The sequence below is a fragment of the Accipiter gentilis genome, chromosome 5 (genome assembly GCF_929443795.1).
Source record: "Accipiter gentilis chromosome 5, bAccGen1.1, whole genome shotgun sequence".
NCBI classification, from domain to species: domain Eukaryota; kingdom Metazoa; phylum Chordata; class Aves; order Accipitriformes; family Accipitridae; genus Astur; species Astur gentilis.
Window position 1 is genome coordinate 46,326,257 of NC_064884.1, and position 121,896 is coordinate 46,448,152.

Consider the following 121,896-nt stretch of genomic DNA (forward strand, 5'->3'; position numbering starts at 1 on the left):
GGCTCTGCCTTGTGTGCACCATTTCTGCTGCTGTTACCCCAAAAATCTCCTGTCCTTTTAGCCCCGGGTCAGCAAGAGGTGGATTCAGCGCAGTGTCCTCTCCCTGTCACACCAGGGCAGGGTAAGATGCCTGAGCTGTTTGCAAACCGGGCTGGTCGCACGGCAGGGCTGATTCCTCCCTCAGCAGGAGCGGGAGGGTAACCCCCATCCTGGGCTGAGATGGACGGAGCAGTGCAAAGCAGGCAGCAACGCTACGGGGGGGAGAAGGGGCTGCTCCTCTCGTGGGCCTTGGAGCCCCCCGGACATGTGGGGAGAGCTGGACAGCGAGGGTCTTCCCCCCTGCCCTTGCCGTGCTGTAACAGGGGATTCTGCTTTGATCCCTGTTGTGCAAGGCAGCATGTGGCCACGTGTGGGGCACCTGGGAGGACGATCTCAGCGCTCTTCCCAGTGCATTCAGGGTATCCCCATAGCCGAGCACCCAGCATGGCAGGAAAGGGCCCAGATTGGGATGTCCACAGACATCACCAGCACTGGTGCTAGTGCTAGTGGTGAGCTCCCACACACCAGGAGCCCAGCTCAGCAAGGCCCTGCCTGGCCCACAAGACTTCTGGCCCGTCCCAGGGTCTCTCCATGGCCCAAATTCTCTCCCTGGCATGGAGCAGGGAGCTTCCTCTGGGCTCGGGTGAAGCTGCCTGGCTCAGCCAGAGTGAAGGGGGAAGATGCGAGCAGGGGGGCTGAAAGGCAGGACTGCCACATTGCCCCTACCCAGCTGAATGGAGGGAGGCAGGGCCAGAGCCATGTAGGGCAGAAGCAGTGGGAGACAAGTTATGTCCCTGGCTGGACCCCCGTGTCCCAGGCTGTTCCTCTGCCACACCGGCCAGCCCCGCAAAAGTGCAGCAAGGGAACCGGCGGGAGCTGAGCCCGGCACCTTTGCCCCTTCCCACAGCACCCAGAGCAGCATTCTGTCCCAACAGCATAGCCCAGGTGCAATAAACTGCAGAAAAGCAGGACGTGCCTGGCAAGAGCACGTTTGCTGGCGTGTGCAAACAGGACGTGCCGGGGCCGACATGCAGAGCTGCCGTGCAGGGGCAATCCCTCCCTCTGCCCCGGCACAACCGCATGCCGAGGCTCTGAGTCAGGCCAGCGCTGGCTGCGCCTGGTGCCGGCAGCGCCGCGCTCCTGTCCTCCATCAGGAGAGACTGAATGGAAAAACCTGTCATGGTTCTCCCTGTCCCGGCTCCTTGAGCTGCGCGAGCTGCCTGGTCTGGGTCCTTCCACCGCGGAAAACCCTTTGGACTTGCTTCCCATCACTAAGCAGGGGGAGAGCAGCCATGGACAGCCCCAGAGATGTCTCTGATGACAGTGTGACCCACGCACAGGGGGTCACTGTGGCTCAGAGCAGCGGCTCTGCTCTCCACCAGACACCCGCAGAGCCACTGGGGACCCCGGGAAGCCCTGGCAGGGTCTGCACTGCCCATGAACAGCCCAGCTCCGAGCCCGCATCTGCTTCAGTGCAAACCTCCTGCAACCCCGTGGGCAGAGCAAGACCAAGCAGAGCTTGGTCTGGGCACGAGAGCAGACAGGGTGCTGGCCGGGGGAGCTGCTCCCACCCTTCCCAGTCCCTGCAATCGCTGCTCCCATATCAGGTTTGCTCCAGGTTGATGCCAAGTCCCCAGGTGAGGGCTGGGGCTGTCCAGGCCCTGGGGACCCTGACTAGGTGGACTTTTATTTGATATTTTCCCCGCGATGTGGGCACCGGGCGCTGCGTGCACAGGGACCTCAATCTCAGCCGGGGGGAATCCCCGTGGGTGCAGGACAGGCCTCATCCTGGCCCCATGGGAATGACACGGGAACTGGACGGGGCTGCACCAGAGGGTACAGCACCCCTTCTCTGCAGGAAACCCATGGGATCCCCTAGCCCCCCGGACAACCCTCCCTGGGACAACCCCACCACGCAGGAGCTGGGCCCAAGCCCAGAGGGACAGAGCAGCTCAGGCTGCAGCCCCCCACCCCACTGGGACTCCCCAGCGCCCAGCTGGTGGGCACGGCGTGGGGCTGGCCATGGGGACGTTCCCAGCCGGGGAGGGGGGGAAGCTGCGTTGCTCCCCATTGCTTGTGCACAAGTGCAGGCAAGGAGAGAGGCTGAGCCGGGCTGTGAGCCAGGATTGTGCCTGCTCGCCAGCCCCAGCAGCTTGGCTGGGCTGGGCTGAGCCCCGGTGCTTAGAGCTCTCCTGGCACCTCGCGGAGAGGAGAGGTTTCACAGCCGGTGCTGGGAAAGGCAAAGGCTGAGCAGTGGGGAGGAAGGCCCCTGTCAGGGGAAGAGGGAGCTGAGCAGTCGGAGGGAAGGTGAAAAAACACCATTAGAAAGCAGTAATTGCAATACACCCGGAGCCAAATTGGTGGCCGGGGGCCACCGGGTTAGACAGGAATCGGGGCATGCCCACAGACGGCCCTTGCTGTGCCGTCGCAGGGGAGAGGCCTGTGCCGAGACGGTGTGGCGTTGAGAGGGATGCATCTGAAACCCTCCTTTGAATGTCTGTGTTACAGCACAGCCAGTGCCTCCATCCTAGAAGCATCCTACAGATGGGTATCCCGGAGACCATCCTGCAGGCCACGGCCCCGACCTCAGGTGGGCAGGGATCGGTTGACTTGCTCAGTAAGTGAACACTTCCAGGGTTTGCAAATTTTGTGACATGAATTGCCAGGAATAGCTGTGTAAGGAAAGGGAACGTGGTACTTGAGCAAATAGTCTGGGATTCCCTGCGCTGCCTCTGGCCCCGTGACAGCTGGGCTCACCCTGGCCCTGCCTCAGCTCTTTCTAGGAGCAGGTTAATCCCCAGGGCTGACGTCTGTCAGCGCTGCCTTTGCTGATTAATGGGATCAAATACTGTACATCAAAAATCCAGCTCATCCTGAATCCAAGTCTGTGCAGTCACACAGAGGCTGTAGGAAGGATGTTAGAGGAGAAAAGCTGGTTTCTAGGAATGTCCTAGCCCGGAGGACATTTCTGAGCTGCGGGAGAAGCAGTAAAGCAAAATGCCAGGACGATTCCTATCTTTCCGCTAGGCTTCCCAGGTGTATTGGAGGGGCACCAAGACCCCCCCACCTCAGAGCACAGGGCAAAATGGCCTTGCAGGACTCAAAATTGAGAAACCTGCCATAACCCAGGCCTGGTTGCCCACCCAGGAGTACCCGTGAGCACCTGCAACCACTGTTGCCAGACCCCCCCTCCCCGCACACAGGGTTGAACTGCATCACCCCAGGGTCGCCGACACCTCATGTCACACAGACGCAGGTGCATGCGGGAGCGTTTTCACCTAAAATCCTCGGGTCTAGCAGGAGTGCCGATGCTGGGCAGCCCCTGCCCTCACCATCAGCATGTTTCCTCGTTGCAGGGGCCCTCTACGCTCTGTGTGTACCACTCGCTGCTAAGGGACAAGGTGGTTTCCAGAAGCCACCCCCAGCCCGAAGCATGACTGCAGAGCCGTGCCTTTGATTGAGGAATGGTAACGCAGGTGTCACAGGACACAGACTGCTCTGGGCCCTCTCCGCTCCTCCTGCTGACCCTAAAACAAACCTGGCAGCTGGCCAGGCATTGCCATGGCCCCACGCACTGGGATTTTCCTGTGCACAGAGCTAGCGTTCAGCCTAGACAGGACGGAGGGAGATGGTTATTTGCCAGGCACTGGGCATAAAAGAAACGGCAGCAACTCGGTGCTGCCTGCTGAGATGCTTTTGCAAAAGAGACCAGCATTGCCACCTGGTGGGGAGCCCGGGACAAACGTCTCCCTGGGAGGAGGCAGCTCCTCGGGCAGCGGGGGAGGCAGGAGCAGGTCGGGACAGAGCACCCAAAGATGGACAGAGGTGAGAAGGATGCAGGAGGCTCAGACCCCGTGCCCAGCTGAAGCCACCCCGAGTCTGCAGGGGCCTGCTCTGAATCCTGCTCTGAAGGGCGAAAAATGGATGTTAATATTTCCCTTATAGCGTTCAGCCCATCACCAGCGATGGGCTTAGCTCTGGTGTCTAACACACATTCGCCTCTTTTGGTATTTTACCAAAGACTCTGGGGGTCCAGTGGCGAGGATACAAACCGGGATGTATCGTATGGACACTGTGAATCGGCAGTGACACTGATAAATTGACTCTCTGGGGCGTCCTGGGCATCCTGGCTCAGCCGAGAGACCAGTCTGCCCACCAGCAGACGTAAGACAGGAGGTACCAATGACTCTGTTCAAGTGTTTGGCATTGAATACGATAAACAGTCCCTTTGCTGTAGTAAGGACTTTGAAATGCCTCCAGCAGAAAGATGCAGAGTAAATATCTAATTGCTTCTCTGCTGTCTGGTTACACCACCATGTGGCTGCTAGAGACTGTTCCTTTTCTGGGAGAGAAGGAAAGTCTGATCAGAAAAAGAGGAGAGAGAAGAGACATCTGCTTGTTCACGATGGTTGTGGAGCAAATTCACATTTTAATGAAAATTCAAGCCAGTTCACCAGCTGATCTGTCACATACGGACATACAAAAGTGACAGATGCTTTAGAAACACCAGAGAGACAATGAAATACAGCAACGCAAATTATTCCTTCTACCTAGTGCAAGATAAACAATTTGCCTTTTTCTTAAATAAAACCCCCAAGAATGATGCAACATCTGAACCATGTAATGGCTGCCAGGACCCACAGATGGCAGCACACCCAGATGCCAATAATCTGTCAAAAATACATAGTATTTCAGAGATGGCTCCCAAAGCAGGGCAGGAACACCTACACAGTGAGAGCTGAGGCCGCAGGAGATCTACAAGGAGCTGATAAGCTCCGGGATAAATGATCCACAGCCCAACAGATGCAACGCAATAGACCTGTGTCTCCCTGGGGGCAATATTCCCACTCCATCTGCAACTCTAACTAGCTCCCAGAGGAGAGTTTACGCTCCATCTGGTTCTATATGGCTTTTGACCCCATTAATTGTGTAGGAGATTTACTGTTCCTCATATCTGGTGTTTCAGTGTATTTTTAGAACATGTAATACATCTTTGAGCTGGATGTGATGTTCAGCTGCCAGCAGCCCCCGCTCTGCATTGTGCTGAGCCAGTGCTGGGAGACACTCGTCAGTGTGCGAGGGGTTTTTAGCCACGCAGCAGGCACCAAGAAAGTGATAAATTATCTTTCTTTAGCAGCTCATACTGAACACTGAGATCCAGGCTCCTGGCCCCCAAATTAGGACTCAGAAGCAGGATTAAACGCATCTATTCTTCAAGTACGTTTGGTCACATCTCCAGCCACGGGGCTTCAAGGCAGGGACCAGACCTGAGATCACCAGTTCCCACTGACCAGTGACCGGAGCTCTGAGGCAGCGACCAGCAGCTTCGCCCAGCAGCACAGGCCGTAAGCCAGCCGCTGACGTGGTCCTCCAGGGACCCCCCACTCCAGGTCACATTTGGGCTCATTGCTCTGCTGAGCCGACCCCTGAAAACACCTTTGTCTCAGCAAAAGGCCAGAGAGTGCCCGTGTCCAAGTGCCGTGACCAGGGTTACTGGGATGTCCCAACCATGCCAGGCCATCATGATCCCCCAGCCATGCAGCACAGCCGGGAACCGGGGAGGCGATAAGCCGATGCCAGCCACGCTGCACCAGCCATTCAGGATAGACAGCGAAGAGGGACTGAGCTTACCCTGCAAGGAAGACTCAAGTTTGTCAAGGTCTGAGTGAGTTGAAATGCAGTACGGGCAAGGGGGCTTGTTTCACACATTTAAAGAGAAAAAAGCTTCCTTTTCTGGCAGATTTGGGTGACACCTTTAGCATTTCCCTTTGGCATCAAAGAGCCCCCAGGCCCTCTCTTAAGAACATCGTGTTCTCCAGCACCATGGTATCCTCAGAGCATCTCCCTGCCAAGCAGCCTTGGAAAACGAGTACAGAATCCCGATTTCTGTCTGCATATGGCTCTCTACTTGCTTCAAGTGTGGCTGTCATTGTGGTGACAGCTGAGTGACAAACATCCATCCACGGGCAAGCTCTCCAGGCTGAGTCTGAGTCTTCTCAGGCCTGAGCTTGTAGAGAAGCCATCCACGAAGCACCCATAGCAGTGCAGCTGTGGAGCACAGGGCAGATAAATCGGCCCGTGAGGCCAAACCCAGACTGCGAGGGCCCACACAAGGTAACTGTGAACGGGACGCGGCAGTGACAGCCGCGGGCCCGCAGCTCGGGGGATTCCTGTGTGTTTTGATCATCGGGAGATAAACCGACTGCCCAGTAGAACCCCAGGCCCTCTCCACATGACACAGGCTGGCGAGCGAACGCCTCGTGTGCCCACAGGAGCCCCGTGGGCCTGGTTGACGCCTCCGTCCGGCCTTCCGACGGCTTTCAGCCCTCGTGCTGGGCGGACACGAGGGCCACGGGGATGCGGCCGACTGAACTGCATCTCACTGCCGCCGGCTCCTGCTCCCAGCCCCGTCCGCAGGGTACTGCAGCTGGTCACCACAGCCCGACGACTGCAGCTCTGCCGAGGGGGACGGAGTGGGCCCAGCCGGGAGGCAGCCCGACCACCGCGCTGCACAGGGGGTCCCACCCCACCTCGGGGATCCTGCCCCCAAACACCGTTGCCTCACCCCCGAGGCCTTGTCCCACCCCGGGGATCCCACCCGGCACCCGGCCTTGTGTCACGCACCACGGGGACCGGGCCTCACGCCAGGGCACCGCTCCCCAGGCCCCGCAACCCGCCGCAGAGCTGGGCCCAGCGGGTCGCCAAGGCGGTGGGGTGGGGGGGAGGGAGGCAGAGGCCGCGGGCGAGGGCGGTAGGGGGGGAGGCAGATGCCGCGGGCGAGGCCGGCGGGGGGGATCGGGGGTCCGGGGCCGGCGAGGAACCCCCGAGGCCCGGGCACGGCGCGTACGCAGGCCCCGCCGGGCGCCCGGCGCTCTGCGCATGCGCCGCTCCTTACGACACCCCCACCCACCCACCCGGGCCTCCGCCGCGCATGCGCCCGGCGCTTCTCACGCCAGCCGGGGCGCGGCCGCGCTCGGCCGTGCGGCGTGACGCCCCCCCTCTTCCCCCCCCCTCCCCGCGCGCGTCGGCCAATCGGCGCCCTCGCTTCCCGTGCGTGCTGGCGTCACACGGAGGCGGTATATAAGCGGGCGGCGCCAGTCCCGCCCCCCTGACAGCGTCTGGAGCCGCCGCCGCGAGAGCATCCCCTCCGCCGAGAGCCTCTCGCGCCGCCGCCCGCCCCCGCCGCCTCCGCCGCCGACTCTGCCGCTGCCGACCGCCTCCGCCGAGGGAAGGGAAGCGTATCGTATGTCCGCTATCCAGAACCTCCAACCCTTCGGTGAGGCCCTTTGTGCGGCGGCGGCGGGGGCCGGGGCCGGGCCAGGGCCAGGGGCCGGGGGAGGGGGGGGGCGGGGAGCGGCCTGACGGGCCCCGCCCTGAGTCGGCCCCGCCCCCGTGGCGCAGTTGCTATTCCCGGGGCCGGTTGCGTCAGCCGCGGCGCGCGGGGGTGGGGCGGGGCGTGTGGGCGGGCGGGCTTTGTTTGTGACGGACGGGCGGGCTGGCCAATGGGGGACGCGGAGGGGCGGGGGCGGCGGCGGGCCGGGGTCTGACGGGCGCTCTCCGCAGACCCCTTTGCTGATGCAAGTAAGGGTGATGACCTGCTCCCTGCCGGCACTGAGGACTACATCCATATAAGGATCCAGCAGCGGAACGGCAGGAAGACCCTCACCACAGTCCAGGGCATCGCGGATGATTACGATAAAAAGAAACTGGTGAAGGCCTTCAAAAAGGTGGGTGCTGCGATGGGGGGGGGGGTCCGGGGCTGGGGGAGGGGGGGAGCCCACCCAGCTGGGAGGGGAGGGGGGCAGCTCCTCGTCTGCGGGGGTGGAGGGGCTGGCGGGGGGCCGCCGCGGTGTCTGGGAGCGGTGTCGGCGGTTTGTGTCGTACTGAGGAGGGTTTTCTCTGCGTTGTAGAAATTTGCCTGCAATGGTACTGTAATTGAACACCCCGAATATGGAGAAGTGATCCAGTTGCAAGGCGACCAGCGCAAGAACATATGCCAGTTCCTCGTAGAGGTAGGATGCCTTCGGTCGGCCGCGCCTGCTAGCTAAATGTTAAACTAAACATGAGTCTCTGCGTTAATAAACTACACGGGCTCCAGTTTTCTTAGAAGGGCAGGCTGATGGAGGAAGCTCTTTCTGTTCTTGAAATTCTTGCTTGAGGCAAATAACCGTCCAGCAAGGCTTTGCAGTCGCGGCCTAATCTTCATTCCATACTTCAGGGGGGAGCAGAAATCTGACAGTTCTACAGCAGTGTAGTCAGCATACAGATGTGCGCAGAGACCTCTCTGCTTCGGTGGGCTGTAAAGTGCGTTTTCTTTCTTGCAGATTGGACTGGCTAAAGACGACCAGCTGAAAGTCCATGGGTTTTAAGTGCCTGTGGGTCAGTGAAGCTTTATGCAAGAAGATTTCCTTACCATGAAATTCCCATCTGTCCCTTGTCATAAGTTTAAAACCAGCCGGTTTGTGTAATGTAACTCGCTTGGGTCCACTATTCAGTCTGGACTAGTGTAATTCAGTGATGTAATAAACTCACAAGAGCCCATGCTATCTCGTCTTGCTGTCCCTCATTTAACAGAGGTAAATCGGGCATTTGGCATGGTCCAGCCTGCAGCTAAAAGTAACCAGATGTTCCAAGTTAAGCCAAGGGACTCGGCCCGTCAGTCCAGAGACTGTCCGGATCGCTCCTCAGTCCAGCTGCTCTTCCATTCTGATGGACGGTAACTCTGGCGGTGCCTCCTGCGGTCCTACACAGAGCGAGGCACCGAGCGCGAGCTGTGACATGGCACGGGGAGATAGCACCTTCCCTCTAGGCAGTGTTGGCTCCTGGTGGCGGAGGGATTTGGGGAAGCTTGATGATGAACAAGAGGAGTAACTGAAGAGTGACTTCAAGGCTGGATGTCTGCGGTTCAGGCCTGGCAGGTGCCGGTACCCTACAAGCCCCAAGGTACTGGGGGTACTCAAAGAAACCGTTACCTTGGGTTAAACTTTTGACAAGGGATCAATTTTGGACTAATGTAACAAGTATTATTGTAGATAGAGCCGCAGAGCTTATGTGTTCCTAGCAACTGCTGCCTAATGCCCTGTGAAGTAACAGATTTTTGGTTTCATTTTTAATGTTTTATGTAATGTATTTAAAGTCTTATTTAAATAAAAATGGTTTTCAAAAGCAGTTGCTTGGTGGATTTGGTTGCTTTCTCAAGCCAATGTGCCTTGCTCTCCATAAGCAGTGACGCTGGTCAGAGTGGGACCCTGGTGGGCTTCCCTCCATCTGGTGGGAGCAGTGCTGGGGGGGGGGGGGGGGGGGGGGGATGTGCAGCCCTGGGGAGCTCTGTGGGGTGCTGGGGAGCGTTTCCCCCTGTGACCTGCTGTGGGAATGGAGAGACGAGCACCCTTGGTGCTGTCTGGGCCTTCCAGTCCCTGACTGGAGTTGAGGTAAACAGCCTGTGAGTGGGTGGGTGTTGAGTCATTCCCTTCCTGGCCTGGAGTTCCTTAACCCTCGCACCCGGTCTTGTGCTGTTTTTTGTTCCTGTAAGCCTGCCCAGGCTGCTCAGCACTTCTGCTTCCAGCAGAGCCGGACTGCTGGGGTGAGGAGGGCGGGCTTCTGTCACCCAGTGCCAGGCTCTGGTAGGGGCTGAGGGGCCTTTTTCCTCTCGGACCTTAGGAGCTCCCCAACAAGCAAGAACAAGTCGCCTCAGGTAAATCATTGCGTTTTAGAGCAGCTCTGGTTACCGGGGCTGGCAATGCCTTCTGTGGAAAAGCAATGTGAAACGTACTCCGGTCTGTCAGAAGGGGCGCAGAACCTCTGTGGTTTCCTTCTGTGGGGACCCCCAGCCTTGACCATCCCATGGCAGGCGATGCTGCGGCTGCAGCTGTCGGCCTGCCTGCTGCAAGGGCGGCGGTGTTTTGGTGAGGCTCGCTTGCTGCCAGCGTGGTGGCAGAAATGCCAGGAGCTGCCTGGGCGGCCACGTGCACTTTTGGCAGCTTTCTAAGAAGAGAGTCTTGTTTGTTCGCTCGCTGCCTGCAACGACCCTGGGTTTCCACCCCTTTTCCACCTGCTGCAGTGCAGCGCTGGGTTCAATTTGCTGCCATTTACTTTCCTGGGAGACTTTGCTCTTGGAAACCAAATTGCCACAATTATGCAAAGCACCTACGAGTGCAGGTGACCTCGAGCCCTGCCTGCACCTCGGAGAGCGAGCACAGGCAGCGTTGAGGCCAACAGTCACGCTGGGGCATGTGTACGTGACTGCAGCCTGATGCAGCACAATCTCCGGTCTGCTTCTGCCTCCAAAATTCAACTTCTTCTGCCTGCGCTGGAGCCTTGCTCAGTGTGTGGAGCTGGGCTTTCTCCCCGCTGGGCTTTGCCGGGCTGCTCACAGCCATTCAGTCGCAAGAAGGAGGCACCTCTTTGGCCCAGCGTTCCTCGGCCAGCACGGACAAGGCTGGGCCAGGAGAGCCAGGCGCAGCCAGGCAAAGGCAGACACTGTAAGTCCTGGCTTTTCTAGGTCCAGCCTGTCGTGGTGCAGTCAGGGCTGGGAGAAGGGACTGGTCCGAGCGCCTGCAGGTCGGGCTGCAGACCTGCGTCAAGGGTCTGCCTGGCCCACGGTGCTGGAGGAAGTGGCCGCTGCATCCCCATCACCCTGACGGCTCATTTGGCCCAGATCGAGCCATTAAGAGCCAGAAATTGCAAAACAATTTGTTTGTTCCTTGTGAAAAACACTCCGCAGAGCGAGCAATCAATTGCTGTGGAGCGTGGGATGTGCCAGGGCGCTGCTGCCTTCCTGCCCATTCAAAGCCCATTTGTTTTGGCGTTGTTTGAGGAGCACCGATAGCGGTCTTTTGCAAACCCACCGAGTGCCAGGGGTGCGGGCCGACAGCGAAGTGCACCCGATCCCTGGCATGTCACGCAGATGGGGTTTATTGAAGAAGGGAGACAAATGTTCTCTACAAATACAACGAGATGAGGGTAAATATGGGCGAGAGGAGCTATCGATATTGCAAGAAGAGACTGGTGACGGCAGAGGGGGATTTACTGGGGGGTGCTGGGGCAGGCTGTGCTCGGCAGCAGGGCGTTACTCAGCCTTGGGGTGGGCATCGTGTGCCGCAGCCAGAGCTCCGGGGTCTGTCACCGCACACAGAGGCAGTGAGCAGTGCCCACCCTTTCCACGACACCCCGAAGGTTTTCAGGGTGGGGGGGAAGCTAACGGAGCTGCAGAAATGGGCTGCTCGAGGACATTTAGGACAAGAGGGAATGGCCTCAAGTTGTGGCAGGGGAGGTTTAGGTTGGATATTAGGAAAAATTTCTTTACTGAAAGGGTTGTCAGGTATCGGAACAGGCTGCCCAGGAGTCACCATCCCTGGAGGTATTCAAAAAGTGCGTAGACAAGGCACTTCAGAACATGGTTTAGTGGGCATGGGTGATGGTTGGACTCGATCTTGAAGATCTTTTCCAACCTAAATGATTCTATGATTCTGTGTGTCCTGGCAAAGGGCACGGCTCCCAGCAGCACGTCTGTCCCGGCTGCCTGCTCCACCAAGTCCAAGCGGCCGGAGGCACAGTCCCCTGGGAACCCCCGTGACGCTGGCGGGGGGGTTGGGGGTGGGGGGGGTGGTCCCCAGCACCAGCGTTTTTGTAACTGGGGGTGAAGATGTCTCTGCTGGTGCCGGCCTGCGGCGGGGTGAGTGCGGCAGCATCAGCCGGAGCCACCCGGCAGGGCTGGGCCCCCCCAGACACCCCGTGAGCCCCCCCAGCAGCTGGAGCTGCCCCTCAGCCCCCACACAGAGGCTCACCTCAGCCATGGCATGGTGGCACACACATATACATACGTACATGCCTTCTGACGGGGCCAATGGCCCCATAGATTGTCAACATACGTGCCTATACACACACATACATGTATGGCTTTATACCTATATCTACAAGTACGTATATACACACACACATAGGTGTGTAGATAGATATGTGTGTATATACGTATACACATATATATGTATAATAGATATAGTAAAGTAACTCAGTACTCTATACATATATATATATATGTACACAAATAGCTATAGACACACATGTGCATGCATGTATGTTTATATGGATGGAGACTATATGGGGCAGTTGGCCCCAGTGTGTGTGTGTGGGGGGGTCTGTCTACATATATATACATATACACTCGCGTATGTACATCAATATGTACACATATACACACACACACAGTGACACATATATATGTCTGTACACACACTTACATGGGGTGAATTGCACCACATAGTCTCCACACATATACGTATACACACAGCCAGCCACACGTGTGTGTGTGTGTGTGTGTGTGTGTATACACACACAGGGACAAATTACTCCATATAGTCTCCATACATATAAACATAGATGCATGCACATGTTTGTCTATATCTATGGCCATTTATCTGTAGCCATATGTATACATATGAATATATGTATATATTTAGATAGATGCATAAGATATACACTATGTTATCTCACAATTATATACATTATGTATATTATCTGTATTTTATATTGTATAGAATGTTATATATTATACTGTATAGTCGCTGTTTATTATATATACATTCATATAATTTATCTGCATACATAGTCCATTATAAACTATAATAATAAACACATAATATAAAATTTCATTCTGTGTCTCCATGTGTGTACTATAGTATATTACACTGACAGGGCCAAGTTCTCCTTAGACGTAAGTATACCTGTCTATGGCAGTATGTATGTAGATAGCTATGTGCTTGGAGCTACGCATATATACTGCTGGGACCAATTGCCCCACATTCTCCTCCACCCTTATAGACATAGAGGCACATCTGCACATGCACATGCATGTACATCCCCGCCCCCCCCCCCGCCCCGAGCTCTCTGGCAACATCTATAGGTGTCTTTTTATATACTTGTATATACAGATGCATGTATTTATAGCTATTAAGACCTGTGTGGTTTTTAGGTAGCAAGATACACATGCCCCATCATAGTTACCATCCACACAAACATATATGCGAGCACATGGTTGTGCATGTGCATATATATACACACACTCTCTCTCTCTCTGTCTATAGCTACATCTACAGCTAAATCTGTAGTCTATATAACCATAGATATATCAGCCTGTGTGCATTTGTGTGTTCAGAGAGACAGAGAGTGTGCAAGCACTCATCAGGATGAGCATACAAGTATACATACATATGTGCAATTATGTATCTATATATTTATCTCAATATATGGATTTCTCGGGGGGGGGGGGCACACAGCATGTGTGTACATAGCCATAAAAATACACTTATATATGCATGCACATAACCATGGCCAATTGCCCCATATAGGCTCCTTACACACACACCCCTATATGTCTAGCTATCAGTTATATCTATAGCTATACCTCCATTTATATCTAGATGTAGCTATGCATCTATTATGTGTCTGTATAAGCTGTGTATGCATTTAGTTACGTATGTAGTTAGACAGATAGATACAAATCACACACACACACACATATATATATATATATATACAGGTATATATGCATACACAGTGCTGTGGCCAATTGCTCCATACAGTTACCTTGCAAATAAACCTACCTACACACACATATACATCTGATGTGTGCTCTCTCTGTATGTGTACATATAGGTATGTATAGTTATCTATCTATGCATGAATGTCCCTGTGACAGACAGACAAATTGACCACAGGGGGCCAATTGCCACATGCACAGACACCCCCCCATCCCCCAGTTTTATAGCTCTGTCTAGATCTACACCTATGTATACATCTATATATACATCTGCAACTATGACTATATCTTTTATCTAGTTATACACTCATCTGTATATGTACCTACCTGCATAGGTATCTGTATGTATATGTACGTGTGTGTGTGTGTGTATATATATATATATATAAAACTCTATATGTATTTCTAAGTGTGTGTGTGTGTGTGTGTGTATATACTCACACAGGTATGTGGGTGTATAGATATGTATGTATAGGTGCACATGTTCAGCTAGATAAATAGCTATGCTTTTCTACATATATAAATGCAACCAAGGCCAAGTAACCTCTAGGTAGCTCTATCTAGACTTATATTTACCTATGTCCATATGTAGCTATAGATGAACATGCATATATATGTATACAACTACCTATACCTGTATATGTGCATGTATATCTTTGTATGTATATGGACATGTGAGTGTGTCTATACATGAGTATATATGGATCTACCTCTGTCAAGCTCTGCATGTATATGTGTGTATATTTATATGTGCATGCACTCTATGCATATATATATACACACACATGCACACGTCTATATCTACAGCTATACCTATATATGTTTATACATATCTATACACATACATACCTGTATATGCGTATACATTGATCTATATGTGTGTATGTGTAAAATAATACACAGCTGTAGATAAGTACAGCCAGATAAAACGGTTACGCGTTTATAGACGCACGCGTACAATCATGGCCAATTGCCTCACGCAGTCTCCAGCCGTACGCAGGGCTCCCCACAGGCGCACGGTCCTGCAGCCCCGGAGGTGTGTGTCTGTGAGTGGGCGTGGGGCACACGCGTGCGCCCGTGGGGCTGCCCCGGGTCTCTGCGGGTGAGTGTGGAGCCGCCCCGGGGTGGGGCAGTCGTGGCAGCGCCTTTAAAAGCGGGGTGAGCAGGGGCTGCCCTGGACCTTGCCGAGCCACCCCGCCGAGCCACCCCACCGAGCGCCGGGGCCAGCAGGTGAGTCCCGGCCAGGCTGCAGGGACCGGCCGGAGGGGACCTGGGGACCTGCTGGGAGAGAGGGATGGAGGGGACTCGGGGACCAGATGAGAAGGATGGAGGGGACTTGGGGACCCGCTGGGAGAGAGGGATGGAGGGGACTCGGGGACCAGATGAGAAGGATGGAGGGGACTTGGGGACCTGCTGGGAGAGAGGGATGGAGGGGACTTGGGGGTTGGAGGGGACTTGGGGACCACACAAGAAGGATGGAGGGGACTTGGGGACCCGCTGGGAGAGAGGGATGGAGGGGACTCGGGGACCAGATGAGAAGGATGGAGGGGACCTGGGGACCTGCTGGGAGAGAGGGATGGAGGGGACTTGGGGGTTGGAAAGGACTTGGGGAGCACACAAGAAGGATGGAGGGGACTTGGGGACCCGCTGGGAGAGAGGGATGGAGGGGACTCGGGGACCAGATGAGAAGGATGGAGGGGACTTGGGGACCCGCTGGGAGAGAGGGATCGAGGGGACTTGGGGGTTGGAGGGGACTTGGGGACCACACAAGAAGGATGGAGGGGACTTGGGGACCCGCTGGGAGAGAGGGATGGAGGGGACTCGGGGACCAGATGAGAAGGATGGAGGGGACCTGGGGACCTGCTGGGAGAGAGGGATGGAGGGGACTTGGGGGTTGGAAAGGACTTGGGGACCACACAAGAAGGATGGAGGGGACTTGGGGACCCGCTGGGAGAGAGGGATGGAGGGGACTTGGGGGTTGGAGGGGAGTTGGGAACCACACAAGAAGGATGGAGGGGACTTGGGGACCCGCTAGGAGGGACAGTGGGGACCTGCGAACTGGCCATGCCCTAGGGACGCGTATCCTGCTCCCCGCACGGGCCGCCCCTCACCGCAGGCTGAGCCTGTGTCCCCAGTTCGGTGGCTGCAGCCCCTCTGCTCCCTTTCCCCGCTCAGTCTCTCCGCAGCCATGAAGGTGAAGGTGTGCATCGGCCTCGTCCTCGCCATCATGGCGACCGCCTGCCTGTGCCGGCCCGCGGCAGAGGCACCAGGCGCTGCCGGGGACCCCCGCCAGCTCCCCACCAGCCTGGTCCGGCGGGACTGGCCCGACTCCCTGTCCCAGGAGCAGAAGCACTTCATCTCCCAGTTCCTGCCCGTCTTCACAGGTACCAGGAGGTGCAGGGTGGGCAGCCACGGGGGGGGGTGGTCGTCCATAAGGCACAGCCCAGCCCCCCCATCCCATGCCAGCCCCCAGCCCGGGGCAGCTCTAACCTGCTGCCCTTGCCGTGGCAGAGCTGAGAGACCGCAAGGGCTACGTGCACGGGGACGAGGGGATGGCGGCCCTGCACGACCACTACTACCCCGACTGGATGGACTTCGGCCGTCGCAGCGCCGAGGAGCCGGTCGATGCCGTGTAGCTGCTGGGCTGGCTGTGCTGTGCAGAGCACCAGCACGCTCGGTTCATGTTTCTTCCTGCAATAAAACTTTGGCACTACAGCCGCTGCTGTTCACGTCTTTGCTGGGAAGAGCTGGGGCGGGGGGGGTGGGCGGCCGGGCAGGTGGGCTTTGCCCCCAGCCCCACCAGGAATGGCAGGGCAGACACCCAACAGCACAGTGGCAGACACAGCCCATGGCAGCAGACACGGCACACGTGAGCTGCTTCGTGACTTCACATTTATTTGACAAGGAACAGGGCACAGCCTGAGGCGAGGGACACAGTCGGCGGGAGCAACAACTACACCCCGAGAAACACCCGCGCCAGGAGTCCCCGCGCTGGGGAGCGCTGCTGCTACTGCTATTCGATGGGCAGGAAAGAGTTTAAAACCACCATTCCCTTTCAAAGTCAGCCCAGATGCTGGCCAGGAGCCCAGCCCAGCGTGGGAGGTCTCACCCTGGCACAGACGGGTGTCATCCCCCCAGGACCACCTGAGCCCAGACTGAGCATCACCCTTCGCTGCAGCAGCCCAGACAGCCCCAAAGGGCCGAGCTGCTCCTCGGACAGGCTCAGCAGAAGCAAGAACAGGTTTTTATTGCCAACAACCAGCTCCTGCCAAGGCTCCGTAACCCCACAGCGTGGGACAGGGTCAGCCAGCACCCCCTGCCCGGAGCTGGCTCTCCCCAGCTGCATCTCCCCATGCAGCTCCCTGCACACAGGACCCTGCCGCAGCATAGCACGGGGCCCGGGGAGCATCGTGCTGGGGCCACACGGCACCGCAGGGTTGTGTCCTTGCAGCCAGGGCAAAACTCCTCTGAGCCGGTGCTGGACCTGCTGCCAGGTCCCGGAGCAGAGGCTGAAAGCCTGTCCCATCTCCATTTCCCCATGGATGGGCGACGAAGAGGACACGTCTCGTCCTGGGCTTGTGGGCTCCGCAGCACCGTCACGTCAGCGCATCCCGGGCTCCCCTGCACTCTCCTCGGGCATAAGACATCTCCCCTCTGGCCACCACCTTGTCCAGCCCCAGGCGCCGCAGCTTCTCCACCAGGTTCAAGCTGAAGATGCTGCTCTTGAGTGGGGGTCCGTCCTGCCCCCCGGACGCAGGGAAGGGCCGAGTGTCAGCATGCTGGGGGTCCTGGGAGGGGAGCGGGGGGACCCACCGCGACCCAGTCCCTGGCACCGAGGCAGAGATGCCCCGCGCCAGCAAGAGCCTGACGAGTCCCACAGGCGTGCTCAGGGGGCCGGGGCCGGGTGCCAGCATGGGGGAAGACGGCTCCGGCGAGGGGCTGCCAAGGCTCAGCCCCTCAAAGGGCCCACAAGAAGGCACGACGGCGTTATACAGACTGGAGGGGAAGAGAGAGCAGAAGGGGGGGAGGTCAGTGGGGGGCCCTGTCCTGGGGGATGCTGCAGCAGGGGCCAGGGGGTCCTCAGGCAAAGCAGGGCCCCCCCTTCCTTCTTCCTACACTTAATTCACCTAACATGCCTCAGGCTGTGGGAGACCCCCCATGCTTGCAGCATTGCCCAAGGGACCCAAAGCTTGTGGCACAGCCCTGGGGGGGGGGGGGGGGGGGGCTGTGTCCATGCCCCCCCCAGCTTCCAGGCAGCCAGGAGGGGATGGGACATGGTTGCTGTTCCACAAGCGTTTTCCAAACATGCAGGGTTTTGTCTAACTGTGCAGTGAACTCCAGCTCACATCAACCCCCCAACAAGCCTTGGGGGGGGGCGCGGGGGGCACTTATTAGGGCTAAGCAACAGCGCTCATTAATTAAGAGGCAGCCCAGCGCCTGGCTCCTCCAGTGCAGCCTGGGGAAAGGTCCTGGCTGGTGCACAAGTGCAGGGAGGAGGAAAGCCACGTCCATTCCCAGGGAAGGTGACTCCCTGCCAGTGCCAGGAGCAAATGCTGCTCTGTCCCCAGGGAACTGCTCCCCGGGGTGAGCCCAGCCTCCTCCACCCTGAGGAAGGCTCTTCTTCCCATCAAGGTGCTGCAGGGCAGAGGCTGGGGGGGCTGGTCCCAGCCCCCCAGAGGGGGTGCACAGCCACTCAAGCAGCCAGATTCAGGGACGTTTCAAGTGCCAGGCATCTCTCAGAGCATCAGGGGCTGCAGGTGGTCCCCAGCCCGCTGCTTCCTCAAGCTGCACAGAACCAGCCACAGGGTGAGGAGAGGGTTAGGAGGGAGCGGGGAGGCTGGTGGGGTAGCGGTGCAGGCGGTGCAGGCGGTGGGGGGGCCACGCGCCTTACCTGGGTGTCACCGTAGTGATCTCAGTGGTGGGGTGGAGGATGTGGCAGGTGGTGATGGTGAAGGTAGACGGGGTCTGGGGGAGGTTGTTAACAGAAAGGAACACTGGAAGGGACAGGAGACGCTGGGTTAATGGGGAGGGAGGGCACAACACAGGCAGAGAGCAGGGCTCTGGGCAGAGAGGAGAGCCAAAGCTAGGCTGTGAGCTGCCACGGCCAGCAGAAAGCTGCATGCATGGGCCACGTCTCCAGCAGCATTTGGGTCTGGTGCTTGCTCAGAAGAGAGGGGCTGCGAGCACAAGTGTGAACAGGAGCTGACATTTCTCCCAGACCTGTCGCTTCCACATGCCCAGGCCGCAGCAGGCACATGCCGGCGTGACGGCGAGGGCTCACCGCGCCAGGGCGGTTGCAGAACGGCCCTCGTGCAGCTGCAGACGGAGCATCCCGACGGGGACGGACGGGTGACAAGGACAGGCTGCTGCAAGAGGGGAGAGCGTGGGGGGATGCGAGGGGCAGCCTGGGCAGGGCAGGGGCGTTCCGGGGGCCGCATCCCCTCCGCCCCCTCACTCCGCGCTCACCCCCGGGGCGCTCCTTGGCTTTGGCGGGCGTAGAGGTAGGGAGCAGCTGGAAGGAGCTGGTGTCCATGTCATCCTCCTCCAGGTCGTTGAGGCTGTAGACCTCCTCCAGGTCAATGTCCAGCTGCCTGAAGTCTTTGGTAAGCACCCCGGGACGGGGCACCAGGATCCCACCCAGGTTGGGCCGTGCCAGCTGCTGCCAGTGGTGGAGCGTCACAGAGCCTGGGGAGGGACACACACAGCCGGGGAGAATGAGCTGGTGTCACGGGATCCTCCCAGCACCTCCATCTCTGCGCACCAGGAAGCCCCCTCCACCCCTCACCTTCCAGGGGCTTCACGATCTGCAGCTTGTCAGGCAGGTAGGTGAGGGAGCAGAGGGAGAAGCCGGAGCCAGCGGTGAGCTCCGAGCTCCCCGAGTAGGTGGTCCCAGTAGAGACGATGCTCTCGTTGGGGGTGAGGAAGCCGCTGGAGCTCTCCCCATCCCTCAGCCGCCCAAGCTTGCGCTCCCGCTCCGCCTCAAAGAAGGAGCGCTCCTCCGAGGCATGGCTCTGCTGCCGCACCGACAGCCGCTGCACCGCCGCCTCCAGGTCCTGCCGGCCCGGGGCTGCCCGGGGCTCCTCTCCGGCCCTTTCGCCCCTGCCGGCAGGCACAGCATTAGGGTGCTCGGGCCGCGGTCCCACACCACACACCCCCCAACGCTGCACTGGACCCCAGCTGGCGGCGAGCTCCGGCTGCGCCTGCCCTCCCCTTGCCCCAGGCTGGCGGCGTTGATTAATGCTCCGATGTGGTCAACATCTTGCTGACCGCCCATCTCCTAGGCGGGGGTAGCTGCTCTGTCCCACCCAGCCCCAGTCCCCACTGCAGCACTCACTGGGCACCCTTGGAGCCGGAGCAGCTGGTGCGGGGGGTGCTGGCCCCGCCAGAAGGGGCGGCCGACAACTGCTTGGAGCTCGGCGTGTTGTGGGGAGACTCGGAGCAAGACCTGGCTTTGGCCGCCTGGTTCACCGCTTTCACCGTCTCAAAGACACGCAGGTAGCTCCTACGGGCAGGAAGCAGGCAGGGATGGACCCTTGAGCCAGCCCCCCAGGGACCCCCCCGTCTCGTGGCCCAGCACAAACCACCGATGCCAGCACTCACTTGTAGTCCGAGGAGGAGCTGTCTGTGCCCTTCCTCATCATCCCCTTGATCTCAGCCGCCAGCGAGTCCTGGAGACACAGGGGGGGACCCAGTGTCAGCAGAGGGGAGAGCAGAGCCCCCCCCAGCCCTCCCACTGCTCAGCCCTGCCCGCACCCCCCGCTCACCACGGGCAGGAGGCTCGGCGTGCCGTAGCGGCTGACGGTGCTGTTGGGCAGGCTGCGGCTGCGCAGGCTCTTGACCTCCTCCTGGGCTTCCTGCAGCATCCCACCGCACTCGGCGTACTTCTCCTGCAGGTCCCGCAGCTGCGGGCACAGGCGCAGCTCAGGCACGGCCCCATTGGCGATGGGGCAGGACTCCCCCCCGCCCCCACCAGCAGCCGGGGGACCCATGGCCAGGCCCTCCCCGGGCTCACCTCCATCCGGAGCTGCTGCTGCACCTCTTTTGCCACAGCCAGGTGCTGCTGGAGCTCCTCCACCTCCGAGCCGTACTGTAGGCAGGAGCGGGCAGGTCAGGGAGCTATGCCGCGTGTGTGTCCCCCCCAGCACCCCCCTGGCACGGGCAGGGGACGCTCACCGTGCGGCACTTCTGCTGCAGGTCCACAACTTGCGCCAGGAGCTGGCTGATCTCCTCCTGCTGCCGCACGGTGTCCTCTGTCTTGCGGGCCAGCTCGTCGGAGAGGTAAATGACCTGCTGGTTTGCTTCAGCTGGGGAAGGCCCAAGGTCCATCACCGCCAGGGCATGGCCCCCCAGCCCCAGCCCATGCAGCGATGCTGGGCAGTGCCTGCAGACCCCCCCAACCCAAGCCCAGAGAGAAGCTGCCCCCCACGAGCCCAGCCCCACGTACAGAACTGCTCCACACAGTCGATCATCAGCTGCTGCTCCTGGTCCTCATACTGACAGGTCTTGGCTGCGATGTTGGTGGCCTGGGAGAGAGTGTCGGAGGGACTGAGTGCGGTGGGCAGGACCTCCAGCCTCCGCAGGGGCCAGGAGGGGAAGAGGTGGGTGCAGAGAGGGGTGTCCCACCAGCCGGCTCTGCTCACCTCCATGCGAAGCTTCTGGTTTTCCTCCTCCAGGCACTTGAGTTTCTGCTGCAAAGTGTCGTACTGGAAGTACTGCTGCAGGGACAGCGAGGACTCTTGCCGGCGCAGCCTGGGGACAGCAGGGAGGGCACTGAGCACCCGCAGTGCAGGCAGGATGGGGCTGCCCACCCAGCCCCCTGCCCACTCCCCCCAGCTCCCGGGCAGGCATCCGCAGTGACCCAGCTCTGGGGGTCTGCACCCACGGCCACCATGGGAGGGAAGGGAGTGCCAACCCCGGTGCTACCCCAGGGACTCTTGCCCAACGCCTCTGCCCGGCCCCCCAGGAGCAGCTGTGCCGCAGGTGAAGTGGTGGGACAGGGACCCCCCCCACTCACGGTGTGGAGGTGGCGGTGGTGGGCTCGCTCTCCTCTGTCGTGGTGGTGTAGAAGTGGAGCAGGTCGTCCCGCATGGAGACCTCGTGGCGCAGCTGCGCGATCTGGGAGGGGAAGGGGCATCAGGGCACAGCCAAGGAGACCACAGCCGCCCATGGCCCCCAGGCTGGGCACGCAGGGGGCCGAGGCCAGGACCCTGTACGCGGGGGCCATTACCTCCTCTTTGGCCAACTCCAGCTGCTCCTCCAGGAGCTCGTTGCGCTCGGTCAGGCTCCGGTTCTGCTTCAGCAGGGACTGCCCGATGCGTGCCGCCAGCTCCAGGTCCCGCTCCTTCTGCAAGGGGCAGGTCTGCGTCAGCCGGGGCCTGTCCCCTGCTCTGCCCCCCCCTTCCCCAGCCTTCACCCACCCCTGCATCCCCAGGGTCCCACCGGTCCCCAGCCCTCACACCAGCCCAAGCCCACTCACTGACATACCTCATCCAGCAGGTTGGTGACGGCATCGATGTCATGGTAGGTCTTCGTGATCCTGACCACCCGCTCAGCACACAGGACTGGGGGAGAAGGGCGAAGGGTGAACCCCCGCACTACTGGAGCGCTGGCCCAGGGGCTCAGCCTCCCCGCTGCCTCCTGCCCTGTGTCACCGCTTCCCTTCGGCAACCCCCGGGGCTGCACGGTGGAAGGAATGGGAGGTGACTGCTGCAGGTGGCACAAAGCTGCTCCACGGTGCTCACCAAAAAGGACCTTTTATCTGCTTGGCAGCGCCAGCCAGGGTGCAGGGCAGAGGCAGGCAGGGATGCTCACAGCTGTAACAGCATCACCACGGGAAACGGGGTGCTCCCACCTCACCTCCCAACCCTGCACGCATCCAGGGGCGGCAGGAAAGATGCCAAGCCCCCCTTGCTGCACCACCACCCCAACCCGGACATAGTGCCAGCCCCGCCACAGGACACACAGACGGGAAGGAGGGATGGAGAAAGGCAGGCGGCAGAGACAGGATCGGAGGTGACATCTCCAGCAGAAAGCAGGCTGCAGCTCCAGTATAAATAGCGGTGGGTGGCACCACGCCGAGCCAGGCTCGCAGGCAGCGTCCCCTCCAATCTGTCCCCAGCCCCCTCCCCCAGATCTCCCCCCGAGAAGCCAGCCCTGCCCTAGTTTCTCCCTGGAGATGCTGGCCAAGGCAGAGCCAAACGCGACCTCTCAGGATGCCGCACCCCGCACCCACGCCGATGCCCCTCCAGCTGCAGCAACGCAGCGACCCGCGCAACGGGGGCAAAGGCAGCTGCAGGCAGGTTGCCTCAGTAACAGGCAGCTGCCTGCCACGCCAACGCCGCGCAGCACTGCGTCGGGCCAGGCCCCAGCTAAAGCCCGGCGTCCTCCCCTGCCGCTATCTGGGTCTCTGGCAGGGAGAGGTGGTGAGAGGACAGGGACGTCTGTCCCCCGGCACCAATCCTGCCAACTGTGCCTGCAGAAGCTGCCAGACGGCACCGGGCACGCGCCCAGATGGCAGCGCTGGAGCCGCACGGTGGGAGGGAGCCGGCAGCGAGCACGAAGCCCCAAGTCCTGCCTGCACCCCGGGCCCTGCCTGCACCCCACAGCTGCTCCTGACGCTCCCTTCTGATGTTCAACTGCCCCAAGGGCGCGTGCCTCAGTTTCCCCTGGCAGAGCGGTGCCGGCTGCTGCACTCGGGGCCTTGACCCGCGTCCCCAGCTGGGCAGACAAAGTGGGTTAACTGGAGAGGCTCAGCCACACAAATCCCATTACGCCGCCCCAGCTGGGGTTGTGTAATGGTGTGCATGTTGTCATGGCAATGCCCCCCCCCCCCCCCGCCACCCCCTCCCACCCCCAAACCCAGTCTGGTCCCCACCGCCCTGGGTGCTGGCCCCGCACCCCAACAGGCAGGTCCCCCAGTGGGCACGTCCCCAGGGAGAGGGGCCAACCCCAGCCCCGGCCTCACCCCCCTCCCCATGCCCCAACAGGGCCTGCTCCCCGCAGGGGTCCCCAACTGCACCTCATCAGGCCCCTGAGCTGTTAATTGGAAATAATTAGAGCATGAGCATCGCTACAGTTTGAGCGATGGCAGGCCCTGGGAGACACTGGGGGCTGCAGCGCTGGCAAACGCGTAAACAGCCGCCCCCCCCCCACCGGCCTGACCCAGCGCGATGTGGGGACCCGCACCCCACGGGAGGGCAGACCCCCGTCCCCGCGGGCAGACCGGGGGGGGGGGGGAGCCCCATCCCTCTGCCTGCTGCCCACCACCACGGGAGCGGGGAGACCCCTCCCTGGGGTCAGGGTGAGCCGGGGGGGCCCCCAAGGGACCAGGGACGGAGCTCTGCGAGCCGGGGCTGGGGCTGCGCGCCCCGCGGCGGGGAGGGGGACCCGCACGGACGGGGAGGGGGACGGCACCCGCCCGGGGGAGAGACCCCGGCCCCCCCCGCCCCCCCGCCCGCGGAGAGAGCCCGGACCCGCCGCAGCCGCGCTCCCCGGGCACAACCGGGCCGGGTCCCGTCCCCGTCCCCGTCCCCCCCCACCACCTTCCTCCAGCTCCCGGGTGATGGGGTCTCCGCCGCCGCCGCCCCGCTCCGCGTTGCCGTTCAGCTCGTCGTAGGCGGCGGGGCTGCTCCAGATCTCCATCGCGCCGAGCCCACCGCAACCAGTCCAGCCCAGTCCGGCCCGGCCGTTCCCGCCCCTATTTATAGGGTCGCCCCGTCTGCGCGCACCTGCCCGGGCGCGTCCCACCGCCACCGGGACCGGGGCCGGGGGCGGTGCCGGGGCCGGGCGGGAGCGGGGCGGGGGCGGCGGGGCCGGGAGCTGCCCGCTCCCCCCCGCTCCGCCGCTGGTGTGGATATCGGCTCGCTGCGGCTGGCAGCTCGCCCGGGGAGTTTTGGGGACGCGGTCCCCCATCAGGGCGTCCTGGAGGGATGCTCCCCACCAGGCACCCCGGGACCAGGGTCCCCGTTGGGGGACGCCTGGGGACCCACCGGGACAATCCTGCTCAGCCCTGGGGACCCATCGGGACAATCCTGCTCGGCCCTGGGGTGCCGGTGCAGCTGGGCTCCGGGTCCCACCCCCCGGCCCCCAGCCTGTGGACGCAGAGCGGGCACAGGGGTCCCCACGGATGGTGGTGAGCGCTGGCTGTGAGAGGGGACGCTGAGGGGTCACTGGGCCCTGAGCAGCAGCTTTGCGGGGCTGGCCCCACGGGCCATGCACAGGCAGCGGCTTTTGCCCCTTAGGAGGGACAAGGAGAGGTTTCAAGTCCTTCGTCCCAAACCCAGGCTGCGTGCAGGGCTGGGGTTCCCCTGACGGTCAGGTTACGCCACAGTACGGCCTTTGCCAAAGCTCCCTGCCCTTTGCCTGGCCAGCCTTGCTCTTCTACCCCAGGCCTGGGTCCCCCCATCATCACTGACACAGATCACCACAAATCCTGCACGCGCGGGTGCCCGGTGAGGTCCTGAGACCTGCCAGGTCCCTGACTCGGGAAAGCGCTTTTCCATCCCGCTCCGACCTGCTCCGCTCAGCAGCCCCCCTACTCTGAGCAGGGGCTGGCACGAGCCTGCTCCCCCCCGTGCCCTGTCCAGGCTGCCCCGTGCTCCCTGGCTGGCACCCCCAGCTCCCCCACAACCACGCTTGTGCAGAGGCAGCACCAAAGCAGGAGAGCTGAATAAATCATGCTGTGCTGAATTATGGAGGAGCTGGCTGGCACGTAGCACAAGCCTTGTGGGCGGAAGGGCAGCGGGGCTGCGCCGAGGACCCCATGCCACGGCACCACGGCGCACTGAGCGTCATACTGGTAATGCCAACGTACACACTGCCTGCCCCCATCACCTGCCTCAATGCCACTCCTCATTAGTACCGAACTAATGGATGAATTGATGAGGCTGGGGCTGGAGCTGCCCCTCATCAACACACGATGCCCTTATTCGCCTGCTGGACTCCCTCCCGATGGGACCCTGACCCCAAACCACGTCCTGCCATAACCACCGGACCCCTCCTGGAGCTGGGGCCAGAGCCAGGCACCCTCAGTCCCAGCTTCTCCCTCCTCCTTGCACCGGTGTTTCTCCTCCCGGTGATGGCAGAGGGTGAGGGCAGGGACCCAACCAGCTCACCTGGGCACCCACCCGCCAGGGACCCCAAGGACACAAGTGTGCGTCTTGGCATGGACAGGCAGGAGCCGCTTCTTCCTAATCCCCTGCCTGGGGATTTGCTCCTCTGGGCAGGTCCCCTGCGTTTCTGCGCAAGCAGATTACAGGGGGCTATTTCTGACGGCAGCTTAAAGGTTTGGGTAAAGGGATGAGGCAGCGCGGGCCCCCTCCACACCGGCACATGCAAGTGGCGCTGGAGTCATGGAGAAACGTGACCCGTGGGGGTCCCGGGGCCAAGCACGGCTGTCCCCATGGGAGAGGGGATGGGGGTGTCCGGGGTCCTGCTGAGCAGGGTGCTCCCTGCCCTGTGGCACGCAAACAGGGTTTGAGGTTCAATCTCTTGCACTGTTGCTGCAGGGTAGGGGGTTACCGATGGCTGGGGGGGTCTGCACCCCGCTGCCTGCTGAACAGGGAGGGGAGCAGCCCGATGGGGAAGGCTGCAAGCACAGGCAGGGCACGAGTCGCCAGCCCAGCCTGTCGCAGGCGGTGGGGGGGAGCTGGGGCGGCAGTGGGGCCGGGGCCTCAGCCCCATCTGTCTCCTGCTGCCCCACGTCCATCCCCCATCCCCTCGCTCTAATCCTGTCCCCGCCACACGTGGGCCAGAGGCAGAAGCAAAGCAGAGATAATCTGTCTGTGCCCCCCGCTGAACCCCGACCCTGCCCCAGGAACGGGCCCCGCCGCAGCGCCGTGGGGCATCGTCCCTGCCCGACCACGGTGGCTGTGGGTGTCTCCCCCCGGCCACCCGCACCCCACGGCTCCGGGGGCTTTGCCGGCAGCAGCGGCCCCGTGCCCCCCTCGGCCGCTCCAGGCTGTCATGTTTGGTGGGCCAGCAGCACTGGGGGCCACCGGTGCACTCCCCACCCCAGAGAGCCACGGCACAGTGCAGGGGGAGTGGGGACGTGCAGGGGGTCCCGGGAGATGACAGGAGCTCTCTCCGAGAGTCCGGCTCAGCTCAGCAGAAGCTGCTCCCAGAATTAGCCCGGGATGTTCCAGGCGAGGAAATCCAGCCCGTCAATCCCATTAGGGGCGATTAGCTCCTGTGTTGCCCTCGCGGCCCCGACCCAGCCCGGCCAGTGCTGCCTGCACCCCGCTGCCCTCGCCGGCCCCACGGTGCGGGATGGGGCACTCACGAAAGTACTGCAGGGTCTCCTCGATCTGCTGGGGGGTGAGGGGGGCCACGGGCTCCGGGGGGCCAGGGGGGGCACGCAGCCAGTCGTCATGGTCGTAGTGAAAGACGGTGTCAGCCCGCAGCGTGTAGCGGGGCAGCTGCTGGCCCAGCAGGCTGATGATCTCCACCTCGGGGACATCGCCGCTGCACAGGTCTGGGGACAGAGGGGCACAGTGTCAGCCACGGGTGGGGGTCCCTCAGGAGGAGGGTGGCGACAGGGGGGGGACACGTGGCGGGGGAGCGATTCCTGCACCCCTCAGCCCAATCTGTCCCCTCAGGGTTTGAGGCTGGTGCCACTAGCCAGCTCGGTCCCCAAAGCCACTCGTTGTGGGGACTGGGGGGTCCCCCCCTTAGGGTGGCACACAAGGACCCCCATCCCTGCTCCCCCCTCACCCCCCTGCTTTCTGCGGGCAGGGTCCTGCTGCCATCTCCTGGCCACGCTCTGCCCGGCCGAGCGGCGCTGGGGACAGCAGGCGAGGGATGCCAGCGTGGGGCGAGGGATGCCAGCGTGGGGCGAGGGATGCCAGCGTGGGACGAGGGATGCCAGCGTGGGGCGAGGGATGCCAGCGTGGGGCGAGGGATGTCAGCGTGGGACGAGGGATGCCAGCGTGGGACGAGGAATGCCGGGATGGTGGCTCAGCTCCGGCCACGCCATGGGGACATGACGAAGGACCAGCCCGGAGCTGCCCCAGCTCCTCGCCCCCCTCATCCCGGTCCCCAGGGCCACCCACCGGCAACCGCCCGCCTCTACCCACCGGTGATGGTCGCAGCATCGCGGTGTCTGCCCGTGGCCGACCCGTGGGACGCGGGGCCGGTGTGGAGCAGGGCAGCGACGGGCGAGTCCGGGCTGGGCCAGAGGTGGCAGGTGGGTGGGCGCTGGCTGGGGGGGGTCTCTTGTGGGACTGCGGTGTCCAGTTTGGCTGGTGTTGGGGGGGGGGCCGGCTGCCATGGGGAGAAGCACCTTCCCCCGTGGCTCCCTGGATCGGCGCTGGCAGGCAGCAGTCCCTTCTCTGGCCCCTGCCTGGGGAGAAGGAGCTGTTAGGGTGATGCTCTAAGGACCAGGGACAAATCCTGAACCCCATGTTCAGGCATCCACATGTCCCCTAGCATCCTGCCAGCTGGCCAAACACCCTCCCCAGGGACAACATCTGCCAGGCCTGGGGCTTGTGGAGGCCTGGGCAGCATGGCCAGGGCTCGGGTGTCCCCGCTCCCCCGCCAGCCTGTGGCCTGCTTTGGGGACAGGGAGACCGTGGGAACAGCCAGCACTGGGGCGGGCCTCAGCTCAGCCCCCACCTGCTGCTGAATGCGGGGTAGTTTCAGGGATGGCGCAGGGTCAGCATACCTGCTCAGCACCACCTCTGCGGTGGCCGATACGTGACACAGGGGGCTCAGCACCAAAGCAAACACTTGGTGATGTCCGGATCGGCGTCAGTGCCAGACAGGGGGGAGGATGCTCCGAAGGGATGGGGCAGGACCCTGCTCCCCCTGGGCTCGCTGCTGGGTCCTGCCTGCAGGAGCAGGCAGGGGAAGGAGCTGTAGAGCTGCTGGGCAGTGGGTGGACACGGCTGTGGTGCTGTCAGGAGCCCTCGGGAGCCCCACCTCAGAGAGCAAAGTTCAGCTGTGATCCTCCACCCCATCAGCACCAGGATGCAGAGCAGGCACCTGCCATGTCGCCCAGGGCAGGGCTGGGCAGCATCCACGGCAGTCCCATCCCAGCCATAAACACATCACGAGACAGGCCATAAAACCAGCACCTTCCTTGCTCTCCTGCCACCTCCAGTGGGCCTGGCTTGGGCTGCAGCCACTGCTGGCACTGCTGCCTCTCTGCCCTGGGCGGGGGGGGGGCGGGGGGGGGGCAGAAGCCTCCTGCGCAAGCCCCATAACGCATCTCCACCCCTGCTCCCACCTCCGCCGCGGTGGGTGCTGCGGCACCAGCAGCCCCTCATCCCTGGCAGCAGGTTCTTGCCAGGGCACCGCTGCCCTCCCTCTTGGCACGTGCTCATGGCTGCTGTCACATCCACGGCACCCAGGCCACCCTGCACCTCCCTCCAGCGAGGCCGGATCCTGCCTGGCACACAGGAGGGGCACGAGGCAACACAGACACCCCGAAACACACCCGCAGGCTCACAGTCCTCTGCCCCACAGCACCAGGACCGCCAGACACAGGCAGCCCAATCCTGTACCATGCTGCCCAGAGAACAGCTCCCCAGCCCCAAACCTGCAGACCCTCTTCCCCCCAACTTCTCCCCAGAGAAGGAAGGGGACCCACCGTGCCGAGGTGCCGGGCTGCCGCTGCCCCCACTCCCTGTGCTGCTGCTGGCTCTGGGGAGGGAGCCTGGCCGGTGAGTCAGCGCTCAGCGGGGGCTGCCAGAGCCCTGCGTCTCCTTTTGGCTCAGCTCCTGCGTGTACATTAACTCTCCCCAGGGGGGACCTCGTTCAGACATGTGCGAGCAGCTCCCATCGCCCCCGTATCCCGCTGTCTCCCGTCCCCGGCCACCGGCGCTGCCTGACGACCTGGGGATCTGCCCCACGGGGGCTGGCGGGGAGCTGGGCGAGAGCGGGAGGATGGCGGACCCACGGCACTGGCCGGCGATGGTGGGCCAGGAGAAGCGGGACCCTGGCTCGGCCCGTGCCTGGGTGCACGTGCAGACCTGTGCTCGCTGCTCTCTGCCCTGCCCTGATGCCGTCATGCAGCTCCTGCCCGGGCACCTCCCTGCCTGCGCAGCCTCACGGCAGGGCCAGGCTGCCCTGGGTAAAGGGTAGGGGCTAGACCCGAAGCCCCTTCCCCACCCTGCACCCGGGTGCCGACGCTCGGCAGCAGCTGAGCCGCACTGGGGTGGCTGAGCTCGCTCCGAGCTATTTTTGCCCTTCAGCTGCTGCGGCAGGAGCCTGGGGCTGGGGAGGGGAGGCTGCTCGCGGCCAGGAGCCTCCGCAAGTGCCTGGGTCGGGGGGGCTGCAGAGCAGCAAGGCCAGCATGCGGGTTGAGGGTGAGGACAAGGTGGTGGCTGTCCTGCCACTGGGATGGGGGTAACTGCAGTCCTGCCCTGCCCCGGCCGAGGGGATGTCCCCAGAGGGGTCCCTGCAGAGCCCCCCAGGCTGGGACGGGGAACATCCCTGCTGTTGTGCAGAGGAGGGTACGGACACGGCCGGGCTCCGGCTCCTGCATCCCATTAGATCCTGTCTGGATGCTCAGGCGACCCCAGGAGGCAGCAGCTGCCTGAAGCATAGTCCAGAAATGGGTCTCTCCCTTCACCCGAGGCCGTTGGGGAACGGACTCCTGCCCCAGCAGTTCATCCTGCGGTGCTGCCTGGCTTTCCAGCTGGAACAGCCTCCCCAGCCCGCAGCTCAGCTGGGGCTCCATCACCTTTGCTCTGTCGTGACCCCGCAGCACCCAACGCTCTGCCCCTGCCGCAGACCTCACCGTGACTGACCACCCCATGGGTTCCCTGCGCCCAAGGGGCCGAGCCCTCCGCTCCGCTCCCCCTGCAGAAATACTCTCAGCAGCGTCAGCCTCTTCCCAAAGAGCAGGAAAACCCTCCCTGCTCCCGCACAGACTTCCTGGTTCAGGAACCGGGCACGGAGAAGCGCAGCCAGACCCCGGCCGCCACCGCCGAGCCCCCTCCCCAGCCAGCCGCTGCTGCAGCCAAACCATCCCCCGGGACCCCAACCCTGCCACAGGCCCCTGGCCGCTAATGCGGAGGGAGCGAGAAATCCCACCCAGGCGAGGAGCGAAGGCTTCGGCAGCAAAGCGTGGAAATGTGTTATGAGTGTCGGAGCCCACGAGCGGGGCCGTGGGGAGAGCTGAGCGCTGGGAGAAGGGGTGAGATGAGGCAAATTCTCTGGGGGACTCAGGCAGCTGCTGCCTGTGACACCCCCGGGGGACCAGTGGGGACCGGCTGGGCACGGTCTGGGGCTCACCCGCCGGGGCTGCCCGGGGACTCGGGGTGACCGGAGTTGCCGGGGGGAAGTGGGACATCGCGGGGAGCTGGAGGCACAGCGCACCCCATGACAGTGGGAACGCGGTGTGCCCCAGAGGGGGGAGCGGGATACCGGGAGAGCCGGAGTCTCGGTGCAGCGGGGGATGCCGGGAGGTGCCGGAGCTCAGTGCATGGGGGGGGGGGGGGTCCGGGTCAGTGGCTCTCGGTGAACTGGGGGGTCCCGGGGCACGGGGCACACTCACCGCTGGGCGCTGCTCCCGGTGCGGCAGCAGAGCAGGACCCTCGTACCTCGCTCCCGCGGCTCTGCCGGTAACAAAAGCCGCTCCCCGGGCAGGTGCGGATCGTGGCCGAGCATGCCGGGACCTGTAGTCCGGCCTGCCGCCTGCCGGGGCACCCCTTCGGCCCTCCCCAGGGGGTACAGCTCCCTGGGAGACCCCGCAAGCAGCTCTGGCTGTCCTGGTACAGGTGTACTCTGGCTCCACTCCCCCCCCCCCCCCCCCCAAAATCCAGGCAGTGCCCCCTGGCAACCCTGTCATGGTGGGACTGGGGGTCTCAGGATGTGTAGCCCTGCCCTGGTGAGGGGACCCCAGAGTGGGCAAGGGGCACATCCTGCTCATGGCCCCGGGAGGGGCCGGGTCCCATGGCCGTGCCCAGGGGATACCTGCAGGGGCCGGCCCCTCGTGGGGCAGATGCTCTGGGACATCTCCAGGACTGCTGGCACCTCAGGGACAGCTGGATCTGACACCGGGAGCATCCCGAATACCCACAGTGGGGGTGGCTGGGAGCCCAGAGTGGGGCTCCAGGCTCGGCATGGCCAAAGCCCCATCCTGGGACACACAGGGCTGGAGCCCCCCATCCCACGTCAACCCAGGCGTGGCTGCTTGGGGTGCAGCGAAGCGCTGGCAGCTCTGCTGGGGTCCCTGGGGACAGGGGTGAGACTGGGCAGGGGTTGGGAGCAGGAGGACTGCGTCTGCTCCCCCAGGTCACCCTGGGGACCCACCCAGCAGAGCCTGCACCCACGGAGATGCACGTCTGGGTGCATGAATGCCCTCCCAACACCGCACAGCCCAGGCAGCAAGGGCTGGTCTGGCTAGATCGCCTGGCTCCCCCCCTGCACAGGGGGCTTATTCCCATTGCCTGTCACCGATCCGTCTCTTGTTCTGGCAGCGGCTGCAGCCGGCAGTGGGCTGCCTGGCCCCCCAGCCTCATCCGGAAGCGTGCTCGGCTCTGCCGGGGCTGCCCGGAAAGCAGCTGTTGTTTTGCTCGTCCCCGGTCCTGGCAGAGGCCGCCGCAGGAAGCGTGGCCGCATCCCTGCCGCACCGGGGCTTGGCTGCGGCCACGGGGCCGAGCTCGGTGCAGGATGTTCCCCCGAGTCGGCAGGACAGTGCTGGAGCCAGCCCTGCTTCCCAAACCAGCTCCTGCTGCTTTTGTCCCCGGCTTGCTCCTGCCCCAGCCCAGGCGTCCCAGTACCGGGACCGACCACGGCACGCCACAATGGACGTGTAAACTTTCGCCTCCTGCCGTGCTTGGCAGCAGCCCCGTGCGCGGTGGGCACCCACCTCCCCGTCTCCCTGCCTCCCTCCGTGGCACGGCTGGGCGCAGCAGCAGTGCCGAGCAAATGCGCAAGGACGGAGGGGTTGATGCTGACAGCAAGCGGGAACGGCTGCGACTTTGTTCTCAGCTTCTCGGGTCCCTTTGATCACGTCCCCCCCATCTCCCCGTGCTGGCGTCAGCCGTGTCGGGCTGATTAGTGTCTTCCCAGTGGCTGCACAGAACGAGCTGTGCTACAGCAGGTAGAGCTTGGAGCCGGGGGGTCAGGGACGATGTCCTGGCTCTCCAGCTGCCTCCCCTGTGTCACGGTGCTGGGTATCTCACCGAACCGATGCAGCAATCGCAGCACTGGCACAGTGCAAACGTCGCTGCGTGACCCGACTCCCCTCTCCAGGTCCCCCACCTCTGCCCAAGGAGCCCCCGCGGCCCCAGCCACCCCCCCACAGGATGGATGCACGGGGCAGAGGTACAAACCCACGAGGGATGAGATGTGGGCATCCCGGGGCCACCCGTGTTTCACCTTTCCATCCCCTGGCATGTACACCCCAGCAGGCAGAACCAGCAGCCCTGCCCACGCCCGCAGCCTCACATGGAGCTGCTGCAGGCACTCTCCTGCCTGCGGGCTCAGCCTGCGCTGTCTTGCCCAAAAAAGTGCCGTGGGAAAGCCTGGGCTGGCTGGCAGCGTCTGTCTCTGGCCCTGTCCCCATGCCGAGGAGGCCACCGAGCAGATGGGCAGCCCTGAAGTTGGTGGGTAACTTTTTGAACAGAGTTTCCACCTCCCAGCACGATCCCCGCCTGGCACCCAGCGCCACTTTCCCATCGCTCTCCCTCGGTGCAGCTGCCAGAGTTAGCATTTCAGCTGAGAATATATCCTCCTGCCATCTGTTCCTGCTACGAAGCCCGGTTGCAGGAGGCAACCAGGTTTGACTGAGTAAATCACTTTTTTAACCTAGCCTCTCACGACTCCATCCAGGCTTCGCTCCATCAATCAGCGGGGCTTGCTCCCAACCGGCGCGTTTATCCCCTAGAGCTCATTAAAGTGAGCTCTGCTCGGCAGCAGAGAGATGTGGGTGATGCCGCCTAACAAACAAACATCTTAATTACTGGGAGTTTTTACCTCCTGACAGAGCAGACAGCCACCTCGACAGAGCCGGCATGCTAACGACCCCGCGAGCCAAGGGCTGGCAGCGAGTCCGGGTGCCGGGCTGACAGCGGGAGCTGCTGCCGGTGCCGCCGGGCTGCGAACGGGTGGCCTGGGCCTTGCCGAGCATCGTCCCCGAAGCACAGGGAGGGGGCCACCAACCTGCTTGTCCCCCCCGGCCACCACCTGAGCCCTCGGCCAGGCAAAGCGGGTGCAGAGCAGGGGACCGAGCTCATCCGAGGCCGCCCGGCCCCAGGGGAGGGAACCGCCAACGCCTGGCCCGAGGAGGGTGATGGCCACCTTCACCCCGGTTGCCCCAAGGGGACTCGCTGACCTTCCCCAGCTGGTGGAAGAACAGGCTCAGGGCAACACGGGGCTGGGGGGGTTATTTTATTCTTTGCTTTGGTCTATACAAAAACAACTTACAGAAATAATAAAATCTTCCATTCCTGAACCACACTCCAGTAACTGTCCATCCCTTTCCGGTGGAAGCGTTAAACCACCGTCAGATCTAGAACCTCTTTAAAAAATGTGTTAGATAAGGGAGGAGGGGACAGAAACACACCACTCACCAAAAAGAAGGGAAACGGGTTAAAATGTGCAACAGAGATCGGTACAAGGACACAGTTCCTAATGCTGGAGTCACTCCTCTATGGGTACTGGTAGGATAGGCAGGTACACAAAGTCAGCTCCCCAACGGCTGATCGGAAAGAATTAAACCGCAGACATCCCGATGGCTAAAACGAAGGTCCTGGGACACGGCACCCTTTGTTTTCTGCAAACTCTGGATTGGCCTGATTAAGTTAGAGTTTGCAGAAAGCAAAGGGTTTTCCCGTATTAGATTCCTTTCCTAGAACACTAACACGCAGAACAAATAGTGGGGAAGTTAGAAAGCACAAACTTAAAGACGGCAAAAGCCGTTGGCACCATATTAAAAATAAAAAAGAAATATATATTCATAGAAAAGACTATTTTGCCAATGAAAGGTTGCTAACGGTGCAGGGTTTGTGTGTTTTAAAGCTTCAGAAACAGTATCTTGGATGCTGGATGCGGCAGTAGGTGCTCGAAGCAGTCCCAGGAGGAAGGACCTTCTCCACAGACCCACAGCGAAGAAAAAAAAATAATCGAAAAATAAAACCTCTCGTGGGAATGGAAAAGTTTGTCTTCTCAGGCACTTCTGTCTCCCAAGTCCTTCTTGCGAATGCTCAGCTCTGGGGCCACCCTCTTCTGTATGGAGAAAACACCTGCGCGCAGCGGGAGAGAGAACCTGTTACTCAACCGAGGGGGCATTTTGGAGGAGACCAGAGCCCAGGGCCCCGGGCCCCCTGAGGCAATGGGGATGCTGACCCGCGGCAGCGCCGGGGACCCCACAGCAGCACCAGGGACTCCGCGGCACACCAGGCTCCAGCAGCCAGCCCTGCCTCAGCCGGCCACCCGGCCTGCTCCGGGGATGAGCGTGCCCTCGACAAGCGCCCGCGCCCCAAGGATATGCCAGCACCTACCTGGTGCGGGGGCTGCGGGGCAGGTTAGGCGAGCATGTGGTCAGCAAAGGGCGCTCGGACGCCGTCGCTGTAAGCGTCCATGGGGTAGTCCCCGTCCATGTCCATGTGCATGTCGATGGGGTCCAGGGGGATGTCACCCGAGTACATGGGGCGGTAGCCGGGGTCCAGCTCTGCAAGGGAAGGGACACGGCAACCTCAGCTCCCACTGGCGAGAGAGACTTCTCCAGACCTCAGCCACCCTCCTCCTCGTCCCCCCCACCCAGGGCAGCGTGTGGCACGTGGTGCTGCAAAGGACACAAGGGCCACCAGCCGCCCACCTGCCCCAAGCCTCTGGGCCAGCCCAGGCACACAGGGGAACGGCCCCCGCACGTTCTCCCGGGGGAGCTGAGCAATCCCGCTGAGCATCCCCAGGCAGGCCGGGCTGGCGCTTTGCTGGCAGCCGTCCGAGAAAGGCTTTAAAACCAGCCTGGTTTGGTGAGACGAGGCAACTGCCCCGCCAGAGCACAGCCCACGGGGGGACCCCGCAGGAGGAGCTGGTGCCGTACTCACCATCTGAGTAGGGCTCGTTGATGGGGATCATGCTCTGAGCCTACAAAAGAAGGTGACGCAACTGAAGAGGGCATTCGTGCTCACGTGTGCACGATGCTCAGCAGCTACCTGGTGCCCAGCCCCAGCCCAGGTAGCGGGTACCATGACCCAGGGCTGCTGGAGAGCAGAGGCCAGAGCCCATCCACCCCCTGCCTCCCCACATTTGCCGGTCGCTCCCGTCCAAGCTCTGGTCGGAGGCGGTGGCGGCAGGTTTTGGAGGCAGGACAGGGCCATCTTAAGAGGCTCCGGTTTCCCCAGGGAAAAGGGCTTGTCTCCGTGCCCAGTGGGATGCTCACCGCCTCCCAGGCTGCCGGGTCGTGCTTGAAGAGGGAGTTGGTGAGCTCCACGGAGACACGCTTTCTGTAGTCGGGGTTCTTGTCCTCCGAGATTCGGAAGAGCACGGCGGCTGCGTAGGTGGCTGCAGGGGAAGGGCAGCAGCCTCAGCCCCCGGTGCCGTGTGGCGCCGAGGCACCAGAAGCCCCAGACCAGCCGCAGCTGGGGCGATGCCACGCGGCTGACAGCCCCCGGCACGGCAGCGCTCACCTGTCCCCTCGTTCCTGGAGTGCAGCAGCTCCATCAGCGGAGCCGAGGCCCCCTCCGCGTCAATGGCATCTGCCGCCTCCTTGTCCTGGGCCAGCTCACACAGCACACCAGCCGCGACACGCTGGATGTTCTCCACCGGCGAGTAGAGGAGCTGTCAGGAGAGATTAGCGCCAACGTGAAGCAGCCAGCGAGGAGCTGTCGGGCTCCTTGATGTGGTCTGACACACGGATGCCGCCAGCCGAGCGCCGTGGCCCCCTGGCCCCGGCACCGCGGGGCTGTGCCAGCCATGCGGGAGGTGGCAAAGTGCAGCCCCCATGTCCCCCCAGCCCCTGACCTGCACGAAGAGAGGGATGGTGTTGAGGCGGAAGATCTCCATGCGGTTCATGGGGTCCCGGGCCAGGATGTGCAGTGCCCCCGTGCACCCCTCCACGATCTCTTCCATCTTCACTCCGTCCTGCCAGGGGACAAACGCTCAGCTGGCGCCCTGAAGCAGCCGGTGTGCCCCACGCCAGGGCACGAGACCACCCTGAGCGTGGTCGCAAGCTACCCCCCAAGGACAGCTCGGCTTTTGGGGTGCCGGGCTGTGCCAGGAGCACGGAGGCAAAGGGCCACCCCCGGCCGATCCTGCCGTGGGGACTCACCGTGTAGGGCTGCTGCGTGCCGGCTGCTACGTGCCGCTGGGCATCCTGGTGAGCCTTGACCAGCAGCTGGACCAGGCGAGGGATGACGGCAGCCTCCTGGAGCGGGGCATGGTTGGCCGGGCACAGGGCCAGGTTGCGGATCAGGCCTATGGTAGCCTGGAGGAGAGAAGTGGGGAAGGAGAGATTCGTCTCGACCGTGGATTGGAGCAGCGGGACCCACCAGCCAGGCTGCCCTCCCCCTGCCTCTCCCACCCCATCCCCCTCCACAGCGCAGGCTGACTTCCATCTTCCTCCCACACCGGATCCGGCCCCCTCACGGCGGGGGAGGCCGGGGCAGGTATTGATTGCAGCCGAGCAGCCAGCAGAAGCCATTTCCTCCATTAGCTGCCGTCAAGGATGCAGCCCAGCGGGGACCAGAGCCGCAGCGGCAGCAGCCCACCATCGCTCCGTGCACAGCACCGGCCGCAGACTCCCCTCGGCAGCATGTCCCACCACGGGCCAGCAGCCGAGGGCTCGCTCAAGCCCAGCCACCGGCTTCCTCCAGCTCCCAACATCCCCCCAGACCCTTTACCTTGACCAGTGGCCACTGGTTGGGCTGGTTGAGGAGCTTGACGATAGCGGGGATGCCGTAGTTGAGCCGCACCGAGTTCTGCGCCATCTCGGCCTCGGGATGCCGGCTGGTGAGGTGCCGGAGAGCGCAGACGGCCGGCTCGGTGATGTCCTCCTTGTCGCCTGCCCGCAGGATGGTGTGGATTAAGGCCTCCACCCCGTTCGACTGCGTCACCAGGGTCTTGTTCTTGCTGTTGTTGCAGGTCAGGTTGGAGAGGGTGCCGGTGGCACAGGTCAGCACGTTCACGTCATCAGAGCTCAGCTGGTTCACCAGGATCTTGAGGACACCGTCCAGGCCCTCCTGCGGGAAGGGGGACGGGAGGTCGGACCAGGCACCTCCGCAGCCAGATCTGGGCTCAGCCAGCAGCTGGGCTGCAGCCCCGTGCCTGTCCTCTGTGTCTGTCACCTGGGCGAGGGGAGCCAGAGCTGCTCCCCCCGGACAGGCCGGACACCCAGCCTGGGAGAGGAGGACCCCCCTCCTGCAAGGATGGCTCCTGCCATTGCAGAGAGGATCCAGCCCCGGGCCGTGCTCTTCCTCCCAGACCTGGCACCCTCTCCCCTCGAGACCCAAGCTCGTGTGGCTGCTCTCGCTGGGGCTCGCACACCCCTTGTTGCAGACCCTGGCACGCCACATCCTTGCCCCACGCGCTTCCCAGCTCCGCATGGGTCAGAGCAGGCAGCAATGGCACAGAGGCAGCATTTGTCCTCCCACGCCGCGCCTTTCCCTGTCCCCCTGCAGCCAGAGCTGCTTCTCCACGATGCCGGCACGGCGTGAGCAACAGGCGGTCACAACATGTGCGGCTTTACTTGGAGTTTAACGTCTCTGGCAGCTTGTCTCCGCTGGGAAGTGCAAACAATGCACCCGCCAGTGCTCCTCACGTGGTCCCGGGGTGACCCGGGTGCCAGCCATGCCGGCAGGCAGCCAGCAGCGGGGCAGGAAGGAGTTAAAGGCGCCATGGCCACGTCCCCCCCCTCAATCCACAGAGCCAGGTGATGGTTACGAGCCAACCCAAATAGTTTCCACGCTGCATCAGGCGCTAATCTGCACAGAGAGGCGGCCCCAGCAGATGGGGAACGCATCAGGAGGCGGCACAGGGCTGGGGAGAGCAACGCCAGAGCAGAACTCGGGGTCACCCTCGCACTGACTGCCTCCCAGCCCCACGGGCACAAGCCCTGGACTCCCTGAGTCAGAGCAAGCAGCAGCCCTGGCGATGCCCTGCTGAGCGCATCAGCAACTGCCGGTGGCTGCGGCACACGGCCGGGGACATGGCACGAGTGCTGGCAGCCGGCTGGCACGGGAAGGGCCGTGGGCAGTAAGCAGCTTCCCGCAACGCCAGGCAAACCCCTGCTGCAGCGGGGCTCAGGCACAGCTGGGCATCCCCTCGCTCCGCCAGGCACACGTGCTGCCACCGCCCCACAGCTCACTGGGACTGGAAGCGGCACAAGGATATTGCTTTGGATTCAGTCTGGCACAAGCAGAGGGCGAGGGGCAGCCCAGCAGCTGGTTCGGAGAAGCCTCCGAAATGCTGTGTTGAAGCATGACTCAGGGTCCCGCAGACTCACCTGTTTGGTAGCCACGTCAGAGAGGTTTCGCAGGGTCCAGAGACAGTTCTGGACCAGCCTGGGGCTGGAGCTGGTCAGGTGCTTGCCCAATGCCTGCATGCCGCCTGCCAGGAAAGGAGACACCAGCCCATCTGTAAATACCCAAAGCTGCCCCAGCAGAGAGAAGGGAGAGACAGTGGGTCTGCGTGGTGAGTACGGGCTGGGCACCACCTGACCGATGCCTCCAACGCACCACACAGCCTCGTGTCTTAGCAGATGCTCAATGCGGTGCGGGAAGACAGCTCCCGGCCAGCCAGGCCAGATCTTGCCCACGCACGGTGCCAGGAAAGCACCTCAGCAGCCTTTCAGAGCAAGAAACCAGGACACACGCAGGTGGTTTCACCTGGCTGTGCAAGGCATCTACCTGTCTCGCACATCAGCTGCGAGACGGCACCCTCAGCTGCATCACCCCGACGCCACCATCCTCCTCCTGTTTGACACCGGCTCTGCCGCAGCCCCCCAGCCCCTCTTACCAGCCTCAACGATAGCAGGCTTGTTGCTGGGGCACACCGACAGCACCTTGAGCACCCGGCTCGTGGTCCAGAGCAGCTTCTCGTAGTTGTAGCTGCGCATGATCTGCACCAGGGCCTGGGGTCCTCCGTTGGCCAAAATAATCAGCTGCAAGACAGAAGGGCCAGGGTTGGGGCGTGCGGCAGCTCCAGGCTGCCGGGACCACCACTCTGGTTTCCCCAGCTCGTGCCAGGACACAAGTCAGGCAGGAGATCCAACCCCTTGGCATGCAGGAGTGCTCTGGGTCACCCCTGCCGGGGCCGTGCACTGCCACCGCCCGCACCGGCCACCCCAGCCCTGCGCACCGGGGTCCCTCGCCCCACGCCGCAGGTGGGACAGGCAGCGGCCCCCCACCCAGCCAGTATCGGAGCAGGTCCAGGGACCGAACCTCCACACGAGGCTGGGACGACTCGTGCGTAGGAGGAGAGAGAAGCAGCCAAAGAACAAGGATAGAGGCATTGCCCGGAGGAGCAGGGGGAGAAACCCAGCCAAGCCGATCTACCAGCCCGACTGGGACAGTCTGCGCTTTCAGGGACGCTCCACCTGCAAGAGGTCGGATGCAGCAGCATTGCAGACAGCACTACTGCTCCGCTGCCGGCTGTGGCCGGGGGGCAGACGGGCTGAGACGGTGGGAGCTCCCACCCCTGCCTCCTGGGCTTCTGCCTGCAAGGAGCAAGGTTGGGCAACTACCCCCCTCCTGCCCTCCCTCCAGCAGGACCCCGCGCCGCCGGGCAGGCCAGGCTCTCCGAGCCCACCTTGCTCTCCTGGTTCCCGTAGGCGAGGAGCTGAAGGCAGTCAGTGGTGATAGCCAGGAACTTGGGGTTGTTCTTGTTCAGCAGGGGAACCATCTTCTGCAGGCCGTCGGCCAGGCGCACAGCCATCTTGGCCCCTTCCTGGTAGAGCAGCAGGTTGTGCAGGGTGGTGATGGCGTAGAAGAGGACCGACTCGACTGGCGAGCTGCAGGCAGGCAGCACGGAGCCACGTCAGCGCGGGCAGCTGCCTCCAGGCTCACCAGCCTGCCAGCGGAGCCCACAGAGCTGCCCCGAGCCCCGACTCCCACCCAGCGCCCTTCAGCAGGACCCGGTGCGAGGCCGCCGTGCCGTGTGGCCCCGGGGTGGCCCTCAGAGAAGGGACACCCACTCCTCGGGGCAGAGCAAGAGACTGAGCCCCATCTCCACAGACGAGGCAGCGTGCGGGACTGCTCCCCTCCTCCTGCCCCTGCAGAGCCCCTGGGGCTTTCGCAGGCTAAAAGGCTCAAGGTCTCCCACTCCCGTGTTTCGGTGTGAGCAGGAGAACCCACGTCTAAGGGCAGCAGGAGCCCTCCCCTCCTCTGCCCCCAGCCCAGGCACTCGCCTGGCTGACAGCCCAGGAGGGACCGCTCGGCTCTGCCGTCCTCTCAGGACCCCCCGCCAGCACCCTCATACCTCAGCATCCTGACAAGGGCCGGGATGCCGCCAGACTTGAAGATGGAGAGCAGGCCCTCGCGGTGGTGCGAGAGGTTGTGCAGGATGCTGGTGGTGCAGCGGGCCGTGTCCAGGTCGCTGGTGCTCTGCATGGTGCGGACCACGGCTGCCACGATCTGGGGTGACTGCATCAGGGCACGGCGCGACGCCTCCTTCTTGGAGAGCTGGTTGACGATCATGGCTGCTTTGCTGACAACCACCTGGGGTGGGGAGAGAAGCCGGCAGGTGGGAAGGGGTCACACTGCTGCCCATCACCGGAGGGATCCCAGTCTGCCGGGCGAGAGCCGGCCCAGGGCTGCCACGCATCGCGCCGCGCAGGGCGGCTCCGGAGCAGCAGAGCTGGCACAGCAGCGCAGGCAAGGATTGTTATTTTTAACAATCATCATTCATGATGCTCCAGGAGCTACACTGCAGTTTGCAGCAGCGGGCAGCACACAGCCGGGTCCACAGAGCACAAGCGTGCTGCAGGGACGGGCAGGGGGAGGGCAGGGGGGGCTGGAGCACCGAGAGCCAGCAAGAAGCACTCAGCATCTGTGCAAGGCCAGGGCAGGAGAAGCAGCGTGTCTGAGCAGCGAGGACAGGCTGTGAGGAGACGCGGGTGGGCAGAGGTGGGCTAGGTCCTGTTGCGGGGCAGAAGCAACCGCAGAGCTCTGTCAAGAGGACGGAGCCAGACGGCAGCCACGCAGCCCCGCGAGGACGGGAGCCCGGCTGTGCCGCCATGGCTGGGGAAGCGCGCCCAGCAAGTCTGGCAGCTGAAAGCCCAGAGGCAAACCACGCTTCCTTACCGGGTCCTCATCATTGAGCAGCTTGGTGAGCTCCGGGATAGCGCGGGTGGCCAGCTCGGCGTCGTCCTGGTAGTTGATGAGGTGCACGATGGCCGATTTCAGCATCTGGGAGGGCTCTGCCAGGCGCTGCACGTTGGTCTGCTGCCCCTCCAGCTGGGTGGTGATGAGCAGGGAGCGGTCCTCCACCGTCTCGGGGTACATGGCGGCCCGGACGCGCTGGGCCCGGGTCATGGCCAGCTGAGCCTCCATGTCCGCTGCAGGGGGAGATGGGGAGGCAGCGTTAGAGTCCGGCTCTCTCCAAGGAATGCTCCCAGCCCTGCTTTCCAATTTCAATTAGCTGAGCAAGAGCTTCACGCAACGACACCGGCAACAACGTCAGCAGTCCCAGCACGCTCTGCAAGGAGCTGGTGCTTCAAAGTGTAAACAGATACGGCAGCGCAGAGATAAGACAACGCTCAATTAGGCAGCATGATTAGGCAGTTGTCACACAAGGCCCATTAATTAAAAAAAATAAGGATATTTGCAACTTGGGACCAGCTGGCACTAGGGATTAGGAGAAGGACACGGAGGCTTTCCCCATCAAGGATGCCAGGACGAGCGCGACCCCCGGGACAGAGATGCTGCAGCCGGCCACCTGCAGTGCCCACCTCTATGGCACAGGGACTGTGCGGGGATCGGGAGGGCTCATCCCTCTCCATGGGGCTCTGCCTCTGTGGGGGAGCTGGCAATTAAACCTTCCAGGGCCCACCGCTGACGGGGGGAACGACACAGGCGAGTGGAGCAAACCAGTCCTCTTTTAAGGGATAAAGCTGGAGGAAGCATCTCCTTTGGCTTTGGGGGCTGCGTCTCTGTCTCCTTCGCCCTCGCAGCAGCCGGAGAAGACAGGCCGGCTGGCGGGGCTTTACGGCACACGCTGGCAGCTCTGCCAGCCGCGCCGAGACAGGTTTCCAGAGCAGGCAGACAGGCAGCAGAGCAGACGGCCGATCCGTGGGCTGGGATCAGCTGTTCCCATCTCGAGCCAACCCACCGGCATGCTCGGATGTGCGTGCACAGCTCAGCACTAGTGCGGGCTGGCTGCACGCCGCCCCTACGCAAGAGCCTCTCGGCGCAGGGAAGGACAGGAGGGAGCATATTTTAGGTAGCAACAGCTCCCGGCGTGTGGAAGGCGGCGTAGAGGAGTGCCCAGAAGGAGCACGGCTCATGGGGGAGGCGGAGGAAGGCAGTGAGCGAGCAGCCAAGCTCGCGGATGAGCCCGGCCCTGCAGCCCCTACCTTGCGCTTGGCTCTGGCCCTGGCTCCCTCCCTGGCAGTAGCTCGTGGTGGTCGTCTTCTTGATGGTGTACTGCTTCCCGTAGACCTCATCGTCGTCCCCGAGGCACTTGCTGCTGACGGAGGGCACCTGGGTGTTGACGCCGGAGTGGATGCCCGAGTCGTAGGTGTAGGTTTGCTGCCACTCTGTCACCTTGATCGGCTGCTCCATCATGTTCATCACCTCCATGGCTGCTCTGCGGGGCACGAAGGGGAAAAGTTACACCTCTGGCAGAGCCCAGCTCCCCCCAGCACCCTCCCGCTCCTCTCCCGCACCGAAGCGCGCAGCAGACCCCGGCGCGGCAGCCGGCCCCTGCGCAGCCCACGAGCAGATCGAGCAGATTGCTATCTGCCCTCCTCCCCCACACGAGATGAAAGGCGGCACCAGGATGACGAACCCACAGCTCAGCACTTTGCTGCTCGTGTTCAGACATGAACCGTGGCTGCAACCGGCGCAGACCGCGCACGGCTGGCTGAGCCATCAGCCAGCGCCTGCCACCCAACGCCGTGTCTCACCGCCTCGGTGGCAAAGGCGTGAGCAGGCTCTGCCTGGCACCGAGGGGCCCCGCAGCCAGCCCCCCGCCCCACTCCAGGCTCCCCCGGCTGCCCACAGTCTTTTTGAAGACCAGAGACAGAGCCTGGCAGAGAGCTGGGGAGAGCCACAGGGCTGCAGCTCCCAGAATAAAACAAACCTTTTTACAAGTCTGCTGGGACACTCCTAAAGCACCCAAAAACAACCAGGCGAAGCCACCGGCTTGGCTCTCCTGTGGTTTTCAGCACCACAAGCACCCATGGCACGGTCTGGCGCCGGGCGCTCACCGTGCTGTGCCGAGCACCACGCTGTGGCTGTACGGTGCCAGGACAGGGCAACCCAGCACATCCCAAAACTCAGGATGAACCAGCCAAGGTTGCTTGCGAGCAGGGCTGGGTTTCCCTTGTCTTTAATTTGGGGATGCAGAGGGAGGGAGGATGGCTCATGGATTAACCCGAGCTCATCGGGGCAGGAGGACGCTGCCGGGCTGTGAGTCACCAGCCCCGCATCCAGCCCCCCGGCACGGCCAGGAGAGCAGGGATGGAGGGAGGCAGAGAGGGATGGAGACAACACCCAGCCAGCCCTACAACTGCTGACCCACCACCCAGGCACCCGCCGGACTTCTGCCCCTTCCTCCGGCCGCACAGGGCTGGGGATGAGTCAGAGTTTCAGAGGTGATAAGAGGCGAAGGAAGCAGCTGCCGCCCGGCATAGCTGGGCGCAGCAGCAACCGCACTTCCAAAGAGAGGTGTAATTACCACCTCCACCGGCACTGATTCATGCAGCAAGCTGGACCAGGGCGGCCGCGCACCCCTGGCTCTGCTCCAGCCGCTGGCACAGCTCAGGGACCAGGCGGGCTGGTGCGGCAGCCTCGGACCACAGCATCCTCCTCAGGGGAGCAAGGGGAAGGGGGGACGAGCCCCTCACCAGCCCCGGTCTCCCACCACACCGGTGGCTGACTCAGGGCGTCGGGTGGTGGCCGAGGACGCGGCTTGCGTGGGGCGGCCCGGCAGGGCATGGCGCGCACGGGCTTGGCGCGGCTCGCCCCAGCGCTGCCGGCTATTCCCAAGGAGCGGCCGAGCCGTCACGAGCGGCACAGGCCGGCGCTCACAGGGAAAAATCCCAGCCCAGGCTCAAACGCTTATTCCCAGGGAGCAGCGGCTGGTGGGAGGCAGGAGCCCCACCACGCTCCCGTCCCCCCAGCTGGATGCATCCTGCACCCCACCATGTCCGTCCCCCACCCAGCTACCTTCCCAGAGCCAGGGCAGGGCGCTGCTCCTGTCAATTCGATATTTTTTGAGCTGTCAAGCAGCAATCCGCAGACTAAGTACAGCTCCGGCTTTAATGGGTTGTGCATAATGCATGTTTATAAGGCAGCAAGAGAGGGACCCACTAATGGAGGGCAGCGGGGGCAGATCATTCCCACGGCGGGGCACGGGCAGGAGCTGGGGTTTCTGTTTGGTGCAGCGGGTGGTGCGTGATACACAGCGCCAGGGCGAGCCCGGCTCTGCTCCCCACCCCGTGCCAGAGCAGGGTTCGGCCAGGAGAGCCCTCGTGCCGAGCCGGGAGCGCCAACAGTGCCGCACACCCCGTGTGTATTCATGAGCTGTCGCGTTGGCATTTGGAAGAGCAAGTCCTCCCAGCCAGGTCACCCTGGCCATAGCGGCAGAGCCTCCAAATTGTGTCGGGAAGCCCAAGAAAAGCAATGCCAAATCATGCCCGGGGAAGCATGGCGGGCAGGAGGGCACTCTGCCGGCACCGGCAGGGCAAGTTGCCACGGTGCAGGAATCGGCGCGAGCCATCGCACATCCCTGCCAGGAGCTGGCACGCAGAGCCCCGGCAGCAGGGCTGCGGCCAGAGGGACCCCGGCACCCCCAGGCTGACACTGGAAAGCTGCCCTGGACAGGGCAGGCAAGGGGAGCACGGAGCAGGAAAGCTCCCTGCACAACAGAGGGGGGTGTAAGGACCCCGAGCACCCACCCCAGCCAGGACGGGGACACCCAGGCAGCAGCAAGCTGGAGCTGGCAGGAGGGGCTGGTGCCGCCTGCGCCATCGGTCAACCGGTAACGGCTGCTCTACAATTTACAGGCGTTTGACAGGCACTTAATTTTTCAAACCTCTGTGAGTTCAGCTCAGACACTGGCTTCTTACAGAGCGCTGCATTATGCATGAGCCACCCCCCCCCCCCCGCCACCCCCTCTGTCTGCACCGCCGGCACCCCAGGGACATCAAAAGCCAGCAAAGCTCCTCAGAGCCCAGACACAAGCTCAGGTGATCGGCCCCAGACAAGCTCCAAGCAGGAGAGTGGGTCCAAGCTAATGAGCACCGTGTTAGACCCGTCTGAGCACGGTGCCCTGCAGGAATGGGGGAGAGGGGCCACCGGGGATGGGTGTTACACAGCTCAGGGGACTCTCCCTCCCCAGGAGCCCCCCAGAAAAGGACCACAGGCACCTTGTTAAACGTAGCACCCGTCCTTCCCCTGGAGCATCGCCCTGCCAGCAGCCCCTGGGGTGTTTGCTCACCGCCGTGGGCGGCCAGCGAGGCCAGTGGCACCCGAGGTGACGGGGCCAGTGGAGCAAATGTCAGACTCTCTAGCGGCGAGCAGTGACATTTTCTGAACCCTGTGTCAAACGTCCTCTGCTCGTCACTCAACGAGGGCCAGACGCCTGACACGAGCTTCTCCCCCGTCCTCCGCGGCTGGGCTCTGTCCTCAGATGTCCTCCCTCCTCCTCAGCGGGATCGGAGCGAGACAGGCAGTCCCCCAGGCAGGGGATGCTGGTTACGCCCGTGTTCACCTTCAGCAGGAGCCATGCACCGGCAGCACTTTTGGTGGTGAACGGCTGCAGTGGGGCAGGACCCCTGCCAGCGGCAAAGGGGAGGGCAGCAGCTCATGCAGGACGGAGAAGCAGGGGGTATTTGGGGCACATGTGAAAATACCCCATGAGCACAGGGGATGCTCGGGTGGGCTCTAGCCCCCTCCGCAGCCAGGCTGCTGAGCCTGGCCCTTACCTCCCTCCCACTGGGCTGCTGTTAACCAGAGTGGGAAGCAGAGCACAGCAAGGGCCGAGCAGTACCACCCAGCCCTGGCTGAGCCCCTCTGCCTGCACAGAGCCAGGACCCTGGGGAAACGGGACTCGCACTCAGGAACAGCGAGGAAACCCCATGGGAAACAGTGAGGCAGATGTGGGGGACCCCAGAGAGGGGACAGCACCTCCAGCGTGCCCCCAGCACCACGATGGGGAACGGGCTGAGCCGCACAGGGGGCTTCAGCCACCCCCATGCAGGGGAGAGCCAGGAGAAGGTTAATCCCTCTCCCACCACTTCCCGCAGCCAGGAATGCCGGGGAAGGCGGAGGAAGCTCCAGCAGCTGTAAGGCACCAGCCAGCAGCTCATCCGCCCCCAGAGCCATTTGATCAGTGTCCAGGCAGCATCGCCCCCCCGGGACACCGTCTGCGGAGGAAGTCTCCAGCAAACACACAGCCCCCAGGCCTGACCAGCCCTTCCCTCCGGCTGCTGGGAGAAGCCTTCGGCCTCGCACAGGCAGGACACAGCCAGCAGACGTATGGCCGAGCTGCCCAAAACAACAGCAGGGAAGCCATAAATGCTGCTTCATGCAAAAATAGCTATTTGCCCAGGGACTTCTTGAGGAGCAGCAGTCCCTGCGGTGAGCGGCTGTCACCCCCAATGGGGGGGACCACCCCTAAGTGAGCAGGCGGGGGGCACAGCACCCCCACATCCCAAGTCCCAGGCAGGGGCTGCACAGGAGCAGGCACCTGATGGGGGGGGGAGTTGTGCGAGAGGCAGCCCAAACACATCACGCACAGCTCCAGCCGGCCCTTGCCCCCGCACAGAGCACACCGTGCTGGCCAGCCCGGAGCAGCGTGGGATGCCAGCTGGGGGGCTGCTGTAGCTCTCTTGCGGAGCCCTGTCCTTGCACGCATCCCTCCTGGCCCTGCCAGGAACAGAGCAGCAGCGCTGGAGGTGCCCCCTCACCATGCGAGGGGGTGAGCTCAGCTGTGGGAAGCATGTGAGCAACTGCAATTACAGTCACTTAGGCTTTTAAGAAAAGGGAAGTTAAGAAAAGGAAAAGAGGCAGTTAAGGCAATTCAACAAATGCAATGCAAGAGAAGACTATTTTAGAAGCACTTAGGCTACACGCAAGCGATCTCCGGTCCTCGCCACCCTCCTGGAGCAGCCAGGGGATTAGCGACTGTTTGCACAGACAGCGAGGCTCAGGGACAGCAGTCTCGACAGCCACAGCACCACTGCCCTCAGCACCATGGCCCTCCTCAGGGCAAGGGCAGCCAGGGCTTGGTACACCCGGGAGAGTTGCACCCTGAGGACCCCCTCCACCTGCAACCCCCTGCCCAGAGGCACCCAGGAGCGACACCATTGCACCGAGAGCTAACAAAGCAGGGGCTGCAGCTAACGAAGCTCCCGCAGACACCGCAACAGACCCAGCGCTGTACAGAAGCTTCAATGGTTTTGAAGAGGATCCCTCGCAGGAACACGCAGCAGGAGGAGGCAGAGAAAGGAGCTTTTCAAGACCTCACCAGCATCAATGGGAAGCATTAGTCTCAGATCCCGGCTACCACGAGCCCTTTCAATGGGGCTCTACAGTGAAGATAAGTGGAAGAATTCAAAGGGGAACGAGAGCAGCTTGAAGTTTAATGAGGAGGAGACTGGCGACGGGGGATCAGTCTCTTGTTAGAAAGCAAGCTGTAACGGTGCGAGGCCGCCCTGGCCCCGGCCCCGCACACAAAGGAGCCGATGGCCTTTGTTCGCCATCGCTCGCACATCCGGAGCGGCTCCCGGCCGACCCACCAGCTCCGACAACTTCAGGTCACTCGGGGAAGGGAGCGAGGGGTGCAAGGGCTACTCTTCGAGCTGGGCTTCCTCACTGGAGGAGCCTCTAAAACCCTATTTATTTTTCAGCTGCTCCCGACAAGGTTAAGTTTGAGCTGCCGAGAGCCCCATACAAAGCCCCCACTGCTCCTGCTATTCAGCGGGTACTGCATCCCCCCGCTCCGAGCACGGCGAGACCAGTCTCCCAGCAGCAGAGCCAGCCCCAGCAGCACGGCATTTCAGCTGAGCAGAGCGGATCGTGGCGGATGCTCTCCATCAAAGCAGAGCACGTTCCCCAAGCCTCTGCAAGTGCCTCGCCTGCACCCGAATTAACAGCTACTGACAGCTCCAGCACACGCCAAGTCCAGGCTGTAATATTTTGGCACTTCACATCACAAAATGACAAGGTATTATCCGTCAAGCGCTCTCCCGTTGCGAGAACACACACAACACTGGGCATGACACCCACCCTCCTGCAGCACGCTATGGGGCAGCCGAGCCCTTGCACGGGGCACCACGGCCCCGAGAACTGCCCGACACCTGGGACTCGTGCAAGAGCTGCGCCAAAGCACCATCTGCCGCACCACGGCTTGGGCTTCTCCATGGAGCACCGCTGCCCGTGCCGTGCCCTGCCACAGCCCCAGCTTGCCCACCGTTACCTCCCTGCCCCATATGCACAGCACTGCTGGGCACCGGCACGGATCCAGCAGCCTTGATTTGGGATCAGGTCCCCCTCTCGCAGCTCTTGTGCCATGCCTGGCCGGCTCTGCCCACGTGGGGCAAGACCCACAGCAGGACCCCAGCCCAAGGAGTGTCTTCCCAGGGACATTCACGTGCTGAAGACCCATCGCAGGGTCTCTGGCAGCACATCTCCCCTCCTCGCATCCTCAGTTGCCAGCACTGCCATCTGCAGAAGCACCAGGATCAGGAGGACCCACATGGGCACATTCCCTTCTCAATTAAAGTTTGCTGATCTCATTAGAAACACTGCTGGGAAAGATGGGAACTTGCCACTTGTCCACGGAAAGGAGAACTGGCATGGTGCAATTAATCACAATAACTCCATCTGGATAAAAGAAAAAAATCATTATTTTGTTTTAAAGAGCACAAAGAACAAGTTGTTCTTTAACAACATGATAGTTGCAGGCTTTAAATTTAGGCTTTGAGGCTTGCAGGCTGTCCCCAGCTCCAGTCGTGGTGTCCCAAAACACGGGATTTTGCCACCTGGCCCTGATGCTGCCAGAGGAGCCAAGGCAGCGGGGAGGGACACAGGGCTGCTGAGTCCCGGCTTAATTTCTCCATCCAGTTGCATTACATCTCTAAAGTTCAGACGCTTCACAAGAAATTATCACCAACACCCGTCAGCACCCGGCCTGTCGGAGCAAGTTAATGATTTGTCACCAGGGCTCTGCCCGCGCGTCACAGCGATTACGGCAGGGCTCCTTACAGCAGCCAAAGGTCTCTCCTGCACCAGCAAAGCCCACACACTTTATCCAGCCCATCCACCCTCACAAGCCATGGGGGACCATGGCACATCCCACACCACAGGGTCCATGCCTCCCTCCAGCACCGGAGCAGGCCCCCCCCCGCCAGGCGGGCACCGCTGCTCACTTGCCTTCACCACCTCCTGCGGGTTGGATCACCCAGGCATGGGCTATTCGGAAAACACTGAGCATTCCACCTCACCCAGCTGCCAGCTCCGGTTCCTGCTTGGGGTCTCAGAAGGAGCCCAAGGACTCGCTCGGTTCAAATGAGCCCCAGCATCCACAGGAGCAGCACAAGGCTCCTGCCCTGTTTGCAAAGCGATTTTGGAGCCAAGCGACCAAGGCGTGTTGAAATGCCTCCGGGCCTGTCAGCAGCTGCAGCAAAACCCATCAGGACTGGCATATTTAGAAGGGTATTTCAAACCTCTGCCTAATTAGAAACATCTTCATCTCCCCCCACAGCCATCAACAAGCCATGCAGCATTCCCACACCAGAGGTGGGAAGCAGAGAGGGGGAGCTCTGCCCATGGAGGCACCCGTGTGGCTCCAAAGCCAACACAGTTTAAGCACAGACATGGTGTTTAGCCTCTTAGGTCAAGTTTTGAGATTTCTTCGGAGACAGAGTAGCTGCGCATTCACACCCCCACTATCCTCCGCCGCTTTGCCAAATAGTGTCCATGGGGAAGGGGACAGCCCTCCTGAAGCAGAGAGCACTGCAGCAATTCAAGACACTGATGCAGCCCCAGTGTCCTCCCAAGCTGCCATCCCAGCTGCTTCCATCTGCACAGACCAACCTGGGACACCCCACAGTCTCACAGGACCAAGAGCCACCACCCAAACCCCAGCTCTGGGTGATACTGGGTGCCCCACACACCCTGTCTAGGTGGGAAAGCACCAGCTGAAATCAAGGTAAGAGCTGTAGTCCAAGGTAGGCTTGTACAGTTTTAATAGAAATTAAATTTCTTTTTAACTTCTGTTAATTAGAAGCCAGTCTAATTTAAACCTTCAAGACTAGCACAAGCCTCAGTACAGATGCTGCAATTAAAGTCTTGAAAGTTCTCTGCAAAGAGCCTCCACTTCCCCTGCTTGCAAAGGGGGGGCCAAGGGCAGCTCCGCTCCCGAAGGCTCTGCCATCTGCAAGCGGCAGTGCACCCAGCAGAAGCGCCGCCGTCTTAAACCCCGGAGATCTGGAAGTGTGATAAAAAGCCAAATCCCATCAAGTGCTCCCACACCAAACCACAGCCTTGAAGGGAAACCATCCTCACAGGATGAGCCTCAGCTGAAAAAGCCATGCAGCTGCACCACAGTTGCCTGCCCCAGCTGCTAGAGCTGATTAAGGATTTCAGGTGGGGAAAACAAAGGAGAGAGTTAATGGGATTAGGACAGCACCGAATATTACACTGAGACACAGCACTGGGACCAGAGGAGAAATTCTCCAGGGTCCCCAGCTGCAGCAAAGCCACGAGCCACCCACACTGCTGAGGTGGTCGATGCTCTGGGGCCAGCGCACAAATCACTCGCACGCCCAGCCCCAGCAGACCCCCCCAGCAGCCCAGCTCAGTCCCACCGGGATGCATGCGCTTCCTGGAGCCGGTGAGGACACGCCACATTGCCCAGACAATAGACCGTAAACGCCATTGTCTGGAAGCGAGGGCCCTGCCGCAGCCGCCCCACCTTTCCCCAGCGCCCCGCCAGCCCCCCGAGCACTGGGGACCCACGTCTCCCCCAGCACCCACGCAGCAGCCAGCCCTGGAGGTGAAAACACCCCTCAGCCACTGATGCCAGGAGCTCTGTGCGTTCCCATCCTGACGGCCAACTTGTTTAAGCCAAATTAGCAGTCAAATGGGTTTTTCATGACACTTTATGGAAATCCTCCAAAGCAATGAACGATTACAGGCTTCAGATGCACAAAGACTGTTTCATCGGGTACCCCGTGCCCTTCCAGCCGACTCCGATAAAACACTGGCAGGGCCACAGAAAGGGATCTTAAAATCTCCCAGCCCCATTTACCAGCTGGGCCAGACACCCGCTTCGCCCCGAGAGCGGGGCCAGGAGCAGACCCCACGGGCACCGCACCCGCCCTGGATGCAGACGACAGCCCTGAGCAAACGCCCCGGCAGCGCTCCAGCCCCGTCCCCGCGGCAGCTGGCAGGGAGACGCTTCGCCCCCGGCTCCCCACCAGCCTGACGGCAGATGGGCCCGAGACCGCCGGGTGTCGGGGCTGGCAAGCGGCACCGGTGCCAAAACCAGCGCAATGTGGGCTGGAGCAGGAGGTGCGGCGACCACGGGGGCTGGACCCAGCAGGGTCACGGGGTGTCCCTGGCCCCCACCACCCTGCCAGCACCGGGAAGGTGACGGGGGACATCATCCCGGACATGGGGCTCACCCAGGCACCCCGACAGCATCACGGGAAAGCCAGGGGGGTGCGTGGACCCTACCGCCCATCAAGAGCGGGTGCAGGCTACTGCCTTCACACCCATGCGGGCATGACAGCGGCGTGGGTGACCCAGGACTGTCCGCAGCCGGTAGCCGTGCCCTCTCGGCAAGCGTCACGCTCCTCGCGCAGCACAAACGTCTCTCCAAGTTGCTGGTACGGCAGCCTACGTTTTCTCTCTCCGGGCAACTCCCAGCATTATCCTTTCATCTCTGCTGTAAACCTGATTAATTAAGCTAATCACTCAGCTAAGGCAATTAGAGTGCTCTCTCCTCTCCAAACCCCAGACGAGAAGACAGCCGAGTTTCGCTCCCCCCGCGTTAGCCTGTGCGGGTATCCACCGGCAGCGGGGGGCTCAGCCGGGACACCCCCCCCAGCGCCGCACAAAGCGGGGTCCCAGCGCTAAACCCCCCCCGCCCCCCAGCAGCCGGGGAGAGGACTCCCCAAACGCGGCCGAAGGCGCGGGGCAGCCCACCGGCACCCGGCGGCCTCCGGTGCGGCCTGGCCGGCATGACTCACGGCACGGCGGCCGCGGCACCGAGCAGCCACGCTTTGCGCAAGAGCCCCGGGGCCACCTGGGCGAGCGGCGTGCCAGGGCCTCGCCCGCTGAGCCGCGGCCCCGGGCGGGGCCGGGGCCGGGGCCGAGTCCGAAGCCGTCGCCGCCTCGTACAGGGGCGCGGGGTCGCGGGTCGCAACTTGCGAACTCGCTCCTGCGGCGCCGGGCGGGGAACCGGGACAACCGGACAACCGACCCCGGGGACCCGCCCGACCGGATCCGCGCAGGCCGGGGCTCGGCCGGCGACAACCGCCCCGCTCGCCCCGGCCCCACGCGGGACGAGCCGGGCTCACGGGCAGCGTCCGGCTCCGCCGCCTGCGGGGAGCCCTGCCCCGGACGACGGGCGGCGGCGGCACCACCGACCCGGGACGCCCGGCCCGGACACCTGGTTCCTCCCAGCCCCGAACGCGGCGGCTCCCCAGCTCCGCACGGCGGAGCCCGCCCGGCCCCGGCGCTCCCCAGCCCGGGACGCCCGGCGTGCCCCGGCCCCGGCCCGGTCGCCCCGGCCCTCCCGAGCTCCCCGGGGGCCGCAGACCCGCGGCCCGGCCCCGCTCACCTGCGCGGTGGCTCCCCCTGCGCGGACACTGCCGGCCGCCCCGCTCCTGCCCGAACAAAAGGCGAGCAGCGCCCCGCGCACCGCCCCGCCCTGCCCCGCCCCGGTACACGCCCCGCCCTCCCCGCACCGCCGGATCGCTATTGGGCCGCCGGCACGCCCGTCGACTCCGAGGCGCGCCGGGCACCGCCCCCGCTGGACGTGTTTATCCGCTCTCCATTGGCGGGGGCGCGGCCGCCCCGCCCTTCGCCGGCAGGCGATTGGGCGGCGGGGCGGGGCGCGGCGGCGGGCGGGGAAGGGCGCGACGGCCGGCGGGGGGAGGGGGGAGACACCACCTGGGTGACGTCACTGGGCGGGGCAAGGCGGGGCTCGGGGCGGGGCCAGGGACCCTCCCCCGGGCAGGGGGCGTGGCCGGGGCGTACTGGGGCAGGGCGGGGACCCCCGGCCGCGTACGTGGGGTGCCGGGACCCCCGCGAGGGAGCTCGGGGTTCCCCCCGCCCCGGCCCCTGTCCTGCGTGTCCCCCTCCCCACGCTCCCCGCCTCGCCCGGGGGCTGCAGGCAGCCCGGGCCCTGCGGCAGCAGCACCCGGCCGGGAGGGGCCGAAGGGGAGCGGAGCGCGGGTGGGATGCGGGCCGTGGGCTGCCCCCCCCCCGGCCTCCCGGCTGTCCTCCCTGCGCCCAAGGGCCCACGTCGCGCAGCCGCGTGGGGCTACCCTGGCTCCTGCGGCCTTTACGGTGTCGCCATCGGTGGGTGCCCGGGTGCGGAGCCGGTAGCGCGGTGGCGGGGCAGGGTCCGGCCCTGGAGAACCCCCCGACCCCGGGAAGGGGGCTCCACGCCGCCCCGGTGGGGGAACGGAGGCAGGAGCCCGGCAGCGGCAGCAAGTGGCACTGGGTGATGGCGGCCCGCGTCACCCCAGTCTCTGGCCAGACTGGTCCAGCTGGGTGCTGCCGCCACGTCCCGGCTCACCCGCTCCCTGCCAGCCCTGGGTGAAGCCTCCGGCACCCGAGTCGCCGATGAGCACCCAGCGACAGGGCACGTCCCGGCCCACAGTGGGGATCCCTGGGCCTCCTGCTGCCCGGATTTGGGGATGGGGTGAGGGGACACATCCTGCACACACACACCCTCCCCATCAGCCCCTGCGCAGTCCTCTGCCACACCTGGCTGCAGGCACCAACTCTGTCGGGAAATCACAGCTCTGGAGGGAGGTGGGAGACGGAGCTCCAACCGCCCCTGCAAGAAAACGGGATTTCATCACTGTGCACAGAGCCGGGGATCCAAAGCACAGCGAGAGCCCTCCCAGCACAAGGAGGAAAGGGGCCCATGGCACGGCACGGCACGGCATGGCACAGCTGAGATGACAGCCGAAAAACTCATTTATGTTCCTTCACAGTCAAGGTCAGGGGAGTCAGGGAAGCGCAGCGCTGCCTTCATGGTGTTAACCCACAGAGTCCTGCAGGCTTACCCCCCCTGCACCCCACCTCGGCACTCCTGGCACCTCCCCGCAGCCCGGCTCTGCCAGCCCTGCACACCTCGGGGGACGGTGGCCATGCTCGCAGCCCCGGCCAGTGCCGGGGTCACACCGCCAGTCGCAGAGCTGCTATTCCTGCCCGGCGCTACCAGGAGTGCCGGACCCTGCCGGCACCTCTGCACCCAACGGCTGCAGGTGGGAGCAGGGACGGGACCCCGGGCCTGCAAGGGGCTTCGCCCGGTGCCAGCAGAGGAGCGGGAGCGAGGCAACCGTGTGCCCCAACGTGAGTTTGGGGCTGGTGAGGGGACGCCGTGCCCAGGCGCGCGTCAGAGCAGGGCGGAGGCCCCGTGGGCCCTGTGCCACCCTCGCCCGGCTTGTTGGGAAGATAAACAAGCCTTTGCTTCCCGGGCCGCGACGCCAGTGCACCGGGCTGAGCGCTTCCCGCTGATCCAGGTGCGAGTGCCGCCGGCCGCACCCCGCCGGGCTGGTGCTCCCCTCCCGAGGGTGGCCATGACCCATCGGTGACAAACCCCATTCCTTCTTGGGGGACAGGACAGCCCTGCCCCAGAGAGAGATGCAAAGGGCTGCTCCCACCGCCAGCACTGCCTCCCCTTAGCTCTGCCCCGAGCCCCGAGCCCTGCCCACGGGTCTGGGGGCTCAGCCCCATCCCCTGTCCCGGTGCCCGGCTCCACGCAGAGAGGGCAGAGCTGGGAAAGCCCTGGTAAATGGGAGCTCCAAGGCAGGGCAGGGTGGGGTGCTGGCAGCCTCCCCGCCGCCCCCTTCCTTCCCTTCCCTTCCCTTCCCTCCCCCGGGGCGAACGCCGTGATTCAGCCTCTCTCGGTTTCAGTCCTCGCAGCCAACTTCCATGGGGAGCAGGAACGCACCCGGCACGGCAGGGAGGAGCGAGGCAGCCGCACGCTGCCCGACGCCCCGTGCTCAGAGCAGGCGCAGGCCTGTCTGCAGCGACGGCAGCCTCCGAAACGGGCTCCAAAATGCCCCGATGCTGGCGGGAGGGGGTCATCCCACCTTGCCGCCCTGGAGCCGCATCGGGGAACGCAGGCTGCACCCTCCGGACAAGCAGCAGGACGATGCACCCCCCAAGGACCAGAGTCTGGGTGATGCACCCCCCTCAAAACAACCAGCAGGTGATGCACATCACACCCCAAACACCCGTATTGGGGTGAGGCATGCTGCCCCCCAAGCCCCCCCATACCACCTGGCAGCTTTTCCTGCACAACAGGGGGTCCCACATCCCCGTAAGGATCCCAGCGTGGTTGTGGCCCCCTCAGGGACCCCCCCAGCCCCACAAGAGCCTGGCTGCTCTCATGGCCCTCAAGGTTCCCCAGCCCCACAACCCCACCCCCACCCCCCTGTGGGGTCTCCCCCCCCTTTATGGGGCATCCAGCCCCCCAAGCTGTCCCTCCCCCTCCCACAGCAGGGCCTCTCCCAGCCCGAGCACCCGGCTCCCGCAGCGGCAGCACACCTTAGCCCCAGGGAGCCCGGAGGCAGAGGCAGCCATGAAAAGACCGGTCCAGATTTTATTAAAAGTTCAGCACCAGTAAATATAAAAAAAAAAAGCGACTGTGCAAGTCGGGAAGTATTAAATTAACGGAGCTTAAGGCTACAGAGGGCTGGTGTGGCAGAAATTCAAGGCACACGCAGGGCACGGGCAACGCAGCCCTGCCAGGCTGCAGCCACGCGGCAGCATGGGGACGCCGGCACACCGGGAGCCCCGTTGTAGCACCAGGCCGTGGGCTCTGAAGGGGGCTGGCTGGTGGGCTGGGAGGCTGGAGGCACCAGGGTAGGAGACCTGGGGAGCCCTGAGGAGGGGCAGGATCAGCACGCACGCCCGGCTCCAGCAGCACCGTGTGTTGCTCCCAGAGCAGGGGCAGCCCTTCAAACCCCTCGAGACAAGACGGGGGTCGGTCCTGGCACACCATCCGCAGGTCCTGGGGAGGAGCTGAGGGACGCAGTACCCCCCAGTGCTGCGGGGCACCGCCACTGGCCAGGGCTCCTGGGGACATCGGGGACAGGGGTGGCCCCGGGGGAGCTCCCGGGCAGGCAGAGAGGTTTGGCAGTGCTGATGCTCCACCGATGGGAATTGGGCTGCACTCAGAGCAGCAGATGTCCAGACGGCAAATGCAGCCCTGCCGCAGGGCACCGGGCAGGATCAGCCCTTCCCCGCGAGCCCAAGTTTCTGCGCGACGGCTGGCAGGAGCCCAAAGCCCGGCGTCCCCGGGATGGCGTCGCAGGGCCACCGCCGTCCAGCTCTGTCGGGGCCGGGCGCCCCTTCGCCTGGCTCATCGCAGGGTCTCTGCAAACAAGGAGGGCTCGGTGGAACCGGGGTGTGGGCAGCAGCCACCCCCCACCCCGCGGCACGGCCCCTGGCATCAGGAACCTTGGTCGGCTTTGTCCCCCTTGGTCTTGGGTTCCTGCCACCACTCCGCGAAGAAGCCCTCCTCGTAGTCGCCTTCGCCCTCAAATTCACCGTCAGAGGGCAGGTTCCGTGCCTCTGTCTCCTCGCTGCCGTCCACCTCCATCTGCAGCACGGGACGGGCAGGAGGAGGCAGCGGGGCTCAGCGGCCCCGTCCGCAGCCTCTTCTCCAGGGCTGGTTTGGGGGTCAGACTCCCCGCCCAAGGAAGGGCCCTGCCCTGGGGTACCCACAGCACTCATCCGCACCACCCAGCACCCCCAGAAGCACCCGGCTGCATCCGCGCCAGGGATGTCATTTACCTCGTCGTCAGCCTGCAGGTACTGCCTGGCGAAGTCCAGCATCTTCTTCTGGGCAGCCGTCCGGTTGTGGTAGCGCACGGCTTCCTGGGCACGGGGAGGGAGCGGGGGCTGCGTCAGCCCCTCTGCTGCCGGCAGAGCCAGGGGACGGGGGCCTGGGGGGTCCTCACCGGCCGGGGCTCGAAGTCCTCCTCCTGCAGGCGCCAGCGCTCACGGTGGAAGCGGTAGTAGACCAGGTTCTGCTGCATCACGGCATCGTCCGGATCGAAGAGCATGTAGCTGGAGACGCTGCGCACCGCGTCCCGCACGTCGTTCACTGTGGGGAGCAACGCCGGGTGATGCTGGGGGGGGGGTGACTCCCTGCCCAGGGGCCCACAGCACCCTGGGGTGCCCCAGGGCCACAGTCCCCTGCTCCGGCCGGCACTCACGCTTGTAGTAGGCGAACTGCAGGTAGTGGTACATGGTGGCCACAAACTTCTCCACGAAGTAGCCGCCCACATTGGGGGTGAGCTCAGTCTCGCAGTCCACCTTGCACTGCAGCACGCTCACAAAGTGGTCTGGGGAGAGGCGTCAGGTGCTGTGCCCCTGGCCCCCCCCCCCCAAGCCTGCTGGTCCCCAGTCCCCTGCCCATTCACCTGCGATGGCGGGGTAGAAGTCCTTGAATTCCTGCAGCTCGTAGGCGCCCTCGCAGCCAGCCAGGCAGTCCTCGTACGCCTTGTAGTACTCAGTCAGCGCCTGCTCCATGTCGGCCGCGCTGCTCCGGAAATCCCCGTTGTTGTACAGCTTCACCGACCGCACGAATATCGGCTGCCAGGGACCAAGCAGGCACCGCTCACCTCCTCACCAGGCACCACAGCCCGGCTCTGCCCTCCGGCAGCACTGACCTCCCCCACTCTCTCCTCAGCACAGGCCCCCCAGAGATGCTCTTTTGGGAGCAGGAGGTGAGCGACCAGGGCTCAGCGAGGGAGAGCCGCTTCCCTCGGGGTTCGGCAGGACCAGGCTTTGGCAGCCAGGTGCGCACCGAGCCCCGGGGAGCCCCTCTCCTGCCTCAACCCCATCCCCTCCTCACCTCGTAGGGCTGAGCCTCCAGGTCAACCAGGTATTCATCCACGTCCAGCATCGTCCTGTAATAGTTCAGGTACTTCAAGGTCATCTCGTGCTTGGGGTTCTTCTGCAGGAAGGTGTGGGCAGCAGACACCGCTTTCTCAATCTTATTTGACTGGGGAGGGAGGAAGAGTTGGTGCCGCAGCGTGCCGTGGGGGCAGCCAGGGATGACACTGCGGCTGCGGGGGGCTCAGCACCCAGCCAGACCCCAGGGCTGCAGGGCAGAAGGCTGGTCCTCGAGAGGTAACAGCCCAGCACCCACAGTGCCAGCCCCGAGCCCAGTCATCTGCCGGCAGCGATGGACAGACACGATCCGGGACCTTGGACAATGCAGATAAATCCAGCCACACCGACCTCCCCCTCTGTGCCCGTCGTGGGCGTGGGGACAGCTCGGCCCCTCCTGGACCCCCACATCCAGCCAGGAGTGATCCACGTGGTGTGGGTTTGAGCCACGCATCCGCTCATCTTGGGCACTGCCACCAGCCCGGGTGAGCCGCCCCCGCTCCCCCGCTGCTTTATGAGCTCTCAGGTTGCAACTTCAGGGGAGCGAGATTGGGGGGGTTGAACGAACTGTCCATGAAATGGGTTTTGGCCAGAGCGAGCAAGAGGAAAAGGCATTAAGGATCTAGGCCAGGCTGTCCCTCACCACTGCCAGGTGAGCGGGGCAGAAGCGCTAAGCACTAAAGCAGCATCCGCACCGGCAGCTGGCCAGCAGCACAGCTTGGGACCCCAACCAGCACCGATGCCTGGGGAGGGGAGTGTCCCCTGCCAGAGCAGCTTTAGCCAAGTGAGGGTCACCCCAGGGCGATCCCTTATGAAATCTCCTCCACGTCTGCACCGTGAGCCTGAGAAAGCGCTTCTCCCTGATTGAGCATCCAGGCACGTGTCCCGCTGCAATCACGGTGGTACCGGACCCGCCAACTCCAGCCTCTCGGCTGGGCCAGCCCCTGCATCCCCCTCCACAGGCAACTCTCTGACTGGCCTGGGGGAGCTTGGGTGACCAGGGCAAGACAAGGTGGGGTGCGGGGACACAAGCACAGCGGCCCCCAGTCCCGGGTGCACCCCTCACGTCCTGCCTGATGCATCCCAGATGATGCTGACGTGCCACAGTGCAGGGGCAGGATGGAGGAGCCAGGGGCGGGGGGAATGCTAGATGGGGAGTGCGGGAAGGGGGGCTGCAGGCTGGGAAAGCACATGACAGCAGGGTGCAGGGGAGAGGGGAGCAGGGTTCAGGGGGTGCGGATGAGGGGGGGCAGGCTGGTGGCGTGGGATGGGGATGTGGGATGGGGGTGCCGCAGAGGAGGAGTAGGATGAGGGGCACAGGGCAGGGGTGCAGGATGAGACGGGGATGGGGGTGTGCCGGGGGGGGGGGTGGGGTGCGCAGGGCGGAGGGGCTCAGGATGGCGGGTGAAAGAGGAGGCGCAGCCCGGAGCGGTGCAGGACGGAGGCACGGGACGCCCCCCGCTCCCCCCACCATCCCCCCCCGCCACGAGCCACGTTGCGCGGCATTTGCGCGCCCGCGGGGCCGCCTCACCTTGAAGAGCGCGTAGTGCAGGTACTGGTAGGGCAGGCGGCGCTGGAAGTCGCGCAGCGTCTGCGCGGGGGGGTAGCGCAGCTGGAAGACGGGCAGGTCGCGCTTGCAGGCGCGCAAGCAGCCGGCCCGGCGCAGCAGCCTCCCGAAGAGCTGCATCTCCCTCTCCCACTCCCACTCCGCGGGCTCCCCCTCCGCGGGGTCCCCCCTCGCGGGGTCCCCCTCCGCGGGCGCGGCGCAGCGGCGGTGGCAGTGGGCTTCGCTGTCGCGCAGCAGGCGGTGGAGGCGCAGGCTGGCCTCCAACGCCCGGGCGCTCTCCGCCCACTGCGCCCCCGCGTACTGCGCCAGCGCCCGCGCGTAGGCGCGCTGCAGCGGCTCCAGCGCGGCCGCGGGGAACCCGCGCACGCTGTACTCCTCGTACTGCGCCCCGCACAGCCCCGCCGCCGCCACCACCACCACCACCACCACCAGCAGCAGCGGCGGCGGCCGCGCCGGCGCCGCGCCGCCGCCCATCCCCGCCGCCGCCTCCTCCTCCTCCTCCGCCGCCGCCGCCGCCGCGCACTGCCCGCGCAGCCCCGCGCACCGCTCCGCGCAGGGGGGCGGGCGGCGGGGAAGGGGCGGTGCGCGGCGGGCGCGCAGGGTCTTAGTGCGGCTCTGCGCGGCTGGCGCAGCGCCCGCGGGGTGCGCTCGGGGAGGGGATTGGGGGGGGGGGGGGGGGGGGTTGCGATGCGCGGCGCTGCGCGCTCCTGCGCGCTCCGCGGTGCGCTCCCGTGTGGGTGGGTGGGTGCGCAGGGCTGCACCCTCCCCGCCGCAGGCTCGGTGCCCCAACTCGCGGGGAGTCACCCCGCGCTGCTCGGGGCGCGCCCCACGCTGCGGGCTCTGGAGGATGCGCTCGGGGGCTGCACGGCCCCGGGGATGTGCTCGGCGCTGCAGGCTGCGGAGCGGGGAGTGTGGGGATGGGGGGGGGGGGGTGCACCCTGTGTTGCAGGCCCGGGGAGCGCACCCTGTGTCACACTGCGCTGCCCTGGGGCCGCTGGCCGGACCCCCCATCCCGGCTGTGCCCGGAGCCGCTCTTGCTGCCGGCTGGTGCCAAGCTGGAGGCCGCACACCCTGCGCCGTGCCAGATCCCAGGCCTCAGGGCTGCACCGCGCCAGGCCTCGGCACGGCCACGTTGGCCCCAGCCCAAGCCCAGCGCTTTGTTGCTGGCTGGACAGTGGTGCTGAGGGATGTCACAGCGCAGGGCAGGAGCCAGGGCACTGCTGAGGTTTCTTCTTGCAGAGCGGAGGCCATTAGCAGTGCCCGGCACCTCCCTGCAGATGAGCAGCTCTATAGCTCGCAGGCTGGGATGCCGTCACCCCAAAGTAAGTGCTCACTTGCCCCAGAGTCAGGCCCTGACCCCACAGTGCCATGGGAGAGCCCTGAGTCCCCCTGAGCTACTCCGAGAGGTGCTGAGGTTGCTCGGCCCTGGCACGGTGTGTTGGGGAGCTGCAGAGCACCCCGGGTCCGAGCAGATAGCGCTTTGCTTGGGCTTTTGCTCTCGCCAGTAGCACTGTGCCTCGGAGAAGCCAGGTTTCGGTTTGGGGTTATGGCCTGTCGTATCTCCCACCTGGGACTTGCCAAGGGCTCTCACCGCGCTGCCTGTTTCTTGCCGACGGGTTTGGGGGAGCAGGGGTGCGTGGGCAACACGTATGTGTACGTTTAGTGCCGTTCCCATTTGTGTAAGACCGTCAGAGGGGTAGTTTCACATTTTTCATCATTGCCTTGGGACTGGGTAGCAGCATCCTGGGCCGCGGGAGCGATAACTGGGCCGCGGCAGGAGCGCAGCCAGCGCTAGGACCCGGGGCGAGCGGGGCCGGGATGGGACCTCCAGCTGCACAAACTTGCTTCCAAATAGCTCCCTTCGGCTTTTTCCTTCGCAGAAGGAACTGCCTAGAAAAAAAAAAAAAAAAAAAAAAAGAGAGATTGGGGGAAAAAAAAAAAAAAAAAAAAAGCAACCCTCCCGACGTGGAGCTTTGATGCCGCGGCTTCTCCCGCCGGGCCCCGCTGCCGCCGCCGGGAGGCAGCTTGCCCCGGCGATGCCGCGGGGCGACCGGCGGTGGGAGCGGGGCGGGCGCGCCAGGCCCGGGGTCCACGTGTACAGAAATTCCAGCTCGGCCGGGGCTGGGCCCGCATCCCACGGGAAGGGGCGGCCGGGCCGGCCCCGCCGCTCCGCCTTCCCCCCGCCGAGCCTTTCCGCCGGCCGCAGGCTCCCAGCGCCATGTCCCCGGGCTGCCTCGTCCTCCTCCTGAGCATCCTGGGGGCCCTGGGGCTGGGCGACCCCGGCCCCCTGGAAGACGTGGTGATAGACAGATACTATATCCCCAAAATCTGCCTGCGGGAAGTCCAGATGGGGGATTTCATTCGCTACCACTACAATGGGACCTTTAAAGATGGCAAAAAGTTTGACTCCAGGTATAGCCCTCGGCTCTTTACCGAATGCATGCGGCCCCGGCCAGCCGTGTGCTGCGGGGGGGTCCCTGCATGCCTTCCTCCCCAGCCCCCGGGCGTGTCCCCCCGTCGCACCCCCAAGGGCCGGGGGGCAGCGAGGCGAGGAGCCGGCCCCGGGCCCCGCGGCTCGGACCCCCAGGAGGGCTTTCGGCGGGCGCCGGGGGCGAGGACGGGGGGGCCCCGGGAGCCCCGTCCACGTGTCAGCCCCGGGGGCCGCGGCGTGGCCCCCAGCGAGCCGCCGAGCGCAGCCCCCCCCGCCCGGGGCTGCAGCCCCTGCCCGGGCAGCCGCGCTGCCGCCCTGGGGGGTTGCGGCAGCCCCCCGCCCCGGGGAGCCTGCAGAGCCCTCCGCTCCGGGGCACGGGGAAGCCCGTCTCGGGCACGGACAGGATTTGGCCCGAAGTGAGACGTTTTGCACTCAAGAACATGTATGTGCATGTGCTGCACAGGCAGGGAAAACACTTCAAGCACTTTGAAACGTGGCAGCGGCGAAACCCGTCCATTACCTAGGAGGCTTCGCGCTGGCCGGGCATAGTTTTGCTCGGCCCCTGCATCCATCCTGCTCCGCTCACACTGGCTATAAATGAGTGTTTCTGTTGGTGCAGTCCCTGATTTGCACCGCCGTGAGCAGGGGGAGAATCGGGGACACAGCGAAGGGACAGAAACAAACCGGGCTGTGCTGGGGCTCAGCCCCACGTAGGAACAAAAACTTTCCAGACGGGCGTTTTTCAGAGCCCTGGAAAGCAAGGGGATTCTGCTCCACTTAAATGGGTCTGATCTTTCTTGCGAGCATGAATGGGGGAGAAAATAACTGAGCCGTCTGCTGCCCCTGCTGCTGCACACCCCAAATGCAGTGGGAGCCTGGGGACGTTCGCTGCTAAAATAATTCCTTGTCCTGAGGACTGCAGTGTGCTGCCAGGAGAAAGCATCAGCTGCACGTTAGAGGGGACAAAGGATTTCAATTTATCTGAAATGGCCCCACTTGCCTCTTGGAGTATTTTAAGATTTAAAAATAAAAACAAATTTGCAGTTTAAAAATGAGGCCTGGGACGTCTTCTTTCCTCCTCACTGCATAAAGCTCCAAATGTGCCATATGCAAAATGATTTGGAAGCAGCAGAAAGCCCGGGAGCTGCCGGCCTCCAGCCCAGCTCGCTCCGTGAAATCTGGGGCTGGTGTTGATGGGTTTGGTCCCAACTGAAAGCTTCACCTGCCCCCTTTGCACCCAGAGGGCCCGATCCACATTCCCCTGCCTCCAGGGCGCTGGGCATGCAGGGTCAGGCCAGAGCCCTGACTGGTGCTGTGGGAGGCAGCTCCACCCCAGGCAGTGCAGGATTGATCCTGTCAGGATCGATGTTTTTGAGCTGTGGGCTCTGCCTGCAGCACAGAGACCCGCTGGCTGTGGTGGGTTACCTGCACCCCCAGGGAAGGGGCAGCCCCATCCCTCGGCTCTGCCACCGTGGCAGGCAGGCACCCGGGAGCCCCGCACCGTCCCTTGGAGTTCGCAGGGTTCATGGTTTGTCTCTGGATCCTCTCTGAGCCCTCGGCGCTGGCATTGAGCACCCCCAGCACCAGCAGCTTTGGGGGCTTCGCCCTTTGCCGCACAGCTGATGGGTCTGTCCCTTCACCCCAGCTATGACCGAGGGGCCACGGTGGCCGGCGTGGTGGGCGTCGGGCGACTGATCACCGGCATGGACCGGGGGCTGCAGGGCATGTGCGTGAATGAGCGGCGTCACCTCATCGTGCCCCCCCACCTGGGCTACGGCAGCATTGGCGTGGGTAAGGGGCCGTGGCACGGTGGGCGGACGGAGGGAGCAAACCCCCCGGGGCTGGCATTAGCGGGGACAGGGGTCCAGTGCCCGACAAGCAGGTGCTGGCGAAGGGTGGCTCCGTTGCCAGGGCAAGTGGTGCCTAAGCAGGGCTTCCCCAGGAGCGAGGGGTCCTGCCACCCCTGGAGGCTCTGCTGCTTTCCCAGGGGCTGGCGCGTGTGGCCAGCAGCCCTAAGCAGCCGCGGGTGGGGGGCAGGATTTAGGGGACAGAGCCCTTGGCTTGCCTGGTCCCCGTGCCCGTCCCAGCTAAGGCACCCTGTCCTCGCTGCCGCCCCTTTAGCGGGGCTGATCCCCCCAGACGCCACCTTGTACTTCGACGTCGTGATGCTGGATATCTGGAACAAGAACGACAAGCTGCAGATCACCACCCTGTCCAAACCGGAGCGCTGCAACCGCACGGTGGAGAACTCAGACTTCGTGCGGTACCACTACAATGGCACGCTGCTGGACGGCACTCCCTTCGACTCCAGGTACGGGCACCAGCACTGGGATGCACCCTCACCTTGGGGCTGGGGGCACTGGAGCTTGGATGCACCCTCACCTTGGGGCTGGGGGCACCGGGGCCGGCAGGGACCAGGGGACACTGGCCTGGGGCAGGACGTGGGGGCCCATGCTGCACCCCAGTCAGAGCAGCCTCCCCTGTGCTCTCCCTCCCCACGCCCCGGCAGGGCCGGTGCAGCTCCGTGACCCCAAACCAGCCTCCCACACGGCACCTCTCAGGCCGGGGGAGCTGGCATGGGCCCCCTGGAGCCATCCCCTGCTCATTCCTCCCCACCAGCTACAGCAAGGACAGTACCTATGACACCTACGTGGGCACCGGCTGGCTGATCAAGGGCATGGACCAGGGGTTGCTGGGCATGTGCGCCGGTGAGAAGAGGAGCATCATCATCCCCCCGTTCCTTGCATACGGGGAGAAGGGCTATGGTGAGTCAGGCATCACCCCATCATGCCCAGCCCCTTCCTTCCCGGCTTTACACATTGCTCCCCACGGTGCATCAGCCCTTGTCCAGGCTGACCCGTGTCCCCTCCCCAGGGACTGTGATCCCACCGCAGGCGTCGCTGGTATTCAGCGTGCTGCTGGTAGACTTCCACAACCCTAAGGACGGCATCTTCCTGGAACACCTGGAGGTGCCAGAGTCCTGCAAGCGCAGGGCTGTGATCGGGGACTTTGTCCGCTACCACTACAACGGCACACTCATGGACGGGACACTCTTCGACTCCAGGTGCGGGGGGGGGGAAGCGGCCAAGTGGGGAGAATCCCCAGTGTCCTCTCCTGCCCCATGCTCAGCAGCCGGGAGGGGAGGTGGAGGGGAGGGCGATAATGGACATGAAATAGGCTAAAAAGCACAATACCTGTTTGCTGCATCCCTAGGAGCAAGGTTTGGCTCCAGGGGCAGCACAGCAGAGGCTGGGAGAAGGGGTGCGGGTTGGGGTGCAGGGGTGGTGGGGGGGAATCGATGGGCCAGGCTCTCCTGCACGACTATGCCGGGGGCTTCTCTTGCTGCAGCTACTCCCGCAATCACACCTACAACACCTACATTGGGAAGGGCTACATCATCCCCGGCATGGACCAGGGCCTGCAAGGGGTCTGCATGGGAGAGAGGCGCCGGGTCATCATCCCCCCACACCTGGCCTACGGGGAGAATGGAACAGGTAAAGGGCAGCCCCACGGGGGTCCGGCACGCCCGCACAGTGCAGCCCTGGGCTGCGGCATCCCCTCCTCCAGCCCTGTGCACCGGCACGCTGCAGGTCTGACATAGGGAAAGCGCTGGCCGAGTGGGGCCAGCTCCTCACCCTGGGGGCCACCACCATCCCCAGGGCTCTGGGTGTTGCGGGGGGGCACTGTGGGCAGGGGAACGGCTGACGCCAACACATGCAGAGGCAGGGCTCCGAGGGACGGACATATCGTGGGGCATGGGAAGAAGCAGGGAAAGGCTTTACCGGCCCCACAGCGCTCCAGCAGCTCTCCTCATCCTCCTCTTCCAGGGAACAAAATTCCTGGCTCAGCCGTGCTCATCTTTGACGTCCACATCATCGACTTCCACAACCCCGCAGACCCAGTGGAGATCGAGACCGTGTACCGTCCTGAGGGCTGCAACGTCACCACCCGTGACAGAGACTTCATCCGCTACCACTACAACTGCTCCTTGCTGGATGGCACCAAGCTCTTCTCCTCGTGCGTGCTTTCTCGCTTGCGGGCTGCCCTGAGCACACCTTTCCTTCACAGGGCCAAATCCCGGCAGGCGCCGAGCTGGGGAGCAGACGGGCACCGCAGCGAGTGCTGGGACCGTCAGCTCTTTGCAGCGGGCAGCACCAGAGCATCGGCCGCGTGGCGGCAGGGGTTGTGCAGCAGGGTGGAGGGTGCAGGATCTGGGGGCACGGCGGGATGGACCGTGCAGGGCTTTGGGGTGGGGTGGCGCGGAGGGTGTGGAACTTCAGGGTACGGCAGGACGGAGGGTGTGGGGTTTTGGGGCACGGCGGGATGGAAGGCACGGGATTTCAGGGCATGGTGGGGCTGCCTGCTGGGTCCGAGGGGCTTTCTCAGCCATCAGTGTGGTCATCTCTGTGCCTCCCGCAGCCACGACTACGAGAAGCCCCAGGAGGTGACTCTGGGGGCCAACAAGGTGATCGAGGGCCTGAACACCGGTCTCCTCAACATGTGCGCGGGGGAGAAGCGGGTGCTCATCATCCCCCCTCACCTGGGCCACGGCGAGAGCGGAGGTAGGGGAGCGACGCGCGGCTGCCCGTGCAATGCAGACGGGGGGGTGCTGCCTTGCTGAACCGCTGCTGGGCTCCTTCACCCTCCCCCTGCCTGGGGGCTGGGAGGCTTTTGCCCATCAGAGCCCAGTGCTGCGCTGGGCTCCCCAGCCGTGCAACAGCCTTCGCTTGTTTTTCCAGCCCGGGGGGTGCCAGGCAGCGCCGTGCTGCGCTTCGAGGTGGAGCTGATCTCCATGGAGGAGGGGGTTCCCGAGGGATACCTCTTCATCTGGCACGGGGACCCGCCGGCGAACCTCTACGAGCAAATGGACCTGAACAAGGACGGGGAGATCCCCGCTGACGAGGTGAGCGAGGGCCCCGAGCACCGCCAGGCTGCGGGTTTATGGGGTGCAGGATGAAACGGGGGTGCAGGGAACCCCACCCCGGGGAGCAGCACCCGAAGGGCACTGCTGTCCCCCTGGGCGTTCGGGAGCCTGAAGAGCTGTGCAGGAAAACCACCCCAGCCCAGAGCATCGCTGCTGGGTGCGGGCAGGGCTGTGACCGGTCAGGGACACCGAGGGCAGCCCGTGCCCGTGTCCCTGCCCCATCCTTGCTGCCTGGCTGCTGCCCTCAGCCTGGGCTGTGGTGCTCCCAGCCGTGCCCCGTGCTGGCTGCGTGGAGCAAAGCGGCATCTCTCTCTCTCCCCTCTCCCCGCTGCAGTTCTCTACCTTCATCAAGACCCAGGTGGCAGAAGGGAAAGGCCGCCTCATGCCCAGCTCCGACCCGGAGAAAGTCATCGCTGACATGTTCAGGAACCAGGACCGCAACCAGGACGGGAAGATCACCTCCGAGGAGCTGAAACTGAAGTCGGATGAGGACCAGGAGAAGATCCACGAGGAGCTCTGAGGAGCGGACCCCGCTCTCCTCTGGAGACAGGACTCGTCCTGGCCATGCCATGGCCGGTCTCCCCCACCGGCTGCCCCGGGAATCTGCCCCTGCCCCTCCCCAGCCCTGCAGGGGGGCATATTTTGATTTTTTCTCCCCCTATTAGTTAACTGAGGGTTTTTTGACGTGTTCCTCCTGGGCAGGAAAACTTGCCAGCCCCCAGCTAATAAACCCAGGCAAGAAGGTGGGAAACACCCACGTTCTTGGGAGTCTCGATAGCCCACGGGGACGGCAGTGCCCGTGTTGCCACGTGCTGCCCGTCCACCCCCGGCTCTGCAGACAAAACCTCTGCCGTGGAGCGGGACCAAGGATGCCAGGACCAGACCCCGGAGCCCTGCCCTGCCCTGCTGCCAAGCCCTGCTTCGACCCCCTGCTCTCAGCTCCCCACGGAAGGGCCGGGGCAGCAGCGTCCCCTCCCTGAGCCCCTACGTCCTCAGCCAGCGACTGCACGTCCCGCTCCAGCCTCTTCGCCTGCCCGTGCTGCCTCCTGGGGCAGGCAGGAGGGGGGGCTTCCCCCCCACTTCCACCGCAGCATTTTGTAGTTTAGGGTTGGGGGTTGGTTTTTTTTTTTATATATACACATACAAAATTCTTTAGAGAGGAGAAATAAAGAGAAAGCTTTCACACCAGTCCCTGCTGCTCGCCCAGCCTCTTGCTCCCAGCTGCCATCTTCCCCAGGAGGAGAGGCTGGAGGGGACTGAGGTCCCCAAGGAGAAACCCCAATACCCCACAGGCATCCACCGTTCCAGAAAACCTCCCCCCCCCCCCCGCCCGAGCCAGCAGAGATGGGACCTGGCAAATCCCTGTCAGCTGAAAGAAGGAAAATGGAAAACATCTCCCACTCAAGCCCTCAGGGAGCAGCATCCTCCCCATCTGCATCCTCCCTGCCCCGCAGCCCTCAGCGATTGAGAAAAATCAGCCCAATTTCATTTTGATGCCTAAAGGCAGCTAATTAACTTGGCACTCTCAGGTTTGCCAGTTGTGACCAGCACGGCTCCATCACCTCCCACCAGCTCTAAAAGCTTTCACACAGTGTGTCTTGCAGACAGAGATAAAAGAAATGCGAGAACAGAACAGTGCAAAGGGTCAGAGCAAACCCCTCAAACGATGACTTCTGCCTTGCACCAAATAAATAATTTCTACTGGTTTCCAAGGAGTTTGCCTCTGCGTCAGCTTACTTTGCCGTGAAACAAACAAACCTGCGTGTCCGGGCAGCGGTGCACGGCCTCACCTTACCCGTCCCTGGGAGTGCGGTGCCCCAGGGGGATTTCAGGCACCAGCATCTGCTGGGTTGAACAGGAGAGAGAGAAACCAAAACTCAGCTCCTGGGATCCTCCAGCAAAGAGGCGTTGTGCTTCAGCTCCAGCTCAGCGTGCCTGGTGATGGCCAGAGGGCTCCAGCAGGGATGGGATGACCTGGAGCTGGGCTGCGGACATGCAGCTGCCAGCACCAGCCTTGGGGAGGAGAGCGGCTCCAGCCACAGCTCCTCGGCGCTGGGTACAAACCACCCGTAGCCCGGCTTTAGCCAACATTTTTATTTCAACAGGAACAGAGCCTGAACTTTCAGCAGTCACATTTACTTGTCCCGCAACATGGAGGGCATCAAGGGCTGAACCCGGAGCGGCCCAGAGCTCACGAGCCAGAGCCGCCCCATCCAAAGGCGGCGGGGCAGGGGCTGCCAACCTGTACTGGGCCACACCGCAACAAAAACAGCCCCAGAGAGCTGTATCAGAGCTCACCCTGCACCAGCACAGGCTCCTGCCGCCATCAGAGTGGGCAGCAGGACGCGACGTGAAAGCAGTTTCCCACGTAAGGGTCTGAATTTGCCCCTCGCTGAATCAGAACTGTCATAGCTTTACTTTTTATGTTACCAGACATTACACAGAAATAAAAGGGTTTTTTTCTATTGCTGATCTGAGAGCCCAAGATCAGCCTAGAAGTTTAGGACAGAAACATGGTTAACTAAAATATTCCTTAAAAAGCAAAATACTGCTGTTGGCCTCCCCTTCCCCATCCACACCCACGAGCTGCAGACACGCCATTCCAAGCACCCAGCCTTCTGCTGCCACTGCCACCCAAACCCTCCCAGCCCAACCCGTGGCAGACAAACATACGTCTTGCTTTGTGCAGCAGCATCAGATGAGCTCCATGGGCCTGCAGAGATGACTGGAAAAGCCTTTTTTTTTTTTTTTTTTTTAACAGCAGGAGCTGTAACGGAGCAAGATGGGCAGCAGGGCTGGGGCAGGGGGGCCAGGGAGCTGCGGGGTTTCCATGGGGGATGCGGAGCTGGGCAATGCTAACGCCTGGCAGGGCCATGTCAGCCCACCAGCGGGCGGCACCAGCAGAGCTCAGCCCGGGCACTTTGAAGCCCACAGAAAACAGGACAAGAGAGAGACTTGTTTTCTTAGACAGGAACACAATAAAACTAACCAGCTTCCATCTAAAATGGGTCTGTCCTCAAGCCATAGCAAACAATCTCCATTTCCGCACTCGGCTGCTGAAGCAAGTGCAGAACATCTCTGCCTGAAACATTAAATGGTTTGTTGTGGCCTCAGATGGTGGCGGGGACGAATTCTGAGTGGGAAGCAGCAGAGCTGGGCACAGGTGGGGTAAAGGGAGTGGAGAAGCTTCCTCTATCTCACCCGTCCTGCTCCAGGGCTGACTGAAGTGGGTTACTGAGGTCGGGATGTGTACAACACACAAGAACCAGGGCAGGGACCCTGCCCAGCGTCAGAACGGAGTCCAGCAGGTACCAGATCTACTCCAGCTTTGTCACACTCACTGCCCAGGTGTGTGCTGCGGAGCCAGAGCTGGGACACTGCCTTCCCAGCTCATGTCTCAGTAAAGATGTACCGGAGAATCCCGTTGACCACATCCAGCGTCTCATCGCTCTCCAGCACAATGTCGTAGGCATCCAGGTACTTCCCCCTCCGCTCTTCCACCTGCAGCATGGCCACCGGGACAGGTTGGGGAGGAAAGGGCCGCAGAGAGAAGAGAGGACTGTAAACACCAGCAGCTGAGAATGAAAATGCTGCACCCACAGCCCTTGCATTTCTTGACGCTACTGAAAAGAGGGGTCAATAACCACCCTGACAATGCCCCAGGTGCACCAGGAGTTCAGCAGACACCCCCCAGCTCCCTCTGCACACCCCACGGGAACTTGTATGAATCTCTTGCAGCCCCCGAATCACTCAGGCCTGCCCCTCTCTGCTGCCCCTCAGGCTTTGCACCTGGGGAAGGCTGGCAGGGAAGCAAGACGACTGCCCCTCACACCCACCTTGTCATTGAGAAAGCCAATCTTGAGGATGTTCTCCACACTGGGAACGCCGTCTGCCATCGTCAGATCACCCATGGAGTCCCCCAGCAAGATGATGCTCGTCCTAGTGCTCAGCTGCTGGAAATACTCTGTACCCTGCAGGACGCTGTTGTTCTTGTTGTAGGTGTGGATGAGAGGTCCCTTGAAACGCTTGAGGATTCCCTGTGCAAACAGGACGGACAAACTGATCCCACAGCAATCCCTCCACTGTGCCGCAGCCTCAGTACACTCTTCTGGAATGGGCAAATGGGGTGGGGGATGCTCACAGGGCACCAGCTCTCGTATCAGAGAGACCCCCAAGGAGTCTGGGAACCCAGCAGCCACGACGCACCCAGAGACAGTCCCCAGGAGTCCCCTTTTGCAGGGCAAGCCCTTCCCAGATGGTGAGAACAAACCCGAAGGATGGAGATCCTGGAGACCTTGGTCAGGGCTCTGTGCTGCCCTGGAGCTGGTCAGGGGCCACAGAAAGCTGCAGTCAGGGGAGCCCCAGGGCAGAGCAGAGCCCGTGCAGAAGGCAGGACTGTCACAGTGTCCCATGTTTCCCCCTGAGGACTGCCTGTCCCAACGCACCACCCGTGGGAACAGAGGGCTTCATTGTAAGAGACGTGCAAGTTTCTAATGTGCGCTGGGACTTTCCAGGCTTTAGTACATCAACAAAAGCCTTCCAAGCTGCTTTAAAGGACATCTGGCCTTCAGATCAGGAGAGACCTCTGTGGTCAGTTAACTCCATCCTCACCCTGCACCAGAACAGAGCACACAGCACTGGACGGTGCCCTTTCTGCCACCAAAAAGCAAGTTTGAAAGGCGAGGAGTCCCTGAGACCACGAGCAGATGCTCAGCTGTTCCTGCACTCTGTCTGCCCACCTCATCCGTCCTCTGCTCTCGCTGCTGACCCAGCTCCCGGTGAGGGCAGGGGAACCTCTAACACCCCCCAGTGCTGATGTGCCGAGGGCTGCTACGGTGGCAGCAGGTCACAATCCCTGAAGGCAGAGCAAATGGGGCAGGAGGCCACGGCCAGCCTCTGGAGCCTTCCCATGACCCAGCAAAGGGTCAGCTCCATCTACAGGGATCAAATACTTAGAAATGTTAATAAGCAGCTTTTAACCTAGAGGTGTCTCTGTTAAATGTACTGCAGCCCTCAGTTCCAGTTGAGCAACTCTCCTCTCTGCAAGCTCACCGCACGTGCGTGATGTGGAAACTCACATTATCGTCAAAGTCCATGTAGTTGGACACCACGTTGACGTTTGAGTAGAAGACGTTGGCCTGACGGATAATCTCTTCAAGGATGTCACCGACGCCAGCAGAGAAGATGAACAGGGGGACGTTGTACTTATGCAGCTGATCAAATAATTCATTGAATCCATCCCTAGAGCAGAAGTGTCCATTACACAGTATTGTATTACCACCTCCCAGCTCGCAGCGAGTGCCCGGTGTACTGCGGGCTGGGAGCGCTCTCAGCCCAGCTGCGAGGCTCGTATTTCTGCCCAGGACTTCCCAAACAGAAATGCACACGTGAGCTCTGCAAAAAGCGTGAGCTTTTTGTGACAGCAGCGTTCCTGCGGCACTCACTGTGCGTGCAAAGGGTGTGAAGCAGGACCCCAGACCCCTCCTGGGAGCAGTGACCTAGCAGGAGCTGCACAGGAACATGCAGCACATGAGCGATTTGCTCAGCATCTCCTGAACGTATCCAGCTTCTCACCAGGGGCACAGGGCACAGCGTGCCTGGACACACGCCCATGAGAGCGGGTGCTGCCAGCCCCCTCAGAAACTGTCCGTTAGAGATATGCAACAGGTCGGACTTGTTGTGAGGACGATCAGACAAACACGTAACAGTCTCAGTCTGGCAGGGCACGATTTTTGTGCAGAAGGGGAACTTGGGCTCGTGAAAACCCAGACATACGATACCATTTCCTCTCTGAGGCTGGCAGTTCATTCAAACCAAGGCTTCCTGAGCCAGTTTTAGGACCATCGCTGCCAAAGCCAGCTTTAACAGCAAGTTTTAGCACAACATTTTTGTGCTGTGGGTAAAATTTGACGCTGGGTCAAGGGCCTGGATAAGGCCCAGAAGCTACAGTGTGCAGAGAGAAAATCTCTCCTAAAAGAGGGGAGCTGCGTGCTGCCCTCCTGCCCTGCCCTGCAAACGGAGAGCTCTGCCCATCACCCGTCCCCTCGGCTGCTCCTTGCCAAGACTCAAGGGAGGTGGAAGCGGTTTCTGAGCAGGAGGCAGTCAGCCATGGACAGAGCAGCCTGCAGCCTGGGAGCGAGCTCAGGCTGCGGCTTGTGGCGCTGACTTTCGGCTTTCTCATTTTAGAGCTCGGCCCCAGGAAGGAAGGGAGATTTCCATCTGCCACGCTGTGGAGACTGCGTGCAGAGCAGGGTGAAAGGAAGGAGATCTGCTTGCACAGTGGCAGGAGAGAAAGGGCCACAGGCAGCTGAACCCCGAGCCCGTACCTCAGCATCACGTCCGATTCTCTGACGATCTGGGCTATGTCACCCTTCTGGATCTTCTGCTGCGACAGCAGCTCATGGGCCCTGGTCCACCTAGGGAAAGGCAGCAGAGTGAGCTTCCTGAGCAGCAACCTTAAAGCAGTCAGAAGAATAACAACTAAAATTTCCCAGTATTGCCGCCAAGCCTAGAGACAGTTCAAGCCTCGTGTCTTGTAGTCCTCAGGGGCAAGAAGTTGCTGGGACAAGGTCAAGCTCATCATGTACAAGCACTCACCACTCCACCATGAGGGGACGTTTCTCTTCCAGGGTCCGGTTGGGATCGATTTCAATGGGATAGTAATAGTGCAGCAGATCTTTCAGCTGGAGCGTTGCAGAGATGGAAAAAGAACAGAGTGAACATCACGTTTAAAGAGACTGTAAACAAAAAAAAAGTATTTCTAAATTCCTCCAAATCATCACACTTCCTAATGAAAAACAAAACCATTTCACTAAGCAACTTCACTGTGAGCAAATCTGGAAATCTCAGGAGGAAGCGTTAACCCTCCGGCAGCCTGGCTGACTCTCACCTTGCTTCAAATACTGCAGGTACAGATGCACACAGATACACCCTTCCTCCTCTTATCAGACTGAAAATGCCCACCACTGAGCACGCGGGTTAAATTTCCCTTTTTAGCTTCTCCTTCCACCACCATTGGCTGAAATGCAGCCTGGACACTTGACCCACTCTCCGTCCTGGCAGCAGGACGCAGCCTGGAGAGCTCTCACACATGAGCCAGTACAACCTCCGGATGATGGGTGACAGGGACGAAAACCACAGACCCAAGAAGCAGTGCCTAACAAACCAGCACCTACCTTCTTCTTGCTGTCCTCGCTGATAACACGACTGTTATCAAGGATATCTGTAAAGACAATAAAATGCCAAAGTTGTAGCCCAGAAACATAAAAAGGCTTGCTAAAAGGGAGCTATCCTGCATCTCCAGTGCCAGCTCTTCCCAAAAATGAGCCACACGTGGCACATCAACCCAAGCACAGGCTCACCACAAAGTCTCAACGCAGCGGGTGCCACTGCAAACCCACAGCATGCACTGATCATAGGGTATTGCTCAGCTGGGAGAGAGCAGCGTCAGTGTTAGCAAGCTGCAGGCTGCAAGTATTCGAAGGAGGAGCAGCAAAGACAAGGAGACAGCTTCTGCAGCGGGCTGTGGGCTGCCCGGGGGCCAGCAGCTGCTGCTGCAAGCAGCCAAGGCCTGGAGCCGCACCAAGAAAGAACAAGACGGAGCGGTCAGGCTTGTCAAAGGAGGGAGGCAGAGGACGACAGGAGCCACAGAGACCGAGAACACAAACATGGAAAACAAACAGAACTAGCAACAGTAAAACCAAGAGCTTCAACTCACTGTGCGAAGTGGGGCAGCGTCTGCCGTTGCACCCAAACCTGCTCAGCGTCATGTCGAAGTCAGAAATGACCTGGAAGGGAGAGAAGACCAAATCTGTGCGTGACCCAGCACACTCTGCCTTTGCCGTAGCTCGCCAAGGGTGCTGCTGCCTGCAAGATGCAAATCCAGCGCTGGCACGTCTCACGTGAGGGTGCAGACTCGCAGCGGGGCACAGCAGCAACGACCGCTGATGCTCCTGCCAGCCGTGAAGCAGATGTCCTCATCTGGGACAGCCAGCACCCCTCCCACTCCAGCACTCTTATCAGCACCAAATGGCTTAATCCTGCTGACTTATTGCCGTGGGTGGAGGAGGGGTGTTTGGGGCTTGGCTCGTATTTATAGTTTGCATATCAGGGAAGGAAAAGACCCATCCAGGGAGAGCCACCAGCATGGGCTTCGACAGGAAAAGCAGCCCAGTCCCCCGCTCTTGTCTGGGGCTTCTCTCGCTCCATCTGCAGAACGCGTGGCAGGTCCTTGCACATGGGCTGGGAGCAGCCGGGCCAGTGCCGGGGGGGGGGGCTGAGGAAGGGGCGGGGGGGCAGCTGAAGACCAGGACGGAACGCGAGGGCGATGCATCCATCGCCCGCTCCCAGCCGGGCCAGCCCCACCACCGCCGAAGCCAAACAGGGCCAGTACCTGCAGCTTGTTCATCCCCTGCTCCTTGATGGCCCGGATTATCGCCATTACGCGCTCCGGCCGCTGTATGCGGACCGTGGCTTTCTCCAGCTCGGGCACCTGCGGGCAGAGCCCCCCACGCCGTTCAGTGACGCCCCCGGGATCCCACGCAGCTCCCCGGGGACCGATGCCCTCCAGCCCCCGCCGTGCCCTCCATCCTGGCCGCGTTCCCCGTCGTCCCCCCCGCGCCGCCTCCAGGGCCACGCTCCCCAGCCCTGTTCCCCAAACCCTGCTCCCTGGGGACCCGTCTCACCCCAGCCCGCTGCTCCCCGACCCGGGCTCCCGCGACCCCGCTCCCCAGCCCGGCCCACGCTCCTTGGAACCCCCGGCCCCGGCTCCCGGCCCCCCCTCCACGCCGGCCCCGGCTCCGCGGCTCCCGCGCTCACCATCGCGTCCCGTTCCGCGCCGGGCAGGGCCGAGCCGGGCCGGGGCCGCGCAGCCGCGGGGAGGAGCCGGCGCGGGGGCGGTGACGGAGCCGGGCGGCCGGGGGGTGCCCGGGGGGTGCTCGGGGCGGGAGCCGGGCGGCCGGAGGGTGTCCGGGGGGTGTCCGGGACCGGAGCCGGGCGGCCGGGGGGGTGTCCGGGGGGTGTCCGGGACCGGAGCCGGGCGGCCGGGGGGTGTCCGGGGGGTGTCCGGGACCGGAGCCGGGCGGCCGGGGGGTGTCCGGGGGGTGCTCGGGGCCGGAGCCGAGCGGCCGGAGGGTGTCCGGGGGCTGCCCGGGGGTGCCGGGGGGCTGCCCGGGGCCGCCCGCTGCGCTCCGGCTGGGGCTGCGCCTCCGCCCCGCACCCGAAGCGAATCCGGCGGGGCCGGCCGGTACCGGCGCTTGCGGTTGCGTTTCCTCTGCAACACTCTCCGAGCCAGGAAGGCGAAAGAGAAAGGAGAGAGAAAGATGAAAAAAAAAAACCCAAAAAGTACATGGCAGGGGCTGTCTGTCTTTTTGCTGTCACGCCCCCCACCCCAGTGTTACCACAAGACTCATTTAACTTAAAAAAACTCCCCACCGACAGTAACATGAAAAAGTCCAAACTGTTTTCCAGTAGTGAGACCCTCGCAGAGGTGCTCCTTGGCACCCATGTTACCTACAGACACGAGAAAGCACAGAGGAAAAGCAGTTGGGCATGAGTTAAGCCACTGAGGAGTCAGGACGGGCCTCTCTGTCCCCCCCGCTCTCCTCTCCTTGGCCCCAGACGGCACCTTCCAACCCTCCAAATCAGCAGCAGATACAGCAGTGACAGAGCATTTGTGGCTTCGCCGCTGACATGAGCTAGCCTGGGTCTCAGCTTCCTCCCGGTGTGAGCTGGGTACAAGGGTACTTCAGAAGCAGTCGCTGCCTACATTTGGGGAGCTGTATATCCAGGCTAAACAATATTAAAAAGCTGCAGAGGAATCACAAGGCTGTTTTTGCTCAGAGCAGCCATCAACAAGGTGTAGGCACAGGGTCCAGCGTAACCTGGCCCAGGGTCCAGCGTAACCTGGCCTGTGGTTAAGTGCAGGCTGGGGGCAGCCATGGAGTGAGGGGGCCGGGAGGAGCAGGACGCCGCTGCCTGTGGAGGGGTTCGCAGCCCCGCCAGCCCAGGCGCTGCTCCCACAGCTGGTGCCAGGTCCCCCCCACGTCTGTGATCTCATTATGGGGCATATTCCAGAACCGCCAGACAGACAAGGTTTCAGAGACTATGTTGGAGGGCAAGGACAAAGCCCTGTAGCACCTCAGGGAGAGGCACCTTCCACTGCCTCGGGCTTCAACCTAGGCGATAGCTTGGTGCCCACCAGATACACATCCTCACCCATGGAGAGGAAGATGAGTGCTATGGCTTGCACTGTCTTCAATGAGCTTCGCCTGGAAGGGAAACTCTGTGATGTGATCATCAGCGTGGAGGGTATTGAATTCAATGCTCACAAGAACATCCTCTGTAGCTGCAGTCACTATTTCAGGTCAGTGCTTGAAACAAGAGGGGATGGGGACAAACAGTATTTCCTAGTCTGGGTCACTCTGCCTTAGTGCATCTCCAGTGCTTTTATTAGCACTAAAACTCTTATCCAGCAGTTCCCCATAGTCCTGGCACCTCCCTGGACACCAGAATTAATCCACAACCTAGTATCTATTCCAGCAGCTCTGGAAGTGGTGTCTGACAAACCCCCAGATGCGGTGCAGGGCTGGGAGCGTGGCCAGCCTGGCTTATCTGCCATCAGGCGGGAGGTTTTCCTTTCCCACACACCATTATTCTCTGGTATTCTTGTTGAAGCAAGGTGACCACTTGTCTTGCTGCTCTCTGTCCACAGCCGGAGGCTGTGACTCCTTTTTAAAACAACCAGCTAGTAAAACATTAATTAATAAACTACATGGCCTCCAAGCATGGCTACTGCTAGTGCCCAAATTGGTGCCTGGGGAAGGTGGCACAGGGGATAACGGGGTCAGGGTTTAATGCAGCAAAGCTGGTTTTTTTTTCCCCCAGCACTGCTTTGTTTTTTCAGGGCTTTGTTTACCAGCAGCTGGAACAACGCAGAGAAGATAGTATATAAAATTCCTGGCACTTCACCCGAAATGATGAGGCTCATTATTGAGTATGCTTACACCAGGACAGTACCAGTCACAGCTGACAACGTTGAAAGTTTGCTAATCGCAGCAGACCAGTTCAACATCCTGGGCATCATCAGGCTGTGCTGCGAGTTCTTAAAATCCCAGCTATGCCTGGAAAATTGCATTGGCATCTGCAGACTCACAGATCATTACCACTGTCCCGACCTGCGAGAAGCAGCCTATGTGTTCATCCTCCACCACTTTGAGGAGATGACCAAGGTGTCTACAGAGTTTCTAGACCTCTCCGTCAATGAGCTAAAGCACATCATTGGGAAGGATGAGCTCAATGTGAAACAAGAAGATGCTGTGTTTGAGGCTATTCTGAAATGGATTACTCATGACCCGCAGAACAGGAGGCAGCACATTGCAGTCTTGCTGGGCCAGGTCGGTGCCGTCACAGCATGGGCCCGGGCAGCTCTGCAGAGCTGGGCACGGGGCAGCTGAGCCACAGCCACTTTGATTTTCTTGTAAGACCGCAGGAAATTGCAGCCTTCCAACACCGCTCACCAAGAAGTGTGCTTTCAGACCGTTAGGCTATTGCTACACCGGGGCACGGGTTGAAGATCCTGTGCCGGAGTTGGGGCAGACCTTTTAAGTGCACATTTCCTCACGCTTAGAGCTTAAGTTTAACTGCTCCTCACATCCAGGAAGGGCCAAAGTTCACATGGGACGATGTTATCTCTATATACACAAAGTTTATGAGCATTTGCCTAGACTAGTTACGCTATGCAAATAGCAGCAGGTGTTAGGGCAGTTTCAGTCTGCATGCAGGAAAGCAAGCACTGTGCCAAAGCAGTGGCAGACTCCCTGCCATGAACTCGAATGATTTACCCTCGCAGACCCCTTTCTGGACTTGCTCAAAACTACACGTTTAATTCTCTGGTTCTCTAATAAGCTTTCGACAACACTGTAGCCTGAAAGCAAAGCCGTACAGCATTGGAGCTATCCACAGAGGATACCAAGGTGTAAACCATCTGCATTAATATTCTAACCTCCTTTTTGCATTTTTCAGGTTCGACTGGCACTGATGCAAGCAGAATACTTCATGAACAACGTCAAAATGCATGATTACGTGAGGGACAATGAGGAGTGCAAAGTTCTCATCATAAACACATTGACAGAAATGTACAACCTCAATATGCATGGCCCATCTTATTCCGATTTCACCAACCCGCTCAGTCGGCCTCGCTTGCCCTATGCCATCTTGTTTGCTGTCGGAGGCTGGAGCGGGGGGAGCCCAACCAACGCCATTGAGACGTACGATGCCCGTGCAGACAAGTGGGTGAACGTCACATGTGAGCAAGAAAGCCCCCTTGCCTATCATGGCACTGCTTATTTAAAAGGCTTTGTCTACGTTATCGGAGGATTTGACAGCGTGGATTATTTCAACAGCGTCAAGCGGTTTGACCCACTTAAGAAAACATGGCAGCAGGTTGCGCCCATGCACGCACGGCGCTGCTACGTCAGCGTCGCCGTTCTCAACAACTTCATCTATGCCATGGGAGGGTTTGATGGATACATGCGCCTCAACACAGCAGAACGGTACGAGCCAGAGACGAACCAGTGGACGCTGATCGCCCCCATGCACGAGCAGAGAAGCGATGCTAGCGCGACCACGCTGCATGAAAAGGTAGATGGACCATAACATTATTGAAAGCAGTTAAGGTTGAAGTACAGTGACCAGGACAAGGAACCAAACAAACTTCAGTGCGCAGCATTACACCGCAAGCAAGTGCCTGTCCTTTCATACAGAATGCATCAAAGTAGGGAATTTCATGGAGCTCAGCCTCTTACTGGGCTATGTACCTGATAAACACAGCTGCCACTCTGAGTTCATCACCTAGATAGAAAAGAAGAGCTGTGGGAGCAGGAAAGGTCACAAATTTCACATAAATCTTATTCATTAAATCTGGGAGCTACAGATCGAAAGCTCTCCACGAGGCAGCAACTGACTGGCATGGCGGAGATGCAGACAGGAGTGCTAACTCTTCCAGAGCTGCTTACCACCAATAGCCCACTTGCTGCCGGACATTACTTTTCCTGGCCACAAGTGACGTACCGTGTCTATCTGCTCCATGCAGTTCAGGAAACAAAGGGTCTAAATCCTGCTGTCCTGAATAATTCACTGCACTTTTACTACTTCAAACCCAGGATGACAGGACCATTCCCATTAAAAACAAACCAAAATGAACTGAAACAAAACCAAACCCTCAAACAATCCAGCCACAGCATTCATTTTCTCTTCAACGTGTTCTTCCACCATGAGTGTAACAGCCCTGCTCACGCTTTTTTTTTTTTCGTCCTGTAAACAGGTGTATATATGTGGTGGCTTCAACGGAAATGAATGCTTGATCACAGCTGAAGTGTATGATGCCACAACAAATCAATGGACCTTTATAGCCCCAATGAGAAGCAGAAGAAGTGGAGTAGGTGTGATTGCATATGGGAACGAAGTGTATGCGGTAAGGGAGAAGTGGTATCTCTACCATTCCATCACCCAGCACTTGTACTACTTCTGCTAATCTGCATTTCCTAGATTTTCAGGCTGGCCATTTGCTTAAGTGGGATTTAGGGAAGAAAGTCAGAGCTAGAATGGTTGATACACCTGCTGAGAATATTATCACCAGCACACCTTTTGTTAGGAAAATACAGCTGCAGTGTGGCAGGTTGACCCTGGCTGAATGCCAGGTGCCCACCTCCTCAGCTGGACAGGGGAGAGAAAATATAATAAAGGGCTCGTGGGTCAAAATAAGGGCAGAGGAGATCACTCACCAATTACCATCACAGGCAAAACAGACTCAACTTGGGGAAAATTAACTCAATTTATTACGAATCAACCAGAGTAGGGTAATGAGAAATAAACACAAATCTCAGAACACCTTCCCTCCAACTTTCCCTTCTTCCTGGGCACAACTTCACTCCTACCCCCCCAGCAGCACAGGGGGACAGGGAATGGGGTTTATGGTCAGTTTATCACACGTTATTTCTGCCACTTCATCCTCCTCAGGAGCAGGACTCATCACACTCTTCCCCTGCTCCAGCATGAGGTCCCTCCCACGGGAGACAGTCCTCCATGAACTTCTCCAACGTGGGTTCTTCCCACGGGCTGCAGTTCTTCATGAACTGGTCCAGCATGGGTCCCTTTCACAGTGTGCAGTCCTTCAGGCACACACTGCTCCAGCATGGGTCCCCCACGAGGTCACAAGTCCTGCCAGAAAACCTGCTCTGTGGGCTCCTCTCTCCACAGATCAGCAAGTCCTGCCAGGAACCTGCTCCAGCACAGGCTTCCCATGGGGTCACGGCCTCCTTTGGGCACCCACCTGCTCCAGCATGGGGTCCTCCCTGGGCTGCAGGTGGATATCTGCTCCACCATGGACCTCCATGGGCTGCAGGGGGACAGCCTGCCTCACCATGGTCTTCCCCACAGGCTGCAGGGGAATCTCTGCTCCGGCACCTGGAGCACCTCCTCCCCCTCCTTCTTCACTGACCTTGGTGTCTGCAGGGTTGTTTCTCTTACACATTCTCACTCCTCTTTCTGGCTGCTGTTTCTGTCTGTCCCAGCAACTGTTTTTTCCCTCCTTAAGTATGTTATCACAGAGGTGCTACCACTCTTGCTGATTGGTTTGGCCTTGGCCAGCAGCGGGTCCGTCTTAGAGCCAGCTGGTATTCGCTCTGTCAGACACAGGGGAAGCTTCCAGCAGCTTCTCACAGAAGCCACCCTTGTAACCCCCCCCCCGCTACCAAAACCTTGCCGCACAAAGCCAATACATGCAGCAAATAAATTATTTTCTGCTGCTGCCAACGGCATTAGCAGCACAGAACATTGCTTGGTCCTGTTTATCCTACCCATGTACTGCATTTAAACTCTTGTAGAGGGGTCAAATCTGACAGTTGCACAAAATACTTTTGGGAGCTCCAGAAAGAAAAACGCAGCAGTCTGTGGCAAGCAGTCTGTGGCAAGCAAGCACTGTGCTTCAAGATCACACGCTCTCAGCAACGCTCAAACTGAAGTCAGTGAGGCAGGACCAGTTACCATCTTACTTGTGTATGATATGATTCAGCTGACTTAGCAGGTGAGGAAAGGCCTATTTCAACTCTGTACCTTTGGCATTCACAGGTAGGAGGATTTGATGGAGTCAACCGCCTTCGGAGTGTGGAAGCTTACAACCCTGTAGCCAACACGTGGCACACAGTCCCCACCATGTTCAATCCTCGCAGCAACTTTGGCATCGAAGTGGTGGATGATCTTTTGTTTGTGGTTGGTGGCTTTAACGGTTTTACTACTACTTTCAATGTTGAGTGTTACGATGAAAACACTAATGAGTGGTATGATGTTCAAGACATGGGCATATACCGTAGTGCTCTGAGCTGCTGTGTGGTGCCAGGTCTGTCTAACGTTGCGGAGTACGTTGCTAGACGAGACTGCTATGTGGACAACTCTTCAAAGGAGGTCAGGTTCACTTCTTCAACAAGTAGCCTGCCTGTATAAACAGCTCCACTTAGCTAATAAAGTCTTCTGAGCAGCAAGTGAATGTATTCACTTATTCTGAAATAAAATCTATTGATACTGGCCAAAAAAATAATTAGTATAAGACTCATTCTACAGCACCACAAAATATGTGTATTAGCCACAGCCCACAAAGCAACTTAAAAAATAAAAGGTACAACAGAATGCTAGAGAAATAAAAGGTTTATTTTCATTAATTCACTTATTACAATAAACTTTAGTACAGTGTATTTAAGGTAAAGAACATTACAGTAGGAATTCTTCCAAACAGCCTATACACACATACTACTTTACCTTACTGGAAGTAAGTACAGGAGTGCTGCTTCCCCAAGCAATCTGTTGAAGTCTACATTAATATCGACAGGCGAGTACAGCTGCCGTGATCCACAGTGACATGGACCTATGAGGAGTATCTGACTATTAATGGTCTTCAAACATCTCATTAGTTCCACACTTTACATTCATATTAGTAATAGGATTAGATCCTCAGGAGCACCTGTTTTATCAGACTTCCACTCAGGACTGCCAAATTAGAGATATGATTTACACCCTAATATAACGTGGGCATACCTGAAAACAAATCTAAGCCACAAACCACTTATTTTAAGCTTGCTTTTTAAAGCCCATTAAATGACACAACATACTATTATAAGGTTGTGTTAAAAATAACCTAAAAAGTTGCAAATCTTTGTGACTCAGTTTGTCAGTAGCAATCAGTCTATTCTGTGACACAGAAGTTGAGCCAATAGTTCTGATTTTAACATTTACTGTAATGGAGAAAAATTATATTGAAATAGTATAGCAAGATGCTTGGCATAGTTATTCATAATGCATGCTAAAAAAATTGGCATGTTTTCTTCATTTCTGGAGTGGTATCCTACTATGTGCAAGAGAGTCTTATTAAAAATACATACAAACCCAGCATACTAAGAGAGTATTCGGGTAGTTATAAAATATTATGTACACATATGGCACCTAGAAATTACTACAATGACTGCCGAGTGCTAGGCAGGATGTGTCCTACTCCACTAATACTTTGAGCAGAAAGACAGGACATGAAACATGCATTTTGTGGCATGTATTCAGTACAGGTATAGAGGTATGATTGTCATAATGAGGAGGAAAAACTCCACCTGATGTTCTTTCACATTAGGAAGGCCAGAAGTCAGCCTTCTAATACTTACTGAATACACACTAGGATCTTACTGACATTTAACTAGCCACTATAAACACACTGAAAGAATTCCTAGGCTTTTGTTTATAGGATCATTTAATAAACACCCAGCAAGCTACGGCAGTCAAGGGCCACAAGGAATTTGTTATGCGATTCACAGGTTAGTGGGCTAAATTACAGCCAAAGTCAATAATGCAATTCTTCCAAACACCTACATGTAATACAATGGATAGTTAGACTGGTCAGTTAAAAACCATGTGCAATGCAATTGGTCCACTTAAAGTCAAGGCTAATAAAAACCTCAACTACTTAAAAATTCCATAGGATTGGCATAGCAACAGTTAGAGCAAACCGGTGCTGTTCACAGTGCCCATCACTCACCATGCAAATGGAGTATATGGAGATACACTGCATCACATACACAATCATGGCTGGCATTCACAAGTTAAGCTGTCCAGACACTAAGCTGTTTTGACATTGTCTTTGACTGGAATGTTTTTAGTAAACTATACAGCTTGTATGTCAGCCAAAAGTTCTCACGGTAAGTGCAATATCAATTTTGCTTAAAAAAGACAGACTGCTAGAAGTTTGTTCTTGCATCTAACTTTGTTGCATGCTGCCACACATTAAACTATTTAGTTGATATTCCAACTGAAATAGTAATCTTGGTATTTCTCCCTACAAATTGTCCGTATTTATTGACAGACTACAAGAGGGCTTTGACAGAGCTGTGGTGGTCTGACATACTACCATCCTTCAACTGCTTGTTAAATCCCTACACCAAAATCAGTGGGATGAAGTATGCAAAATCTCAGTTGCTTCTCTGCACTCTGGTAAAGTATCTTAAAATCAGCTCCCACAAATTTAAGTTAAATCAATGGATTTAGTACTAAAGCTGTGAGGCATTTTCACACTTCTATTCACAAACCCTGCTGTAGGAGCAGTAATTCTTAAACTACTCCAGCCAAAACTGCAAAAGTTCATGGGCCAAACTCCACTGATTAACGCCCTGCTTACAGGCCTGCATGAGCTGATTTGGTAACAGTCACTTCTGAACATCAGCCTTAAACCTGAACAAGCTTACCTATTTCCTCTTTTGCATTAGGCCAGCATTGTACAGTTTAATCTGCACTTGCGTAACAATCCAACAGGCAAATAAAATACTACCTGGTTACCACAGATGAGTAAGTTGAGACTAAACTGTTAAGATTTTCAAGGTTGGTTTTTTTTTTTTTTTTTTTTTTTTTAAACAAGGCTAGATTATGCTATTACAAAAAGACAAGTTATTGATATCAAAAGTGGCAAGTGAACTGCGAAGTGGAGTATTAAGGGATGTACACATCAGAGAAACCTTTACACACTATGTGGTTGAAAGACTTACCCAGTGTTTCAGATATGATCTAGGCTGCCTGCTGAATTGGAAAATGAGAAGTATCAGCTCAGAAAGCTAAACAATTAAAAAACAAAACAAAAAACCAAACTGTTTAGAAGTTCTTTTGCAAAGAAGTTGTCCACATCAAAACCACCAGCAAATCATCATATGAAACAAAGACAGTAAACAGACTCTCCCAACAATGTTTGTCTACACAGATTTTGTAACACCCTGGTTACTCCTCCCTTTCCCTTCCCTAAGATCCTGAGTTAGGTTGCACGTGAAAACCTGGAACATTCAAATGAAGGGAAGGATGGGGAAGAAAAGGAGGTAGGAAGGATGCACTGAATCCACTAGTAACCTAAACCATCCTGGAGCTCTTGGGATCAGAGAGGAGTGTTCAACAGGACAGTTAACTGAGAGGCAGTGATACTCCAAAGGAAATATTCCATGTTCTGTTCCTTGGGAGTATAGCAGTAAGCAAACCAGAGCCAACCAGGGCGCTAGTTTATGTAAAACCACCTCAAAATGCCAAAAGGTATTTAAATCAGCCTAAATCTTACTGCCATAGTTAAGTGGGGAAATTCAAATATTTAGAGACTCCGAAATCTCAACTATCTTGCTTCAAGAGGAACACCAAGTGCCGATTTGTTAAAGAGCACTGCAGCACAGCTACTCTAAATTTCTTGGGAAAGTATACCAAAGGCAAAGGGTACTGATTGTCAAAGACAGGCTGGGAACAGGCTCGTGGGCGTTCTTCTAATCACTTTTTCACTAGAACTAAAACGCATGCAACATTTGAGAAAGGATCTGCAAGTAGCTCAGGTTTCAATCTATTACTGTGAAATAATCTCATTATTACTAATCCACAGTAAAATAGAAGTGAATAGTCAATGTTGGTGGGTGGCTACTTCGCTGGTTTTTACTCCTTTTATCAGGCTGATTGTTGACCCAAGTTTCTAATGAAGCTGTCAAAGACAAACTCGAAGCATCTTCAGATACACCTGAAAAAAACCTACTGCGTCAAGTTCTCTGTTTTAGCAAGTGTCTTATGTTCTACCAATCATCCATTTATAAACAAACTCTGCCGCCTCTCTACAACATACAGATACAAAATATTTAATACACATAGAAACATCCTGAAGTAATTTTATAAAGAAAGATTGTGCTTTTGTTTTCATATATAGGTATAACTATTGCACTTGCCTCCAACTTGGGAAAGCTAAGTACACTAACACTAATTATATGTGAAGTTTAGTCACTGAGAAGGAGAGAATCAAAGGAATGTCAATATATAAGTGCAAATAAAACAGGTGCTTTCAAGCACACACAAATGTAACTACTAAATTATTACGATAGAGATCTTTGATTTTCAAAATAGAACTGTTAGAGACTAACTCCACAGAAGACCTTGAAAACAAAGATCTGAAGAGAAAAATAACAGACTTAATGTTCCTGGAGATATTTCACAGCCCGTTGCAGGCTAGTTTTTCCCTGGGCACCATTAAGTAATACTGTTGGATTCGCATAGTTTCTCAATTCCCATCCATCCTCAATTTCTGAGCTTCTTAATTTTCAATACATGAAAGATGCTGGTTTCATGCATCAAATGCAATCAACACCTTCATGTCTTATAAAGGCATATCAAGCCTAAGAAAATGGTTTAGCACAGTATTTCATAGACTCATCAGGAGGAGTGATATCCCAGAAACTAGCACTCAATCTGTGAGCGTGGCATTCTCCGTAAGCTTAGGGAGTGTCGGTGTATTTCCTGCATCTGCCTTTCCTGCATTTGCCTTATTCTATCTTTTTGCCACATCAAGTTCTGTGGCATAGGGTATCTTTGTGTTCCCTGCAAGCACCTGAAGGGAATTCTTACATGGCAGGCTGTTGCTCTGCAGCGAGGCTGAGGCATAGGAGGCAAAAGCATCCAGCGCTTTCTCTCAGCACAGTAACGATAGGCCTCTTTCCTGTATTGCTTGTCAATATCATCGCTGTTTTTCCACCCCCCAATGATAAAAACATCATCTTTATAATAACAAATAGCTGCTCCTTCAATGCTAAGAACCTCTGGGGGTAAGCTTTCAAGTATTTCATCTGAGGTCCTGCCAGAGATCTTTATCTTGGCTTCCTCATTACCTATAGTGTAATTTTTGGGGCAGCACGATGCTGTATGGTAAAAGTTGGTGTTAGCAACAGACATCTGAAAGGAGCAATAATTATCAATGAGTGGCAGAGACTCCACATCCTGCCACTGCCTAGTTTCAGCATCGTATCTGATAATAACTGCCCTCAATCCATCTTCGCTATCACTGTCAACTGGGGTACGAGCAGCAACATAAACAAACCGGTCTTCTACAGAAATGGCTTTGACATCACGAAGAATCTTTGGTGCTGACTCCAGGTTAAGCCATTTGTCTTGCTCAGGATTATAAATGGCCACATCTTTAAAGCCAGGACTGAAATTGCCATGTCCACCAATACTGTACAAGTTTCCTTTAATTTCAGTAAGGCCAAAAGAATGCTTTCTGGTTATTAGATTTGAGACTTGCTCCCAAATATTTCTGTTTGGATTGTACCTTTCTACAGTTTTGGCAAACCCTGGTTCCATGGAGCCAGCCACATAAACGTAAGATTCTGTCACAGCAACAGCATGCCCATCAAGATGATTATGTATGTGCGGTAAGTTTACCCACCTATCTTCATCGATGAAATACCCTACGCACTCACTCAAGTAATCTCCTCCCTCCGACACACCACCAATCACCATAATGACATCCATGTTCTGTCCAAAACGCGGCAACAACGCTACAGGACAAGCAGAATGTTGTAGATTACCAGACTGCAAATTCTCAGACCGCAAGGCATGACTCTCCACAGCTTCGGACACTAATTTAACACAGGCTTCATTGCTTGATACGAGCCTTTCAGATTTGACGTGGCGAGTAAGGTAAGTGGGTTTCATCTGAGACAACCTAAGCAGTTTAAAAAGATCTTCAAAGTACCTCTCTCTTTCCTCAGGATTTTTCTGAACCCACTTCAAAACAGTCTCAAAGAGGATTTCTTCAGAGTCCACTGTGATCTCCGAGTCTGAGAGCCAGTCTCTGATGAGATGAAACGGCAAAATGTAGAACTCCTCATCTTGGATTACCTTGTGGAAGTTTCTCCTGATCATATCCTGAGCTTTGAGGGCCAGCTGATTCAAGGAATACATGTGGGCCAAGCTGTGAATCGCGACGCAGTTGGAGAGGTTCAGCTTCTTCTTCAGAAACTCTCCACAGAACTCTTTTAACCGGGTCAGCAGAAACCTGCAGAACAAACGAACAGGGGTGATGCTGCGGCCCGGCTACCGCCGGTCCGGTCGCGGCCACGGCCAGCCCCCTCCCCGGGCCCCGCTCACCTGTCCGCCATCTCCAGCACCTCGTGGACGTTACCGGGGCTGACGCGGATGGTGCCGGTGTACATGAAGCCGACGATGGCCTCCACCGTCTCGGGGTCGGGGCCGCCCTCCGAGCTCCACTTCTGCAGCTCTACGCGGCCCGAGCGCGACTCAGCGAAGCCCCCCGAGAGCAGCGGAGTGAAGTACTCGGTGGCGGCGGCCAGGACGGAGCGGTGCGCCCGGTACTCGCGGACCGTCCCGGGCCGCCCGCCGCCGAAGGCCAGAGTGATGTCGCAGTAGAGGCCGTGGCGACGCTGCTCGTTCTGCCGCCAGACCAGGTCAGAGCAGTGCGCCGGGCACCCGAACTCCTCCGCTTCGGCCTCCCCGCCCTCCGCCTCCGGCGGGCCGGGGCCTGGCTGCGGCTGAGAGGAGGCCGCGGCCGCCGCCATCTTGTCCGACATGGCGGGTTTGCGGCCAGCGCGCCTGCGCGCGAGGAGCCGGCGGCCTCCGCGTGACATGCGCGGCACTGCCCCCTGGCGGGGAGGTGGCGCCGTCGCCGCAGGTAAAATGGCGGCCGGGGCCCTGGGGTTGGGGTGGCGGGGAGAGGCGGCACAGGCGTAGCGCCCGGGCCGTCCCGTCCCCTCAGCCCCGGGCCACCGTCACCTGGGGGCAAGGGGTGCCCTGAGGGGAGCAGGGAGGTGACCGAGGTGAGCGTCCCTCTCACACCCCAGCGAGCAGAGGGGGCGTTTGGGCCGGCACCGCGGCAGGGGCACCGCCCCCCTCCCGTCCCCGCCTCAGGCGAAAGGCGGGACGGGGGCGGGCGGGACCTGAAGAACCCGTCAGGAGGGAAACTGCTGGGCCTGCTCCCTGATGCTTCCCCGCTTTGGGGCGGCCCTGGTGCTGTAGGTGACAACAGGGTTGGTGGGCGAGGACGCTGGCGCGACAGCCAGAGCATCTGCCAGCGAGCCTCGTGATTTCGCACAAAGGCAGCTTGCTACGCGTTGCAGCTGCAAGGAATTGGATCTCTTTGCCAAACTACATAGGTATCATAGATAGGAAATACACGCATAGTTTTTTTCAGAGCCTTGAGCTATCCTTTTGATTATTTTTTTCTCCTTAATGTTGCGCTCTCAGGCAAGCCTGCAGGGAAGGAACTTGATGTGAGGAATTCCCTTACTCCAACTAAGGTACACCTTTTTTTTTTTGTTGATTAGAATGAAGTGAGCTGTAGTTGATTATTTCATGTTTATAACACAATACACTTCCCTAACTCTTGTGTAATGTTATATCAGTTATAGATAGTTTCTTTCCTACATGTCATGTTTTTGACCTACACTGAAACATGATAGGATCAGTGTGTATGGTGTTCTTTAAAATCAACTAGAACAGACACCAGGAGAGGAATAATTGCTTTGAGGTTTGGTATTTTGTTGAATGACTGGTTCCCAGCTTGTCACACATTGTGTTAGACACTGTTTAGGACCAACTTTTAGAAGGCAGAAGTAGAAAGAGAATAAATCAGCAGTGTACCATTTATTAGAGTTAGGTTACAATACACAGACAAGTAGGACACTGAAGTTATTACCAAGATTATTTTTGCATCTGCAGATAACATGAGTGACATTCCATATACCAGCAATCTAATAGCAAATGAGAATTTGTTTGCATAAATACAGACACCGGAATACTTGTAGTTTCACAGTTTTAACAGCAGTATGTTACAACTTTACACTTTAAATTACTACACCAGAGTTTGAGTAACATTGGTTATATATCAGCAGTGGTCCCACTATTCAGGGTACAATTAGACTGGAGATGAGAACACAGTAAACAAATTGAAAAACAACCAACAACAAAAAAAAATTTCCAAATCATGGCTTATAGGAATGATGGGTACTTTCCCCTCTATGGGGAAAAGTTACAGCTCGTTACCAGACTAAGGGATCTTCCACAAGTTCAGTAAGACTGCGCCTACGAGCAAAACTACCCCCTCAAACCCTTACAATCTTTTTTCTGGAAACAAAATGAAATTAGTAGAAAAAAAATAAAAGGGTGAGAGACAGTATTAAATACAGCAGGTAACACACGGAATATCACAAGTTTTGGTTTTTATTAGAGTAAGTTTCTATTCTTATAAAACAGTTGCTTTGCACAGTTTGACCAGGCAGCCCAATGTCTATATACCAATGGCCTTTATACATTAAAGTCCCATTTGTGGCTGTCCTCTGTGCAGGCTTCTGTCTTCTTGAAGTGACATTCTGAGGCAATACTACAGGTTCTCACATGGTCATGTGCTCTGGTAAAACATAGGATATGTCATCCCATGGGTGGCGGTACAGACCTTGTTTCAATCTCTTCTGATCCAGGTAGTGTCCTAAAACAAAAGTGGTTTGTGTTACAAAATTTCTGTTCCTCCTTCTAGTCTTACTTTGCCTTCAAACAACTTTGATTTCTGGATTCCTACAACTAGCATTTTAGATTGAGTCCCCCAGAGGTTCATGTTTGTCTCATGTTCATGGTGGCGGGGCATTCCCCAATAGGATGGAAGGGGAGAAGTATGGCAAACTTACCAATGAATCCCATACTCCTGCCTAGTACAAAGATACCATTAAGAGCTCCTATATCAATATATTCATCTGCTTCTTCCCTGCAAAGGAAAAGAAATTAAATAGTATCTCATAGATAACTATTTAAAGAATCAATCTTAGAAAGACTATGAGTCTGCTGTAGTGCCAGTAGCAACACTGAATTCATGTGAAAGCTTCCTTCCCCAAGTCCAAGCTACATTTCCTTCACAATGTCCTTTTGAAATCCTGGCCCCACATGAGCTGGCAGTATAGATCCCATCATTTTTATAGGACCATGACTTAAGAGAAACAGCCCACTACATACTTACCGTGTGAAAGAGCCACAATTCCTGAGTACATCAACAAAGGCAACTCCAATAAAGCCATCTACATTCAGGATAAGATTTGGTTTCTGCAGGAAATGAAAACACACCCCAATAAAGATGTTAACATTGGCAAATGATATTCACCTGGCAGCTTCCCTCCTCAAGGGTAATTTGAGGGCTGCCCATAATTGTGGACACACAAGCCTAGCGATGGAGAAGGCTGTTCAGCAACTTGAGCAAGAGCCATGCTTAATGGGAATGATGGAAAAACTGCCCCAAACAATGGGCCTGCATTTGGTTCAAACCAGAGAGATTATCGACCACAGCCCATCACATGTGCTAGCTCTGCCTCAGAATACAGCAGTTCTAGTGTGGACAGCGGACAACACAGATAATGGGTGTTGGTTTGTTAAGCATTTTCCTGGTGTCCAATAAATGTCTTCAGCCTTACCAAACCATAGTACTTGGCCTCAAGTCTATCATAGAAAAACAAAACCCCAGCAACAATTTATGAAGCACTGCAATTAAAATACAGTATTAACCCCTGAACACTTTTCCTCTATTAAGAAAGACTGCTCAAGAGGAGCTAAGTACTAGGTCATTTCACCTTAGAAGTTGTAATTTTTTCTACTTCAAGTGCATAGTCCAACAGTGGGGTGGCAGGGAAATGCTGCTTCACGTAGTCTTTGAGAATCTGAACTCTCATGTCTGGGTTATTTATCTGCAAGTTAAGAACACATCACAGTCACTGATGTTGCCTCTTACACAGGTACTTGCCATAAGCTTTGATATTTGTAGGTTTAGGAGAGTTTGGTCAGTAGCTGCCTCAAACTTACTAATTTTCTTTCCTTCGTTTTTTTCTCTCTCACAACCTTCATACCACCACCCCCCCCAGCCCCGCTCCATTTGTACTAATGCAGTTTTCTTACTGATTTGACTCTGTGTCCAATGCCCATGATCAGTTTCCCTTCTTTCTTCATCTTATTCACAAACTCCATAGGAATAATCCCACTGTCAAAGGCTTTGCTGAACATTTTAGCTGCAGCATCCAGCGCTCCACCAAACCGGTCACCCTGGGTGCAATACACAAAGGAAATTACAGCAAAGGACTCCACAATTAAGATACAAAACAAGCACAAGATTATCTTCCCCATCCACCCTGCCTATCACTGCAACATTCATGAAATTAAAGGTTAGGCAGGCACCCGAGATAAAGCATCTGTTTAGAGCTCAACACAAGTGCCACTGTGTAGCCAACGCATCTCCACTAGAGACAGTAGGAAGGGGGGAAATGCAATCTAAAGTCTTTTTTATTCACACTTTTACTTGTCAGTCTTGGAAGAGACTAGGCAACCATATAGGGACAATGACAGCAATTTGGCCTCTACAAAATGTTTCTAGACTCAAAAGAGACATCAAAACAGTCTTGCTTACTAGAAAAGTGGACTAGGTTTTAAACATAGAGTATCAAGCTATTAGAGTTGAATTAAACAGAAATTCAGAGTGTGAGTGAACAAACAAAACCTGTCCATGGCTCTGCAGCCAACGTAAATCTTAAATTAATAGTAATAAAACATAGACTAAGTAATGAATAACAAAGCCAAATCTTCTGGATATTAGGTACTTACAATAGTAAGAAGGCCTGAAGTGAGACTCGAGACAAGATCTTTTCCAGCTCTTGCACAGACAATGGTGTTGTGGGCTCCAGATACAGCAGGGCCATGATCTGCTGTTACCATCAAACACATCTCAATGAACTGGCAGGCATACTTTGGTAACCTGAGCAAGAAAGAGACTGAAGTCATTTATTGTAAAGAAAACTGAATAACAAGACACTTGGTGTTATACCGGACAGTGACTTTTGTTTTCAGTGTATGCTTGAAAGAAGCAGAACAGAAAGGGAGCTGTAGGGTCACAATACTCATCAGTGCATCCTAATATCTTTCTCAGAGATCAGATTTTTTTATTTATTTATTATTTTTATCCAGTTTCCACAGGAGCTGTTTAGCTCAGAGTTGAAGGTCAGTTTTGTACGCTGAGTTTGCACACACTCAGCAGACAGATCAGTGAGCTCTGTGGGTCCCCTTGAGGGGAGCCATGTGGCTGTGCTACAGTTCTGTTCATTCTGTTCTTCCTGTTCTGCTGAGCCAGAGATTCCAGCTAGTGCCAAAAGTGCCTCTAATGAAGGCATGATCAGATGAAGGCAGGAAACTTCTGCCATTCAGAAGATTCCCTTGTAGGCTGGTTAGCAAGTGTTTGTAAACTCCCCAATCTCTCCAGGGTCAAGGTGACAATTATAATAAGCAAGTAGTCAGAGAGCGTGAAATAGGCCTAGAGTAGAGAAATGGAGAAATTTCCTCAGTGCGCCACAAAACTTCTGGAAAACTTAATCCCAGAACTAAAACATACTATATGAAGCCCTGAAATGCTGATGTGGTCTCAGAGGAGGGGATAATAGAGATGGCATTTCCAATGAATCTACATTCACAAAGGAATCCTGGAGTTACTTTTGTGCTAAAAAGGTCTATTGATGCACAAGCAAAACTTCAAGCCAAAGAATTTGGGAGCTTTCACAAAAAGCTGCCTCACCTCCTTTGAAACCAGAGCAGGCCCAGGACTCCTCCAATTCCCATCTCTTCTTTGAAGACCTCAGTGATTGGCATCCCAGCATATATCAGTTCCTGACCTCTCTCATCACAGATGCTTGTCATAAAGGAAGCTGGTTTGCGGATCAGACCCAGCTCCTGAAATCACAGCATAAAGATGGGATTTTAAACATGTTAGAAGCAAGGGGCAGTAGGATGCAGAGTGGTCACACAACAGTGCCTTAAGCTTGCCCTCACAGCAGCTTCCACAGCCTAGAACCACCATGGCCAATGAGCTCACAGACCATGCTATAAAATTGCAAGATAAAACCCCAAGGCAACACCGTTATCGCCATAAGCATCCAGAATCACAGCAAATATCCTGTCTGGTTTCTAAGGAACCAAAAAGCAGGTAAAACAGCACAGCTCACCCTTGCCCAGGAGTAATCCATTGGCACAGTTGGAGGAGGCACTTCCTCAGCTGGTTCAATCACTCTTTTGGCCACAAGATCCTGGTAGACAGACCTAGGGAGAGAATCCATTTATTAACTTAAGTCCTTTTAAGAGATACAAGTGAGGTGGTCTTAATCTAGACCTTAAAAACCCAGAATGAATAGAAGTTGCTTTCCTTAAGCAGGAATATATTCCTTTATCAGGCTAGACTCAGTGCCCTAACAGTTTTTGTCCCCTGCTGAAGGTGCCCTGTTAGTGTGACTTACTGAATGACCTCTCCCAGCTCATCAAAACTCCGGGGAACAAACACACCAGCTTCCTTCAAGGCTTGGTTCTTTGCAACAGCAGTTTCAGAAGCCTGGTTGGCACAAGCTCCTGCATGGCCAAACTGCACCTACAAACAAGAGAAGGGACAGCAGTAAGGGATACAAGTTGTTTACCTGCAGAGAGTGAAACAGAATAAAGAACTGACTAGGAAACTGGCAACAGAGGAATACCAGTGACCACACATCTGCCTTCTTATTTGGGCTAACAGAACTCTTGGTTGCAACTACAGTCAGCACTGCAATATGCAGGGCATTTTCTGATCTGGAATCACTCCAGGTTCTTCCATTGACATTCTGCCTCCCTGAATTCCCCCACTCTCTGGAGCTGCTTAACATGCACCTTTCCCATTCCCACTCCAGAAGCAGCTGGCTATTAGAATCTGTTGCATTCCCTGGGATCTTTGGGCTCTCTTTCCAAGTATGCAGAATCCCTTAGAAATCTCCAGTGGCAGACTACAGAAGCTCAAAAAGCTTTTACTATTTATGTTTATTAACTTCTGCATGTTAAGTTGCTGCTGGCAGTTCTGAAAGGTTTAGGCACAGTGAGAGAAGTTTGGGGTTTTTCTTCCTGTCATAGATATATACTTACTTCATGCATTTGCCCCCAGTTTTGCACATACCTCTGAAGAGAACATGGTGGCACAAGTACCAATACACCAGCACACCACTGGCTTGGTGATACGACCTTCTTTAATCCCTCTGCAGATCTTATACTCTTCTGTACCTCCAATCTGCAGAAAGAAAGAGAGCTGAGCCGGTTCAAAACTTTGCACTTTTGTAGAATCCAGCTCAGAGATACTTCTATGTGCATTACTTGGATTTTTTTTCCCCTTTTTCAACATGTCCTAGTTTCAGCTGGGATAGAGTTAATTGTCTTCTTAGTAGCTGGTATAGTGCTATGTTTTGAGTGTGGTATGAGAAGAATGTTAGCAACAACTAAAAACATCAGTGTTATCAAGTAATGTTTAGACTAAAGTCAAGGATTTTTCAGCTTCTCATGCCCAGCCAGCAAGAAGGGTGGAGGGGCACAAGAAGTTGGGAGGGGACGCAGCTGGGGTAGCTGACCCAAACTGGCCAACAGGGTATTCCATACCACGTAACATCATGTCTAGTATATAAACTGGAGGGAGTGGGGGGGGGGGGGGGAAATCACCACTCAGGGACTAACTGGGCATTGGTCGGCAGGAGGTGAGCAATTGCATTGTGCAACACTTGTACGTTCCAATCCTTCTATTATTACTATTGCCATTTTATTAGTGTTGTTATTAGTTTCTTTTCTGTTGTATTAAACTGTTCTTATGAGTTTTACTTTTTTCCCCCCAGTTCTCTCCCCCATCCCACTGGGTGGGGGGGAGTGAGCAGCTGCGTGGTGATTAGTTGCTGGCTGGGGTTAAACCACAACACAATGAGTAACAGCTGAAGTCTCAGAACAAAGCCTCTTTATTTGACTTTTTTTTTTTAATGTAGGAGAGACTATGCTTGTCTGTGGAATACACTCAATTTCTTTAGATTAAAGCAGCATGAAAAAAATTCAACAACAGTATAAATAGCTCCCACTTATCTGCAGCTGTTATTTAGCATCCTTGGAGCCAGGTCAGATGTTCCCACAACAAAACACTTGGGTATTTCTTAGATAGGAGTGAACTGGTCTCACTCACCTCTCCAAGTACTACAATCATTTTCACTCCTGGAGTATCCTCATAACGCAAGACATGATCCATAAAAGTTGAGCCAGGATATCTGGGTAGAATACAGGGAAAGTGGTATAAGTTTGTTTCATAAACTTCTCTGAAAGAAGTAAAATTAACAGCCAACCTGCCCTTCTTCCTCCAAATTACTAACAATTCTTCTGTTAACCGACTTGAAAAAATGGTGTCTTTGTTGAAGATGCAGACTCCTACCTGTCTCCTCCAATGGCCACCCCTTCATAGACCCCATCAGTGGTTCGGGAAATGATGTTGTTGAGCTCATTGGACATTCCTCCAGACCGTGAAACATAAGCCACACTGCCAGGACGGTACAGTTTTGATGCTAAAATATTATCCAGCATGCCTCCTGTGTTGCCTATTTTAAAGCAGCCTGGTTTGATCCCACCAACCTACAAGAAAATTAGAGAAAGATGTAAAGCCCTTTAAAAATGCATGAAACTTAAGAACATTTCTGTAAGACAGTCTTGTCAGTATTTATACAAACAACAGAAAACAGTAATATGACCTTAAAATGAGAAACTAACATGCACTTTATATGACTAAAGACAAAATGGATTGTAGGATATACTTTATCCTTCAGAGAAAGCTGATCTGAAGATTAAGACAGATGGACAAGAAAAGAAAAAGGTGATCAGTACTTACAGTTGCAGGCCCAATGATAGTGACTCCTTTTTTATCAGCTGTCTTGATCAGTTTGCGGGTCAGGGCCTCTGGAATGCCCTCTGCAATAATGGCAATGGTGCGGATCTGCATCAAGATAAAAAGAAAACCATTAGTAACCCTCAGTGTCACCACCCTAACAAACTGCAGGACAGAGAAGGCAAACAGCTGCTCAGGGGGAGTGATCAGCTTCTGCCTTATCAGGCCCCTAGGAGGTCACACTGTGCACTCTCATACTGGAAGGCCCAGTGCATGGATCCACAGTCTGTGATCTTCACAGCAGTCTCTATGCAGTGTTCAGAGAATTTTTTTCCTCCCCCTTGCACATTAGAGCAGCACTATGTTTTAGCCAACCCATAGTAATTAGCCTAACCAAGAGGTGCCCAGTTCCTCGTACACAAATTCCAAGTCCAGCATTCAAATTTGCTATACAACTCCAGTGTCCTCCTCAGAGTCCATAAGGAGTTAGAATTGAGGTAATTATCTGCCCAGTTGGAAAACCAAGACAATTTGCTAATGCCATCACAGTTTAAGAAACACTGGTACCCTCCTGACAAGATCTTCCTTCTTTTCTTGGGCTGCTTCTAGATCCCTCACTCACCTGTGGGTAATTCATGGTTTCAACAGTGCTGTCATAAGCAGAGCGCAGAGATGCAAAGTTGATGAGAACATCCACCTCCGGGTGCTTCCTCATGGCATCTGACATGTTCTTGTAGACTGGGATCAGGATTTCTTTGTGGCCCCAATAGAACTTCTGCCTGTGGTCACCACTATGGAGGAAAAGATGAAAAAGTCCCAACCCTTAAGGCTACTGGAAAGACAAAGGGATACAGTGCATGCAGACAGAGGAGTTTGCAAACCCCAATTCTCAGACACCAAGACTGACTGTGAGACACTCACTAGCAAGTGAGCATACATGGGGAGGGACCATACTAACAGCAGAAGGTTCTTCAGAGTATAGAACAGAGCAGCATATGGAAGGAGACGGGCTAATAGGGACAGAGGCATCCAGCAAGATGAATAAGCTCTCCCACAGTGAAGTTACCAGAACCTCAATTCTACTCCAAGCTGGAAGACAGAATGAGGCACAGAAAGAGTAATGAATGAGATGCATGCAAAGCTGCATTACTGGACTGGAACAAATACTGGACTGGGGGAACAGGAAACCAGTATCTGTGGTGAACAGCGAGGACAGCAATGTGAGGGCCAGTCAGCTTTCCAATTCTGCTACAGTGAGACTCTACCCACCCTGCCCTACACATGCTGAAGGACATGCACCTAGGAAACTTTCATTCTATGTGTTGTCTTTTATATATGGTAGATGCTCTGACTGGAACTTCATTGAAGTCTATACTGTTCAATCATTTAAGAGTGTAGAGATATTGGCTGCGTTCCCATATTGGTACATTTGTAACAGAACATTCCAGGTTTTGCCAGCCTGGCTTCCTTCAAAAGGTCAAGAGAATCAGAAAATTAATTGTAGGTAGCCTTAAACTTTTAATCCCTATTGCTTTTTCTTCATTAAAGAACTGCGCCACTGCAAGGGGTTGCCACTCATCTATAGATGTGGCTATGCCTGCACTCAAGTTTTAGTACCCTGAGGTTTGCACTTGCTGAGAAGTTATTACAGAGCTGCAATTGTCATCACAGACTAACAGTACAAGGTACTTAATTGTCAAGAGGCAAAGTTCTCTGCAAGACAGAGGTTGATTAGACATCAGCTATCCTGGATGTCTGTAAATACCACAGAAATGAAACAAACCTCCTACCTTTGTATGGGCTTCCATCTCACTGTCTCAGCAGCAGGCCAGACAGCCACTACTTGCCCTGTTTGACAGGGAGACTCCACCCCACCCCCCCCAAGGTACAATAACAAAAGAGCTTATGCACAGCTGTGCTCTGGAGGTTCCTCCTGAGAGCAATCTGAAACACCCAATAGCCTCTCTCATCCCTGTTAGCTGTGGGGATAAGGTAAGAGAGGGTGAATAACAGAAGAGAGCTCTGTCCCACTGAAGGATCCGCACACTTCCTGCCTGCTAAGAAACTACTCCCACTATAGGAAAGAGTATGAACAAAATAAAGAGGATTTTTTTTTTTTTTTATTTTGTTTGGCAACATGACAGAAAAACTGCTTTAGTCTATTAGCAGAGCTGCTCCAGTTCTGGCTAGTATTTGGAGGGGAAAATTCCAGCTGCTGCAGGCGCAAATCAGGTTGTCTCAGACAAGCATGCAGCAAACAGTAGATGTGTGGAAGAAACCTTAACACAGTCTTACTGCCTCTGCCAAGCCAGTAGGCTGTTCAAGAAAGCCCAACTAGTCGTGCCTTCCTCACTTGCTGAGTGAAGGAACAAAATTTGGACACCCTTTGAAAGAGCATGAAGCGAGACTTAAATTCTGCAGCTAACATTAAGCTGTTTCAACAGAGCAGCCTGAAATCAATGGTTGAGGGAAACAGGACACAGTCTGCAAAGCCAACCTCATGGTGGAAAGGAGCATAGGAGGTGTTAAAGCACAGATGTAGACTAGGGCAGAGCTACACTAAAGAACAGCAGAGAGTGGAAGAGGAGGAAGCTAACAGAAGAATTTGAGGGAAGCAGTCAGAAAAATGACAGTCAACATAGGCTACTTACGTGAATGGATAAACCATGGCAGCTACTGAAGGTTCATCCCGGGAGCAAATATAATCAAAGTCCAGCATTCCTTGCACAGCCCGTGTCTGCATCCCCCAAATGATAGCTTTGGTGTGACGGCTGAACAGGGTTGTAGCTTTACCTGCTCAAGAGAGAGGGGAAAAAAACCAAAACACATTCAAAATGTACATCTGTGCAAGAGAAAAGCTGCAACTTTGCCAAATGTCTCTTGAAAGTCTCCCAGAGGAGCATATTCCCCCCCTCCAAACTGAACCCAACAGGTGAACTGCAGGATGTAGTAGCCACACTGTCCAAATTAAGGAAGAAACTGTCAATGAAGCAGCATCCCCCTTCCCAGGATTCTGAACACAATAGCCAGGTTTTGGGTTTCACAAAATGGGCAAGTGCTTAATCACAGGGATGGGGGCAGGGGGAAGCTGGTGCAGGAGAGGAGAGATAAGTAGTGAAAACTGCCTCTTCCTCTTCTCACATGGGCCATTCATGTTCCTCTCAGTTTTATTGTGCAAAGCTGAAGAGGAAGGGAACTTTGAATTTTAGTTATTTACTTGCATATGGCATACAGTCTGGGAGAACCACAGGAGGTTTGCCTCCTAAGTTTGTCAGGGCATTACAGTAGGATAGGAAATAAAAAGAAAGGCAGGAAATGGAAGGGACAAAGAAAGCAAAGGAGCTCTACATACTCAGCTTTTGTTTTTTTTTTTTGTTGGATTCTGATCATAACAAACCTTATGGCTCCAAGAATATATATATGGCCCAGAACTTGGCTTCAGGGGACAGTGTCACAGGAAAGGCAACAGTTCAGCTAGTGAGGATGGACTGTTTGCCTGAAGTATAATTACACCACTTGTCACAGCAAAACGTTGAGTTTCTCCCTTTGACTCCATGCAGAATTAATTTAAAAACTCTTAAGAACTCAGAGCTGATCCAACTGCTGATGCCAACTCAGTCTACCACTAATTCCTTTATGGCTTTGAATCAAAGGTATACAGCATTAGGGATTCAACAGTTCTTCTGGCTTTAACAAGAAATCAGTCACTATTCTCCAACTGTACATGTTCACAGTTTAGATGCACTGCCACATGACTTTTATTAGGAAACTGCCTACCCTGAAAAATTCTGTTTATCTTGCAGGTGCCTGCAAGGGCATAATATTAGTATTCATAGAAACAGGAAAATGCAGGCCCAGAAAGGTAATGCTGTTTGTCTGAGACCACACAAGGAAGAATCTGAGAGCTCCCCTTCTACTATCCCTCCTTTTGTGATAGGTGTGATGTCTTGAAACTCCACTTTGACCCTGATTCAGTAGTTTATTCTCATCCAGCACAGAGCTCAATAGGGTGCTTAAAATCCCTGTAACTTCACTGAGATCAAGCTTTAATGGTTTGCTGAACTGATAAGGCAACAAGAACATTTAGTTCATTCCGTGACTTTTCTGTGTCCTTCAAGGCTCATAAGCACAGCACCTGCACTGTTTTGTTTCCCTTTGAAACAAAATGCCAGTCATTAGGCATGGTTAGTGATTCCTTCTTTCTGAAAGCAGAGAACAGAGCTTTGCACAATATGCTTAGGTCTGTTTTTCTCTGTAATAATTGTTGGGGGGGGGGAAGAGAAGAAAGATTAAAATTAAAGTTTGTTTGAGACCTGTCCCTCTCTCCCCCAGAAATAATAAGTTCTAATGCAAAGGAATATGTGATCTGCACTTGAAAAAACAGATGAGAAGTTCATATGGTGATAGCTAAATATGCTGGGCAGGAGGGAAGGGAAGGACCAGACAACACTGCAAACTTTTGGAGAGAAAAAACAGCAACAAAACCAAGAACTAAAAAAGTCAGCTGCCAGCAAGGCCAGGCACATTCAGCTAGTCACATGTGTCCTACCTGAACCAGGTCTTGAAGCTGGGATTGAATCTGTTAAAGAGAGAATAACTCATGCAACAGTATGACAGAGTTGGCTGCTGTCATCCCAACAGCAGGGCACCTGCAGTGGGGTGCTGCAGCTTCCCTCCTCCCCACAGCACTCAGGCCTTTTGGGTTTTGCTTTTGTTAAAAAACAAGCAGACAAGAGCACTCTCCACTGTACTTCCTCTCCAAAAAACTGGACATCAAATTTTGCATTTTGCCATCTAGAAGCTTTTTGCTTATCCCAGCACAAACACCTTTCAGGTTCAGGTGGCAGTTCCTTGCACTGCAAGCTCCATGACTCACATTTTCAGCATCTTTTTGAAGCATTGCTCATGCAAAATTCTGTGTGCAATGATTAAGAGAGCAGTAGTGGGTTTTGTGATGCGTTTCACCAGAATTGGATCCGAATCTTGTCATCATGTCATACTGTTGTAAATGAGGCCAGTATCTCCTCACATTCAGGGGAGGAGGACCAGGACATTATGATATTCTGTACCTGCGGAACTCTGCTTTTGTTTTCCCCCCAATACAACACGCTCTGACCCAATAAGGCTTTAACAGATACAACAAAAAAGCTGCCAAAGGTCTTGCATATCACCATGCTAAAGAAGCTTCCTACAAACTTCAGTAAAAAAAAAAACCAACCAACCACCAAACCACCTGAAAAACAAAACAAAAAGACACACCACAGAGTAATCCCCGACCCTGAATGTGTGAGGAGTACATCACAACTCCTACTGAACTGACTGTAGAGTGTTCATCCAGGAAACTGCAGCATATACCAAGAAGGACTTTCTGAATACCTACACCATTCCAGCAGCATCCCATGGGAACACCCCCCAGGTACTTAACTGGAAAGCAGGCCTCAGTTCAGCAACCACAGCACAGATACTCTAACCTGTTGTCCGCTGGTCTTACATAAGGGGACATGGGAATGCTGGAGTTCTCAGACTGTGCTGTTTCCCTTCAAAGGGACATCCCAGACCAAGGCAACTCTGACTCACCTTGTGTATAAGCTAATAGCACAAGTGACAACATTCTAAAAAGCACTTAACTAAATTCAAAACAAAGATAGACAGGTACCACAAAATTGCTTCCCTTCATATCCACAAAAAGCATTAGTCTAGGCCACATTCTGCCTTTTGGAGCACAAGAGAACTGCTAGCAATCATTTCCAATGCTGGACTTACCAAGAGGTGCTGTTGGTTTTGCCTTCTTGGCTGGAGCAATATCATCTGGTTTGGACTCTGAGAAGGAAGCCGTTCTGCTTGGTGCTGGAGTCTGAAAGATTCAGAAGCCAAGTCAGTAAGGGACAGCGTGCCAGATAAGGCCTGGAGCACATAGGAGGAGGTGGCCACTTTGGCTATGCTAGTCTACAAAGAAAACCAGATAAAGTTAATTTTGAGGTAGGACCATTTCAGTCAAGTGAGGGAAAACTAAATGACCAAGTTCCCAGTAGATGCAAGAGTCACATTGGTTTTGAGGGGGTCACATTTTCTGCACAGGCAAGGTGGACATTGGAAGGGCCCCTCCTGATAAACCATGCAGGCAGAGTCACTTTAGTTTTCACAGAAATACAGTGGGGGCCAAGATCTGTTTCCAACCTGTTCAGACAGGGGACGCTGCCTTCAGGAAGCTCTTCACAAGCGTTCCCTTTCACAGAGGGGAAGGAACTCACCGAAGGGCTGCCGCTGGCATTGAGGAGGAAGTTGGCGGTGTGGGCTGCAGCAGGTGGTTGGTTGGGGATAGGCCGATGGCCAAGAGCCATGCCCACAATCGCAGTCATGTGAGTCTCCGTGCCAAAGACATGGATGGGAATCCCAGTCGTCTTCCCTGTGTACACACAGAAGAACTGTCAGCCTTGGGCAGAAAAAGGAACAAGATGAGCTTCTGCCAAAGTGAAGCATTCAGCCCTGAAGAGGCTCAGCAGAAAGCAGGTGGAAGAAACAAGACACAAGAAGAAAACATAAGGAAATGGTTGGTCCTTACCAACTTCTCCCATGACACGTAATCCTTCCTGGTAGTTCGGGCCTCCTCTTCGCACAAAGATCCTCACTTCATGCTCCTTCAGAGGGCCTTGGTAATCCTTAATTGCCCTCACAATGCCCTAAAAGAGACATACAGGACAGGTGAGTTCAGCAGCCCAATGTTTACCCTGTCCCATCATCACAGGAACTCCTGGAAAAGATGCACTGTCAGCCTCAGCACAACAATGAACTGGGGAGAATGGCTTAGGGTTGATGACTGTGGGCATTTGCTGATAATTCTGAATAGTACTTACTTTAAAAGTGGCTGCTACATTGGTGAAGTTAGCAATGCTGCCTCCAATGATCAGGATTTTACCTGAGGGAAGAAACATGCATAAATAAAACTGTATTAAGAACACAGTGTACATGAAGCAGTTTAGGATATAAAGTGAAACAATGCTGCAGTTCAGACTAGCCAATAGTTTGCAGTAAGTTGTGTTTAGCAGAGCCTGGAAGATAACAGCTTTGTATCAAAAAAGAATTTTTCTGATAAGAATCTCTCAAGCCACATTTGCTCTTTGCTACATGGAAAGCCACAAGTCCTGTCTCTGAAGCAAGATTTCTCTGACAGAAATCCATCACTGTTTCACTTGGATGACAGCAGTACATTAAAAGCTCTGCCAGGGAGGTCTAAGCATAGTAACAGCCCAGATTTGTTCAGGTTTTTTTCCCCCACGCACAGCTTCACAGCTGAGCAGCTTTGCAATTGCAGCAACTCCCCTTACCTTCAGGGTGCTTCTCTCGTGTCATGAGGGAGAGAATAGTCTTAGCATAGTCATAGGTCTGTTGCTCACTTGGGGCTCCTGAATATTCCCCATAATTAGCCAGTTCATTCACACCCCCCAGGTCACAAATGGTGTCACTGTAAAAAAGAAAAAGTTATTTAAGAGATCAGTTATAATTTGAGTCACTATGAAGGTCTTAATAAAGCATTCCAAATTTCTGGGAAAGTGGGGCTTGTAACAGAGAGATCATGCTGTCTGCTGAAGACAAAGCTGCTCTCCTCTTGGTGCCAGTCATGACTAATTTTGTTACATTTCCTAGATATGATAGGAACTCAGTAACTACCGTAGCAATGATATTACCATAAACAGCTTTCAGCTAGCTTGTTCCTTTCCAAGTCAAAAAGAAACTGTATCTCAACCTCCCAGAATTAAATTATCTCCAAGGGACACTATGTTCCATGTCTTGGTAAGAAATCTGCGCAGCATCTTCGTTCTGAAGATGTCCCAAGCAGTCATGGCATGGGAAAGATCACCTTAGAAGAATCTCCTTTCCAGAGGCTGCATCAATTATTTTCTTAGAGCACTGTAAATCCACCCTCCCTCTCTGGAAACCTTGTTCCTGTTACCTGTAAACTACAGAGGCACCACCACCAGCCACCATGGTCCAGATCCTGCCTTTGGGGTTGAGGATAGTAAGTTTCAAGCTGGCTCCACTCTTTGCATCCAGGTCAGCAATGTAGGCTTCCTGCAGACAGAACAGCACGCAATTTAAGTTTCCTTCTGCACCCTCCTTTTCCAAATCAGAGTGTTTGTAGTGCTGTTTGGACACGCAGATCTCCCCCATCTCCTCTCAACTGCAGCTGAGGGGAAAGCAGAACTACAAACACCATTTTTGTGAGGGACAGAGACCCAGCTTCATCTCTCGGGGGCCAGGACTGATTTGTGTTACGTGTTCTTCAAGACAGAACACTGAAATTAGACTGGATATGGACAGCTTGCACTGTTCCCTCTGTAGCAAATTCAAAGGGGATCAACCTAAGCATATGCTCAAATTTTGAATCTTACTTGGAAAAAATAAATAAATCATACCCTCCAAAGAATACATTGTCTTTATAAAGCCTGCTGGCTTGTCTCTTGCTTGTCCCAGGTGAAGTCACAAGTGATTGCTATAAATAAATTTGATATTACTTTATTTGTAGAGTGCAGATCCAGAAACAGATTTCTCCTGTTTGCACATTAAAAACTTCAGAAATGCAGCTGACTGTTGGTTGTGTTACACTAAGCTGTGCTATGCTGGCTTTTCCATGAACAGTGGTCTTTTCCTCCACTGCTCAGCCAGCCCTGGGAAGCTCCCAGGTTTCCTGGTTCTGCATATGACAGTCACAGAATCAAATGCCTCTGAACTGAAAAGTCTTGTTCTGACCTTGTCTGCAGACTGAGACCAGAGGAAATTTAAAATCAACACACCCATGGCTACACACACTCTGGCAGTGCTGCAGCCAAGAATGTAATTGCCGAGCTGTAATTTGGCTCAACATGGTGTTCTGTATCACAGTGTGCTTGCCTGTTGAGAAGCACTTCACTGGGAGTTCATTAAAATTCTCAAAGGCACTGCCATAACAACCTTCACAGTGACTTGCAGAGGGATGATTCAGAGACAAAAACTGAACTAATCCTTTTAAGAGCAAATTGAGTTAAGTGTTGGTATCCAGCAAGCTACACGGAGAGAAATAGCTAAATGGATTTCCTGGCCATGTTACAAAAACTTTCCCCAACTGAAACATAATTATAATTATTAAAATGAAAAAGTCAGGACAGAAATCCTTTTGGACACAGCAGAACAGTCACCCGAAATAAGTAACAGAACAATTAAGGAGAGAGCTCTACTTCCAACAGTTTTTGAATCTGCTGGGAAGCTATGTATGAAGCAGTGTTTATGCGACGAGTAGTACAAACCCAGGGAATTCTGAGAGGGAACAGGCATTTCTAACTTTAAAACAGTAAGTTTGCCTGCAGGCCTCTTCTTGGTCATCACTTTTCAGGAAAACAGGTGTATTAACATCTTATTTTTACTTTGAAGTTTGAAATATGGCAATTATTTTCTCTGGATTCATACTCACAAGCAGATTTTACACACAACTGCTACTCTACTCTCAGAAACTGTAACTGAAACACCGAGGGAGCATCAGCTGCCACGAGGCTGTCAATAACCAGTGCTTCATCAAAAAATAAATGATGCTGACAGGGGAGCAATGCAGGCAAAAACCATATAAGGAAGACTGTAGAAGTACAGAAGCACATAGCTGAATTAAGTTAAATATAAGCCTCCATTTAAAGTCAATTCCAAATTAAAGAACTGAAACAACACCCAAGCAAAGATGGAAAGCAATTGCAGTCCAGAGCGCTATTATGAGAAGTCCTAGTACTACAGCAATCTGTACATAGGTTTGCACAAGCTCTTATCATACAGAGTAATGCCAAAGTACTTGAAACAGAGCAACAAAGCCCACAAGAGAGGAAAACCTCAATGCCATGGACATACAGGCAACGAGGAATTAATCTTGTCTCCATAAGAGAGGGATTTGGGCCAGAGTGGGTTGTTACTTGCCTCTGGGTAAGCTTCCCTCCCAAAGGGAGGGGGGAACTCCACATCCCCCCATTTCACTTTGCAGATGTAGTCAGCAGTTGCATCAATCTTTGCAGCCAAATCAAGGATGTAGACACCATCATTAGTCACCACTGCATTTAAAAAAAACCATTAGAATTGGCTCTATTATATATAGAGACATGCATTACAGATTTACTCATAAAATTTGACACCGTAAAGAGATCATTACAAAAGCTAGGCCACCTTTGTTGCCCTTCCTCCACATCCGTCATTTAATTGTATTTACCAAACCCAGAGAGTTCCTTTTAGAATTAACTAGTGATCATGGTCATGGACCAGGCCCTGGTTCAGGTGCTGTTTTGTTCTGATCCACCAGAGCAATTTTGATGTTCTTCAGTTCTGACTTAACATCTCTTTCAGTGGAATTTTTCATTTCCACCAGGGAATTAGAGAACAGAGAACACTTGCAAGCAGTCCTCATTTTGGATTCATTCAACTAATAGCTCCAGGACACATCATAGCCACTTTTGTACTTCTTTTGCATATATCACCTAGTATTGTTGCAAGCTACATAAAACAGAGAAGGATAAAGTACACGTTTCAATATTCTAGCACAGAAAGTCCTGCTCCCACGAATATCTGTTACCTAATGGATTGATCTCAAGGTACGTGAAATATAGATCTTCATAAAGGTTGAACAGGCCACAGATGAAGCTAGCCAAGATGCTGTAAAAAAATTTAACACAAGTTCATTAAAGCAGCCAAATATAAATCACAGCCTGCTCTGCTTCATTTATATTAGTGGCAATCTGCAAATCTACTCTGTATCAATTTCTTTCATTCTCATTCATCTTCTCAGGAAGAAGCCTAGGTGATGACTCAAGGAAAGGAAGACCTTGATGACTCATCTTAATTACACTCCACCAAACTCTGCTGAGAACATAGTTACTCACAACTGTCACATAGACAGTCTGTTTAACGTCACCAGGAGACAGAAATGCATCATTGTCTCTCACTGTCACATATGCATCTTTGTCAGAACTAAGCTTTGTTAGCTGTGATGGGGAAGAGACTGCAGTAAACTACATTAGTGACAGGCTTCTTCAGCCTTTCAGTGCTGAACAATGCCATCAGTGATTATGTTATGTTTGGAAAAATCATGACTCATTAAGATAACTAGGTATAGGCATCTAATTAAAGGAGACGCAGAAGTTTTGAGATCTACAGATAAGCTTGCAGTAAGCACAGGAATAGCAAGAGAATACCTTCTTAGACTAGGGCAGAGTAAGGGCGAGTACATTTCTGAATTAGCAATCAGATTCACATCTTACCACCATTTCTACTAAATAAAAGAAACTCTTTATGCTGGCACAAAGGATCAAAATTCAGTACGTCTCCAATATCTCAGAGGTCAAGACTTCAGTAGACTGAGAAGTCCTCCTGTCAAGCGAAGGCTCAAAGCACTACGAATGCTTACTTTGAGTTTTACAAGTGGCTTGGATAAGGTCAAAGAACTTGGATTTACGATGCATGGCATATTCTTGAGAGCAGCAAGAAGCATAGGAAAGCAAGCTTTAGGGTGAAACAGAACGAAGGGATGTTGCACTGAAATAAAGGAGAGGAGTTTCTGGGTGGCTGGCCATGCCCAGAACTGGGCATTTGTACTTACTCCTTTTTATTTGCTGGTGCATACTGCAGGAGGTATTTCTTTACATCTGATTCATTGAGCTTTTCATCCACTGCCACAAGCAACTTCTGAGCTTTGGCATCAACATCTCCCACATCCACACCCCCTTCGTGGTGGAAGAGTACGTAGTCTCCCTCACGGGCAGCGTATATGCACACGTAGAATTCTTCCTCCTGCACCACAGACACAGGCACAAGCATTAGCAAGTCACACCCAGAGAAGAAGACCTTGAAGAAGAGGCTCTTGTGTCAATGCTAGGAAAGGGCAACTGAGCACACCACTAAGCTTTCCAAGGAGAAGCAGCACTGGAGCAGCCCAGACACTCCCCAGGGTTGTACAGGCTGTGCTGGCCTGGGAGGGAGAGTGACAGGGCCCAGAGCGCTTCAGCCTGGTAAAACGTGCCAGTGATTTCTGGACAAAACTGCTCCCATCTTACACAACTGAAGCACAAACTAGGGTCCTTCCTTGAGCACGCTTGAAAGAACCTGTATCTTTGGTTTCCTGCAAACCATGGTGGAGTATGAATATTTCACCAGCACAAACTGAGGTATCTCACATCAACAGTGTGTTATCCACACTCAGGAGTACTAGACTCAAGCAGCAGTGAACTGCCTTGACCAACCAACTTGGTCCCTCTCATGTAATCTGTAACCTCTCCCCAGTAGAATAACAGCAACCAACATGATTATTAACAGCCCATCACATGGACCAATGTTGTGCCTGCACACAGCTGTGACCACAATGCATTGACACTCTCAGCTTAACAGCACACTCCCAAACTTCTGCTTTCTCCATTATATCAATCCATCTAAGCTGCGTGCAAGTCAAAAGAGATTTAAAAGCACTTCTTAATGCTTTATTTGGTATACTAACCTGTTTGTGAGGGACGAAGGGTTCAATCAGAAAATTCTTTAGAATTCCCTTAGCATTAGCAATCTGTAGGCAGAAAACAAGACGAACACCAATAAACACTTGTCCAATATCCACATTTATGACAGCATAAGGCAAGCTTCGAGAATTAATCAATACTGCTCTAAATCCACTTCCTCCTAAGCACCTCTCTACTGTGTTTCCCAGGGAACCATACTCTTCCCTCTCCAGCACAGCATCAAGCACTGTCCCTGCTAGACATGGTGCTGTACCACTCCAGCATATTTGAACTTCATTGGTTACAGGAGTCAGTCACCTTCCCCTTTCCTAACAGGACAGGTGGCTATCAGAATTATACCAGAATGGCTGCTCTTCATCTCCTGTCCCAGAGAGAGCACATTTACAGAGCACTGCTTAGCACACTGTGAAACGTGATGGCTTCAGGTGCTTTCGGAGCTTTGAAAAAAAAAAATCTGAAGTGAGGGAACTCCTGAGCTAGACAGGGAGTGGCAGGAGCAGAGCCTCTGCCCAGCACTTGCCCTGGAAGTTGTGTCAGTGAGAATGGAAGAGTAAGAGAACCCTTTCTTATCTTCCTACAGGGACAGACAGCTACAGCAAGGTCCCAGGAACTGTCCTGCATAGGCGCTTTCCTGCTACCCAAAAGCAAGTTTTCTGGTTGAAGGAACACTCCTGCACAGGCCATAGGAGATACCCCCTGCTCCGGAGGACACTGCTTCAGGAGCGAACATCATTGGTCACAAGTACTTGGCACAGTCCTTCCTTTAGATGTGGTGGTTGTATTGTGCTAAAGAAGTGATTTCAACATCCATCATTTTCCTGATGGGCAGGCACACAAGATGCAGTTGCCTACTCTTTCATAATGGCCTTCAGGCAAGCCTTACTGGCTCGGCTGCACAGCTTGGTGCTGGAGCCAGCAGCAAATCAATCACAGTAGGGCCAAGGCATCAGTTTCCTTGAGGCAGCAGAACTCTGTCAGCTCCTGAAACAGAGCAGCTGGGATAGCAGGTTTTTCTTTATCATCAGCATTGCAGTGTCATTCCCAGGAGAATAAATATTACAAGCCAGCACTGAGTTAAAATAAGGACTTGAAGTAACACTCAATCATCAGCCAAAACACACGGGCTGGCTACAATAAGAGGACAATTTCATGACAGCTTTTATACTTGTTAAATCTGCCTTGGGTATTAAAGTGAAGCAGCTATGCCAACTAGACACAGCATTTGAGCTGTCAACTGCTGACTCCCAAGTGGAAGGGATTTTCAAAATGGTACTAATTCCTGCTGAGCTCCCACCATACAGGGCCTACACAACAGACGTGGACGGCAGATCGTAATAGGGAGCACCGAGCTGTGCTCCCTATCAAGGTGTGTCATTTATCAGTGCTCATTTACCAGCAGGAATTTTACACGTGGGACAGTTTCTCACTTGCTTTGGCAGCAGTGTAACATGCATTTTAAACCACCATAAGCAAGAGGAATACCTGCACACCAGCTCCTATCAAGCAAGTAGGCAGAAAAGACACAACAAAAAAAGTCTTATGTTTTTGTTGCTAAGGTGGCACTCACCGTGGTTTCTTGGCCCAGATGTTGTTTGAGCCAAACCTTCACCTGATCCAGAGTGAGGTTAATTCCAACCAGTCCAAGCTTCCCACGTCTCTTTATTAGCTGATCTGGCTTCACCACTAAACGCTACAACATTGTGCAAGAGAGATTAAAAGAAAGAAGCATTAGAAAGTGATTTTGGTCAAGTAATTCTCTGCAGATAGTGAAACAAAAACTTAAGTAAATTCTGTACAGCAAATATCCTTGCAGAATTTCTTTAATCTCTTGGCAAATCCATCTCCTGGTACATATCTGCAGGTTTTTTTACACTGTACTTTGACAAGAGGTGCCTTATTTCTACTCAGATGTGAGTATACATCAGAGACTGAAGTGATAGTTTGTTTTGGCTTTTTTTGATGAACTTTGATAACCCTTTCAAAGCAGCTGTTAAAATGGAGTACATGTACTCACTTTCTGTAAAAAAAAAAAATCACACTGAAAAGCATACAGCATCCTGTCAGTTTTGCAAACTTTGTAAGATGCATCATTAAATTAATATTTCTCTGTGAGCAGAGGCTCATAAGGAAAAACCATTAGACACAGCAAGCAGCCAGCTGCTTACAAAAAAGCTCTTGCTGTCACCACATACTTTGTGTATGAGACTGGCTAGGGCCAGGGGTCATGCAGATTTTAGTCAACTGACAATGGCTTTTTATACGATACCTATGGAAAGGTGTTCCTAGGTAACACGCTTACCTCTAGCTTGCAATTTTTTTTTAATTTTTTTTTTTAATAAGAAATGGGTGGCATTCTCCTGTACAGCTAATATGTCCTGGAACTTCAGCAACAGTGTAGAGTCAGAACATAACATGTCACAGTACAGAATGCTGATTGTGGTCTTTCTGCTGGACCCTGTAGCCCCTTCTGGCATTATAGAACTCTGTCTTAAAGGATAGATGGCATCCTTGCTCCCTTCTGGCTTTCTGCAAGTCTTTTTAGAAGCACTACTGATATCTTCTTGCAATTCACTCAGGCACTTGAATATGGAACATTTAATTACTTAGTGTGGGGCTTCTATCAGTCAGTCAGTCAAGGACTGTGAAACATTCATGTTCTACCAACCAATGACTTAATGTAATTAAGCACTGGAAAGGAGCCAGCTTGAACAACTAATAAAAAGAGCTCTGGATATGTTTTCTCTACAGAAAGTGCAGGGCTATGAAACACAAAGAAATGTAAAAGATCTTGCACAGAAAAGGCAAAAAATGAAGTTTTCCCTAACATTTTGCTTGGATGCAGAAAACCTTGGCAGTATGCTAACTGAACATAAAAGCTAGCCGCAGAGAAAACGCTCCATGATTTCAGACAGTAAGGGTTTGAGAACAGGGACTGACATCTCAAGAGACTCTTGCTTTGTCTGAATTAGCCTCATTTACCTTCTGTGTGGTTATTAGCAACTTCTTGTTTGCAGATATCTCTGCTCATGTATTTCACAGCCCTTAAAGGAGTTTTATAATCAGCCCCCCTAGAAGGTGATACAACAGCCTTGAAGCAAGGCTTGTTTCTTCATCAGTGTTGCAAATGAATGTTGCAGAGCAGCAGCAGCGACCGGTCCTTCAGGAAAGATCCAGAGCACAGTTCTGCTCACAACCTGCCACAGCACGACATGCCGTGCCCAACAGGGAACAGTCTGGGTGGGCAGAGGTTTGTCAAGGGCTCAGCCACTACAGAAAAGCAAGTCACTCTCCTTACCTCGCTCAGAAGCCAAGGGTGATCCTGGGTGAGTCGTGCCCAGTCAGTGACTGGAGTGACTCGGGCATACTTGAAACGGTTCTGGATGGCAGAGGATGTGCAGATATACTTATACAAGAACTCCTTCCCCGTCTGCTCAGAGATGGCTTTGGCTGACATGGCTACCTAGTCTGAATTGAGAGGGGGGAGGAAAAAAAAAAGCAATCAGGAACAGAGTCCAGTTCTTACAGAAGACTCCCAATCACCAAGCTCAATGCAAGACCAAAGTGAATACAAAGCTGGGGCTGTGTCTCCCCATCACAAATAAGGCTAGAAAACTCACCTGATAAGCAAGAACTATTTGTGTTGCTTAAAATTTCTACCCCATTCCACTGCCCTGAACACTATTTTAGTCCAGCCTTGCCTGCAGGGAAAGGCATAATGCTTGCAGCTTGTCCCAGCCACCACTGTGTCTTTACCAAACCTGCCAGCTCTGAGCATCCCCCCCATGTCTAGGGGAACACTCAGCTAAGGCAACTTGTCTCTTAACTACACAGCACCCCAGGTTTGCTGTTGTGGGATCTGCGTAACACACCTACCATTTCTTCTAGTCCCCCATACCTTTTTCTAAAGGGAAAAGAAAATGTTACCAGTATTATCAAAACAAAAACACTTTTATATCATTGTTTTGTGGTTTTGTTTTTTTTTTTTTTTTTTTTTTTTGTTTCAGAACCTAGGTGGCTTGGAAGGAGGTTCACACCCTACAGAGCAAGATGTTCAAGACAACAAAGACTAAGGTTAGACAGTTTGGGCTTGGGGTTTTTTTTTTTGAGAAAAATATTTTTTAAAAAATTCCTAATGTCACATCTTTCCTGAAGATGGCTTTCTTTTAAGGAGTATATGCTAAACTGACATAACTAAATAATTTCTGATCTCAAGGCTGTACCTTTTCTTTCTGATATGCAGCAACAAAGTCATAGGTATCAAAGATGCTTTTATTTTTAGCTGCAATAAACATTTATTTAAAAGAATACTTCATCCCAGTGAACCTATCTGCATGTGTCAAACATCAGAACTGAGTCTTGTTATCAGCCAGAGGTCAACAAGCAGTTTTGATTTTTGAGGGGCCAGGCTGCTGACAGAGAAGCTCTACCAGTGGCTCATGCTGCATTCTGAGTCACTGGAGGTCATGTCACTGTTCCCCTAGCACAGCCAGTGTGGCAGGAAACACAAAAGCACACTTAGTATGGTTTCTGCAAGAGCTGTGAAGCAGAAAGGCACCAACACAGAAAAGAAGAGCTCAGATTCCATCTGAGTATCTGGACAGTGAAGTATTTGAATGACTCAGTAAGACTAACTGCCCATGCCATCACAAAATAAGTGCCCCACTTGAGACCCACAGAGGGAAACAGTTTAAAAGCCCACAGTTATTTCTTGTGCTATCTTCTGGGTAATAACCCTTAGTAATCAACTGGGTTATTCATCCTATAAGCAAACACAGAATATTCCAGGGAATAGTTAGCCATCTTTAGAAATAAAAACCTTTTTCCCTAGAGAGTGTCCACCCCCCCCCCCAACAGACAAAATATTTATTCTACAGAAAAAAGTAGGAGGAGGCAGGTTGCATTCTCTGTATGCCTCTAGAATGAAACAGGTTGGACTACGTAAGTTCTGTTATTGAAAGTTGTTAAGCAGGCTTAAGAACTGGCAGTCAAATTTGCTGCTAACATCTTTTCAAATGCAGTTCCAGTGTTAAAATAGAAAAGGAAATGCTACAGAAAGGGCAAGAGATGTTAAACAGTGTTCCTGATTTCAGAGAATTATGCTGTAAAACTCCAATATGACTGCAGTGCAACTTCCAATTTAATCCCATTTCCAAATGACATCAGACAATGTTTCTGAAGCACCTTATCTTTCTTCATAGAATAAAAACCACATTCTAGTCACCATAAGCACTTGCACCTAATATTTAGTCTGCTAAAAATAATGCTTTGTTTTTATTACCCCAGTGCTGAAGTTAACACAGCCTAAGGAGAGGGGAGCTCTTGTGAACAAGCAAAAGGAGACCAAGCACATTTTGGTTGTCTGGCCCTGCAAAGCAAGATGCATTCTGTCCTCCCTTGCAGCCCCCTTTAACGTAACAGCCCGCACAAATGCTATGCTGAGGCTGCTGTGTTAGATTAATTTGCTCTCTAAGAAGCACTCCCAAAAACATTTATTCAGAGATGCTGTGGGAATAGAGTTGTCTCAGAAAGACATAGAGAGCCACTGAATTAGATCAAGTCCTGGGGCTACAGGCAGCCATTCTGCAGTAACTTCAGAAGCAATCTAGAACTTCCATTGCATGCTTCTAATTACGAAAGATGGAGTGACACTGAGACAATGTAGTTATCTCAAGGCAAGGATCTATACACAGCTATCGGGGAACAAATAACAGCAGCAGGTACTAGAAGTAGAATAGAGTCTGGAAGAGTACTGGAAGAGAGAGAATGGGAAATGCTGGGGTTAACCTCAAACATTTTAGGAGTTGGAAGGCTTACTGCACAACCTCCCTAGGTAGGATGCAACTGTGGCTGTAAGCTAAGCATGAACACTGAAGTTAGAGAAATGTTCATCTCTTTGTGGTGTTAAACCACCACAGCTTTCTAGAAGGATAGGAATTTTGATTGGAAAGAGAGGTGAAGGGGGCAAAGTATGCAACAGTCTCAGGGGGAAGCAATCTGCAACAGGTAAGCAACAGTGGCCAAACACATTGTAAGGGAGATAGCTGGCAGATGACCCACATGTTGAATGGGTTGTAGACACAGCTTCTTGTGCTTATATGGAGCAACTGGGTATTTGCTGTACAAAATCCTATTGCAATTCTCTCCCCATCTTTGCCCTGCAAATGCCACAAAACTGTAGGAGTGTAAGCTGTGTTGTAATCTGCATTAAAAAGCCAAATATTAGCAGAGTTGCTTTGACTGCTTAACCTTTATTAGCAAGGAAGCTGCAGGAGACAGAATGGTTTAACTACTAGACACCAACTAGAGTTTACTGCATCAGACTAAATCTCAAGTGGGTTTGCAGAACTGGTCTGTATCTATCCTCTGTTAATTGTGGATCAGTTTCATGGTATCATTCTGAGACAGCTTTTTTCTTAATTATGAGGCACTCACTGTCTGTGCATCAGGTATTCTTTTTGACAATGCTTATGCCAGCTTCTCTGTCCAGAAGCTTACAGCTTTATTATATAGTCAGCCACAGGTTAGCTACAGAGGAAGACTTTCCAAAACTACAGAAGTGGCTGTATGTTGGGCTAGCTGGCAGACCTGCAAGAAGAAAACAAACAAACAAAACCCCACCCACCAAAAACACCCACCCAGCCTTATTCTGCAAGCATACACAGACATATTCAATTCCCACAAACACCACTCTGCTACCTTGTCTTCACAGCTGCATACACACATGCTACAGTAAGTCATCTGTACTGTAGTGCTGAAACTTGCCATTAAGATTTCTGCTTTAAACCAGTGCTATTTCTGAGAGCAAATCCTACTCCCAAGTTATCTGCAGCTATTTATTTTGCCTGGTAGGAAGCTGGAATACCCTTGCTTCAAAGCCCTTAAAAATCCATCAGCTGCCTACTCTACAATATGCTGAAGGCCAGTCCCAGAGAAAAAGTGTCACATTTCACTGCAGTAGAAGCAGATGATTCAAAGAAAATGGCAAACCTATTTCTTAATCTAAAGAAAAACTAAGTATTTTTCATTTCTTCAGGGTGACACAGAGCCCCTGAACAATATTGCAGATCTTCAGTCGACATTTACAAATTAAAACAATGAAGCTGATGCTAGTTATGCCAATGACCAAGACGTAATTGTCTGCAGTTCCAGGAAACTGGACCCAGGACATCCCTCAGGTCTTATTAAAAACAGCCCTGTAAAAAAAGTCAGTGGGAACAACAGTGACATACATGTGATTGCTTAAACCTGAGGGCCACCTGAGGGGCATTCCCACAAAGCATGGCACTGTGAGGTTGCTCATCTCTCAGAAACTTGACCGGCCTCCTTTATGCCATTACATTCTGCTGCTCCTCTAGTTTCTCTCCCAGTTTCATCACCTCATTTTTGCAGTAACACTACTGGGGTGAAGAGAGAAAGCCTAGACAATTATTACAATAGCAGTAAGTGAAAAATGACAAAATCCCTGTGTCATGGCAACAGAACAGCAGGAATGAGGCTGTTCTGCCCTTATCTGCCCATGGGTCACAGAGACATTTCCTAATCATTAGGAAGTCTTTAATCACACCCCTCACTCATTTTTTCCACTGCTCCAACCCTTTCTCATGGGATAGACAGCACAAACAATTGTTTCGGTCTGCTGAATTGTTAAGCTAAAAGATCAGCAGGAAAAAAACCCCATCCATAGGGCATCAGCAATTTCTAGCTGTAGTGCTCATACAGGTCCCTCATCAACCAGAGAGACAATCAGAGCAGACTCCATTAACTGGTTGTTTCTGTTCTGCAAACTGAGCAGGAGCATGGACTGCAGGTCACCACAGAAGTAGAGGAGCAGAATCTTTGCAGTTTCCCAAGAATGAGGCAGGTTAGGACTCCCACCTGTCATGGATAATCCCATTTTCAGTCATGCTTAGCACCTGCAGTACCAGCCAATACTGATGAGAGTAACAGATGCACCTCTGAAGAACAACAGACAAGATGCAGAGAAAAAAAAAGTCATCCCTTTCTCTATACCAAATACAAGCTATAGAATAATGTTCTCTACTGATTCACTCCCAGACACTGCTCCATTCATGATTCATAGGTAAGACTGAACAGCAATTTTCTTATCACTTTAGGCCCCAGATCTTGCAACCACCACACACAATGGTAGATTCACATCAACAGCACAAAATGCCTTCTCAAGTCCGCTCTTAATGTGCATCCTCTACTGCGCAATTTAGGATAGGGGCAGATAGAATTAATAGTTTCTAACTTATAATGCCTCTCTGGCTGCCTGCAATGATTTGCTGGTCATTCCAAGTTCCATACTGTATCCGCATTACCAGAACCCTTCAGATGCAGTTGTTACAAGCCTTTTCCTTTGAAGGGTGTACAATGGAAACACAGTTGGTTCCTGGCCAGACTTGCCAAGTGAAGGACAACCTACTGCCTCTTTAAAATGTCTTCCACAGTATGCATCACAAACTTTCCAGTTTAAATGCAACAGATCATAGGATCACAGAATAGTTCAGGTTAGAAGGGGCCTCAGGAGATCACCTAGTCCAACCTCAAGCTCAAAGCAGGGTCAGCTCTGGAGTCAGCCCAGGTTACAAGAACCATTCTTGCATTTGAAGCATGCTGTCCTTTACTTCTTAAGCAAAGACCTCTGTTGAACAGATGTCACACACCTAGTTTTGCTTTGACAAGTGGGTTACTGATGTAAGAATAAGTTATTTCTTGAAGTGTCACTGATTGCCATGAATGATTTGTGTTCATTTACTGTGGCTCTAAAACAAACCGCTTCCCTGCAACACATCAGAGACCTCATCATCCACACCCACTCATTTTTAAAAGTGCTGGTTTTCGGTCTTTACTAGCAAGTCCAGAGCAAGTAAGAGAAATGGATTAGATCACCTTTTCAAGGGCTCAGAAGCACTTATTCCCTCAAAACATCACCTGTTAAATATGAAAAAAAATGCTTGGGGAAAGTTTCTTGAGTGTATTGACAAGAGAAAAACAGCATGATGGTGGCAAGCTGGACAAGGATTGAAGAGCTAGATGTTGCACTTGTTGTGACACAACTGATATGTCTGCCCCAAGACACTAGCAACCAGCTGAAGGGAAAACACAGTACAGCCCAAAGAAAAAAGATGGAGAAACAAGAAGAGGCATTCTTGACAACAGAACCTGGGTTAAGTCTCCTCAACTCCCAAAGAGATCGGATGGTGTGGCACTACTCAGTGCAAAACAGTCTACTCTGCAAGGGGGGGAAAAAAAAAAAAAAAAAAAAAAAAGACATTGATTTAATTTATTTTTCTTTAAACTCTTTCTGGTCTGAGAGGTATAGCTCTGTGAGCTTCACCACTTTGTGTTCATACAGAACACGGCACTCATGCATGGAATTTTCTTAGATGCAGATCAGTACCATACTCCAGTCATACCCAAGCGATGCCTTCGTTAGGAGAAAAAGACTCCCTCGCCAGTAAAGATTTCATGCCCTCTCTCCCAGGAATTATGTCAACAAAAACCACACTGTAAAGCAACCTTCCCCCTCCATCCCCGGTCATTTATTAACACAGTTCAAGATCAGCCAGTATTTTCAGCCCACAGCAGCATGAAAAGTTACGTCAGCTTCCACCTGGCAAACACGCGTGCTTTCATCAGAGGACAGAGAGGGCTCGAGAGAAGCGGCCCCACAGCAGTCGGCCAACTTCACGGGTCACGATACCTCAATGCTCTGCATTATGAAATGCCTGGCACCGTTCTGGTGTGATGCAAGCAGGCGCACTTGCTAAAGCAGTGAGCGCGTTGAATGCGCGGCTCTGGAGGAGGTTCGCAGCAGACATGGAACCTCTGAGAACAAAACGGCCAGGGAGGGGAACAGACTACAAACCAAGTCAGGTCTGGCTAACAGAGAGCAGCAGACAGGCTCCAAATGCCCTCGTAAGCATCTAGTGCCAGAAGTGGGGTATTTGGAATCCTGTCTTTAAAGGCTGTCTTATTCTGCAGCCTTGGGGAAGATCCTTAACAAGTTTATTCCTTAAATCCTTCCCAACATCACTCACAAAGTGGACAGTAGCAGGGCGTACTCTGGCCTGCATGGCTGGGCGACATTCCTGACTGGGGCTGTCCTTTTTATCGGGTCCCGCTTCAAGCGGAGCTGATAATGGTAAGAAGAACACTGGTAGCTTGAGGATGGAGAGCACACTTTCTGCGTGTTCATACAGAAGTCCTGTATGCAGAAAACTCTACAGAGTTTCAATAACAGCGTTAGACAGTAGAGCTGATATTCTGAGCTCCAAACCCAATTAAGGAAACGAAACGAATACAGATGTCTACAGACAATATATTCAGGATGCACGTAAGTTTGGACACTATCGTAGACAACAAATGTGGTTTAACAGAGAGAAAAGAGAAGTCTATACAAAAGGAAGAGAATCCCCAAACCAGCAAGATAAGCAGCAGGTGTTTGCAGGTAGCGAACAAAGGAGCTGGAAAACAGCCATTTCGCAGCTCCTGGAACTGTCAGATCCCTTCACAGGCAGCAAGAGAGAGAGACAGGCTGTTCACCCTCCTGCTAGTACGAGAGCAAGGACGGAAAGAGACCCCAACACGGGGGTTGCTGCCTCCACAACCCCCACAAAGGGATTTTCGTGCTGGAAAAGGGGCACGCGCGCCGTTGGCAAAGGGCTTCTGGATGAGGGAGGAAGGGACCGAACGTGCGGAGAGGAAGCCCGGGTCTGCTGCTGGCGCGGATAAGAGCCCTCTTTCCCAGCCCCTCGTCAGACGTTTGCGCCGTGCCCATCGCAAGCGGCCCATGACTCAGAAACCTCCCGGTCAACCGGGACCTCACCGGACACCGACATCTTTTATCCTTCAGCTGAAGAGCGGCGTGCCTCCCTCAAGGTCAGGGCGGCGGTGGGAGGAGGGGGCTCCTCCGCTCCCGGCTGCAAACCCGCTACTTGAGTACGACCACGACGCTTCCCGCAGGCTGCGGCCCGGCTCACGGGGCCCGCCCGCCGTACAGCGGGCCAGCGGCTACCGGGGCCTCCGAGCAACGCTACCGGCCCCTGCTTCCCCCCCCCCCGCTCACCGGCGCGCAGACACCTCCCAGCCGGAACGGGAGAGGGGCTGGCGGCCCCGGTCCCGCCGCAAGCGCCTAGTCGCCGGGGCCCACGGCAGGAGCCGCGGTCACTCTCCCGGGACGGGCTCCCGCCCACCGACACTCACCTGAGCGCCCGCCCGGCCGCGCCGCCCCGCACCCTGCCCCGCGACGCCGCCGCCGCCTTTTGTTCGCTGCGGCGCGGCGCGGCCTCCCCGGCCCATCGGGCTACGGGCGCCGACGCCGCCCATTGGCTGCCGACGCCGCCACGTGTGCCTTGCCTGAGCGGCGGCCGCCCTCCCATTGGCCGCCGCCCCGGTGGGGCGCGGCCGCGAGGCCTTGTGGGAGTCGTAGTTCCGCCCCTCGCTCCCGTCCCGTCCCGTCCCGTCGGCCCCCCTCCCCCGGCAGCGCCCGCGGCCGTGAACCCCCGGGGGCCAACGCCGCTGACGTCAGGCCGGAGCAAAGGACCGCGGCCACGCCACCGTCACTCTTGCGTCGTCCCGGGCAGCGCGCCCCAACGGCGGCGACAGGAGAGGCCTCCCCGCCGGCCACCCGCC

At 56.3% G+C, this 121,896-nt stretch overlaps 10 protein-coding genes and 1 long non-coding RNA gene across 20 annotated transcripts; 4 read left to right on the forward strand and 7 right to left on the reverse strand.

The window, feature by feature from the left end:
• The first annotated feature begins 7,143 nt into the window (after nucleotides 1-7,143).
• Nucleotides 7,144-9,207, forward strand: EIF1 (eukaryotic translation initiation factor 1). Its single transcript, XM_049800921.1, has 4 exons — nucleotides 7,144-7,315; nucleotides 7,603-7,766; nucleotides 7,950-8,051; nucleotides 8,364-9,207. Exons 1-4 carry the CDS (start codon nucleotides 7,285-7,287, stop codon nucleotides 8,406-8,408), a joined length of 342 nt encoding a protein of 113 aa, XP_049656878.1. The 5' UTR covers nucleotides 7,144-7,284; the 3' UTR covers nucleotides 8,409-9,207.
• A 5,144-nt stretch (nucleotides 9,208-14,351) lies between these two features.
• On the reverse strand, nucleotides 14,352-15,643 carry LOC126038670 (uncharacterized). 4 transcript variants are annotated; one of them, XR_007506057.1, is made up of 4 exons: nucleotides 15,513-15,563; nucleotides 15,213-15,428; nucleotides 14,921-15,128; nucleotides 14,352-14,846 (listed from the first exon to the last, which is right to left on the reverse strand). It is a non-coding gene; the product is annotated as an uncharacterized LOC126038670 (long non-coding RNA). The 4 variants fall into 4 exon arrangements; XR_007506055.1 differs by lacking the exon at nucleotides 14,352-14,846 and having other exon boundaries at nucleotides 14,854-14,986; nucleotides 15,071-15,128; XR_007506056.1 differs by lacking the exons at nucleotides 14,352-14,846; nucleotides 15,513-15,563 and adding an exon at nucleotides 15,597-15,643 and having other exon boundaries at nucleotides 14,854-15,128.
• A 79-nt stretch (nucleotides 15,644-15,722) lies between these two features.
• Nucleotides 15,723-16,426, forward strand: LOC126038669 (gastrin/cholecystokinin-like peptide). Its single transcript, XM_049800699.1, has 2 exons — nucleotides 15,723-15,960; nucleotides 16,088-16,426. Exons 1-2 carry the CDS (start codon nucleotides 15,765-15,767, stop codon nucleotides 16,210-16,212), a joined length of 321 nt encoding a protein of 106 aa, XP_049656656.1. The 5' UTR covers nucleotides 15,723-15,764; the 3' UTR covers nucleotides 16,213-16,426.
• A 10-nt stretch (nucleotides 16,427-16,436) lies between these two features.
• Nucleotides 16,437-24,326, reverse strand: HAP1 (huntingtin associated protein 1). 2 transcript variants are annotated; one of them, XM_049800697.1, is made up of 15 exons: nucleotides 24,118-24,326; nucleotides 22,061-22,137; nucleotides 21,804-21,920; nucleotides 21,591-21,691; nucleotides 21,217-21,325; nucleotides 21,021-21,099; nucleotides 20,750-20,880; nucleotides 20,589-20,663; nucleotides 20,341-20,478; nucleotides 20,177-20,244; nucleotides 19,911-20,078; nucleotides 19,362-19,675; nucleotides 19,043-19,261; nucleotides 18,468-18,570; nucleotides 16,437-17,572 (listed from the first exon to the last, which is right to left on the reverse strand). In XM_049800697.1, the coding sequence occupies exons 1-15, from the start codon at nucleotides 24,215-24,217 to the stop codon at nucleotides 17,173-17,175; spliced, it is 2,199 nt and encodes a 732-aa protein (XP_049656654.1). In that variant the 5' UTR covers nucleotides 24,218-24,326; the 3' UTR covers nucleotides 16,437-17,172. The 2 variants fall into 2 exon arrangements, with proteins under 2 accessions (XP_049656654.1, XP_049656655.1); XM_049800698.1 differs by lacking the exon at nucleotides 18,468-18,570 and having other exon boundaries at nucleotides 17,416-17,572; nucleotides 24,118-24,323.
• Nucleotides 24,327-33,895: 9,569 nt separating this feature from the next.
• JUP (junction plakoglobin) lies at nucleotides 33,896-53,570 on the reverse strand. Its single transcript, XM_049800679.1, has 15 exons — nucleotides 53,480-53,570; nucleotides 43,038-43,270; nucleotides 41,767-42,020; nucleotides 40,943-41,181; nucleotides 40,274-40,475; nucleotides 39,482-39,626; nucleotides 38,970-39,073; nucleotides 37,369-37,707; nucleotides 36,798-36,953; nucleotides 36,491-36,610; nucleotides 36,157-36,307; nucleotides 35,910-36,031; nucleotides 35,575-35,614; nucleotides 35,026-35,195; nucleotides 33,896-34,767 (listed from the first exon to the last, which is right to left on the reverse strand). The coding sequence occupies exons 2-14, from the start codon at nucleotides 43,261-43,263 to the stop codon at nucleotides 35,050-35,052; spliced, it is 2,244 nt and encodes a 747-aa protein (XP_049656636.1). The 5' UTR covers nucleotides 43,264-43,270; nucleotides 53,480-53,570; the 3' UTR covers nucleotides 33,896-34,767; nucleotides 35,026-35,049.
• Nucleotides 53,571-56,468: 2,898 nt separating this feature from the next.
• Nucleotides 56,469-60,823, reverse strand: P3H4 (prolyl 3-hydroxylase family member 4 (inactive)). The gene is made up of 8 exons (XM_049800632.1): nucleotides 60,314-60,823; nucleotides 58,745-58,894; nucleotides 58,311-58,482; nucleotides 58,104-58,232; nucleotides 57,846-57,991; nucleotides 57,679-57,762; nucleotides 57,343-57,484; nucleotides 56,469-57,258 (listed from the first exon to the last, which is right to left on the reverse strand). The coding sequence occupies exons 1-8, from the start codon at nucleotides 60,821-60,823 to the stop codon at nucleotides 57,245-57,247; spliced, it is 1,347 nt and encodes a 448-aa protein (XP_049656589.1). The 3' UTR covers nucleotides 56,469-57,244.
• Nucleotides 60,824-62,524: 1,701 nt separating this feature from the next.
• On the forward strand, nucleotides 62,525-69,411 carry FKBP10 (FKBP prolyl isomerase 10). Its single transcript, XM_049800631.1, has 10 exons — nucleotides 62,525-62,761; nucleotides 64,426-64,571; nucleotides 64,902-65,091; nucleotides 65,400-65,545; nucleotides 65,655-65,844; nucleotides 66,129-66,274; nucleotides 66,608-66,797; nucleotides 67,200-67,342; nucleotides 67,520-67,683; nucleotides 68,039-69,411. Exons 1-10 carry the CDS (start codon nucleotides 62,568-62,570, stop codon nucleotides 68,222-68,224), a joined length of 1,695 nt encoding a protein of 564 aa, XP_049656588.1. The 5' UTR covers nucleotides 62,525-62,567; the 3' UTR covers nucleotides 68,225-69,411.
• A 372-nt stretch (nucleotides 69,412-69,783) lies between these two features.
• Nucleotides 69,784-76,593, reverse strand: NT5C3B (5'-nucleotidase, cytosolic IIIB). Its single transcript, XM_049800685.1, has 9 exons — nucleotides 76,522-76,593; nucleotides 76,097-76,195; nucleotides 75,422-75,491; nucleotides 74,880-74,926; nucleotides 74,302-74,387; nucleotides 74,031-74,120; nucleotides 72,783-72,945; nucleotides 71,541-71,741; nucleotides 69,784-71,205 (listed from the first exon to the last, which is right to left on the reverse strand). Exons 1-9 carry the CDS (start codon nucleotides 76,522-76,524, stop codon nucleotides 71,095-71,097), a joined length of 870 nt encoding a protein of 289 aa, XP_049656642.1. The 5' UTR covers nucleotides 76,525-76,593; the 3' UTR covers nucleotides 69,784-71,094.
• Nucleotides 76,594-78,662: 2,069 nt separating this feature from the next.
• Nucleotides 78,663-83,264, forward strand: KLHL10 (kelch like family member 10). The gene is made up of 4 exons (XM_049800201.1): nucleotides 78,663-79,097; nucleotides 79,726-80,343; nucleotides 81,026-81,175; nucleotides 82,831-83,264. Exons 1-4 carry the CDS (start codon nucleotides 78,678-78,680, stop codon nucleotides 83,200-83,202), a joined length of 1,560 nt encoding a protein of 519 aa, XP_049656158.1. The 5' UTR covers nucleotides 78,663-78,677; the 3' UTR covers nucleotides 83,203-83,264.
• Nucleotides 83,265-83,385: 121 nt separating this feature from the next.
• Nucleotides 83,386-89,833, reverse strand: KLHL11 (kelch like family member 11). Of its 3 annotated transcripts, XR_007506027.1 has the most exons (4): nucleotides 89,167-89,833; nucleotides 88,463-89,074; nucleotides 85,776-85,841; nucleotides 83,386-83,620 (listed from the first exon to the last, which is right to left on the reverse strand). XR_007506027.1 is itself a non-coding variant. In XM_049800394.1 (2 exons), the coding sequence occupies exons 1-2, from the start codon at nucleotides 89,661-89,663 to the stop codon at nucleotides 87,478-87,480; spliced, it is 2,094 nt and encodes a 697-aa protein (XP_049656351.1). In that variant the 5' UTR covers nucleotides 89,664-89,824; the 3' UTR covers nucleotides 85,613-87,477. The 3 variants fall into 3 exon arrangements, 1 of the variants encoding a protein (XP_049656351.1); XR_007506026.1 differs by having other exon boundaries at nucleotides 85,776-89,074; nucleotides 89,167-89,824; XM_049800394.1 differs by lacking the exon at nucleotides 83,386-83,620 and having other exon boundaries at nucleotides 85,613-89,074; nucleotides 89,167-89,824.
• Nucleotides 89,834-90,659: 826 nt separating this feature from the next.
• Nucleotides 90,660-121,583, reverse strand: ACLY (ATP citrate lyase). Of its 4 annotated transcripts, none has more exons than XM_049799815.1 (29): nucleotides 121,468-121,583; nucleotides 113,555-113,724; nucleotides 111,827-111,949; nucleotides 110,244-110,306; nucleotides 109,353-109,543; nucleotides 108,330-108,409; nucleotides 107,684-107,814; nucleotides 105,702-105,820; nucleotides 105,076-105,212; nucleotides 104,605-104,666; nucleotides 104,313-104,430; nucleotides 104,002-104,156; nucleotides 103,514-103,604; nucleotides 102,300-102,329; nucleotides 100,402-100,543; nucleotides 98,373-98,541; nucleotides 97,754-97,858; nucleotides 97,304-97,500; nucleotides 97,061-97,142; nucleotides 96,023-96,133; nucleotides 95,343-95,470; nucleotides 95,055-95,148; nucleotides 94,628-94,782; nucleotides 93,667-93,817; nucleotides 92,968-93,111; nucleotides 92,646-92,759; nucleotides 92,042-92,124; nucleotides 91,716-91,792; nucleotides 90,660-91,519 (listed from the first exon to the last, which is right to left on the reverse strand). In XM_049799815.1, the coding sequence occupies exons 2-29, from the start codon at nucleotides 113,711-113,713 to the stop codon at nucleotides 91,425-91,427; spliced, it is 3,306 nt and encodes a 1,101-aa protein (XP_049655772.1). In that variant the 5' UTR covers nucleotides 113,714-113,724; nucleotides 121,468-121,583; the 3' UTR covers nucleotides 90,660-91,424. The 4 variants fall into 4 exon arrangements, with proteins under 4 accessions (XP_049655772.1, XP_049655773.1, XP_049655774.1 ...); XM_049799816.1 differs by having other exon boundaries at nucleotides 105,702-105,816; nucleotides 107,680-107,814; XM_049799817.1 differs by lacking the exon at nucleotides 121,468-121,583 and adding an exon at nucleotides 119,425-119,483 and having other exon boundaries at nucleotides 105,702-105,816; nucleotides 107,680-107,814.
• Between the last annotated feature and the right edge of the window lie 313 nt (nucleotides 121,584-121,896).

Excerpts from the sequence above, each read along its gene's own strand:
- EIF1 (XM_049800921.1), top strand. The coding sequence starts at position 7,285 with ATGTCCGCTATCCAGAACCTCCAACCCTTCG. Across the intron at positions 7,316-7,602 it reads CCAGAACCTCCAACCCTTCG|ACCCCTTTGCTGATGCAAGT; the intron begins GTGAGGCCCTTT and ends CGCTCTCCGCAG. Across the intron at positions 7,767-7,949 it reads TGGTGAAGGCCTTCAAAAAG|AAATTTGCCTGCAATGGTAC; the intron begins GTGGGTGCTGCG and ends TCTGCGTTGTAG.
- LOC126038669 (XM_049800699.1), top strand. The coding sequence starts at position 15,765 with ATGAAGGTGAAGGTGTGCATCGGCCTCGTCCTCGCCATCATGGCGACC. Across the intron at positions 15,961-16,087 it reads GTTCCTGCCCGTCTTCACAG|AGCTGAGAGACCGCAAGGGC; the intron begins GTACCAGGAGGT and ends TTGCCGTGGCAG.
- HAP1 (XM_049800697.1), bottom strand. The coding sequence starts at position 24,217 with ATGGAGATCTGGAGCAGCCCCGCCGCCTACGACGAGCTGAACGGCAAC. Across the intron at positions 22,138-24,117 it reads CACCCGGGAGCTGGAGGAAG|TCCTGTGTGCTGAGCGGGTG; the intron begins GTGGTGGGGGGG and ends CTTCTCCCCCAG. Across the intron at positions 18,571-19,042 it reads AGCCAAGGAGCGCCCCGGGG|TGTTCCTTTCTGTTAACAAC; the intron begins GTGAGCGCGGAG and ends TGTCCCTTCCAG.
- JUP (XM_049800679.1), bottom strand. The coding sequence starts at position 43,263 with ATGGAGGTGATGAACATGATGGAGCAGCCGATCAAGGTGACAGAGTGG. Across the intron at positions 39,074-39,481 it reads GCCTGCTATCGTTGAGGCTG|GCGGCATGCAGGCATTGGGC; the intron begins GTAAGAGGGGCT and ends CTTTCCTGGCAG. Across the intron at positions 36,032-36,156 it reads CTCCAGGAACGAGGGGACAG|CCACCTACGCAGCCGCCGTG; the intron begins GTGAGCGCTGCC and ends CTTCCCCTGCAG.
- P3H4 (XM_049800632.1), bottom strand. The coding sequence starts at position 60,823 with ATGGGCGGCGGCGCGGCGCCGGCGCGGCCGCCGCCGCTGCTGCTGGTG. Across the intron at positions 58,895-60,313 it reads TGCACTACGCGCTCTTCAAG|TCAAATAAGATTGAGAAAGC; the intron begins GTGAGGCGGCCC and ends CTCCCTCCCCAG. Across the intron at positions 57,763-57,845 it reads AGGACTTCGAGCCCCGGCCG|GAAGCCGTGCGCTACCACAA; the intron begins GTGAGGACCCCC and ends CCCCGTGCCCAG.
- FKBP10 (XM_049800631.1), top strand. The coding sequence starts at position 62,568 with ATGTCCCCGGGCTGCCTCGTCCTCCTCCTGAGCATCCTGGGGGCCCTG. Across the intron at positions 65,092-65,399 it reads GGCACTCCCTTCGACTCCAG|CTACAGCAAGGACAGTACCT; the intron begins GTACGGGCACCA and ends CCTCCCCACCAG. Across the intron at positions 65,845-66,128 it reads GGGACACTCTTCGACTCCAG|CTACTCCCGCAATCACACCT; the intron begins GTGCGGGGGGGG and ends CTCTTGCTGCAG.
- NT5C3B (XM_049800685.1), bottom strand. Across the intron at positions 75,492-76,096 it reads AGGGGATGAACAAGCTGCAG|GTCATTTCTGACTTCGACAT; the intron begins GTACTGGCCCTG and ends TCTCCCTTCCAG. Across the intron at positions 74,388-74,879 it reads GCGAGGACAGCAAGAAGAAG|CTGAAAGATCTGCTGCACTA; the intron begins GTAGGTGCTGGT and ends GCAACGCTCCAG.
- KLHL10 (XM_049800201.1), top strand. The coding sequence starts at position 78,678 with ATGATGAGGCTCATTATTGAGTATGCTTACACCAGGACAGTACCAGTC. Across the intron at positions 79,098-79,725 it reads TTGCAGTCTTGCTGGGCCAG|GTTCGACTGGCACTGATGCA; the intron begins GTCGGTGCCGTC and ends TGCATTTTTCAG. Across the intron at positions 80,344-81,025 it reads CGACCACGCTGCATGAAAAG|GTGTATATATGTGGTGGCTT; the intron begins GTAGATGGACCA and ends TCCTGTAAACAG.
- KLHL11 (XM_049800394.1), bottom strand. The coding sequence starts at position 89,663 with ATGTCACGCGGAGGCCGCCGGCTCCTCGCGCGCAGGCGCGCTGGCCGC. Across the intron at positions 89,075-89,166 it reads GTGCTGGAGATGGCGGACAG|GTTTCTGCTGACCCGGTTAA; the intron begins GTGAGCGGGGCC and ends TTTGTTCTGCAG.
- ACLY (XM_049799815.1), bottom strand. The coding sequence starts at position 113,713 with ATGTCAGCCAAAGCCATCTCTGAGCAGACGGGGAAGGAGTTCTTGTAT. Across the intron at positions 103,605-104,001 it reads ATGCCAGCGGCAGCCCTTCG|ACTCCAGCACCAAGCAGAAC; the intron begins GTGAGTTCCTTC and ends TGAATCTTTCAG. Across the intron at positions 92,125-92,645 it reads AAAAAATTACAACTTCTAAG|AAACCAAATCTTATCCTGAA; the intron begins GTGAAATGACCT and ends CATTTCCTGCAG.